Consider the following 144179-nt stretch of genomic DNA (forward strand, 5'->3'; position numbering starts at 1 on the left):
CACATAAACAAATTGCTTGTGCTGCTAATGAAGATGGATGCAGCAGATGCTTTATGTATGGTGGAAACACCTTCCCTCCTCTCGCCCACAGGAACCGTCTTCGTTGGGTCCAACACGGTGAACACAGGGAAGAAATCCCAAAGTACTTGGCAAGAGTGAAACCCTCACTTAAAAAAGGAAGAGGACAAACACGATCCAACCATCTGGCTGAGACAGCTTTAATTGTTAGATAATCAGGGAAGGAGAAAATTAGGTCTCAGCTTGCTAAGAGACACACTGGATGCCAAGAAAAGGCACAGTTGGATTTTATCCTAGAACCTGGACCCCAGGAATGCAGCGAAATACAGTGGATGCTCGTTGGCTATCAGGGGACTAAGCTGGCATGCTGTTCTTTTATATGGGTTGATATAGAGCCAAGCCTTATCTGATGTGAAAGATTTGTGACAGGATATTTAAATAGGTGGCATTTTGGGTTTTTAAAGCAGCTTTAAGACAGTAACCCCAAGCTCTGAATTTGGATTAAAATGTTCCTCCATGTATCTGTGCCATTCTGCTGTGATTTGTTTTGATACCTTTATTGTTTTGTATTTTAAACCTTTATGAGCGAAAGAAGAAATGTGTATAAATAATAGAATGGAATAAATATTACATACCTTGCTAATAGTAACCTATAGTAATTTAGAAGACATAGAAATAATTGATAATCTTATCACATGATGGTGCTTTCACTAGACTAGACAAAAAATTAAGGGCAGGGTAAACACATGTTCTCCTTTTAAAAAACTGGTAACAGAAGTGGACTTTTAAACACCCACCCAGAGCTTTTGGAGCAGTGCTGGCAATCTTTGTTGGTTGATGAATCAACAACATTTTGAGGGGGCTGAGAGCCACACTTGGTGAGGCAATAACATGGGCAGGATCACATCATGTGTGTGGGCATAGCCATCTATATTTTTTTCTGTTGTCTTTTGGCACCATCACCTTTCAGCAATTGTGCTGCTGAATTTCAGTGTCGTCATCAGAGAGTAGGGCTGTGCAGCACTTGGGGTTGGATTTGAAGATGCTTTGGAGTACTTGAGGTTGCGGAAATAGGACCTAGCTGCAACTCTTTAAAGCATCTGCATCTTTTACTGTACCCATGGAATAAGTATTATATTTTCAATTCTTTCAGTTGAGAAGTCAACAGCATCTTTGCTTGTATCCTCTGTTTGCAATATGTCTGCTTAACACACTTTAATGAATATTCTATATCAAGCCTCTTTTCTAGAGCAGTTTGAGCAAAAGTGGCCAAGTCACTTATGAAGCTATTGTATGCAGTAATTTCCCAAGAGGAAAAGGTGTCAAGTTTCAAGATGTTAGGCAGTGTTGGGCTTCAGCATTTAGTGACTGTGGTCTAGACAATGGATTTCCTGACATTTTGCTGGCAACTGTGGCTGGCATCTTCAGAGATAAGGTGGTCTGCTATGCAGACCACAGGCAACTGAGCAGGGACTGACTGGGCTCCTGTCTTTATAGCCAGGTGTCCTGACTGCTGATCTAACTCCATTTTAATAGACCTAAAGGCAGAATATGATTCCTGAGTCCATTTTGTGGTCTATTCTTTCAATGCTTGTTTTACTTATGATTGAAATATCCTATGTTGTGATTCATGCATCTTTTTCTGCCATTAAGCATAAGCTATTACCTTACCACAAATAAATGCTTTAAATGTATCTCAAACTGCCCCCAAGTTAATTGAAGTTCTGTTTGTTTGAAAAGATAAATCTATATCTTTCTTTGGTTGTTTTACAAATTCCAAATCTTCTAATGAGGTAATATTAAAATACCATTTTTTAGCAGCTGGATTTTTTCACCCAAATTTGGTCACATCACTACAGGTGCATGGTCAGAAATTAAAAGTGGACACATACTGCATTTCTTCACTAAGTTGACAAACAAGTGTGATATTATAAAATAGTCCAGTCTTGAACAAGTACCATGTGGAATAGATAAAAAGGTATATTCTTTTCTGTTGGCATTGAACAGTTTCTATATATCCACTAAATTAAAGTCTTGAATGTATGTAGAAAGAACAGCGCCATCTGAGGATTCATTTTCTTTTTAGAAATCTTATTCCTATCCAGTAATGGGTCTAAAACTAAATTAAAGACTCAAGTAACTATTACCTGATCTACTTGTAACCCAAAGCAAACTCATAGCAAAACAATTATTTGGAAATATTTGGTTCATCTTTGTTGTTGTTTATTCGTTTAGTCGCTTCCGACTCTTTGTGACTTCATGGACCAGCCCACGCCAGAGCTTCCTGTCGGTCGTCAACACCCCCAGCTCCCCCAGGGACGAGTCCGTCACCTCTAGAATATCATCCATCCATCTTGCCCTTGGTCGGCCCCTCTTCCTTTTGCCTTCCACTCTCCCTAGCATCAGCATCTTCTCCAGGGTGTTCTGTCTTCTCATTATGTGGCCAAAGTATTTCAGTTTTGCCTTTAATATCATTCCCTCAAGTGAGCAGTCTGGCTTGATTTCCTGGAGGATGGACTGGTTGGATCTTCTTGCAGTCCAAGGCACTCTCAGAATTTTCCTCCAACACCACAGTTCAAAAGCATCGATCTTCCTTCGCTCAGCCTTCCTTATGGTCCAGCTCTCGCAGCCATATGTTACTACAGGGAACACCATTGCTTTAACTATGCGGGCCTTTGTTGTCAGTGTGATGTCTCTGCTCTTAACTATTTTATCGAGATTTGTCATTGCTCTTCTCCCCAGGATTAAGCGTCTTCTGATTTCCTGACTGCAGTCAGCATCTGCAGTAATCTTTGCACCTAGGAATACAAAGTCTTTCACTGCTTCTACATTTTCTCCCTCTATTTGCCAGTTATTAATCAAGCTGGTTGCCATAATCTTGGTTTTTTGAGGTTTAGCTGCAAACCAGCTTTTGCACTTTCTTCTTTCACCTTCATCATAAGGCTCCTCAGTTCCTCTTCACTTTCAGCCATCAAAGTGGTATCATCTGCATATCTGAGATTGTTAATGTTTCTTCCAGAGATTTTAACTCCAGCCTTGAATTCCTCAAGGCCAGCTTGTCGCATGATGTGTTCTGCATACAAGTTGAATAGGTAGGGTGAGAGTATACAGCCCTGCCGTACTCCTTTCCCAATCTTAAACCAGTCTGTTGTTCCGTGGTCTGTTCTTACTGTTGCTACTTGGTCGTTATACAGATTCTTCAGGAGGCATACAAGATGACTTGGTATCCCCATACCACTAAGAACTTGCCACAATTTGTTATGGTCCACACAGTCAAAGGCTTTAGAATAGTCAATAGGTTCATCTTTAGTTAAACCATAAAAATGTATCCACATCACTGGAAGATTTTCATATTTAAGTGCTAAAATTATAAAGTGACTTTCAATCTCTTTTCAGCTATAAAATTAGAAGATACTGTCACTAAAATTGCCATTCCACTTGCAGATTTGGAATTTCTACTTATGGAAATATTTTCAATCCATTTTCTTGCCAACCCATTTCCCCCATTTGGAAGAATATGTGTTCCTTGTTTAAAAAAAGACTTTGGATTTCACCAATTTCAGTTTAAATAGAGTTTGCCTTATTTTAGCTGTCCCGCTCAGCACTTTAACATCCCATGACACAAAATTAATTATCATTTTAAAAATCTGAAGTATGTTTTTATTGGAGTGGCAGCCACAAATTACAAATACCCATAAATTCAAGAAAATGGACCTTCTTCAACATCATATAACAAGTTATTGCTAAAGAAAATCTTAGCAATAAGAAACCTCTAGAAAAGAAACAATGGCCACCTACTCTATATTCCGTTCTAGCATGGGCTTTGTGATCAGACAATGCACAGTCCTAGAAATATGCTTGTATTATCCATTAGGCACAATGCCCAGGGCCTATGAAGCTTTGGGAGCCTACAAAAATGTTTTAAGTTTAAAAAAAATCTGAAAAGTAACAGTGAAACCACAATTTACATATTCTACCTTAAATATATTTTGTTACTTTATTATGTCTACATTTACTGCGACTTACTCCCTGTGACTTATTGAAGAATGTAGGTCCAGGGAATACCTTTATAACCCCAGACATCCAGATTATTCTTGCAACAAGGGCCCGCAAGGATAAATGTGCTTAGGGTTTATAAAGGTCTTAACACAGCTCTACCTAGTAGCAATGTGGAAAACCTATTTCTAAAGTATCTTCTCTATTTCATGTTTTCTTTGGCTCCTGATCTCCCCTGCCAGCTTCCACTTCACTGTCAATCGGTCTTCTGTCTAGTCCCAGAATAATTGAAAAAGTGTTTGTGCTCCTGTGAATCCTTGCAAGCTTGACAGGCCAACTGTTTACTTATGCAGTTTTATTAGCATCCCCTCTCCAGTAGTGAGGGTCAGAATTATTTTTCTACTACAGGTGAGCCTTGGAAAGAAGAAAAACTGCTTATTTCTTAGAATTATGCAGAGAGCTTGTCAGGTAGCAAAAGGCATGTGGGTTAAGAGAAGGAGAATTTTAGGTTGGTACTAAAAGTGAAGTTGGAAGTTCTGGTAAAGAAATCTTCACAAAACTGTTTTAGCAGCTGTTGCTTGACACACAGTATTGTTGAAATGGTTTTCTACCAAACACAGTCTTGTGGGTGCTGGCTTTTGATATGAAAGCACATTTACAAGCAAAGACAAATCAACATTGCCATGTAATAAAATAAAACAATATCAGGCCCTCTTAGCAGAACATGTTTAACTGGATGAATGGTGGAGAAATGTGTCTATAATTCAGGGACAAGGAGAGCCAAAGGATGATAACCGAAGCTCTTGGATCTATGGACTGGCTGCTGACTATGTTTTCACTCACATGAGTATAGAAATGGTGAAGTGTACCTTATGCCTTTTTTCTGAAGAGTAAATCACAACAAACATTTCTCAAGGAGTCCTTGCATTTTCCCTTACCTTAGCTGCTCGTATTAGAATCAGACAGTCAGCTTTTCACTCACCTAAGGAGCACAAGAAGGAAGGAAGTGAAGGGCCGCAAATCACCGCTTAGGACCGGAGTCCTTTAAACCTGGTATGGGTCCCAATAAACACACCAAGTGAGAAATAGGATAACCCTTTTATTTGAGTGCTCAAGTAACAAGGGGGTCTCTCCTCTGAAAAGGAGAGCCGTTTGTGTTAGTAGACAGCATTTTTTATACCATTGTCTATAAGATACAGTTACAAGCATAAAATGATTATTGGGCAATTTCTGCCACAAGGTACATAGGCATGCATTGTTGTTTATTCATTTAGTCTCTTCCGACTCTTCATGACTTCATGGACCAGCCCACGCCAGAGCTTCCTGTTGGTCATCAACACCCCCAGCTCCCCCAGGGACGAGTCCGTCACCTCTAGAATATCATCCATCCACCTTGCCCTTGGTCGGCCCCTCTTCCTTTTGCCCTTCACTCTCCCTAGCATCAGCATCTTCTCCAGGGTGTCCTGTCTTCTCATTATGTGGCCAAAGTATTTCAGTTTTGCCTTGAATATCATTCCCTCAAGTGAGCAGTCTGGTTTTATTTCCTGGAGGATGGACTGGTTTGATCTTCTTGCAGTCCAAGGCACTCTCAGAATTTTCCTCCAACACCACAGTTCCAAACCATCTATCTTCCTTCTCTCAGGATTTTGAACAGTTCAGCTGGGATGCCATCATCTCCTGCTGCCTTGTTATTAGCAATGCTTCTTAAGGCCCATTCAACCTCACTCTTCAGGATGTCTGGCTCTAGCTCACTGACCACACCGTCAAAGCTATCCCCGATATTGTTATCCATCCTATACAGGTCTTCTGTATATTCTTGCCACCTTTTCTTCATCTCTTCTTCTTCTGTTAGGTCCTTGCCATCTTTGTTTTTGATCATACCCATTTTGGCCTGGAATTTACCTCCGATGGTTCTAATTTTCTGGAAGAGGTCTCTTGTCCTTCCTATTCTATTGTCTTCTTCCACTTCTGTGCATTGCTTGTTTAAAAATAATTCCTTATCTCTTCTGGCTAACCTCTGGAATGTTGCATTTAATTGGGCATAACCCCCTATCACTGTTGCCTTTTGCTTTCCTTCTTTCTTGGGCTACTTCTAGTGTCTCAGCAGACAGCCATTTTGCCTTCTTGGTTTTCTCTTTCTTTGGGATGTATTTTGTTGCCGCCTCCTGAACAATGTTGCGAACTTCTGTCCATAGTTCTTCCGGGACCCTGTCTACTAAGTCCAGTCCCTTAAATCTATTCACCTCCACTGCATATTCCTTAGGAATATTAGTGAGCTCATATCTAGCTGATCTGTGGGTCTTTCTTCCCTAATCTCTTTAGTCTGATCCTAATTTGTGCAAGAAGAGGTTCATGATCTGAACTAGTCAGCTCCAGGTCTTGTTTTTACCAACTGTATAGATGTCCGCCACCTTTGTCTGCAAAGGATGTAGTCAGTCTGATTTCGGTGTTGTCCATCTGGTGAAGTCCATGTATAAAGCCATCTCTTAGGTTGTTGGAAGAGAGTGTTTGTTATGCAGAGTGAGTTGTCTTGGCAAAATTCTATCAGCCTACGTCCTGCTTCGTTTTGTTCTCCCAGGCCATGCTTACCTGTAATTCCAGGTGTAATTTGACTGCCCACCTTAGCATTCCAGTCTCCCGTGATGAAAATAACATCTCTTTTAGGCGTGTTGTCCAGTAGGTGCTGCAGATCCTCATAGAACTGCTCTTCAGTATCTGTGGTTGGGGCGTATATTTGGATCACTGTGATGTTAGATGGCTTGCCCTGAATTCGAATTGAGATCATTCTATCGTTTTTTTCGATTGTATCCAAGCACTGCTTTAGCCACTTGACTATTAATTATGAAGGCTACTCCATTTCTTCTGTGGTCCTCTTGTCCACAGTAGTAGATCTGGTGGTCATTTGATGTGAAATGCCCCATTCCAGTCCATTTCAGTTCACTGACACCCAAAATGTCTATCTTTAATCTTGACATCTCACCAATAACCACATCCAATTTGCCCTGGCTCATAGATCTTACATCCCAGGTTCCAATGGTGTGTTGATCCTTAGAACATCGGATTCGCCGTTCACCACCAGCACCGTCGGCCGCTAGCCGTCCTTTCGGCTTTGAGCTAGCTGCGTCATCACGTCTGGGGCTAGTTGAACTCATCCTCTGTTCCTCCCCAGTAGCATTTTGACCATCTTCCGACCTGGGGGTCTCATCTTCCGATGGTATACCGACATATCTCTGGTTGTACTGATCCATTTAGTTTTCACGGCAAGAATACTGGGGTGGGTTGCCATTACCTTCCCCAGGGATCGCATTTAGTCTGACCTCTCTGTCATGACCTTACCGTCTTGGGTGGCCCTTCATGGTTTAGCTCATGGCATCATTGAGGTGCTCAAGCTCCAGCACCACGACAAGGTAATGATCCTTTGCTGAAGATAGGCATGCATACATTTGTGTTATCTGTGTTAACTATACACTACATTTACACCCATCACCATTTAGGGATTCTGCCCTCCTTCAGGTATAAAATTCCATCTTGGCCCCTCCTTTGGGAGTGGAATGATCTAATAATGGGAGGAGAATTTAACATTACAATTACCTGTCCAGTTACTTTCAGAGAAGATATCCCCCATGTGTGCATGCTTGCATTCTTATATTATCTTCTACTGGTTTCTGCTGGTTCTGGTTTGTATTTCGTTCCCTTATCTTCCATTTGTGCCATCTCCCAACTTATACCTATCATGTACTTGTCAGCTTCCCTCATATTCCAACTTATTCTTAGGCATTCTTATCCCCCAGGAGAGCCTTGGATCTCTTGAGACAAGGAAGCTTATTATTTTCCTTGACAATTACAGCTTACACAGTTAGCTGAACACATACATTCCTTATAAGAAGGATGCTGGTAAAATTGTGTCTCCAGAGAAGGAAGGAAGGAAGGAAGGAAGGAAGGAAGGAAGGAAGGAAGGAAGGAAGGAAGGAAGGAAGGGAGGGAGGGAGGGAGGGAGGGAGGGAGGGAGGGAGGGAGGGAGGGAGGGAGGGAGGAAGGAAGGAAGGAAGGAAGGAAGGAAGGAAGGAAGGATTGATCTCTTTTGCTTGTTCTATTCATTGGGAGTTGGCTAAAGAACTTTTTTGTCTAAGTCTTAGTTTGCACAAGTCCATGGACAGAGTTAAATATTTGCCATGAGTCAATGGACATAGCTAATGTTGTTGGGCCTTCACCTTTTCATTTCAATCTGGGACTTTACTAAAAATTTGCTGCTCATCAAAATCAGGCACATGCAAGAATGACCATTTGGGGAATGGAATGTTCTGGAGTACCCCAGAACACACTGATCTGGCCATTCTGGGGTGATACAACAACTTTCTGGAAATCAGTTCTTCAAATCAAAACCAGTCCATGAAGTTCTCTAATATTTTAGGCCACTGAGCACATTTGAAATTCTCAGTGCATGTGAGGGTGCGGCTTGGCTAGTGACAAAATGGTGGCTACAGCCAATATCAGGCTAAATCAGTTGGGACAGAGAGTCCTAAGAGCACCAGGCAAGATGTCCACAGGGATATTAGTGGCCACTGGAGAGTCTAGTTCTCCTGCTTTGTAAATATATTTAATTAATGAGGAACAAAAAGAAGAGAAAGGCTTGGTACAGCTGAAAATGATTTTTTCTAACAGTTTAGTATATCTTTATTGAGTATGAACAATGAGATACCAGTGTGTATGCTTCTCCTAAGATACCCAGTAATCTAAGTTCAGATATTTGTTACTTTAAAATGAAGCTCTGAGCAGTGCATTATTCTGTACTATTGTTTGTTGCTATATCTAATCTATTAGGAATTTCTATTATACCATAACAAAATTAGCTAATTTTACTATGTAATTAAATCCAAAATAATGACATTTTAAAAACCAACAAAAATTAATAGCAATATTATCAATGTCAACTTGTTTAAGGTGTAAAATAATTATAGCATCAAGGAAGTCCATCTGCTGATTTAATAGATCTTTCTTCCTTTTTCCCTTATTCATGTCAATATTTTATGTACAGCTAAAGGCAATAAATATTACAATTATTTGCTCTAAAACTAGCCGTTATATTGAACAGTCTTTTCTATAAGGACTTTACAAGGGCAAGAAAACATTACAGGTGCTGAATAAATGGTCCTATTTAGCACTGGAGTGCTCACTGCATAAGGTCCTTTGGATTCTTGCAACATATTTTGGTCTGACCTTCTCTAACAATACTGATTATTTTTTTCCGTAAATTTAGTTCTAGAAGATCAGTCAAGTATGTAATTTCTAATTATGCCAACTGCTGGGAAAATGGAATTTTATATGGGGAAAGATACTTAAACTGCTCTGGCTCTCTCAATTCTATCATGCTGAAATTCTCAAGAGGTGCATTGAATCTAATTTTTATTCTGGTCAGTCATTGACATTCTATCACAGTTATTAGCAGAAATGATTCCAGAGTACCAAAAGGTGGGAGAAGACATGGTCTGATGTAGAATGCCTTACATGGGGCAAGCATATTATATTTCAGAGCCTGCCTTTTTTTCTTCTGTCACCTTGTGCCCTCCAACATAATTCAAGAAAACCTTCCCAGCTATTTCATCAGTGCTTGGAATCAGTTATACAAGGTCACGGAAAGAAAAATGCGGCTCATGCTTGAAGGCCAAGCTGTAAAAGACATCCAGTCCAATGTGCTGAGACACTCAAAGCTCTGCAGGCAACAGGGCAGAATTGAGAAAAGGAGGGATTCTCCTTGCTCATCCTGCTTTCATTTCCTTGAAAAAGCAACTTCCATTGGGATTAATGGAAGGAACACGCATTAAGATTAGCTCCAAAACTCATGCAAATATTTAGGGGCATAATAAAGAGCTGGGCTTGTTGACATCTTTACAGATCTTTAGCTTTCCTCAGCCTGCCATCCTGCCTAAGTCCTGTCATGATTAGAGTTCTTCAATATTGGCAAGACCCAGCTATGGAGATTAATGGTGAGGCAAAAAGGGAATCTGATATTGGGCTTCCCTTTCTGAAGTTGGACCAAACTACAGGAATCTGTCCTTATCTTTTCTTTACATTAATTAAATTTGAAAGCAGTTAACTGAATTTGAAGGTAATCCCTTTTGATTCTAGTTATTCTCAAGAAGAAATACCTGCCTTCAGAGAGGAATTTTCTTTGGTAATTATAGTTATTAATGGGCAGTAGGGACAGCAATCCTACCTGCGTAAAACCAAAATTAAGGATTTGTTTGCCTGATCAGACTCATTTGGACATATTTAATAATTCTGTATTGCATGGATTGTGGTCTTTTGTCATATGGTCTCCATACTGGCCTTCAGCTGATCTGCTCCTTCTAACCAGAATGGAGGAGAAAAATAGTGGCCAGAGGGATTTGCAACTATGGAATTAATCATTCCTTTTCTACTGCTGAATTAAGCGTGTGTTCTTCAGAACTGGCTGTTTTCCTTCTTTTGCTAGTTTCTGATTAAGAAACTTCCAAAAATATCAATTTGGGTTAGGTATTATGTATGTGAGTGTCTCAAGTTGTATCTGGTAGAGTTTCCATAACAACTGCTAGGAACTTACCTTTTGAATAGCACATGAATTTAAGTGAATGTTGCCTTATGGTAATGCTTAGAAGGATGGTGGCAGAATATGGGGAAATTTGATATGGATTCATTGCATTGATATAGATTCAATTCAGGGCATTGGCTTAGGACAAGCAAACTGGCTCAGATCTGTAATGGTTGCCTATTCTAAAAAACTATCAGACTCATGAGCAGGAATTCAAAGATATCTGATTTATTAAAGAATAGTATGCAGGACCACAGAGAAAGCTGAGAATGATGAATGCACGCCAAATTCAAACTAAAAACCCTCGGTGCAAGTGAAATCCCTCCCGCCGTAGAATCTTCTCAAGTTCACAATCCCAGCTGCTCCTAAGGGTTTCTGATGGTCTGCGGGAAAAGTCCTTGAGCAGAGAAGATAACCCAAACACATTCCATTGTACTGATTTCACATACAAGGTCTCACAGCAGCTCCCTCCCAAACAGAAACGCGCGTCAGCGCCATGGCATGTGAAACGTTACGATGTATAAACTACATTGAAACAGTGAACATGACAGATCCCACTAACTAAAATGTGCAAAGGGCACCTTACAGTCAGAGGCATCCTTGTGGAGGGTCAATAGCATCAAAATGGCAAGTGCTTCCAGGATAATCAAAGCCCCACCTTTTTTTTAAGGTGCTAGCAATGTATGAAACACACATTAAAAACAGGCAGAGCTTTGTTCATCTGACTGCACTTGACATTTTGACATCACTGACCCTCCCTGGCTTCCCCTGCTCACAATGTTTTTTAACAGTCTAAAATGCAATTCTGAATGCCTTGAAGAAAGACTAAGGGCAGTTATCAATTCTAGGCAAAGTCCATTCTCTGAAGCATGAAATCTTATTTAAGCAATCTATTTACATTCACTATTTACAGTGAGAGACAAAAAAAAAATTAGGTATAATAAGTTTGAATAAAAGAAGAGAAGGCAATAATAAGATAAAACAAACCCAATAATTGATAAAATACATAGCAATACATAAACAGGGATCAAATGTAGCTTTTCAGTACCAAAATTAAACTGAAATTTGAACAAAATACCAAAATTAAACCCCAAATTTGGCAACCTCCTGATTATTCAGTAGAACCCCCCCCCCCATATTTCCAGGCAATTAACTACCAAGTTTATTATTAAGTCAAGCACCAGGCTTGGTACATTGTAGAATATAGGATTATTATTGCTATTGGTTGATTTTTAGACTTAATGTTACTAAGGTTTTCCTTAGTAAGGACAGCATACATGATGTTTTTAGGTTTGAAGATATTCCCACAACTACAAAAACACTTTTTGGCTTTTTATCTCTTCTGCAAATTTAGCTAATATCCAATAGAATCACCAAATAAAGCTGTGAACTGCACTAGTAAACTTTCTAGAATATTACTAGAAGTCTCCTTCCAATCCAGTATAGATATATTTATTATTCATCTTGACATTGGTTATCCAACCGCCTGCATATCCATGCAGATATATTACTATAGCTGTCTTAGGAGCTGTCAGATAGGACTGCATCTTTTGAAAAGATATCACTGCTGTATCTCTTCAAAAATGTGCATATCTCTGTACTGAAAGAATCAGATAAGAGATGTCAAAGTTACAAAATTAAAGGAAAAAGAAAAGTTGGACAAGAACAAGGACTTCTTAGGCACTCAACAGAGAGCAGCTAATGAAATTCAGGAAAGAGGTTTGTGTTCTGATAGAGTTTTCATTTTCCAGCTGAAATATTAAAAGAGGAACATATGAAAAGCTGAAAATTGAGTCTACAGATAGCAAGCTGCTGACTAACAGACTCCCAGGAGGTACATCATGTTTAACCAGAATCTTTTTTTTTAAAAAGTTATCTTAGAAGTTGAATACCCTGACTGTATGTCAAGCAGTTGCAAAACAAAAGTTGACTTATTACTGTGCAGTTATAAAGCTTGATTATTTTGTTGGCATAACAGCATGTGCATGTAATAAGTACTTAACTTCAGGTGCCCCAAACAAAATATCGCATCTTATGGTAATATATATAATTATTCTTCACAGATCCATTGATTTAGGTATTGGTTTAATTATATGATTTATTTCTTTGCATATAGCTGTACTGAACAGTGCTTAACAAACTTTTCTTACTGGAAAACTTAAACAAATGAACTTTCTTGCAGCAGTTATATTGTCCCATCATTTGTTGAACAGAAAGGAAAAGAGGGCAGCCATTGAAAAGCAATGAAAATGGGAGATGAGAGGAGAAAGTCTCAACTGCCAGTAAGTCAAATCTTTGTTGTGTAAAAGCCCAAATCATTTTGGAAAACTCCCTTTTAAAGGTCACTGTGCTGATTAAAGGACCCTAGCCCTACATACACACACACGCACATGTGCACACACACACACACTCTTCCAAAATGCATTGGGCTTTTATTTTGCTTACTGACATTTGAGATATTTTCTTCCCCATTGTCTCCTTCCTTCCTTCCTTCCTTCCTTCCTTCCTTCCTTCCTTCCTTCCTTCCTTCCTTCCTTCCTTCCTTCCTTCCTTCCTTCCTTCCTTCCTTCCTTCCTTCCTTCCTTCCTTCCACTAACAGCTATTTACAATATTCAAGGGAGGTTTGAAGTCACTACTCTGCTTCCCATGTAATTCTTAACCTACAAGTTTACCCAATTAATATCCACCAAAGGCATAGACACGTTGCAGCAAACAAACCAACTATCATTATGAATTGCTGTGGCACATGGAAAGCTGCCTAAAGCCATAGAGAAGAGCTAAGATTATTGCAGATATATGGGTAGAGAAATGTCTGGAAATGTCTATAACTATTGTCTACCGCTCAACAAGCTTGTTGGGTTTACTTTGTTTTTTTCCTAGATCTCCATGATCATTGGGAGAGTCTGGGGCTTTTCTCGGTTTTGGGGTTCTTGTCCTCAGAAACAAGCCAGCCTTGAAAGTCTGTAGAGAGACATAAGCAGGAATCGAAAGTTAGATATTCTTTTCAAGGTTACCCTCCAACCTTAGAATTATATGTAGAATGAAAGAAGCCATATCAGAAGCATTGGTTCCTGCTTTGCTTGGACAAAAAAAGAGCCCCTAGCCTATCTTGCTCCATCCCAACGTGTCTTCTTCAGATTTTATGTGAAGAAATTAAATCACAAGAAGCTAACGCAGGAAATTAGTAGCTAACATCAGCAGACACAAACAGACATACATTTCCAGAGGAATAAAGATGGAATTTTGAAAGAAAACAAAAGGTTACTTCATATAATGGAGAAATGAAATAGAGGACTAATGAGAAGGATGGGTTGGAATTATGGCACTGTAACCACAAAGAAGCTTAAAAATGAAAGGTACATGCAGAAGGGAGGAGGGAGAAGTTAAGTCTGTTTACTCCTGGAATGAACTGGCTCTTACCCTCCCCAGCTCCCTTTCTACATCTGATCCTGCTACTGAGAGATGGATGTAACTTTGAAATAGATGACAAGAGTTTAAGATCAGTATACAGAAAAAATGCCACTCCACCTTAAAAGCATTAGAGTCATTTCTCCATGCCCTGTGCCCTGCTCTCTTCCCCCTCTGCCCTTCTCCCTTCCCTTAGATTAGGATGGTGAACTTTAAAAATCAGCAAATTTTAAATGCTCATTTTTGCAACTTCGCAATCTCAGGGGGCAGAAACATGACAGTGCCCCAACAGAAGATTACTAGACCTTCAATAGCATTGATAAATCCAGAAAGTGGGAAAACGTTGGTTTACAGTTAGTGGGCAGAAGATTATTAATTCCTCTGTGATCAGAGATGCCAGAGTAGGCAGAAGATCATTAATTCCCCAGGGAGGTGTGTGAGTGGACACAAAAGGAAGTGATTAAACATACCCCGAGCTTAAACTGGGCAAAAGAAGAGGGGCAGATCCAACCTCTGATGGGCTCTTGAGATATTGTTAGAATTTTTTTTTTCTGCTTAAGTTAGAAATATATTTCCTGTTACTGTTAAATGGATTTAAGGCAGAAATCCTGGGTTTCTTTACTGGAATCAAAAACAAATTTTATTCACTTGTTCATTTGTTTATTGCATGAAGATCCTGCCCCAATCAATTCAACTCTCAGACAACTCCTGTCTTAATTAAGCTTTGTACCATGAGTGTGAATTCTTTCCATGTGTGAAGATCATTTGTCTTGTATCTTAAATACTTGAACATTATTTTCATTGGTTTGAACATTCTTTGTAGGTAGCTGCCCACAAAGTTTAGCTGAGTAATGGGTGGTGGCTGTTAAATGTCACTTTGTGGATGATTGGGGGAGTTCGAGTGCATCTAGAAGCCTGTTGGGAACCCTATAAATAACATCCCATTAAGATTCCATCCTCTGTGAATTTGGTGACCACAGCAATTTTAGATATCACAGTTGTGCAGACAGAAAAGAGTTTTATGACATTTGCTGGCACAGTTTGGAAACGTATATGTATGAAAAATATCAGTGCATGATAACATTCTATCATGAATTCTTCTGTGAATGATGAAGAATGCATGCCAGCTGAAAGATGTAGTACAGGGTTGCAGATACTTCTTCCTACTGTAGCTGTAACAGATCTACTGTCACCAATTTGTAAATGTCTCCTCATTCTTATACATAGTGGCATAGCTTTTCTCCGTTGTTGATTTGTATAAGATTAGAGCTATTTAAAGCACAGTTGCACCTTTATTAAAGATGCAGCCTTTGAGATAGACTTCAGGGTGGCAAGTAATGTGTTGCCCCTCCTCTGTCTCTCACTCAAAAGTGCCAAGATACCCATCTGCATAAACTTTTAAATGTGCTTCCTTGACTGTTTTCAGAATTCTGCTCACTTGTTTGTTCATATGTGTGAAGATGCACATTTTGAATGTATTCTTCTGGTGATTTCTAAGAGATTGATTTGTTTGTTTACTGTTTACAAATGTACGTGTCCTTTTTCAAAACATATCTTTCCCTAAAGCAACTTCCAAACTTTTAAAAATGCCATGTTTGAAAAGTTTAAACTAAAAACACCATTGTAACATACGTGATATGACCATTAAAACACTTTCAGAGATTGGGAATTCCACAAGATGATAAAGTCTGCTCTTCTTAGAAGCCATTGTGTTGCTGTGTGATATTTGAATTCAACACAACAATGAGTCCAACTAGCATTACCCTTACTTAGTACTGTCTTCAAGCAAAATGTTTGCCTCTTCTCCTTACTCTGAGCAATCTGAATGATATTGCCAGGGCAATGAAGAAAGATGGACGTGTTTTGTAATCCTTTTTTGCTTCACATTTCCAAATCTCATCTTTCTGCCTGACTCACTTATGGAACAATTCTATGCATGTCTGCTTGGAAGATACATTCAACAAGGTTTAGCTCCAGTTTATGTGTTTACGTTCCAATTCCAAAGAAGGGCAATGCCAAAGAATGTTCACACTCATTTCACATGCTAGCAAGGTTATGCTCAAAATCCCACAAGCTAGGCTTCAGCAATATATGAACCAAGAACTACCAGAAGTACAAGCTGGGTTTCGAAGGGGCAGAGGAACTAGTGATCAAATTGTCAACATTTGCTGGATCATGGAGAAAGCAAGAGAGTTCCAGAAAAAAATCTACTTCTGCTTCCTTGACTACACTAAAGCCTTTCATTGTGTGGATCACAACAAACTGAGGCAAATTCTTAAAGAGATGGGAGTACCCGACCACCTTACCTGTCTCCTGAGAAACCTGTATGCGGGTCAGGAAGCAACAGTTAGAACTGGACATGGAACAACCGATTGGTTCAAAATTGGGAAAGGAGTACGACAAGGCTGTATTTTGTCACCCTGCTTATTTACCTTATATGCAGAGTACATCATGAGAAGTGCCAGGCTGGATGAATCACAAGCTGGAATTAAGGTTGCCGGGAGAAATATTAACAACCTCAGATATGCGGACAATACCACCCTAATGGCAGAAATTGAAGAGGAACTAAAGAGCCTCTTGATGAGGGTGAAAGAGAAGAGTGCAAAAGCTGGCTTGAAACTCAACAATAAAAAAACCAAGATCATGGGATCTGGTCCCATCACTTCCTGGCAAATAGAAGGGGAATAAATGGAAGCAGTGACCGATTTTATTTTCTTGGGCTCCAAAATCACTGCAGACGGTGACTGCAGCCATGAAATTAAAAGACACTTGCTCCTTGGGAGGAAAGCTATGGCAAATCTAGACAGCATATTAAAAAGCAGAGGCATCACCTTGCTGACAAAGGTCCGTATAATCAAAGCGGTGGTTTTCCCAGTAGTAATGTATGGCTGTGAGAATTGGACCATAAGGAAGGCTGAGTGCCGAAGAACTGATGCTTTCAAACTGTGGTGCTGGAGAAGAATCTTAAGAGTCCCTTGGACTGCAAGGAGGTCAAATCAGTCAATCCTACAGGAAATCAACCCTGACTGTTCATTGGAAGTACAGATACTGAATCTGAAGCTCAAATACTTTGGCTACCTAATGCGAAGAGAGGACTCAGTGGAAAAGACCCTGATGCTAGGAAAGACTGAAGGCCAAAGGAGAAGGGTACGGCAGAGGATGAGATGGTTAGATAGCATCACCAATGCAATGAACATGAATCTGAGTAAACTCCAGGACAGTGGAGGACAGGAAGGCCTGGTGTGCTATGGTCCTTGGGGTCACGAAGAGTCGGACATGACTTAATGACTGAACAACAATGTGTTTTATTTAGATTGCAGACTATGAGCCTGAAAATAATTCTCTTTGTGAGTCATTGTGAAAACTTGTTCAGCTCAAGAAGCAGAAGAAGAATTCAACAGCCAGGATGATGTTAAATAACTAAATATATAAGTAAATATATAAATAAACCATACATAATAGTGCTGAAGATTCAATCTAAAGGATCCAAGGAAAAAAAGGTAAAAGGAAGGAGAAAAAGAGGACCACCATTTTTTAAAGTGGCAGTTGTTATCATGAATACCTGCAATGAAAACAATTCAGATAATTTGCTGAGGGAGGACCAAAGCAGACATGATGAAATAGCTCTTCTTTTCTTTCTCTCTACTCTGAGGTCAGCTGGAATAGCCTAGTCAGACAGTAAATGTAAATGTATGATTTTTTTTTCACCATCTGCACTATCGGCTACCATGTTGGCAAGAGGTACAAGTTACGGATTATACTCCTGAATGATTCTAACAAAGAATCTCCGTGGCACTACTATCATGACATAAGCTTTTATTAACTATAGTCTGCTTCAACACATGTGTAAAGAAGCATTTTGAGAAATACACTGTCTCAGGGTAACATGACATACATTTGATTAAATGGGAACTGAAGCCCACAAAAGTTTATGTCATTTAAAATGTTAGCTTTTAAGATATCACCAACTGTTATTATTGTTGATGCTGCTATTTTGGCTGTTACAAACATGTCTACCTCTGTAAATACTGAATTATTGTGAGTACTTGCTACAGTGTTTATAGGGTTCTAAAATGCAACTTATTTCTTACATCATTTCTACACTTCTGATAGAAAGAGCAACCTGTTTAATGCCTTTATATGAACTTTATTTTAAATTTGACCTCAGATACAGCCCACCACCTTCAACAGCCCACCCTTGAAGAGATTTCCTGTATGATTTTTCCATTTTCCAATTCACAAAGTCTGCGGGAGTTCTGATCAGGAATGTGCATTTGCAAAAGTCAATAAACACTTCATTTTTTTTACCCTTGTCTTGAAGGCAAATCCAGCATCAGCCAGAGATCTGTTTTCGATATTTCACATCATGACAGGCTGCATGATCTGCACTGCTGACAAGGAAGTGAATCTTGCTCTAGTTGCTGATTTGTGTTCTTGTTTTTGAAAGTGTGCCTCCGTTCTAGGAATGTGAACTTTTCTAGCCATAAATCTAACGAAGAAATATTTCCATTTTTTTGCTTCCCATTTAGGCATATTTAATAATTAAATCCTCTTTTCATTCCTACTGTATTTGCAAGTGAGATCAACTGTTAGGCAAAAAGCAATCCCACAGGGGCTGTTTAAAGTAGAAAGCACATTTCAGCCAAGGGAATACTTTCCTGAGAATGCAGTTTCAGCCATGTGTTCTTTGAGGACCTAAACTTTGTCAGGTTGGCCCAATTTCCCTTGGCAGATGAAACAGCCCCTGGTGGGCAGAGGAAAAACATTTCAAGAGATGCCAGATGAGAATTAGCTGCTTAACTCCTCAGGAGATTATTTGCAATAGCTCTAGGCCATCACTCTTCCTAAACTGATGTCCCAGATATTTTGGGATTGCAACTCCTCCAACTTTTAGCACCAGAGTTAAAAAAAAGTACAGTCCCCCAGTGCCCATGGTAATCTATTAATTGCTTTTATAGTTAGGATCCTTAATCTCATGAGCAGAAGACTCCATGTTTTTTTAGTGCCTTTAGATATAGTTCCAGGGAGAACCACTTACGAACTTGCAGTTTCCTCATTTGAGGAATTTAAACATTCTCCCTGTTCTCCTGGTCTTTCCGGGGATTTTTCTCATGGTACCAACATACATACTTCCTAGTGTAGTGATGATTCCAAGAGAGTAGCTCAGAGGCATTTGCAGGATCCAGGGCTTTTGTCAAAGTGATTAACAGAAGCGCCCAACAGTGACAAAGGTCCTCCCTTTTTGTAAGTTCATTTAACATCAGGACACAAGGACCAAAGGATGGAGCTTATGTCATGTTAATAAGAGGTTGCTGTTGTCATTTGCCTCCCCTTGAGCCCCCTGTGAATACCTCTGGAATAGCTCTAAATGGTCAGATCATCATGGCTGTGCAAGAGCTGCTCACAAATAAGTGATTCAGACATGGCTAAGAGAATGTCCCAAAAAAGAGTATTTTCTTGCCAGCTTTCACCTTCCTAAAATTTATATATTTATTTATTAGATTTTTATTACTGCCCATCTCCCTCACTCGGGGGACCCTGGGCAGTTCACAATAAAACAGTATAAAATTCCAGAAAATCAGAATAATATCAATAAATATCAATATAAAATATAATACAATCCAAGTGATGGCAGATCGAATTCCACCCAAAGGGGACATGACTGGTTCTGGCAGGGCTAGGGAACCAACCAACCCCAAGAGTGGCTTGGATTAAATGGTGTTAAGATGGCCTTTCACTGATTACATGAGGTGCAGTCTTTCTGAATATATGAGCATACAGTATAACTCACCATTATTTTTCTAAAAAATAAGGTTTTTGTTTTGACCATATGCCTAGGGTATCACCTCAGACTTATTTGGGTAAAATTTCTGTATGTATGACAGAGTGATTTCCTTTATTTCAGTCAATGGCCAGCATAAACCAATAACAAAACAAACAAACAAAAAAGGCAATAGGACACACAATGAAAGAACTAAGACAAAGTGGAGATATAGTATAATATAGATATAGTATAATAAAGCAGATTATTCTTCAGGCTAAGACTAAAACATAGCTAAAACTAATATTTTGAGTCTGTCAAAAGAGGAAGAATTATTTGGCTAAAATCAGGTGTAATATCTCTTCTTGTCAATTTAATCTTTACATATACGATCCTTTGTATGTGAAAAATTGCATTCTAAGGAGTGACTCACTAAATTATTCTACATGCATGTCACATTAGGGATGCATAATTTTTAATATAAATTAGTGAACATGTAGATAGAAGAAGATACAATATTCTGTTCTTTTTATACTTTTTAAAAACATTGTTACTTTTTCCCAATTCCCACAAATAAGGAACCAAGCTGTCCACTTTTTATTGCTGTTAATCACTGTGTAATTGTCAGGCTCCCTTTGCTCACCTGCCATAAAGCACTGCAAACACGTGTCAGCTTTCACGTGTCAGCTTTGCAAACAGACAGAATGCTTCAGCACATTCCTTCTTGAGCTGTTACAGCCAAGGATGAGACACTGCTGATAAGACACCTGGACTCTAAATCGCTCTAATGAACTAACGAGCTGGGAGGGGGAATTCAGGAGTGAGAAAGAGCTTGTTTGTAAGACAGGAGGAGGGATGAGATCAGAGGGAATGAATCACTTTGAATGCTTTGGCGCCAAAACCTTATTCTGAGCTTTGCAGCTGTCCTGTGTTAATCGATTTTAATAAAGAATTCTTTAAGCTTCTATACGGACTGTCTGGAGAATTTCTAAAGTTAAGATCCTGGTACTGGGACTGTCACAGTAATATTTATCATCTTTCTCCAATAAGAGAGGTATAGTTATATTTCAAAACAAAATATAGTCCAAAGAACAGGATGCAGGAAATCCAGTACAAGGGATTCCCAATCATATGACTCTGCTTGAAGACCTCCTTTGACGAAGAGCTCAAAGCTAGGTCAGCTTTGTCTGAACTGGAGCCTTCCAGGTGTGTTCACTTATGGCGCCATAATTCTGTGAGATATAGGCCAACACATTTGGAAGGCACTAGGCCTTATATTTGATCCCACAATATAAACGTATTTATCCTAATTATCAGCTGAAATTTACTCTTCTGTAATTTGGATCTAAGCTAACCCTCCATAGCAGTGAAGTCCAGAGCTTCATGATCATTTATGTGATCACTGAAATTCTTCCCAAATTTCTTAATGCAAAGATTCCATTTCAAAATACTTCAAAGCATTTTAGGTGTATTCTAAGATTCTACCCTCCTTCCCCCAAAAAACATGACAAAGCGTTTCTAAGGAAGAGGTAACTATTCAGAGATGTGGTTGGCTCCCTTTCATTGGGTATGTTTAAACAGAGCCAGATAGTCACCTATCAGTGAAGCTTTAATTTGGATTCCCAATTGAGCAGGGAGTTGGATTCAGTGACCTAAGGGAATCATGAGAAAATCTATACCCCCATTTAATTGTCTGCTAGAAGCTTTGGCCATGATTGCCTGAGTCTTGATAAAACTTTGCACTATATAACCTGGGAGTCTTTGCTCTCTTAATTTTGCCACTAATTGTGTTAAGTCATGGGATATCACAGGCAGTATTTCAGGTGACTGTATCAAACAATTGAGCAAAGGATACTTTAACTTTTTCCCTTCCCAACCAAAGAGTAGACTAAATAGATAAAAAGATGCTGCCTCTCAGACATTTCTTAGTGATGATATGTATTTTACTCATTTTCTATATGGAATTGCTTCTTAAAAAAATTATAAAAGCTTCTTGGTGAAATATTTAAAAGAAAAAATGCATAAAATGAACTCTTTGTTTATATTACCGGTTTTTATATTTATTCAATTTTTTTTTAACTGGCTGGTCAATGGCATTGCTTGTGTTTAGAAAGAACCTATAGCAGCAGACAGTTTCTCTAGGGTGAAAGAGTGCTTTAAACCCCCTCTCCCTAAAGCTCCCTGGGCCTACACAACCTGACCCCACCTCCCATCCTACCAAGTATCTGCTTGCTACCATCACCTATTCTTCAGGGGCGCTCAGGAAGCAAGGATGACAACATGTCCAGTTGAGCCATGCCCTCAGCTGTGACTACCTAGGAACAGTCTCCAGAACCTGGTCTATCAGAAACAACTTTCCAACATCATACCTGCATTCTTACATCCTTACTCTACTCTCAACATTTAGTCTTTACAACTTGGAACTCTCTGGTGTTTGAATCTTAGACTGACATAGACCACTCTTGTTCCTCTTCTGCTATTTTGCCCCATTTTATTTTATTTATTTTATTTTTTATCCTGCCTTAATTATTTTCTGTAAATAACTCAAAGTGGTGAACATACCTAATACTCCTTCCTCCTCCTATTTTCCCCACAACCACAACCCTGTGAGGTGGGTTGGGCTTAGAGAGAGGGACTGGCCCGAGGTCACCCAGCTGGCTTTCATGCCTAGGGCGGGACTAGAACTCTCGGTCTCCTGGTTTGTAGCCCAGCACCATCCTGCCTCTTATCTCTTAAAGCTATAACTCTGGATTGGACTCTGTGACCATTTGACTGCCAAATATTCTACCTGCCTTCTTGGTTGTTTGAATTACAATCCCATCATTAAACCAGTTGCAACCTGCTTCTGTGTGGCCACCCAATCTAGAACAGGACACTTGATGTTCTCCCTCTAATTCCAGTCTGTGAGAGAGATAGGCTACCACAATCTCTAGTGCCCTTCTGGAAAATAAAATGGAAAAAATAAAATAATTCCTATAATGAAACCTCCCGTACCTATAGAGTAAAGGTATGGGACTAGCCCTTCCTCTCCTCTTAGGGACATAAACTAATCTTACAAGATATAAAGAAAATCAAACATAATTATTATTGTTATTGTTATTATTTTGAAAAGATAAGTCAAAAGATATAAGAAGTCCATTAAAAAAATTCTTGTGGCTTAGCAGTCCACAAGATGATGCTTGTATTCTATAATTAGTGATCTTGGGAGAAATATAACTCTCAAGTTACAGATTAGCCCCCAATAAATTAGTGGGGGGGGGAAGGCAAATCTTGAACTATCCAGTTTGAAATGACAAAGAATGTCCTACTTGTGCAGAGAAACAGGAATAAGTGAGAATAAGTCTTCTAACCCAGAGAAACAAGATAAATTAAAACTTAATACAGTATCTTACAAGAGCAGTTACTTTTACCTCAGACATAACTTGAATGCCAAAGCTTCTTCTGCCTCTCTGTCCCTGGCCTCTCCTGATTATACCCTCCGTCTGTTTTTCTAAATTAGGCAAAGAAACATCTTGCTCTGTTTCCATGGCTTTTTCTCTTTCTAGAAGAGGAAGAGTTGAGGAAATCTCCTGAGCGTGCAGGCTAAAGCCCATGCCTAAGAGAAAGTGTGTCTTCAAATGAAATATTATCATTTACACCAGCGTTTCTCAACACTGGCCACTTTAAGATGTGGGGGCTTCAACTCCACATGCTGGCTGGGGAATTCTGGGAGTTGAAGTCCACACATCTTAAAGTAGCCAAGGTTGAGAAACACTATCAGGCAGGCTGCAATATTATGAATGCAGGCTTGTTATTCACAACAGAATCTTTTACTGTTTGAAAAACAATTTAAAAATTGAGCAAAATAGGTTCAATAAGGAAGTTACGTAAGCAACTGTTAAGCACTTTTCAAACGGTCTAAGAACAAGCAAATTTCAGAAGGAGAAGGATTTCAAAGGCAAAGCACTCCAATGGGAGGTTCTAGCATGCTTTGGAATGGTATTTCCAAAGACCATTCAGAGACAATGATAAAGCTTGAGGGAGGCCTCTGGAGATGCAGTGCCTCATCTCATCAAGTTCTCTGGGTAGCACTTTTGCTTTTGAAGAACCTTTTCTTTGATTTCTTAGACACCTCACACTGGCCATTTGTTTATTACAGGTGGTCCTCGCTTAACAGCCACTAATTCAGCGACTGTTTGAACTTATGACGGCGCTGAACAAATGGTACTAACAACCAGTCCTTGTACTTACATCAGTCACTGCGTCCTCATGGTCATGTGATTGTGATCTGGGCAATTGGTGCCTGACTTGCAATTACGATGTTACAGTGTCCCACAGTCACATGATCATCATTTGCAACCTTCTTTTCTGGTTTCTTACAAGCAAAGTCAATGGGGAAGCTGGCAGGAGGTCACAAATGACGACCATGTAATGTCCTCACTTAATGACAGTGTGGGATTCGCTTAATGATGGCAACCAGAAGTGCCAGGATTGCTATCACTAAGCAATGCGGTCACGTGACATTGCACTTTACGGCCGCGTTGCTTAGTGGCAGAAATTCTGGTCCCAATTGCTGTTTAGCTGTGATCTAGACAAAAATTATGCAAAGTTGGGATTTTGGATTTTTTTCTCCAAAGCTATAGTTCCATCACTGCTCCTGGTTTTGAGCTTCAGGTCCTCCACACAAATTGCTAGCCTAAGGGCTTTGAAACACTTCCTCAGTGACCTTGGCAAAACAAACATGGTAAAACTTATAGCTTATAAATGAAATGTTTGCAGTGGAATGTCTGAGTTTTATTTATTCAGAGTACATAGGATAGCTATATGCTACTAAAACTCTCATGTCTGTTTGTTACTTTGTAACCTTTAACTGGGCAAAACAGTACATTGTAGGGCAAGAATTTTTGAACCAAGGTACCTCAAATGGGCTATCTTACAGAATGCCTCCAAAATCCAAGACCCATGATCCCTGTGGAATAGAAATTTGGCAAACTTTATAGAACATTTAATGATATAATACAAAATGTCATAAAACATTTCCTGTGGTCAACTCTTGATATTTGTGCTATACAGTTCAGCACTGGCCACTTTCAAGAGCGATACATCTCTCCCTAATTTTTAAAGAACTTTTCCAGTACATTAGAAGCTCTGCCATTATTGAAGACACTGAGGAATCTGGTAAGGAAGTATCTCTGAAACAATGACCCAGTGGGTCACGGGTTGTCTAGTATGGTATATTTCTATGCTCTGACTTCAAAAGCAAACATTTTAAATTTGTTGTTCTTTCTCAAGTCTTCCTGCCAGCAAGAGCACAAGGGACACAAGAAGAATCCACGTAAGCATGTTTTACGAAACTGAATAAATGTTTGCAAAAGGAGTACTAAGCACTTCAGCATTACTTCCTAATGTGAGATGTAACTCTTTGAATGACTGTGTGGGTCTACACATTAAAATTGTGGTATTAAATTTTTGTTAATAATTTAGGTAAAGGTAAAGGTTTCCCTTGACGTAAAGTCCAGTCGTGTCCGACTCTAGGGGGCGGTGCTCATCTCCGTTTCTAAGCCTTTAGAGCCGGCGTTGTCCGCAGACACTTCCGGGTCATGTGGCCAGCATGACTCACGGAACGCCGTTACCTTCCCGCCGAAGCGGTACCAATTAATCTACTCACATTTGCATGTTTTCGAACTGCTTGGTGTGCAGGAGCTGGGAAATATTAACCCTATTGGTATACCTATAAAGCTAAGGAAGAATGTGTTAGAAGAAGAATATTCCCAATTTCTGTACTATTTCCTTTACCATAAGGTGGATGTTATTTTATGAAATTCCATGGAGGTTTTAGAGCTAAATTAATGCTTAATTTAAATGCCATCATTATTCCCTCCAACAACAAATTCAGGTGATTGACTGCTTAGCAGTTTGGATTAAAATGGGGGCCACCCAAGAATAAGATTTAATCCTCCTATATTTTATTATTTATTTATTTATTTATTATTCAAATTTAATTACCACCCATCTCCCCCAAAAGAGGGACTCTGGGCGGTTTACAATAAAATCAAGCTCCAAACATAAACATTAAAATCTCATAAAACCAGACACATTACAATTATTATAAAATGCAATAAATAAATATAAAATCCAAGAGGGTATAAAATTCCAAGGTGGGAGGGCCTCTAGGGTGCGAGCCACCCCCAAGAATGGTTACCCGCTTTCCAGCCCCAGGAGAGACAGCAGAACCAAGTCTTCAGGGCCTTCCGGAAGGTCAGGAGTGAAGGGGCCTGCCTTACCTCCGGGGGCAAGATGTTCCAAAGGGCAGGGGCCACTGCAGAGAAGGCCCGTTTCCTGGACCCCACCAGATGAAACATATACTTGTAAAACACCATAGCTGCATAGAAAACAAGAGATATATTACTTTGGAGCTGAGACTAGTAAGGTTGGCCTGCTCCTCATTTAATTACAAAAAGATCCTTCAAACATTCTTCATGATTTCTCCTCTATTTCAGTGACCTTGGTGATAATAATTAGGAATCTAAGAGCTGGACAAGAACCTAGGCAAGGCAATGGTTATGGAAAGAATAAATTTTGGGGAGAGGGTTCTGCCTCCAGTGGCTCTTTGTGGTCACTATCAGTCTAGAACTCTGTAGGAATCCTGCTCCCTCTACTTTTTCTCCAGAAAGAAGAAGAAATGGGCATGGCTGAACACTTAAAACCCTCTACAGCCTACAGTTCAGCCATTTAACTCTCTCTTAAATGTAAGGCTCCTGTACAAGATGGTCCTGAATGCTAATCAGGAATATCCCTCATGGGGATGAGAATACACTGCTTCTCTTGTTGCAGATGCCACTTGGTGTTTCTTACCACACAAAAAGAAAACTATCTCCATTGAAGGCTGGGGTATTGTAAATTCCTTTGTTGAGTTACCTTTCCCCGACATGGTGCCATCGAGCTAGGAATTCCAGAACTGCAGCATGGAGAAGACAGCCTGATATTGTAGAGCCTGTAGATAGTGGAGAAACAGTGTGGTGTGGTGGTTAAGGTGTTTGACTAGGATTGAGGAGCCCCAGGTTCAAGTCTAGCCTCAGCCAGTAAACTTCAGTGACTTCAAGCCAGTCATTTCTCTTTCTACCTCAAAGGGTTCTTGTTGTGGAGAATAATTGGAGGGTGGAGTGCTACGTATACCACTTTGGGTTCCCAGTTAAAAGGCAGAATGTGAATCCAACAAATAAATGAATTTTGGGGAACCAATAGTGGACTGAAGATAGCGCCACAAGAGTGGAGCCGATGCCTGCGGCAGAATGAGGAGCCAGCAAATGGATCGGCTCCTCGGAATTCCTTTCTGGAGCAAGGAGAGGGCCAGAATTACCCACAGGCACTCCATACAGTGGCTCCCCACAAGGAGACTGTAAGACAGGTTTTAGAGCTTCTGGAGCCAGAAGAAAGTCACCTCACCTAACCTGTGGTTTGGAGCCTTCAAAAGGACACTGGGTTCACATATTTCCTTTCTTAATAACTTTTGGAAATTGTTTGTTAATGGATTTTTGGATATTAAAAAACTCCAACAAGGCAAGTTTCATTATACTGGATGAGTTTCCTTCTATTCTTGATGAAAAAAGTCTCATGCAAGTTTAAGGACTTAAAAAAATTCTTAGTTTTGAATAAACAGCAAAAGGGTGATTAGAACGTTGATTTTGGAAAGTTATAAATGGATTAAGGGGCCAGAGGGACTTGAAATAAGATTTTGAAATCAGTTAGAAGAATCTTTCATCTGGGTTGTTTAAATTTTTATAAACAACATATATATGAAGATTTTGAAACTAACTAAGAAACTTTCCTGTGGGAAAGTGTTGTTGATTAGGAAAAGAAAACATGATAAAAGGGGACTTTGAAGGTTGGACACTAGAGGGAATCAGAAAGAACTAAAGATTATAATTAATTGAGGAGACACCCATTAATACAGAATGGAGTAACATTATCTGACTTTGGAGGAATTCAAGGATATTTGGGAACAATGCACACAGAAACTACTGTTAAGATTGTCTGCTATTATAAAAATTAATTTAAAAGAGGTTACAGAAGAAGAACAGATTTTACTGGACAGAACAGACTGAGGCTGATTCGAATGTGGATCTAAAAGTGGATTTAAAAATGTCAGACTACAAGAAAGATATGGAAAAAGATGTTACACTAGATTTACAAATGAAACCGGCTGATGCCTTAATAATCAAAGGGGCCATAGAAATAATAAATCAGAAGAGTGACTTGGATAACTTTCTTATCTTAGATTTACAAAAGAGATGTGTTAAACTTATGAAGGCGTTTCTGAGAGGACACAAAGAAAAAATGATAAGAAATTATTTAAAGGGATTAAAAGTAAACGGAAGAAATACAAAATTGGTTTATTTGATCAAGGTTAAAATATATATGTTTTTGTTTCTGGTAGCTCTTAATGGACTTCTGCTGATTAGGACTAAATTTATTTATTTATTATTTAAATTTATATCACCACCCATCTCCCTCCAATGGGGGACTCTGGGTGGTTTACAATAAAAGTAATGATAAAAACATATAGACCTAAATTACAATATAAAAATATAAATAAGATAAATAAATGTAAAATCCAAGAGGAGATGGAATCACAATCAATAGGGGATGCTATGGCGTCAACCACCCCCTGTGGAGCTGTTACCCTCCCCATCCCAAGCAAGGTGGCAGAACCAGGTCTTCAAATTCTTCCGGAAGGCTGGGAGTGAGGAAACCCATCTCAACTCTGGGGGCAGAATATTCCAAAGGGTGGGTGCCACTGCTGAGAAGGCCCACCTCCTGGACCCCGCTAGATGAAATTCCTTTGCTGATGGGGTCCGTAGCATGCCCTCTCTGCCTGACCATGTGGGGTGGGTCTATGTTATGGGGATGAGACGGTCCCTCAGGTAGCCTGGTCCCATGCCATATAGGGCTTTAAAGGTAATAACCAACACCTTGACTTGGACCCAGAAGCAAACTGGTACCCAATGCAGCTCATGTAACAGTGGTGTCACGTGTGTGGATTTTACAGCACCAATAACTGTCCACACATCTGCATTCTGGACCAGCTGAAGCTTCCAGATACTCTTCAAGGGTAGTTCCATGTAGAGCGCATTGCAATTGTCTATATGGGAGATGACAAGGGCATGAGTGACTGTTCGGAGGACATCTTGATCCAGGAATGGGTGTAGCTGGCACACCACCCGAAGATGTGCAAAGGCCCTCCTGGCTATGACTTCCACCTGCTCTTTGAGCAGGAGTTGTGAGTCCAGGAGGACCCCCAGGTTCTGCACTGGTTCCGAATGGGGCAGTGCCACCCCATCCAGAACCAAAGATGACAACTTCCTGGAAACTGAGGGGCCATCAATCCACAGCCACTCTGTCTTACCAGGGTTCAATAGAAGCCTGTTGTTCCCCATCCAGACCCCCACAGCCCCCAGGCACTTGGAGAGGGTGGAGACTGCATCACTTACTTCATCCGGGGTAGAGATATATACCTGAGTATCATCAGCATATTGATGATATCTCATCCCATGGTGACGGATGATCTCACCCAACGGTTTCATGTAGATGTTGAAAAGGAGAGGGGAGAGAACCGAACTCTGAGGAACTCCACACAAGAGAGGTCACGGGACGGATCTCTCCTCTCCTATCACCACCAATTGGGACTGGCCCTGGAGGAAGGAGGTGAACCAACGTAAAAGCATGCCACCCACCCCCAACCCCCTGAGCTGCCCCAAAAGGATACCATGGTTGATGGTATCGAAAGCCACTGAGAGGTCCAAGAGAGCCAGGATGGATGCACTCCCTCCATCCCACTCCTGCCAGAGATCATCCATAAGTGTGACCAATGCGGTCTCTGTCCCATATCCTGGCCTGAAACCTGACTGAAAGGGGTCTAGATCAGGGCCGCAACTAGGGTCTGTGTCACCCGGGGCAAACACGGATTCCACACCCATTTTGGCAGCCCCCCAGCACTCATTTTGGTGCCCCCCTGTTGGCAGAGTGCTAGAAAGCATTTGGCCCAGGAGAGATCAGAAAAGTCACACACCAGGCATTTCTATAAAAATAATTTTATTTACAGAAAACAAACATATTTAAAGGCTGTTTGCTGAGAGGAGAGATTTCTCTCAGCTGCATATTCTCTGCAAGCCTACACAGAAGGGAAACTGAAACTAAAACAAGTTCAGGCAAGTTCTTCCCTTAGGCAATGCAACCATTAACACGTGAAAAGGGGACAATTAAATTCAACCTCTTCACCCGGCCAAGTTGATTAGTTACCATAGTAATCTTAATATGTAGTAGAAAACAATATATTGACACCCCCCAGTGCTTATTTTGGCACCCCCCCAGTGCGGTGCCTGAGGCACATGCCCCGGTTGCCCCCCCCCCCCCCCCAGTTGTGGCCCTGGTCTAGATAATCCATTTCCTCCAGAATCCTCTGATGCTGCAATGCAACCACTTTCTCAACCACCTTTCCCAAAAAGGGAAGGTGGGAGACAGGGCTTTACAATTTGTTTATAGATAAGAAATGAGATATGGGAAGAAGAGATCTTTTGTTGAAATATCAGAGAAGGTGATAAGTTACTGAAATTGTTTGTACTTGTCTTGATGAAGGGGGAAGTCATTTCTTTATATATCTTTTTTCTTTATTTTTTATTTTTCTCTGCATTTTTTCTTTTTACTTTGTATATTTTTCTTAGTTTGTATTAGTTTTTTATTTTTGTATCTATAAACTTCAATAAAATTATTATAAAACAAATAAATATATATCACAGGTTAACTATTTAATAAACTTTTGGTGCAAATATATTTATAATAAGTTAGTTACACTATGAGATTTTTCAGGGCGAAGCATGAAAACAGAGACATTAGAAAGAAGTGATGGGCAAATGGATGTAAATGTAAAAAGAGAGAGAAAGACAGAGAAGAAAAACGGTGTTACCTAAATGAATAGTTAATTAAAATGATTATGCCTTTTTTCCCTATTCAGTGCATTTGTCCTAACAGTGAGACACACGCTGAGATTAGGAGTAGTACTCTAATGTTTATTACTGCTACATAAACAGAATCCTAACAAACTGAATAAGCGTGGGAAAACCCCAGCCATATAAACCCCAAAGGCTAAGGCGGGCCTGATCTGTGTCTCTTTGAATGGTTGCTTAATTCCTCAGTACTACGCATGCGCTTTACAGCCTGGATGGGAGCCCCCTGCTCGCCATCCTTACTCATGACAGCATTTGGTCTTTCTCAGCTTAATGTGGCCTTATTAAAGATTATCTTAAAAGGGACAAATTCCTGTTCTTGAAAGGAAATTTTGTAAATCGTCATGTTTTAATGCATGCTACTGCAAACAGCATTTCACTAATGAACTCCTTAAATTTAATTAGCATAATTGGTGCCAATTTTGACAAGATAAATTAATCCAGCTGTGAGGAAATCTCTAGAAGATGTACAGGTATCCTAATATTCACCCTTTGACTCTGGCCACTATAGACTTAAGATCAATCATGATGTGAGGTGCCTTGCATTCAACACAGAATTCTTCCAGTTTGGGGACATACCTTCTTCACAGATGGCCTTCACTGGATGAGGTATTGTGGTTCAGGAGCTCAAGATGGCATGTGTAATACTCAGTCCTCCCATAAGTCTGCACAAAAACATGGTGAAGGAAGTTGGACTGAAGATGTTTGGCAGAGTCACCCAGTGAGCTGCTGTGGCTGAGTATGGACTAGAAGCTGGGTTTTATTTATTTATTTATTTGATCTATATAGCTGCCCATCTCACTTTTATGTGACTCCAGGTGGCTTATAATGAAACAAATAAAAGCACAGAATACATAATAGAAAACAAAAAATAAAAACACACAGCAGCCGGGCATGATCTAATCTGTCATCCATACAACCAGAAGACAGGCTTTAACCCACACCCAGGGTTTTCCTGGTGCTCCTCCAACATCTTCACCACTACACCACCATGATACATTATTATCATATTACTAATTCATTCAGGCTTTGCATGAGGCATTGTCCATGCACATGGTTGGCCAGACTTTTTACTTCAGCCATGTAGTACAAACCATCGTCAGGTTTAAAACTAATAGTAAGACATTAGTTGATCCAAAACCAATCCAGAATTAATTGTGTAAATAGTGTGCACAATATTGAGCAATTAGCAATTGAGGTTGTTAATTTCAACGTATATGTACCTCGGGGAACCCCTGCACATTCAGGCTCAAAATAAGCCAGAGGTTACAAAATTATACTGGTTTCAAGTGTAGGCCTGTATGTATGTGTGTATGTGTGTGTGTGTGTGTGTGTGTATTAACAGTGTTCCTAAACTAAAAATAAAGAATGAAACTTACCTCTTTAATGTGAAGTTGCCAGAATTTGAAATAATTTTTTAAATAAACCGTGATCTCCCAGGGAACCCCTAGTGACCTCTTGCAGAACCCTAGGGGTCCACGGAACCCTGGTTGAGAAACCCTGCAGGCAGTAGCAACAGAACTACAACTATACTCTTGCTGTCTTGGCTGGCAACCTACCTGTACTAAAACCAAGGTGTGAATAGCTAGGTACAAGTGTTTGTTTTACCTTGATTAAGATTGGACTGTATTATGCTCTCATATTTCTCTTTTATCAGACATAAATCTGAAACATTTGAAGCAAAAGCCACAGTGCTCAAAATGCCTGGAAGCAAGGCATTAATGTCAGGAAAGAGGGCTCAGTATTCAGAGCTCTATATGGATTGCTGGAACATTGCAAATTGCCGCATTTTCTTCTTGCTAATATGTAATTAAGCTCTCTGTGAAGCTCTGTGGGAGACAGAGCTTTATGAAAAGCTAACACTAGCAAAAAAAATCTGATTGGCTTTTAGCAGTCAACACCAGCAAGTATTGAAAGCCAAATATTTAAAGGAATAGGTTAAGGTGCCCACAGTAGTCCCTATATATTTTTTGCTGTGTGTGGTTAGTAACTTCCCACGTCATTTCGTATGAAAGCTGCAAATCCCTATTTGCAGCAATATCACATGTTTCAAATTAACTAACACTGCAGCACAGCTCTCTATTGCTCCATTTTTATACTGGTTTAATATCAAGACTGCTTTGTTCTAGTTTGAACAAAAATATGGCTTGTCTCCAACCAACACTGATTAAGAGAGCTTCTTTCTAGACTAAATAACAGCAAGGGGAAGATTTTTATCAGGATTGCAAGTGCAGAGGGAAAGGTTAAATCTTCCATTTGTATTGGCTGCAGTCCAGATAAGATTGGTCCATCCTTTTTTTAATTCTATTTATTCTGTTTATTAATTTGGGGCAGAGCCTCCATCTTCTGGATAAACCAGTGTGATGTACCATCCAGTCCTAACCAAGGATTTGCCAGGTATATTGTACTATAATACTATAATACCAGAATTTCCAGTCAAGAAGGCACAACTTCCCTGAAAGGCATCAATTTCGCAATAGATTTAGTTCTTGATATGGCATAGATTGTAATCTATCCTGGATGTGTATAGCTATTAAACTTTTTCTTACACTTCTCAAAATAAACATTAGTGAAATAGTTTTCCCCTTTTGCATCAGGATTCCCCTTGGGTATCATCCTTCTACCTATTTTTATCAGAGGCAGAAGCAGGGCAGTGCCTCCTTCAGATAAGCCTAACAACAAAACAACAACAGACAAGCATCTGGCACACAACACCCCAGGCTTAACAACTGTTGATAAGAACAACAAAAAAGTCTGGATAGTAGACACTGCAACACCTGGAGACAGCAGAGGAGAAGAGAAAGAACTGGAGAAAATCACAAAATATAAAGACCTGCAAATAGAGGTAGAACTACTGTGGCAAAAGAAAGCAAAGGTAGTACCAATAGCAATAGGCGCCTTGGGTGCCATTCCAAAACATCTGGAGCACCACTTGAACACCATCGGCATTGACAAAATCACCATCAACCAATTGCAAAAGGCAGCTTTCCTTGGAACAGCTTACATCCTGCAACAATGCCTTTAATATTATTGAACAACAACATCTGCCTCTCCCAGGTCCTTGGGAAGGACCTGATAGGTGGACAAAAAAGCCAAATCCAGTCTAAACATCTAGCAGTGCGACCAATTATCATCATCGTCGTCATCTTCATCATCATCCATTGTTGGCAAGATATTCAGTTATTCGGAGAATGAAGCAAAGGAGTATTTACTTGTTTCTACTTTTTGAACTAGCAGAGGTGAGGGGAGCTTGGCCACAATGCATTAATCATACTCGTAGCTGCAGCAATTTAATAAAACTGGCCTCCAGCAGCCAAAGTTTTCCATCTGCAAATAAACTCCATTCCTAGATTGAATATGGATTGTGATATGGAAGTCTTTCCACTCATATGGATCAGCAATACAGGTTTCTCTGTACGAGAATAGAATCATGTGCTTCCCATGAGTTGCTAAATGTTCTTTTGCTTCTTCTGATCCTCCAAAATCAAACTCAGGTCATGAAATGCCAGTAACAATGCAAACAAAATTATGGATATTTAGACAGTGAAGGTTTTCCCCCCCACACCCTTTATCTTTCATGACGTGAGTCAGACTCCGTGCTGCTGCTATCTGAGCCAAGCCAACCTGTGACTGAGGTGCTGCTAGGATGATTCCTCCTCAGAAGCCACAGCAGCATAATTGCTAGAATTGCTCCAGAACAAATTGCTGCCTGAAGTAGATAAGATGGTGCTTCCCCATTAAATGTTCAAAGCCTAACCCCACTGGCAGTTGAATCAACACTGGCAAACGGATAACATCCTGCACTGCACCCAAGGGCAGGAACCTAGCTTAAAGGCCACAAGGTGGATGGCATTCTTGCTACCCAGTAGCCACACCTGTAGTGGCTCTCTCATAATTTTTAGTCTATTGGCCCTGATAATTGTTCAGGGTATAGTATCTCCACCCTCCATGAGGACTTTTAATCAGGTTTCTTCAGATTGATTCCCCACTCCTTTGAATGATGCAGGCTTGTGGAAATGTCTATTTATAGTGTATGTCTTTTCCACAGTAGAAGTAGGCACCTCTAGCCATATACGGATTGCCCCATCAAAGTACAGTTTCTCCATAGCTTTGCGATCTCCTCTGTTTCAAACCCCTGTATTTCTTGTACTGATGCCTTTTAGATGCTGCATAAAGGATGGAGGAAGATGTGAATGAAGATTAATGGATAGCCACAGAGATGACCCTGGAGACACTATGTGTTGACAATTACCAAAACATGTTTAAGCCTGGGAAATGAAGAAAAGATTGGAGAGAAATTCACCTTAACTACCTGGCATATAAGAGGGAGGAAAGGGAAAACAGTCTTGCTTTCAAGATTCTGTTACTACGGCCGATTTCAATAAAATAGATCGCCAGCATTCTCCTGTAGTCTCTTTCTTGATTTGGTCTACCTTGGAAGGCTGACAGATTATGTTCATACTGGAGCAAGGCCCAGCAGCACAATAAATGCATACATGATTCTTGAGCACACCAGTTAGATTTACCTAAATTATTATTGATCAATACTCCCCACTTCCCATGCTTTAAAATTAATTACTTAAGTATGAATGGAAAGGATATATGCATATTCAGTACCCTAAATGCACAATTTGTTTCAGGCCAATTGTTTATCTTAGGAATTGGTTTTTTTTTTCCAGGCTAATTTTTAACCTTGTATTTATTTTTGCAGATGTTGAAGTAGTTCTTCAGATGCAACCCCTCCCAAAATAGTGGTGGCAAGCTAGCTGGCAGGGGAGAAAGAAGCAGAAAGCAAGATTATCACTTCAGGTTATTTTAAGATCCATTTTTCATGAGACAGACTCCAGAAGTAAGAGAATAATACATGCTTCTGTAAAATTAGGTGATCTGGAATAAACTGAACTGGAATATTGCAAATCCTTAGAGAATACGCAAAGCTAATAACTTTGAAGAAGATTGGAATGTTTTAATCTCTCTGGTAATGCCTAGCAAAATATTATGATTGGTAGTCTGTTTCTCTTATAACTGCTCTTCGATTCTGCAGGAACACTGCTGTTCCTGGATTCTCTTTTAACTCTCCTAATTTATGTTGTTGTTAATAAGTTAACCCAAAATTCACTTTGCTTTTAATAGAATGCCTTGCGAGAGTGCCAGTTAGATCAGAACAATCAACTTAACTGGTTCTGTCTCCCTGATTATGATATTCATGTTTCTAAAATTTAAGTTAAATGAACTGGACTATTGGAACTATCTTTCACACTAATATAGATATATTATGTGTATGTGAAGAGTGTAGGAGAGAATAGAAGAAAGAAATAAGAAGTATTGCCCCTTGTCCATTTGGCTGATCCTTCAACTACTTACATGTTCCAAAATGACTTGAATCTGTATTCTGACTCAGAAATTTACTTCCATGTGTGTATTGGGGCTGGTGGTTGTTTTTTGCATGTTTCTGTAATTGATAAACTGCAGTGAGGAAAAGGTGACGATATGAGCGTCCTGACATCCTGATGCAAACCTAGGTATGTAAGCCATGTGGTCTGTGTTCTGATGGATGTCTTGTTGTTTGCTCCCCTTTTCGGCATCAGGAAGTCTATTTATCAAGATTATTCAAAAAGAAATGTAAAAATGGTAAAATGTTTTGCTTTGCCTTTATGAGCTTTATTAAAAGATTATTTCTTTTATGTTGTTCTCTATCACTTGTTGCTCTGATGTAAGGAGATGTGTCATCCTCAAAGGAATCCCTGGATGACAAGAAATGGCACCATATCAAAAATGGAACTATGGAATTAGCACTTTGTTCTAGTAGAGAGGTTGTCTGAAGACAGAGGGATCCTGGTCCAGTGGGCATTTTCTGTTGCAGTGGGACCCACCTGGTAGCACAAACATGCCTATGGAGGATCCCCTTCTCACTATATAACAATATAGCAAGAAGCTGCTTTCTTCTGTCAGTTAGTGGAGCCATGCCATCCCCAATCTAGAGGTAACACTGTTTACACTGTAACACTGGTAATAGCCTTTGATAGAACTGTCTGCCATGGAGTGATCCAATCCTGTTTTAAGGTCTTCCAAGTTACTATTACTATTATTATTAGCCATCTAAGTATTTATTTATTTATTTGCAATATTTGTAGATCACTCGAATCCTGAAAGACTCTGGGTGATTCACAATAAAGCAGAAACAAAGACAATCAAAGCTGTTTCAAAACAACTATTCACAAACCACACTAAGATTACAAACATGCCTGTGATGATGCCCAGAATCAACTCAGGCCAAAGCCACACTAGAGGAGCAGTTTTTGCAGGCTTGTGAAATGCAAGAAGGGATGGAGCGAAGTGTATCTCCAGAGGAAATGCGCTGCATGGCACACTTAAAGGCCATCACCATGTCTTGTGCTAAAGAATTCCACAAGTTAACTTTGTGCTGTCTGAAGAAGTGCTTCTTTTTGTCTGTTGTGTATCTCCTCCAGCCAGCTTCATTGGCTGGCCACTGCTCTTAGCATTCTGAGAAAAGGAGAAAACTTTTCTGTTTTTTTTCCCCACATCATGAATGATTTTTACATACCCCATCTTTTCAATTGCTCTTCGGATCTGCCTCCTTGGTTGCAGCCCTTACTACAGGACAGAACTACTTCCACATAACTCTTCTCTAGTTTTACAGAAACCTTTTGCTTCCAAAGAGTTTGAATCAGAACATACAGATTTTTCCACATTTTAATTTATATTGGACCATATTAACAAAGCCACCTTATCTTAATTGATCCCTGCAGAGGACTTGTCCAAGTAGTTTTTATCGTCATATGAATTTTTAATGAATTGTTTATAAGGCTTTTTGGAGTACTAAGAACAGGGTGGTTACTGTGCACAACAAATGGGCAAGAAAAAGAGCTTCATTTCCTTCCCAAGGAAGAAAATTGCAATCTGCAATATAGCATATGGAGTATGTTTAGTGAGAAACATCATCATATCAACAGTGTCTTATGATGGAATTCTGAGTATATTTTAGAGAGTGACTGGATGAACAGAGAACATTAATAGTGGGGGATAATATTGTTGGGTTCTTGCTAAACATCTGCAAGAAGAAAATGATGCTCAGAGAACCCAACGAACCCAATAGAGAACATTAAGTTATATTGCCTTAACTAAAATCATGAATGAAATTCCAGAAAACTTTTAAGGAGAAGATGCAGATCTAACTTGTCCATCAGCAAACTGTTAAGTCTTTCCTCTGAATGTGGAATCAAGAGTTTTCTCCCACTGTTGCTTGCCCGATATTGCATTTAATAATATACTGTCTCTGATACTGGGAAGCTCCATATAGCCTCCAGATTAGTAACCATTTTTGATAGGTATCAATTTGTCTATTTCCACTTAAATCTCATGGACATCATTACATTTTGCTGCAGGCAGCAGATCCCAATGTAATTAGGAATGAGTGAAATAGGTTGGTGGTTAAAATAATTGATGAAGTGCAAAGCCTGTGCCGATCAGTGCTGATTCAATTTGAATTGAAGATTCAAGATTCAAAGAAGGCATGGTTTGAATCAAATCTGAGCTTTGTGATAGGGAGGCAAATCAGTTCAATTCAAGTTGCTTTGTAACACAAGCATTATTTCAAAGAAAAGGATTTATCCATAGGCTATCCTGGGGAAGCATCAAAATATCTGCACCTTCTGCACTTTGGCAGAATGGGATGAAAACAGTAGAGGTGAGAACGTTTTTGCAGATTAATCCTGCTAAACTTCAGCAAGATTCCTTCAAAGGCTTCACAACAATAAAATGTTGGACTGTTCCTTTTGCATTACCGAGGTGAGAGAAGGAATGTGCAGGAGCTTCCAAACTGTACAATGAAGAGCCTACTGTAAGTTGTGCTAAAAGAACTATTGCAGAAAGTTTGCCGCTCCACTTCAAATAAAGCTTTCCAAGTGGGGGGAAAAAAGTATGTTCTTACTTTTCTACTTACTTTGCTGGAACTCCAGACCTGGCATGACATTGGAAAATGCCCATGGACAGGTCCTTGAGGGCTGCTGTGTTTTGCTGCTTCTGATCACTGGGCTTTGTGGGGTGTCAAGAGGGCAAACAAAGCTGCCTGGCAAACATGGTTCCTCATACAAAGGATCCCCCCATTGCTGGCTTCTTGGTTGTGGGCACTCTCTGTTGCATCAGAATCATGGCTTGAACTGAAGGCTCCCCAGAGTTAGGCTTACTGCATTTCTTTACAGGATCAAACGTCAAGCTTAAAAATAAGGAGCTTATTATCTATTTAATTTTAGCAGCAAAAATAATAATTGGCCAACACTGGAAAACTCTAGATAACGTAACAGTTGAGATGTGGATTAACAAGGCATCTTCAATTGCCACATTAGAAAAAAATCACAAAGGTGAAATCATGAGACATCAGAGGCAGGAATCACAATTTTATCAAATTTGGATGGATTTTATGGCTTACCTCAATAACAACAGACTATGATGTGGTAATACTTTACATATATGGTAAATTTGTATGTGTATAGTACCTATTTACATGTTAGTAGATTTGTTTGTATTTTCTATATCTTTTTTTCCCCTCTATGCATCTTGGATTTAGGTTAATTTAGTTACCTGATGATGTTTGTTAATCATAGTTCAATAAATAAATAAATAAATGGCTTGCTGACAATCTCTGGGGTTAGTTACTGTAGTTAGTTGGTTATTTAATTAACAGAGATAGCAGAAGCAGGCCAGCACAGTGCAATATAATGCTGCAGAGATAGATAAACCACAGAGAAAGTGGCACTGTAGCCTCTTAAAGAAGAAAACTTTTGAGCCAGAACCCACAACAGTCTGGAAACCTTTGCCACTTGTCCCATTGTCAAGAATCCAACCTGTCCCAGTCTTGCAAACTCTAAAAGTAAGGTTTGACCCAAGAATATGTATTGGTCTGCAGTCCATATTCAGGGTGTTGAGAACTGATCTGAACTCCCAAGTGCGTTGGCAGAACTAGCAAGAAAGCATAATCTTCCATAAACACATGAAAAAGGCAGAAGTTAATGGTTATGGCTAAATACATTAGAGATGCTGAAAAAGTGAATGAAGCTCAAAGTGAAAACTTGCATCTTGCATAGAAATGCACTTCTACCATCCCCAAAGAGCACTGATAAGCAGAGAGTTTAATAAGGTAATAAAATTCATTGTCTGTCTACTCATCACATCAATCTCCTCTCAGAATTGTCCATATTAGAAATGAAACTGTAACATTGTGTGTTGTTGGTAAGAACCCCTAAAGAGCAGGAAAATCATAGCAGCTAGCTGATTTGATTTGTTAGACAGAAGTAAGTTTCTTCTTTAAAGCATGAATCTGATTCATTGGGTGATTGGGTCAAAGCTTTGTTGAATCAAAGCACCCTTTCAAAGCTTTGCATAGTCTTATGGCATGGGGCAAGTACACATGGTTCCCCCCACCCCATCTAAGGTTCACTTGAAATTGACGAGAATTGACTTCTATAGGTATGGAGTGAGGAGTCATTCCTATGCAGTTGACTCCAATTCTGTTTCAATTTTTTATCAAATTTATCAAGTGGATTTGAAATAATAAACTAAAGTTAGATGTCACCCCATCACGATGGGCTAGGTCAGGAAACAGGCACTGCAAGGATTACAGGAAAGCTACTTTATTGTTGCAGGGTATAATAACAGAATCTTGAAAGCCTGCCAGAATTTCTCTCTGTCCCCTCTTATATCAGAGAGAATCAAGGCCAAGTTATTTTTAGTTTCTTTCTCCTTTCCCAGGAATAAATTATCATTTTTCTTCTCTTAATGGCTCCTGCATACTTTCACCAAGGTTATCTCCAAATTCCTCTACACTTAATCCAGACAAGAAGGAAGTAAGGATGATTATCATCATTAATTTTTGCCTAGGAGAGGCATTTAACAACTTCTAGATATAACTGCATTCTTGTTTTTGTTGTTTATTCATTTAGTTGCTTCCAACTCTTTGTGACTTCATGGACCAGCCCACGCCAGAGCTTCCTGTCAGTCGTCAACACCCCCAGCTCCCCCAGGGATGAGTCCGTCACCTGTAGATTATCATCCATTCACCTTGCCCTTCGTTGGCCCCTCTTCCTTTTGCCCTCCACTCTCCCTAGCATCAGCATCTTTTCCAGGGTGTCCTGTCTTCTCATTATGAGGCCAAAGTATCTCAGTTTTGCCTTTAATATCATTCCCTCAAGTGAGCAGTCTGGCTTTATTTCCTGGAGGATGGACTGGTTTGATCTTCTTGCAGTCCAAGGCACTCTCAGAATTTTCCTCCAACACCACAGTTCCAAAGTATCTATCTTCCTTCTCTCAGCCTTCCTTATGGTCCAGCTCTCGCAGCCATATGTTACTACGGGGAACACCATTGCTTTAACTATGCGGACCTTTGTTGTCAGTGTGATGTCTCTGCTCTTAACTATTTTATCGAGATTTGTCATTGCTCTTCTCCCAAGGATGAAGCGTCTTCTGATTTCCTGACTGCAGTCAGCATCTGCAGTGATCTTCGCACCTAGACATACAAAGTCTTTCACTGCTTCTACATTATCTCCCTCTATTTGCCAGTTCTCAATCAAGTTGGTTGACATAATCTTGGTTTTTTTGAGGTTTAGCTGCAAGCCAGCTTTTGCACTTTCTTCTTTCACCTTCATCATAAGGCTCCTCAGTTCCTCTTCGCTTTCAGCCATCAAAGTGGTATCATCTGCATATCTGAGATTGTTAATGTTTCTTCCAGCGATTTTAACTCCAGCCTTGGATTCCTCAAGCCCAGCATGTCGCATGATGTGTTCTGCATACAAGTTGAATAGGTAGGGTGAGAGTGTACAGCCCTGCCATACTCCTTTCCCAATCTTAAACCAGTCTGTTGTTCCATGGTCTGTTCTTACTGTTGCTACTTGGTCGTTATACAGATTCTTCAGGAGGCATACAAGATGACTTGGTATCCCCATACCACTAAGAACTTGCCACAATTTGTTACGGTCCACACAGTCAAAGGCTTTAGAATAGTCAATAAAACAGAAATAGATGTTTTTCTGAAACTCCCTGGCTTTTTCCATTATCCATCGGATATTGGCAATTTGATCCCTAGTTCCTCTGCCTTTTCTAAACCCAGCTTGTACATCTGGCAATTCTCGCTCCATGAATTGCTGAAGTCTACCTTGCAGGATCTTGAGCATTACCTTACTGGCATGTGAGATGAGTCCCACTGTTCGATAGTTTGAACATTCTTTAGTGTTTCCCTTTTTTGGTATGGGGATATAAGTTGATTATTTCCAATCGGATGGCCATTCTTGTGTTTTCCAAATTTGCTGGCATATAGCATGCATTACCTTGACAGCATCATTGTGCAAGATTTTGAACAGTTCAGCTGGGATGCCGTCGTCTCCTGCTGCCTTGTTATTAGCAATGCTTCTTAAGGCCCATTCAACCTCACTCTTCAGGATGTCTGGCTCTAGCTCACTGACCACACCGTCAAAGCTATCCCCGATATTGTTATCCTTCCTATACAGGTCTTCTGTATATTCTTGCCACCTTTTCTTGATCTCTTCTTCTGTTAGGTCCTTGCAACCCATTTTTGCCTGGAATTTACCTCCAATGTTTCTAATTTTCTGGAAGAGGTCTCTTGTCCTTCCTATTCTATTGTCTTCTTCCACTTCCGCGCATTGCTTGTTTAAAAATAATTCCTTATCTCTTCTGGCTAACCTCTGGAATTTTGCATTTAATTGGGCATATCTCCTCCTATCACTGTTGCCTTTTGCCTTCCTTCTTTCTTGGGCTACTTCTAATGTCTCAGCAGACAGCCATTTGCCTTCTTGGTTTTCTCTTTCTCTGGGATGTATTTTGTTGCCGCCTCCTGAACAATGTTGCGAACTTCTGTCCAGAGTTCTTCCGGGACCCTATCTACTAAGTCCAGTCCCTTAAATCTATTCTTCACCTCCTCTGCCTATTCCTTAGGAATATTAGTGAGCTCATATCTAGCTGATCTGTGTGTCTTCCCTAATCTCTTTAGTCTGATCCTAAATTATGCAAGAAGAAGTTCGTGATCAGAACTACAGTCAGCTCCAGGTCTTGTTTTTACCCACTGTATAGATGTTCGCCACCTTTGGCTGCAAAGGATGTAGTCAATCTGATTTCGGTGTTGTCCATCTGGTGAAGTCCATGTATAAAGCCGTCTCTTAGGTTGTTGGAAGAGAGTGTTTGTTATGCAGAGTGAGTTGTCTTGGCAAAATTCTATCAGCCTATGTCCTGCTTTGTTTTGTTCTCCCAGGCCATGCTTACCTGTAATTCCAGGTGTCATTTGACTGCCCACCTTAGCATTCCAGTCTCCCGTGATGAAAATAACGTCTCTTTTAGGCGTGTTGTCCAGTAGGTGCTGCAGATCCTCATAGAACTGCTCTACTTCAGCTTCTTCAGCATCTGTGGTTGGGGCGTATATTTGGATCACTGTGGTGTTAGATGGCTTGCCCTGAATTTGAATTGAGATCATTCTATCGTTTTTTGGATTGTATCCAAGCACTGCTTTAGCCACTTTACTATTAATTATGAAGGCTACTCCATTTCTTCTGTGGTCCTCTTGTCCACAGTAGTAGATCTGGTGGTCATTTGATGTGAAGTGGCCCATTCCAGTCCATTTCAGTTCACTGACACCCAAAATGTCTATCTTTAATCTTGACATCTCACCAATAACCACATCCAATTTGCCCTGGCTCATAGATCTTACATTCCAGGTTCCAATGGTGTGTTGATCCTTAGAACATCAGATTCGCCATTCACCACCAGCACCTTCGGCCGCTAGCCGTCCTTTCGGCTTTGAGCTAGCTGCGTCATCACATCTGGGGCTAGTTGAACTCATCCTCTGTTCCTCCCCAGTAGCATTTTGACCATCTTCCGACCTGGGGGTCTCATCCTCTGATGGTATACCAACATCTCGCTGGTTGTACTGATCCATTGAGTTTTCACGGCAAGAATACTGGGGTGGGTTGCCATTACCTTCCCCAGGGATCGCATTTAGTCTGACCTCTCTGTCATGACCTTCCCATCTTGGGTGGCCCTTCACGGTTTAGCTCATGGCATCATTGAGGCGCTTAAGCTCCAGCACCATGACAAGGTAACGATCCTTTGCTGAAGATAGGCATGCTTACATTTGTGTTATCTGTGTTAACTATACACTACATTTACACCCATCACCATTTAGGGATTCTGCCCTCCTTCAGGTGTAAAATTCCATCTTGGCCCCTCCTTTGGGAGTGGAATGATCTAATAATGGGAGGAGAATTTAACATTACAATTACCTGTCCAGTTACTTTCAGAGAAGATATCCCCCATGTGCGCATGCTTGCATACTTGCATTCTTGTATTATCTTCTACTGGTTTCTGCTGGTTCTGGTTTGTATTTCATTCCCTTATCTTCCATTCGTGCCATCTCCCAACTTATACCTATCATGTACTTGTCAGCCTCCCTCATATTCCAACGTATTGTTTGCTGAAGACTGCATTCTTACTGCAATAAAAAATTGTAACTTAGTTGTAGTTCCTTGACCTATTTTGTCCCCAGAGAGATAAGTGCCTTCTTTCTTATGGAATACTTTTGCCATCTTAGTTTTTAAACTCTGTGGCCTATTTCAACAGTGTTGCCTCAGTTATCCATGCCCTGGATAAAAAATGACACTATGAGAAACCGTAAAGGCTCAAATTCTTTAGATTATTCCTATAATGTGACTTTATCTGTAGCTTCACTATTTTTTTCCTGTCCAAATCCATTGACTAAAAGTGACGGATGTGTCAAGCTGTTCTCTCTCACAGCACAAATTCCCATCCTTTTCCTGACCTCAGTAGAGTAGCACAGTTCGTATAGTGGGATAGTAATGAATAATGTTAGTTTCCCCTCCTTAACATTTTACTCCTTTACTGCCCATCAAAAAAAGGTTATTTCTAATGGTTCATCTTAACCTCTTCTCTGATATCTTTCTCACCATATTCACCTCAATAACAACTAGCATTTTTATTGCTGCAATGCTTACCTTCCATGTTGTTGGATCTAGATATATGCATGCCTGTTGTGGAAAGAAGACTGACTTATTTCAAGGAGTCTTCTCCAAGTCAGACTAGATCTGGGTCCCATCTATTCTATTATTATAATGGTATAATGAATTCAAATTCAATTGCCAGTCAAATTTTATCTCATCTTCTTTAGTGGTGAAGTGTTACATTTTGCAATATTTAATCTCATAAATTTGCAATTGTATATATGCTGATCTGGCAGTAAATCTCACCGAATTTAATGGGACTTACTATTGATTAGACTTCAGATTGCAGAGATTTAAGTCTTATATTTTTAATACTTATAATTTTCCATCTTGCCTAACATACCTTATTCCTGATTTACTGATTAGCTTTTGTGCTTCCAGATAATCTTCAAAACTCTCTCAATACACGCATTACCTTTTTGATGGATAACAGAGTACTGTACATAAATTAACATAAACCATTTGAATCCCATATATGAGAACTTAATTATGCAAATGTAAAAAGAGCAAAGCAAGCAAACTCTTTTCTGTGCAAATTAAGCATGTTTAACTTTCTCTGGGTTGTAACCAATTATTCCTGATCGGCAATACTCTGTTGCGTGCTACAAGCATTTTCTTTGAATGGAGCAGCTGTTTGTGCTTTCAAGCCCCTTCATTCTATGGCTCACAGAGAAATAGAGAAGAACTGCTACCCTCCCTTCTGAATATGGAAATCTGCCCTCAAATCCTGCTGTGCATGGATAATGAAGGCATTGCATGCAAATTGGCAAACCGGATTTGTGTGTAGTGCATGCTGAAAAAATGCAGTGGGTAATGGCGGGGTGTGTGTGTGTGTGTGTCGTTAGCCTGCTTCTGCATTTCAATGCAGCGACAACTGTACCACTGCCTCTTGATAGCCCCTTCATTCATCATAATGCAGATTCAAGCAGGCATCTACATCAAACTGCCTACCTGCAATTGCCAGGCACTCTAGTTCATCAGCCACAGAATGGCAATTGTGGATATGCCTCACAAAGCGAAAGCTAATCAGCATACAAATGCCACAGCCATCACCTCCACACTCAAAAGATGCATCTGCTATAAATGCTCCATCCTTTTCTCTCCACAGCACAGAAGGGTGAGTCCCCCACCCCTCACTGGTCCTGGGAGCCTCTTGTTACTACTGACGCTTTACATTGGCAGCCGGTCTTCTGTCGCTTTGAGGCAGAAAACACGCAAACCCTGTAGCATAAGCCATCAAATAAATTCACCATTATTTTCAATATAAAGAATACCCCCCACCCCCACCCCCCAACTCTCCCCCCAAATTATGACAAAGCAGAAATGCCCCCCACCCCCCACCAGTATGTAACTCCATCTCACACATGTTTCATTACTGCACCATCCACTGTGGCCCTCAATTACTTTCCTTCCTACCCCCCTCCAGATATTAATTATGGCCTTTGGCCACCAAAAGCTGTCCATTTCTAGTCTATCTCCACACGTGACAAAGTTCGAGTAGAATTGGCTTAGGCCATCAGATGTGGCACAGACTCCCTTGGGATTAATCCTGCATTTGCTAGAATGGCATTCATCCATGCAAACTAATACTGGCCATTTTCTCATTTCCCTCCTAAATTAACAATATTCAGAAACCATGGGCTTATGTAATTAATCCCTTGATGTGCTGCACACACTTTGTGGAAATACAGGGTGAGCACAAATGAGGCAATGCTAGAAGTAAAAGGAATATTCAGAGACCTGCTAGGGAGAAACATTGGATGAAATATTTACCAGTAAAATCCTTTCCTTATTTTGGCATTGGTGAGCGCAAAAATCCAGTGTTAAGAACCTGAATTTTAACCTCACATTCTTTTTCTGCATCTTCCTGTGTTTCTGTGGTAACTGAGTTTCCATGGTTTCTTTTAATAGTTCAAGTACTATTTGTAATATAAGTACAAATATACAGGTACGAGCAATGTGCAGAAAGCGATTTTTCCATATGTAAACATATCCTCAAAAAATTCATGGGATTCGTTATTTAATATATTGAAGATTGTATTTTTGGGACTGGGAGCATTCTACTGCAATTATTTGTCCATAGATACATTTGTCCATCCTTTCTATATTTCTCTCTCTCTCTATACACCTACACACATAATATGCCATCATCATTAACTAGTTCTTATTTGGGCATGAAGGAAAATCCCAGGCTTGGCAAATACATTTTAAATTTTTAATGCTCTTGATGGTGTTACATTTGTCCAGCTCATTTCTCAATATCCGCAACACACTCACACGAAGCAGTGTTCCTACATAATTGTAGCTGTTGTCTTCACACTGCAGAATGAAAAGCCATAGCTGGATATCTTCAGCGTTGCCTCCATTTAAAGTATTCAATTCAAGCTTATTTCCTGTTTTCCCCATTGGTTCCATAAATTAGAGGAACTTCTTTAATCCAGAGAGAGGAAAGAGTGTAATAATTGTTTCACATAAGGTTTAGCATATGAGTAAATTGTGCATTCTCCACCCATATGTTAGATTCATACCCTGCTTTTTGTTCAGGAGCTCAAGGCAGCATACACAGTCCTTCTTTCCCCAGTTTTCGCCACAACAACAATCCTGTGATGCATGTTAGGCTGAGAAATGTTGACAGACCCAGGGAGCTTCCATGGTGGACTTGAACCTCAATTTTTCCAGTCCTCCTCCAACATCTTAACCACTATGCTACACTGTACTTCTATCACTTTACAGAAATATCAGAAAATGTAAGTAGTTGAAATATTCTCCAGAAGGCCAAAGGAGACAGCCTACACTCAGGATAACACTAGATGTTATCTAGCGATCAATTCAGAGTGGGTGAACTGTTCCATATCACATACCTGAACAATATGGTTTCTTTGAATGGCTCTGTGATTCTCACTTTCCCGACCTTCTTGATTGGAAGAAAGCAGGGATGGCTCATTTCTAATATTTGCCATCACAATAGGTAAAATTAATTAATCTACTTTCTATCATAATTTGGTTTGACCTCCCAGTTTCTCACAGGTGATGTACTTGATCCCATTCCATAAAAGGATGTTGTCCTATAGCAAACATTGATCTGAATATGGAGTAACAATAGTAACATGGAATAATAATAAAATAATATCTCATTAGCTTTACCGTAAGTATTCAAAACCAGATGTTCGTAAAGAATACCAAGTGGAAGAGCTATCTCCACCTTAAAGCCAGCTGTGACCACATGACTATAAATATGTAGACTAGCCACATGTACAGATTTTAGAGAATGTTGAAGTTATATTGAAGGCTGCCCAGATGTTCCTACAACAGAAGTATCCAAAATCAGGCAGGGCCAGGTTAAAAATATTTGATTTTAGGTGAAGTTTACATTTAAATTAAATGAAATTACAAGTAGTTCTTGCTTACCATCCACTTGTTCAGTGACCGTTCAAAGTTGCGACAGTGCTGAACGAGTGGTACTTATGACCGGTCCTCAAAGTTTCAGCTGTTGCACCACCCCCGTGGTCATGTGATTGTGATCTGGGTGCTTGGCAACCACCTTGCATTTATGATGGTTGCAGCATGCTGTGGTCATGTGATCACCATTTGTGACCTTCCCTGCTGGCTTCCCACAAGCAGAGTCAATGGGGAAGCCAGCAGGGAAGGTGGCAAGTCTCCTATGCATTTAATAGTTTTCCCCTTTTATCACCTTAAAATTACATTTGGGAGAGTCCAAGTGATATACCCCTATGAATAAAATGATTGGAGGGAGGTTTAGCTAAGTAATGAATTATTAAGCAAAATAGCACAACTCAGTAAAATAATAATAGATGGCTTGATTCCATGTTAATGGACAAGAAGCTGCATTAACAAAGATGGTGGAATCTGTGCTAACTTGTAATTGCCACTTTTTTTTTCCAGCCATTATGGGTTCACTATTCTGAAATTATGTTTAATTTGTTTTTCAGTGAAGAAAACCCTTGCATAGAGTTTGACTCTTGATGACTCCATGGACACGGCCCTGTAGTTTTCTTTTATACTGACTGCCAGGAGGCACCACGTGACCATTTCACCCTATTCAGACTCATCAGTTCTGTGTAGCCAGATGTTGTTCTATAGGGTTCAAATGCTTTACCAGGAATTGAACTCACAGACCTTTGCACTTTGCTGTATATTGTACATTAGCTTTAGGGACTATCCAGGCCATAGTGCTCACTGGCTGCAGGAAAGGATATATAGAAGCTCTCAGAATGGTATCTACAGTCCACTAGAGCACAGAGATACACATGTTACATTAGTGCCAGTGCTTCTTTGGGGATTGTTTCTGACTTCCCAACGCAGCCTAGAGCTTTGGGACTTCCACGTGATTCCCCATCCAAGTAGATGTTGCTGCCTGCTGTAGGCTGGGATTTAGTAACTGAAGAATAAGTCCACTGTGGAGTCCTTGGTGCTCTCTGAGCCTTGTTTTCATGCAGACGTTTCATTGCCAGACTAGGCAACATCTTCAGTGCCACTGAAGATGTTGCCTCGTCTGGCAATGAAACGTCTGCATGAAAACAACAAGGCTCAGAGAGCACCAAGGACTCCACAATTCAACCCTGAACTAGAACTATTCTCTTTGATTAATAAGTCCACTGAAATGAGGGGAGCCTACTTTTGAGTATACAGAGTTAGTCTTGCACTTTTATTGTGAAAAGTATATTGCATTTAGTCTGAAGAAGTCTGAAATAATTTCTCTCTACCTTCTGGGTATGAGATTTAGCTGACTAATAATGCAAAACAGCAGTCTGTTAGGCCCTATTTAGGAGGTGACAGCTGGACTTCTATTAATTGCATAGGAAGTCTAATACTTGAAATAAAGACTCAGATTGAAAGTATAGAAGTATTTGTTGATCATAGGGCAGTGAAATGAGAAAGCAAAAGGGATTAGTGCAGAATCAGAATGATAACACCACTGTAGCATATTACTAGCTTGATTTTCCTGCCACCAAAAAATGGACAAAGTTCATAATGTTTGATTTTTGGAGACAGCATCTTAGGGGGCATAGGAAATATTGGCTTCCACCTCTGAAGTCAGAGTAAGATTTTCAGCCTCAAAGATGGAAGTCCATCACTGGATTCTACCTTCAGCCTCTATACCAGCCCAAGAAGATTTTTTTTCCAAGGTTGGGATATCTTGATTGTAAAAAGCTGCCAACAGGTCCATATTTTCATCACCCCATATATGCCAGAAAGTTAGACTATTTGAATTAAATGCCCAACATTCAATATTTTTTTAAAAGGGGAAGAGGATTAAAAGATGGTAGCATCATGCTTTCCTTACTTCTGCCCTACAGTTGCAGCTACAAGGATCAGGTTGGAAAAATAGGAGTGCTCCGAGGTTTGAATGTTTCTGTCCAATATTACTATCTATCTATCTATCTATCTATCTATCTATCTATCTATCTATCTATCTATCTATCTACCTACCTACCTACCTACCTACCTACCTACCTACCTATCTATGTGCCTTCAAGTCAGTCTTGACTCCTGGTGACTGCCTGGACCAGTCCCTGCAGTTTTCTTGGCAAAGTTTTTCAGAGGTGGTTTGCCATTGCCTCCTTCCTAGGACTGAGAGATTGTGACTGGCCTAAGGTAGCCCAGCTAGCTTTGTGCCTAAGGCAGGACTAGAACTCACAATCTCCTGATTTCTAGCCTGGTGCCTTAACCACTACACCAAACTGGCTCTCTAATATTACATTAGTCCCATTATTAACTTTAAACATTTGTATCCTGATAATAATGTTAGAAATGGCAGGTACAAAAACATATTTAGATGTTTTGACTTATGCCTAAATGACTCTATAGTAGGATTTCTCAACCAGGATTCTGTAGAATCCTAAGGTTCCGTGAGAGGTTACTAGGGGTTCCCTGGGAGATCATGATTTATCTAAGAAATTATTTCAAATTCAGGCAACTTCACATTAAAGAGGTAAGTTTCATTCTTTAGTTGAACACTGTTAATGCATATATACAGGCCTACACATTAAATGAATATAATAATCTTGTAACTTCTGGCCTATATTTGAGCCTGAATGTTCAGGGGTTCCCCAAGGCCTGAAAAATATTTCAAGGGTTCCTCCAGGGTCAAAAAGTTGAGAAAGGCTGCTCTGTAGTGTATACAGCCTTTGCCATTTCTTTCTGGAAGATGAAGATATAAAAAGAAAATCCTAGAATACATGTTTTCAAACTTCTTAAAATACTGTTGTGTGTTCTAGCTCTTTCTTTATCTATATACTGTTGCTCTGATCATGATGGAAATAAAAGGACAGCACATCTAAGCTTAATATTCTAGCTTTTTATTTTTAATTTCTCGCAAGTAAACATGTAAACTGGCCAACACAATCACAATGACTCGGTGACTTCCTTCAAATTCCTCAGGTGGTGTTATGGACATTGCTGATGAAGGAGAGGGCCACCCTCTCCTTCATCAGCAATGTCTATAACAAGTGGTCTCTATTTTCATTGCAGGAGGATATCATTCTAGAAGTTTTATACTATTGTAAATTATTGTCAGAAAATTATTTGACAATACTTAGTGCACTGTTCCCAAATTTCATGCCTTCCAGATGTGTTGGAGTTGAACTGTCAAAAGCAGGGTTGGTTCATCTGCTGGACATAATACCTGTAGTTAAGCCTACCATATCTGGATGACCATTAAATGACAGCAAAGTGATATAGAAAATTCAATATTTTAGCTGCCATGTAGTTGTTGTCCAGATATTTGCAGCCCAGATATGATAAGATATGATAAGATAGGATTTATTTATTTATTTTATATATCAAATTTATTCCCTGCCCATCTCACTCGGAGAGCAACTCTGAGCGGTTAAGCCTAGTGTTATCCTAACTCTAACTCTAGCCATAGGGCACAGGACCTTCAAAACTCCCAAGAGCCCACACAGTCGGCCTAAAACATTGGGGGTATCCAAAGATGCTGGTTGAGAATTCTGGCATTGCAACTACATTTGGAGGATAATAATTTGTCAAAGTCAGTGTCAGGCCCAGCTCAAGAATGACGAATCAGTGCATTCAAAACTCCAGTTCTTTATTGCTCTCACTGTACAGACAGAATCTTGCCAGACTAAAGCTACCCTAACTAACCTAAGGGGAAATAACCAGGGAGACTCTAGGGTGGGGCTGCCCTGAACTTCTTCACGTTCCCACCAATGCTGGTTGGACTGTGAGTCCTCTTATCTCCTTGGAATGTGCTCCCTCCTTCCTGAGAATCCACGGTAGTGCTGAAATCCATCACAGTCTGCCTTGGTATGAAGATAGATGGAGAGTCTACACATCTTAGAAATCCTTGGGACTACACATCTACTAATATGTCGTAAAGCAAGATGAATGTGTGTTTAAAATATCGCTACTATACTTAGAACCTCTGCCTTTGCCCTTAATTAGACTTGATTCTGTGCAATATAAGCAAAATTCACAGGAATAACAGCTTCTCAAATTAATGTTCACTAATTTCCTTCATTAACTCTTACAGCTTGCTGTGTGATTGTCAATCTTGTTCCAATCTCCAAGTGAAAACATCAGAAGGAAACTATCAACTATATATTTTTCTAACCTTAAATAACTGGCATGTTTTCATGGTTCCACAGAGCATAATGATGAGAATACTTTTTCCCCAGTCCCTCATTATCAGGAGTACTCTGGACATAGGATAGTCAGCTGGCGTTTGACAGAATATCACAGGACAACTCATTAATTAGAGATATGTGAACTGACTGGATACTGAGAGAGTATTAATTAATGAAACAGCCACTTTATAAGGAGATTAACAAGTAGTGTCCAATTCCACAAGGACGTATTTTGAAGCCAGTACTTTTTAAATGTCCTTTCAATTTCCCCTACAAGAAGAATGGACAACATATGGGCTTCCAGATGTTGCAAAAATACAACTCTAAGCAGGCCCAGTCAGCATGGCCAATAATGAGAACTGCTGTGAATTGTAGTCCAACAACATTTAGATCAGTGTTTCTCAACCTCAGCAACTTTAAGATGTGTGGACTTCAAATCCCAGAATTCCCCAGCTAGCATGCTGGGAGTTGTAGTCCACATATGTTAAAGTTGCTGAGGTTGAGACACACTGATTTAGATGGTCACACATTGCTTCCCTACCTTTGCAAGATCAATTATTCTTTATGAATTTATCTAATGGAAGCACAGAGCAATAGAGAAAATGTTGACTTGGCAGTCTTCCGAAGAAGAATGACAGTCCTGGAATGTTGATTTTTTTTTTAATCCATTCAATCATGTCTGATTCTTGGAGACTACTTGGACAAGTCCCTGCAGTTTTCTTGGCAAGGTTTTTCAGAAGTGATTTGCCATTGCCTCCTTCCTAGGGCTGAGAGAGACTGACTGGCCCAAGTTCACCCAGCTGGCATTGTGCCTAAAGCAGGACTAGAACTCACAATCTCCCAGTTTCTAGCCTGGTGACTTCACCACCACACCAAACTGGGTCTCTTCAGAATGTTGATAGATACCAACAATTCTGAAGCAAAGATACTGATTTCACTTATATCACATTTGCTGGGCTCACATAATGTGTTAAACTGCTGTTGAATCGCCACAGTTGGTTAGTTGGTTGCAAGTCCATAAACAATGGTTTATAAGTGGTCAGATTTACACATTACCCTCAAAACAATAACATAGCTTGTTTGGTTTGGTTTTAGTGTGTTGTGTGAACCCAACCACTTGGCATGTTGCGTGAGCTCATTCTGCAATATGAGGTTGGTTATGGTTGATCAGAAAGAGTAACAAGATAGTGTCTGGAAATGCTAATATATTGATCTAGACACTTGCCTTCACATGCACTTGTACTGTACATGCATGGAAGATCATGACAACAAATCCTCTCCCAGATGCCTCCTGACAGTAGAGAACTACACTTAAGAAACCACTGTCAAGACTTAACAGTACAAGTAAGGAACTAGTTAGATCAGCCTTCTTAGTATTATCATCTTTACTACCTTGATTATTTCTATAAATATATTGTTACAGCAGCAGATGGAACACACTTTGCAAATTTAATTGATTACCAATACTCAAGACTTCTGTCTGAAATTATCTCAAAGGGGTTAATGGTTACAACACAGGTTCTTCAACTCTCTGGTACCATGACTTTTGAAATGATAAATAAAGTTCTGCTATCCCTATGTATAAAATCAATCATTTCGTGAGGGTTAGGACTGGGCAGGAACTAAATATAACCAAGTAACTTTAATGATACACATTTAATTCATATATTAAATAAAACCATTATAGAACTTTGCAACTTTATAAAATGAAACCACTTCATTGGAGATCAGCCAACCCTCCCCTCTGATAAAATTTAAAACCGTCTTTTTAATGAGGAAGATGAGCTTGCTTACTTCTGCATTTCCTGAAATGTGGGTTTCATTTTGAATATAACCCTTCTCATTCATGAAAGGAAAGGAGTTTCTATGGCTTAAATAAACTTCTTGAAAATTGCTCTTAAAACCTGCAGTTTGTAAAACACTGGTAGGCTTTAAGTTGCTTTTGGTGCTTCCTCAACAAGCATAGCCCACCAGAGATACCTGTCACAAACCACCTTCTCTTTCTCTTTCAGACTGCTGCTTGTAAATCCCTCTCCCCATTCTTGCAGTTTTCTTCTAGCTGCAGCCTCGCTGCCAGCCCTTCCTTCCTTCTCCTCCATCATAATTCCCTCTGCAGAGTAAAGGTCAGATCAGATGGTCAGAGTTCTGCGTACAATCCTTGTCTCCGCCAACTACCCTAACTCCTCCTTTGAAAGGCAAACAGAGAAAAGGAACTCTCAGGCTTCACACGGCACTCCAGAGTTTTCATGTTGTTTGCATTCAGCATACTTTTGCATCAAACTAGTAAACTTGCTTGGAAAGGACTTGCTTGGAAGGCACTCTCTGGCACCCATCTATCCATTTTCTGGGCTTGTGGGCTGCAAATCAAACCACCTTAAGAATGTTGGATTAGGGAATGGTTTTCTAAATTGATCATTGAGCTGAAATGCTGGGATTGTCAAGGTAGGTAGAAAAACAGCTCATAGTACAGTAATGATACCAGAAATGAGATACTATTTCTTAGGCAGAAATTATAAATTGATCCAAGAAAAAAGGAGCAACATGTCTAGCAGAAATCAAAATAGTGGTTGTGCACTCACAGGAAGCTGGGAGCCATATCTGATCAGCAGTTACAAGGACTGAAAGCTGACCCAGAAGTCCAGCTATTGAGTAACCATGATATCAGTGAAAAGATTCATGAGGCAGATGAACAGCTGACTGGACATGGAATATTACAATCAGGTGCTGAAAAACATGTGAGGTTCCATTTATCCAGGGATGAAATAAGCCAGTACTGCTATGAGGATTTACAAATTGTAACCTCACATACTATGCTCATCTCTACCTGGCCCCATGTTTTGTTTTGAGAAAAAACAACATACAGGAAATTAAACATTAAAATATTAAGAAAAGTTGTGGCTTTATCCTTAGGGATAAAAACAAATGTTCTATCCCATCTGCCATACTCTCTTCTAAAACTTCTGATCCCAGAATTCCTTAAGACAAGTTAAGAATGGACAACTGAGTCTGACAATCAAAGGGATAATGAAGTGTAATCATATTTGTGGACCAATCCTGCCTGTACTCCCAAGTAGGTTTACAGGTTTCAGAATGAATTTGGGTGAGTCCAGAGGCTTGTGGTTTTCAGAAAGCTTGAGAATCAACCAAAGGTTTCAGTGAGCACTGTTAATGTTACATTTGTCAGCCACTCAATAATAAAGGTTCTAAGATGGCAGATTTGAGCATAAATGCAACTCAGAAGAAATGTAAGTTTAAAAAGATACGAAGAACAAAACCAAGGACAGCCTTTCTCAACCTGGATCTCTTCAGACATGTTGGATTTCTTGATCTTCAATCATTTCCAGCCATTATGGGATATGAAGCTAAAACATCCACAGAAAAGAAGATTGGCCAAAGCTTGTTAGACATTTAGTGTATCCTCAATTTTTTCAATTCTGAAAAAGGACAGAGGTAAGTTCCATGTTACAAACCCAAAGATACTATGCTGGGTTCTGAATACAGTAAATCAAGCTGAACATGCCAAGAAAGATGGAACGAACTGGGACTTAGACCTCACGTCGATCTCACCACTTTGTGGGGAAATGGATGAACCTAACTATTTAACGTTTGGGGTTCTGCTATCCTTTTAAGATTGCAGTAAATTACACACTGATCAATCTGTGCTTGTATTGTTTTGCTAAAGAGGAAACAACACATTCTCTTCTATTGTAAAAGCTAAAAGAAAAGGACAGTGGATGTTTACTACTGTATGTAAAACACACACATATATCCATACACATGAGAGAGGCACATGCTTCTGTTGCTCAAGGAATTCAGAAATCCCACAAAGGAATGTTTAATGAGTATTAATGACAACCTGAAGGAGATGCTTGATTATTACTGGTGTGGAGAATGCTTAGAACATGCTAATGGTAAAGCCTGATTCCTGGAAGCCTTTCATGTTGATCTGAGATTCTAGTTTCCATGGTAACCTTGAGCGTTAAGAGGGGTGCTGCTAAATTGCATTGCAATTTTCACTACTCTCTTGCTGAAAGAAAAACCTCAGTGGAAGGTCTTTATGTGGCCAGTCTTTATAATTGAAAAAGAGCATTTTCTTACTTCCCTTTTCAGTTCATCACACTGCTACAAGATATATAGGGCAAAGGATGTGTAGATTCATTAATATCTTATTATGTGGCATATACGTTTTGCTTATTGGAAAATGCCACCTGATACTTTTTGACATTCAGACTTATGTTCTTACAACCACAGTAATCATGGAAAACAGAACTAACCTGAAGAAAATGACAAATACAGTAGAGATAGAGGTAAGGGAACTAGGAAAAGAAGCAGGAAGAAAATGTAGCAACTGGTTCCTTAAAGCTCTTGGCTCCAGAAAGCTTCCACAAAGCTCTTCATTCTTGGCCTGAAGATCAGAAGAATAATCTCCTGAAATTTAAGCCAACAGTCCTTAAGAGCCATGGCACTTTTTATCTATACAAGACATAGGATCCCTTGCTCCTGAAAGATCTTCCAAACATTGGTGGATGGCCTTGATGTTGCCATCACAAACATTTTTTTTCATGTCAGAAGCACCTACCAAGGTGCTTCTGTGTTGAAAGGATTTGCTGGTGATGTCACCTTTGCCTGGGGATGCCTCGGGGGGCTCTTTTCATGTCTCTGTTATTTTTCCCACTGAAGTGGTACCTATTTATCTACTTGCATTTGCATGCTTTCAAACTGCTAGGATAGCAGGAGCTGGGACAAGCTGATGGGAGCTCACTCCATCATGCAACTCATGCTCTCCGGTTTTGAACTGCTGAGCTGCCAAGCTTAATGGTCCTCTGACTCAGCGTCTTAACCACTAAGCCACCACAGACCCATCACAAACATAATGTTTGATATCTCTGGGAGGGAAGGAGGTCCTAGGCTTAACTGCCAGCAGATGTGGACTGGTATGAATTAATGCAACCATGGATGCCACAGATTATGAAGCTTTGCTTGGAGATATAATGAAGCAAGAGAATATAGAACAGGCTAATAGGGAAGCTATGTGGCTAGTAATATTAGTTCAGCTGCAGAGAAGTTGAATTAGGATAGCAAGGAATGGATGTTGTGCCAAGGGAACAATGGCAAACTCTTATTATGCACTGGACCTGGTGACAAAGGCTCACTGTGTTTAGGAAACCTCTAAAAACACTCAAGTAAAGGAGCAGTTATATAGTGCAAGTGATAATGGCTTTGGGCATATCTAGGATGAGGTCGAATAAGGGAATAAATCATATGACTCTATTTTTCACTCTTGGTTTCTTTGTTGATGTAAGGCTAGCTGGCAACACCTTTCAAAAGTCATGCTTCCAAAGAATGATCAGGCAGAACTTCTTGGAAGAAAAGAAGCCATAAGGGAATGAATGCTCATGCAGTTCTTCCTCCAGGATTGTGCCCATGATCCAGATTCATAAGTTTAGGTTATCCTTGTTGGATGGTTGACTAGTTTGGGCTTCTGAAGTTCTTTATCTTCATGGATTCCAAGTTCCCATGCTTTGCATAGGACAACTCCCATTTACTGATCTGCAGTAGAGAACAAAACTGTTGCTTATATTTGATCACTTTCAAAATCTTACCTTATTCCCTACTTTCCTTTCTCTTTCCCCTTTCCTTTTCTCTCTCTCTCTCTCTCTCTCTCTCTCTCTCTCTCTCTCTCTGTGTGTGTGTGTGTATGTATGTATATATATATATCATATCACAGCATTTGGATTGTGATTCACAAATGCTTGTGTGATAATAAATGTGCTACTCTTAAAGTGCCACTGTCAGAGAAGGTGGCAGCACCTAGTCAACCCTGGTGATCTCAAAAAAATGGGGTGGGTGGCCATCAGGAAATCTCAGAGGTGCATACAAGATTTGATAGTTAAAAGGATTTGGAACAAGGTAGTAGCAAATCTGTCCCATATTGTTGCCAGTTTGCAAAGGAAATGATATGTAGTTCATGTAGTCATTGAGCTGGGCTTGAGAGAGACACCTACTTACCTAAGTGTATTATTTCTATAACACCTTTTGATCCAGGGTGATGGATCCCTTTGACTCTAGGCTGATGGGATGTGGAAGTTTTCACAGTTAACAAGGACATTGCTGTTGGGAAAGGTGGCACATTTTATTGGGGGTGGGGAGGAATAAAAGTGGTAGTCACAGAGTTATAGAACGTAGGGTTGAGCACTTGGAGAACATCTAGTCCACCTCCACCCCATGCAGTAATCCATTATTATAGCAGTCATTAAATGTGAAGTTGGAATTCATTGAAAAGAATGGATTATCAGCTGGGTCCGTGATAATTTTTTCCCCCAGCACAGCAATCAGTCCATGATTCCATCGGTATTCTGGGTCTGAAGTTCCTAACCCTAACATTATGGTGTTAGGTCAGGAGGGCTACAATTAAATTGAGAACAAATGCGACATAACAGTGCAGAAGAAACCAGGGCAAAAATGGAGGCATAATTAAAAATTAGACACTGGGGTTCTGAAAAGAAGATTAAGGCATTAAACTGAGTCAAAAGCTCCAGGAGCTACATAGCAACATTTAATTTTCTTTCTTAGCTAGAATGCCAGGGGGCCTTCATGCATTCAATAATGTTCCAGTGGTTTAAATTTCACTCAGCCTAGAAATGATGTTGAGTCCAACATTATTGCTTTGTCAGATAAAATATCAATATTTACTATTACACCATATAGGGTTGCCAAATAAAATATCAATATTTATTATTACTGATTTACAGCATTAAAAATCATTTATAGGGTGATGGCCTCATGTACAAAAGCCCATAAAGATGCAGATTTCAAAGATCTAAAAGTCATATTAGCAAGCAAGTAGACCACATGGAGAAATTGTTCTGTAATACTAACACATACACAAAACCAATGCCATTCAAGAAAGCCTTAAAGAAAAAGAATGTTCAAAGCCATAAGATACAGATGAAATAAGAAACAAATCAATTGGAAGAAATTTGCAGTTTCCTGACCAACACTGAGAAGGCCTTCTTCTGCCTGCCAAACATAACCAATTTCAATGGCATTCATCTGAGAAGGATCTCTGAAATAGATCTTAACATGTGGTGGATTTCTATGCCTGAAGGCATCCCTTCAAAAAGTAATGGAACAAACTGCTGATTTATATTTGTGTGTCAACATTTTTTATACTATTTTATATGTGTTAACCATAAACTAGCATAGTTTAAACCAAGAAGATGTCATCCAGCATAACTACAGGACCAGTTCCATCCTTTCTCAGATTATGTCCTCACTATCTGAAGAACAGCATCTAGCTAAAGAGGCGTTAATCTCATACTACCACCACAGATCATCACTGGCACTGCTAATAGTTAAATGTATAAAAAGGAAGAGAAGGAGGAGGAGGAGGAACAACCACCAAATCTAGGATGCAAAACCCCAGATTACCACTAGATGGAAGCAACGATTTCAGGTGACCACAAGAGATTGGGCAAACGTTCTCTGTTTTAGTCACCTGAACTTTTAAGCTCTTGTTGCTTAAAAAGGCTTAAAAAAACACCCTAGTGCCTACCAAGCTGCCCTTGTTGCTTTGCCTTGTTACTGCACCTAAGCACGAACACTCTCCAGCTTGTAAAAGATGGAAATCTCCTTCAGGTCTCAAGGCCTCTCTATCACCTCCCTCCAAACAAGAAAACAGCTGTGGTTGGTGAGATGACAGCAAGTGTTCTGCTGCTCCTGGAGGGTCCAAATTAATCTTACATCTTCCACTAAACAGCAGCACCATCAGAGCTACTTATCTAGCTGCTCTTCTCCCTTGCTTCACTCATACAATCCAGACAATCATTAAATTAATCACTCTTCGAACTGCTAGAGAAGGTTGCTCTTGGACTCAACTCATTTCTCTCTCCTCTGATGAGGTTACATGACCATGCACAAATTATAACCACAACACTATGAGAATCTCACATAGCAGGGATTCTGCAACATTTTGGTACCATAATCCCCTAAAATGATGGATCGGTTTGTGTAATCTCCCCATTAATTAAACTCATGATTTCATTGGGCTTACAGTTTGGCTTACAGGTTTCTTTTTTATAAATTTTTGCTAAGACAGACAGTGATAGATATGTGTTGGTGTGATAGGAAAAGCTAAATAGAGGGAAATCCTAAACATATAAAATAGACCTACAATATTTGGGCATGGTTTAATAAAGAGTAGAGGGGTGCTATGCTCATGTGAGGTCTGAAGCATTTCTTCCAAATTGTTTATATATTAACCAATGTCTCACATATATTACCAATGTCTCAGCAGGTGGCAGTATATGGCCAACCTTGTCTAGGCTAAGAAGGATCAGGCCTGGATAGTGTTTAAATGGGAGATCACCAGAGAATAGAAGGGGTGTAGGCCAGATACAGGAAGTCAGAAAGCATCCTAGAAGAAGGAAACAGTCAACTACTTCCATATTTCTATCAAGTAAACTACAAGGACCTGTAGTTTACTTGATAGAAAGTTGCTAGGACCTGAAGGAATCTTTACTTTATGTATTACTAGTGGGAGCTGCAACAAAATGTTATACTATGTATAGCATACTATACTATACACATACTATATATGGGAAATTTGCCCTTCAGGGTTCAAGAGAATCCCAATATTTTCGTAAATAAGTGAGTGGTGATTTAAATGGATTGCACTTTGGAGACTGAGTCTGTTAGTATTGATGTGCTTTCTTGAATGTTGTACTTTTCACATATGCCAGTGGACAGTCTTACCCAGGGTTCAGACACATGATTTAGTATGAACTGATATTTCACCCTGTTATATTTCACAAACTAGCTAGAAGCTTTTCTACTGGAGACGAATAGAACTATGTGGTAGCTCTAGTTACCAACTAGCTTTGAAATTTGTAAAGTGTTCACTGGAGTTAAACTATTTGTTTTAGAAGTGAGGGACTCCTAATGACCTTTAACAATATCTTGAAAATAAATAAGAAAGAACTGGGTGGATAAGCAAAGGCTTCAGTGTGCACTGAGTGATAAGCAGATAACCATTTTTTCCTAGCTGAAGAATCAGACTTTGAACAGAGAACAAGCATACATATGCAACATAGTCATAATGTAGTTTTTCATGTTTTATATTTTATATCTAATACACTCTTGAAAAATTCTATATTCTTAAATAGTTAAAATAGGCTACACCCTAGACCTTGCATATAGAGTTAGATAGATAATTAGCGTATTTTAACTGACTTTAATATATATTTCTATTATATGTTGTTAATATTTTAAGTGTGACTAAGTCTCCATTACAGAATAACACTATTTTATTGGTCTATGACCGTAATAAAGAGACAGAGACAGAGACCCTCCAGCCTTCTTTATTAGTGAGTTAATTAAGACCAAGTCTCCTTGAAAGAAACCAGCACCAGACAACCACTCGTATTAATTTCCTATCTCTTTGCTGTCATCTAGTGGTCGTCCAGCACTCTGCAGCCCAAATATGGAAGTCTTCATTTGGAGAATCCAATCAGTACATTCCTGTTCTTCCACACAGAAATAGATTAGATTTCCCCATCTTTGTTTTAGGGCAATATTCCTTGCATCATGCTAACTGTTGCCCGAAGTCTCTCTAAACTGAGGGACATGCAATATGTTGCAGGAAACTGCAATTAAAATGTTGCAGGGTGATGCAATGAGACTGAGAGAGGAAAAATCTTACCAAGCCAAGTCACTTGGTGCTGTGGATTAGCAACAACATCAGATGATGCTGACAGATTAAATGTAAAAAGTCGTTTTTGATTCTTCAGCTTTGTGGGTATAAGTCTATGTGCCTCTGTCAGTGTCTATATGCACCAGGAAGGCCAGAAATTAGACAGCAAGCTAGATTTCATCTTATGTTTGGATGAAGGGCATGAGTGGAAAGCAAAACTGAACTCAGGCAAATTACTGAGACTATTATGAAAAATTGCATATTTTGTCCCTGAAGTGATCTTTGAAATGTGAATGAATGAAAGTTTGGGGGCTTTTGTACTTCATGAAAGCTCTACTTAGAAAGATGCCAATCTGAAGCATTCATTCATCCTTTTGATCCAGAAGCAAAATCCATACACATCAGTGAGGCAATAGCTCAAGGATATTGTCGACAGAGTGAGAAAACCTAACCAAAGATTAGTTTCCCTTTCTGGATTGTTTCCAAAAACAAACTTTAGGCTGAACCACTATTATACAAATATAAAAGCCAAGAAGGCATATTAACCATTATAAATATATTTAACTGCAAGTTGTTCTTTTCTTTCTTTAAAGAGTCATACATTAAGGTTACCCAAGGAGTTTTGTTCCTTTTCTAAAAAGGACCAGCAGGAAAAGGGGATTTATATAGTCAAAACCAAATGTTAATTGGATTTTTGAACTGCATCTTGTGGACAGGAGATCACATTAAGAACATAAGAACATAAAATGAAAAGCACTCTGCTGGATTAGACCAAAACTCATCTAGGGTTTTTTTTGTTTGTATGTTTCTGGAACAGCCAGACAGATGCCTCTGGAATAGCCTCAAACAAGAAATGAAACATAGCTTTCTTCTATCTGGTGTTTGGAGGCATGCTTCCTGTAACCTGGAAATTACACTGAGAACAAAACTGAATTGTCCTCAAGAGACTGCATGAATTTATCCAAACCCTTTTGCACTATCCAAGTTAGTGCCAACCACCAAGTCTTGTGGCTACGAATTCCACAACAAAAAGGAACATCCTTTCTTATTGCAACTATTCCATAGTACATTCTCCCAGAGAGTCCCATCATCATACTTCATTATCAGTTTTTAAATGGCAGCAAAATAAATTCTTGCTTAGGTTCTCCTTTGGATTCTCTTATAATTTATTGTTTCAATCGTTTTAAGGTATTGTGTGATATAAACTGTAATCTGAAACAAACATACTAAGAAGGTGGCCCACTGAGACGATTGATTTCAAAATGAACATGTTGAATCTTATACTATAAGTCATTGTTCTTCTTTTGTATTATTGTTGATCCAGAGTTTTTTCAGATAATACTTTGAAATTGCACTGATTATTTAAAAAGAAAAGAAGTATTCTAACACCAAAATTTTTGAACAAAGTCTGAAAGATGAATATGCAGAATATTTGAGAAAGAAACAATTGAAAGAAATAATGGAAAATCTGGGGAGCTGAGAGCCAAACTTCAAAAGTGTTGTACAATTTATCTCCAGCAAGTATATTTTCTGCTGCTCCAGAGACAGACCCAAAACTATATATTCAAATTACAAGGAAGAGGGATCTGATTTAATATGAGGAAACCTTTCCTGATATACAAACCGTATTTGAGAGTGGAAGAGATTGTCTTCTGTTATGGAGCTCTTTAAGAAAAATCTATGGCTGTTTATGAGGGATGCAAAAGGTTGACAATCTTTTTGGCTGCTGGTACCATCAAGCAGTCTTGTGCAATGGTCACATGCCTCCCACGTTGTCTGAACTTGAGTGAACTGCCAAAGAATACAGGAATCTCATCAAATCTCCCATAAGAATGCAGGGATTTCTTAAGCTCTTCTGTGAGCACAGTAAAGTCTCATGAGATTTCTTGCATATACTGAGAGACGGGGGCAATGTTGACATTTCTACATTTTAAGTTTAATTGGGGGGGGTTATAGGCACCAGTTGGAATGACAATAGATTCTCTGGTACCCACATTCTGCCAACCCTTTTTTTGACACTGGTGTAGAGCTGACTTAAATTATGCTCAAAAATCTCAGATTGGCATGCTGTAGTGTTCTCAAAATTCTTCCCACGTGCTTCTAAAAGTATCTCTTTTGAAAGAACATCAGTGCAAGCTTATGGGTTTCCAGCTGCTTACTGGACTATTTTGTGAAAACAAGTCCAGGCCTGTCAATAATTGGCAGTGCTACAAGCTATTTCATTTCTTTTGAAATGAATTTATTATTACTCCCCAGACATCAATCAGATTGCTCATTCATTGCTGAAAAACTCTACAGCAACTGGCTTAAAATATGAACGAAATGTCAGGTAGCAATTATTGCCAATTATGAATCTGGCAAAGAAAGCCTTATATCAGAAATGTCACAACTAGGTGCCTAAACATTCAGCCAGATGCACATTTGCTGAGATGTATGTCCATTATGTTCAATAGGGCTGATTGCTAATAGGTGAACTTAAAATGGCAGGTTTAAAGTACAATCCCCTACATATGACATGAATTAACTTGGAACTATGAGGATTTGTTTGAAACTTAACCATTCTTTGAATAGATTTACACAGCCTTGTGTAGTAAATTCATAATTAGGGAACCAGTTTACAGAATCTGAGCAAAGGGATGAGTAACCAATTTTTAATTATGTCTAACATTTTGTGAGAGCACCTGTGATATCCCAACCACATTAGTAAAGCTGCCTGTTCCTGGATTAGAGCAATCGGCCATGTGAGCTGCTAAAGACCTCCATTCAGCTGAATATCACAATAGTTTGCAATTGTTTCCAGAGGCTTAATTATTTCAGTCTATTGCAGAAAAAAACAAAAATCCTGTAATACTTCTAAAGACCAAGACATTTGTTATAGCACAAACTTTCATAGGCTTTCTCTCACTCAGTCTTTAATGGTACACCTGTTCCTGAACTTTTAAAAGAGCTTAGGAAAATTCCACCTGGCACTGTTTTTATTCCCCAGTCTCATCAAACTTTTTGAAGCTAATCAGCTGATGATCTTCACTCCTGCTGATCTAAGAATGCTAAGAACAGACAGGAAACACTACAGCCTATTGGTGCTCCCTTGAAGCCAACCAATAGGAAACTATAAAGTTATCATAGATTCAAAGCCCTGTTCCCTTACTCAAGGTAGAGTATGTAATGATTGCCTATTCTAAACACCATCAGACTCATAAGCAGGATCACAAAGATATCTGATTTATTAAAGAATAGTATACAGGTTCACAAAGAAAGCTGAGAATGGGAAAAGCGTGCCAAATGCAAACTAAAAACCCCTCGGTACAAACGAGATCCCTCCCCCGTAGAATCTTCCCAGGCTCACAATCCCAGGTGCTCCTAATGGCTTCTGATGGTCTGCGGGAAAAGTCCTTGAGCAGAGCACATAACCCAAACACATTCCATTGAAATGAACATAGATAGAGCTTGGCACAAGGTTTCACAGCAGCTCCCTCCCAACAGAAACGCACGTCAGCACCATGGCATGTGAAACGTTACGATGTACAGTGCACATTGAAACAGTGAACATGACAGAGTAGCAAAGATCTCCTTGCTTGACTCCATACAGAAAAGGGATAATAAATTGTTTGCTCTCCCTCACCTCTTTCAGTACATGTTTCATTGGCCATTTCCCCCAAACTCTAGGTTGTTAATACAAGGCCTCGTTCCTGCTGCAGATCAATTCACAAGAAGAGCTTTGGGATAATGGCACAGCACCACTGCTTTGCAGCTAGGTTTTTTTTTTCCAAACAGTTGCAGCCATGGCATGGGAGAGGGGAGGTTTATGGCTCACTGCAACACAAAGGCTGGGTGGTAGGATGTGTTGGGTGGAGGCTTAAACAGCAAGTGCCACTGCTACTCTTCAGCCCATGAACTATTTCACCTGCTGATACCTGTTAAAGCATAGGATCCAGTTGCAGACCAGTTGTTTGATTAGTTGGTGGCCCAATTAAATAATGGCTAAAGAAAGCTTCACTGTGAATGGTGCTGTCCTTACAGTTTTAATGCAGGACAAGTTAAGGAAAGCAAGCGGTGGATCCCCATAGCCTCACTTTCCTTCCCACTGAGTATCACCTACCAGCATTAAAAAACAACAACTGCCAATTGCTCTTTTAACATGTGGTTAACCCTCAAGAGATCCCTCCTGCACTCTTCTTCCTGCACACCTGTAACCTATCTGTTGGGCTAATCATGCTTTGAATTTAGTGCTCTTTCAAAAGAGCACAAGACCCATATTCAGGAGTAGAGTTACTGATAGGATGCTGGGGCAGAAGAAGCATCCATCAACTGGGGGGTGGTGTTAATTGCAATCTGGCAGAACACCTGGCTATTCATTGTGGCCAGACTGAAGGAAGGGGTTGAAATCCTGGCAGGGATTAAGTTAGTTTCATTTCTAGGCCTATGCTCAGTATCTTCTCCTTTGTGACTAGAATCAATTCTATATCCACGTGTTGCAGATCTGGTATCCTCCAGATCTACTTAGAGAAATTTTAGCCTCCATAGACTTTGATCATGCTGGCCAAGTTAAAATCCATCACTTCTGGAAGGTAGTGAATGATGAAGACTGTTCTCTATGGTCTTTCCCAGTTCTTCATAGACATATTTTAAACTGGAGATGATCAAGATTGAATTTAAGACTAGCTTATAAAACAGTTCAATGTTTTACCATTGAACTGTGGTTCTCCTTTTCTTGGCAAGCCCTGGTTTATGAAGAATATAACTTGTATTTACCCTCTTTAAATATGTTAGCTTGTTTTTAAAAGCAATGGATTCAAAATTAAACGGTACTGGTATTTGAGAATAATTCAACCAATTAGAAGTGAGAGAAGGAAATGATACTTTGATTCTTTTATGAATGATCGTAGTGACCATGATTTATCAATGGGTAAACATGCTTTTTAAATATATTTTACCACAAATATAAAAGTCTGTGCGACTCTTCATAGTACCATTTCATACTCTACTCTGTGCATTTTTACTGGTTGCTGACTGTGGTTACAATTATATCTACTTACTCCAGGCACTCATTAATTAGACAGACAGATTTTGTTACTTAGATTTCCCCCCCAGAAACTGCTTGGCTATATCTGAATTGTTAATATCCTCCAAGGTATGGATGTTCCAGAGAAATGATAAAATATCCCTCTCCTTTGCATATGACACAGATGAAGCTGTGAAAGAGAATACACTATACTTCAGAAGGGATCTGAGTAACTCAGCTGATTACCAGCAGCAGGGACCGATTATCCATAAAATATAGGTCATGGCATTCTATGCAACACAGTATCTTAGGTCAATAGACAAACAAAATGCATTGCTCTGAAATAATGGACATGAAATGTGAAATAAATGTCTGTCGTGCACTTAGAGTTTTTAAATGATTATCAGTAAGTACAGTACATTATTCATTAAAGAATTTATTTTGTTTGCAATGCAATGGTAATGGTTGCCTTGTTTATCCCATTTTTGTACACATGTGCATGTTTTTGATAGAGTATATTACTGAGGAATAGATTTGCCTATTAATACAAGGACATTATGTGCTGCATACTCCTTAATGAAGGGAGGTTGAGGGAGTCAAGAAAAGAATCAACAACACAGGAATAACTAATAAAGCAGAACTGACTGACGAATTTTCATTTTCCAAACCTTGGTCTTCTACTTTAACCATATGAAGTAGGGATTTCAAGGAGAATTCAACTGTGTCACAACATTTGTAATGTGAAACTAGACTTGACTCAAGTGAGCCTTCTGTCAAATGTTAAATGTTAACAAGGCTTACCCTTAAGTATACAACCACAATCCAATTATACAGATAGGAAAATAAATATCTTTGAAGCAGCAGCAGCTCTTGAGTGGGCTATGTTTGTTTCTGATGGTAAAACAGAAGCAAAAGCTCCAAAGGGGCCCCTAGGAATACCCCAGGAATACCTTGAAACCACAGTTCTCAGTGAGGGAATGAGAAGAGGAGAATAAAGTCCTTGAAGCTGGGGACTTGTTCATCCTTGCTGAAATGTATAGACTGTTATTCTATAATACTGTCCTGGATTACTCTAGAGTAGGTATGCACTGGATTCCAGTGCCAGCCATTCTGCAAAGCATGGTATTTCAGATTTTGCTATTTTTGACTATATTGCTCTATATGTTTTAAAATTATCTATATGATGATACCAGTGAGCAGAAGACATACTGCTCCACCACTTGCTACTCTCATCTAGTCCCAGGGAGATAGTAGATGCCTAGCATTTGCATCCAAAGGAAACATTAGCATGGAAAAATCAAGCTATTGATAATTTTGATACAATGAAATTTTTTGGTTTGGCAAACCTACTGTTCTGTCTTCAATGGTTTAGGCTACTCCTGAAGAATCAGATATATATCTTGAGGGTGCTCTTGGGCACAACACATTTAATGGAGATGTAGGTGACCATAGTAGACAGGGCTACCTTTAAATGATTGGTTTGCCAGTGGCTGTCCTACTGTGCAAGTGATCTTTTAATTAGTGTTATTGTAATGTTCAGTCACTCGAGCTTTCACTCAATGACAGTTCACAAGCTCTTAGCTGGATAACTGTTTAATGAAGCGAAGTGCCTGATACAAAGTCAAAATTGTGAATAAAAAATTCCCGTGTGTTTTATAGTTTAAAATCTCAAGCCTCTATTTCCCCCGCCTTTAGCTCCCCTCTTAGGTATGCCCCTCCTTGGTGCCAGCAGCTAGCTCAACGGTTTCTGCCCGGTGACCTTGGGTGAAAAGCACCTAACCCAAACAATATAATTCACACAGCAATCTCACTCCCCACTCCCTGCTGGCAACTCACAGTCTGCTGACACGGGTGTCTGGACTTCTTCAAGATGGGCATTAAATCAATCAATCATTGTGTTAACATTTGATCGGGGAGTGTGACATATTGCACCCCCGAAAAAAAACTAAGAAAAGTTAATAACAAGTAATAAATGCAGGCAACAAATGAAGGGGAAAAGGGCAAGGGTGGTTAGGGAGAAGGCTTGTGAGGGTATCTGGAGTGGAATTTATGAGCTAGTGCAGGAGCATTGTGTATTGCTAACATTGTATTTGTATGACTACACTGGAATTCAGTTTACGCTGCTGGTCTTGATTTAAATGTTAAAGTTCTTGATTAAAAGGTTGTTGTAAACCAATTTATAGAGCTTATTGTTTTGAATATATCAATTCTTAAATAAATACATTGACCTAATTGATTATTGTAACGCCACCTGCTTGGGGTTGTAGCTTGATAGAAAGTGTGGCAATAGAACTCAAGTAGGGGCTACATTTTCAGAACCTATATGTTATACATACTTTCAGGTTCTAATTAGTTTGAAGGTAGTTTGGGTGAAAGAATGCCTAAATCTCATCTGTTTCCAAGTCTTATTTAATCATCAATCTCTCTGGAAAGGCACATTGGCTAAATACATTTAATGTAAATGACTGAGTTTAACTTATATGATAATAGTGGTTTCCTACTGGACCTCTCAGCTGCATTCCATACCATTGATGATAATATCCTTCTAGACCAGGGTTCCTCAACCTTGGCAACTCTAAGCTGTGCGGGCTTCAACTCCCAGAATTCCCCAGCTGGCTGGGGAATTCTGGGAGTTGAAGTCCGCACAGCTTAGAGTTGCCAAGGTTGAGGAACCCTGGTCTAGACCACCTCTGAGGTTTAAAAGTGAGAAGCATCATTCTGTGGTGGTTTTCCTTTTCCTGGTGTAGGCAATTCCAGTTGGTGATGGAAGAGAGCTTGAGCCCTTGGGTGCTCCATTATGGGATGCCCCAGAATTGATCCTCTACTCTCTTCTATTTAATATCTATCTATGCTCCATTGGCAGAATTGTCAATAACTGTATAAGGAAAAGCTGGGAACTTTTGTGCATTGAAAGTTAGCAGATGGAGAACAGAACAAACAATAGTTATGTAGGCCATCTGGTCATAGTCATTTCCACTATTTCCACATGTCCACTATTGTCAAGCCCTGCAAGGCTGGCAAACTCAGGAAATAAGAATCAGTTGGATTTGTGGAAAGATCTTTACTACTAGTAATATAATAGAATCTTGAAAACCTACCAAAGTAATTCTGCAGAATTTATTACTAAGATTATTAAGATGGAGTTACTCTGGGTCTCTTTCTCATGTTTTTCCCCTTCCCTGGATTCAAGAATATCTTCTGTAATGGCCCTGTTTCCTCCCTTAACTGTTTTGCTGCCTCCACAAGTTCTGTTAGGTATTCTATCACAACTATGGTGATAAGATGCATTGTGGTTGGATTTATATTGCAGCATCTTTTTAAAATGCTTTCCTTCCTCCCTCCCTTCCTTGAATTGTTGTGTAAATAGATGCCTGCCTATAAGTAAAATTTGATCCCATGATTAAAGTAAAGGTAAAGGTTTCCCTTGACGTAAAGTCCAGTCGTGTCCGACTCTAGGGGGCGGTGCTCATCTCCGTTTCAAAGCCTTGGAGCCGGCGTTGTCCATAGGACACTTCCGGGTCATGTGGCCAGCATGACTCACGGAACGCCGTTACCTTCCCGCCGAAGCGGTACCAATTAATCTACTCACATTTGCATGTTTTCGAACTGCTTGGTGTGCAGAAGCTGGGACGAGCAACGGGAGCTCACCCCGCCGCGCGGTTTCGAACCGCCGACCTTCCGATCGACAGCTCAGCGGTTTAACCCGCAGCGCCACCGCATCCCTTGCGATCCCATGATTACATCAGATCAAATAATTAAGAAATGCAGCAAATACATTTAAGGACCTGGTTCCCAAACTCTTTTCTCTGTATTATCTTCCAGAGGTTGGCTAAAAAAACATTTAGATATATTGCCTTCCTCAACTTTACACCCTCCAACTATGTTGGCCATGTTGGGTGAGATGATAAAATGTGAAGTCTCTACAGATCTGGAAGCATCAGATTAAGAAATACTGGATTATTTAAATCCCAAATGAGACCCATGAGGACTATTAATAAGCCTTTTTCCATAATAACACCCTGCCTGTAGAATGTTCTACTCCTGGAGATTTGATCCTGATGAGTTTTCCCATATCTTTATATATACTTTAAGAAGGGTATGCATCTATCCTCAGCAGCTACTGAGGCTGTTGGAGGATTTTCTGGACCCATTTCAGTCAGATTTCAAACCAGGGTATAGTATGGCGACAGCATCGGTCACGCTTGTCAATGACATTTGGCGGAGCCAGAATGGAGATGGCACAACCATCCTTGTGCTCCTTGATTTCTCATTGGCTTTCAATATTGTCAACCTTGTATCCTTCTGGACTGGCTGCAGGGGTTGGTAGTAGGATGCACTATGCTACAATAGTTCACCTCCTACCTCAGCAGTTGGTTCCAGTCAGTGTTGACTGGGGGTGGGTGGGGAGGGAGGGAAGAGATTGTGCCCAGAGCCCCTCACTTGTGAGGAACTTCAGGGCTTAATGATCTTCCCTCTCCTGTTTAACATCTTCATGAAACCACTTGGTGAGGTCATCCACTGATTTGGCATTTGGTATCATCAGTACGCTGTATATCTCAAACCTGAGCTGCACAGGTAAAGCTATCAATGTACTGACTCAGCATCTGGAGGCTCTTCAGGTCTGAATGGAGTGGAACAGACTTTGACTCAATCCTGACAAGACTGAAGGGCTGTTTGTCCCTCTGGGGTTGGGGACATTTTCATTGTTGGTCTTGGATGGTGTAACATTTCCCCATTTGAGACTGGTGCACAACTTGGGGGTCTTCCTGGACTTGCAGCTACTGCTCGAAGAGCAGATGGCAGCTGTGGCCAGGAGGGCCTTTGCATAGGTTCATCTTGTGTGCCAGTTGCATGCCTTCTCTGTTGTGGCTACCGGTCTCTGAAACAACATCCCCCCCGAGATGTGGACCACACTCACTCTCCTGGGGTTCTGGAAAGCCGTTAAATTCTGGCTCCAATTCTAGGCTGGGTTTAATGTATTTGTGGGGCCCTGACATAATTTATTGTTACTGTTTTAAGCCCGGGCTGTCCGTGTAGTTTTACATTTTTAACTGTTTTTATCTGCTTCTTAAGATTTTGTAAGCTGCCCAGAGTCTACTGGAGTGGGTGTCCATAACAAATTTTAATAATGATAATGATAATGATAATGATAATAATATCTCATTACTCAGTTTAGGTTTTCTCTACGCATGGTAGATCTTTAAATCAGATGAATATAGTTGCTTTCCTTTTGGTCTTTATTTAATAATTGAGCCTGTGTAGGATTCTTGTTTTTCTTTCTTTTTTAACACTGAACAATATATTAACTATGTACTTCATTGGATTTTTACAATAATATTGCAGATAGATTGCCCTATGATCATTCTTGTATGAAGAGTAGGATATAATAAGTAATTTTAAAAAAATCTTCTGCAGCCTTTTATTTTGCTGAGACGATATTTGAAGTGCAAATTATTATTATTATTATTATTATTATTATTATTATTATTATTATTATTATATCATTGAAAGAATTGTTTGAAGATCCTGGCATTGATTCTAACTAAAATCCCTTTGAATACATTCATTTTGGATTACAGCTTCAAACCCTTGAAGGAGTATTTCCTACCACTCTTTTCCTGACCTCTTTTTCTGTGAACATATAAGCTGATTAAAAATACTGCCAACTTACTTGTGAGTTTTGAGTGTGGAATTCATTACTGAAAATTACTGTTCAGTTTCCCTGCTTGTATCATGTCTATCAGATATTGCTGTTAAATTATGCCAAAAGCAAATAGACTGTGCCTTGGTAAACGTTGGCACTTGTTCTGCGTTCACTTATTCAGACAGATGGATTTCATGCTTTAAGTGACTCCAGGGGACTCCTGATGATATTCTTCATGCTGTCACTTGGTAGGGAAATCCCATTAGGCCACATCATACCAATTACCCATAGTGCATGAGGATATTTCTTAATGAAGTATGATTTAAAATCATTGCCAGATTTTAAATGCCTGTTTTTTGTGTCTGGCATAATGCATCTCTGTTAACTGATAAATCTGCAGCCAGCCTCTAAGATATCAACTGTCAAAGGACTGGTATTTTTTTATTGGTATAGCCCCATCCTAAAGTTTTCTAATAATAAACCTTAAAAAAATAAACACGAGTCATAAGGCAAAAAGGAAAAAAATGGTAATGAAACAGGGGAAACGAGACAATTTCAAGCACTTATTGTTCATGCAATTATATAATGCCAACAAACATTTTAAAAGCTATAAGGGACAACAGTGTAAATATGATCTGTAGGACTTAAATGGTACCGTATATACTTCCTGAAAATTCTTCAGTTACAGGCACGGGTAAGAGTGTTCACCTTCAACAAGCAAGCAGCTCTAAGTAATACTTGATGTTTCAGTCTTTCAGATGTGAGGAATCTCCTTGGGCATTTGACAGTTCGAAGTCTCATACAGTTACAGGCACAACACAGTAAGTGGAAGCCCATTAAATGGTTATATGTCTGAAGCTCAATAAATGGTCACTTGTGTCAGTAAATGCTCACTTGTGACACACTTCAGTGTCTTCTACCTGAACCAACAAAACGGTACAGTCAAAACATAATCATTCTTAGGTAGAGTTAAAGAAATTTAGACTAATCTGTTAAAATCAATGAAACATACAGTAGGTTAGTTGAGTAATGTGCACTTCAAGGAACTACATTAAATGTGTCTTGATCTTGATCCAAGCCTTTATTAAATTTAAGATAACAGGTGACATGTTCCTCCTACCTATGATGGTTGACTGAGAAGTATGAAATCAACCATCAAGCACTGAGGATGCCTTAGGGCTGACTACTTAAACATTATTTCCCATAAATATTTATTCATAATTTTGTATGCATAGCTAACCATTATTTGTATGGGAAAAAAATATTTTGATTAAAAGAGTGTACCTCTATATCTGCTCAGAATTCTATTGCTGTGATTGTGTTTGCAGTTTAGTAATCTAAAAACAAATGTTTTATGCTTATACTTTTCACAGTCTTAAAGGTTCTCTCAGAATTTTAATTTCACATGTTTCTGCGTATTTTGAACTTACATTAAAAGGCTCCTGATCACTAAACCTGGCTGGATGTGAGGGGACCTATCAGGTTTCTGGTGATAATGTATGGAAAATAATATTATCATGTAAAACACACAGCCCTGAAAGTATGCCATACCAGGAGAAATGTCAAAGAAGTCCAAACAATTATATCTCCAGAAATGAGAGATCCAAATAGCATAATATTGGTTATTTACTGAACTTTTGGCTGTGTCATCCAAAAAGCTGATCTGCCATTTTAAGTCTCATAAAAATTGTGCAGATAGCTTCAGAGGAACGTGGAAGAGATCCAAGCCAACACTAGAATCTGTTATAGAAATTATGAATGGACGCCAAGAGCTTAATACTGGACAGTCCTTTGGGAGAGGCTACATTTAAAATTACTTTTATTAATGACAAAGCTGCTGAATTCTCACTTATCCCACTATTTTTAGAGGGATTACTTTCAGAACCTTTTCTCCTTTGATGGTAAACTAAATTCTGAATCCTGTCTCCTCTGACCTGTGAAGTGAATGGAGAATATAGCAGGTCTATTCTTTTTCCCCCAATTTATTATATTATGTTATCAACATACAAAAAATAAAACTCCTGTATTAATAGTCCCCAAATAATAAAACCTCTCTTATCAGTTGGTGAGTTTTGTTGTATGATAAAGTTTTTAAATAAAATGTACTGTACATTTTATGGAAAGGATTCTTTTTTTAAAAACCTGATGGGCCATAGCTAACACGAAGTAAGAGTTATTTTCACTTTGAATTGTCTTCATTAACTTTCAGATGCCCAGATTAGCTATCGTCAAAAGGCAAAGTGATTAAAAAAAATAAACTAATATGTTGCGGCTGCTTTCATGCCCAAGTGGTGAACTTCCTGGAAGCATCTGGCTGCCTATGGTTGAAGAATCATGTATTGATAACTTCAAGTTTGGTTTGCTGCAATGCATGCAACCAGAGGCTGCTCTAGGAACAACTAGTGCAGAATACAACAACCAAGGAAGCTTTATTGCACACATATTAGACCTATGCTAAATGTCTTGCACTGAATTCCAGCCTCCTAATGCACCAGTTTCAATGTATTAAGCCTAAGCATGTTAGCAAACATGTTAGCCCTTAACTGGAGGTCCAGCAGTACTTCCAATTGACAAAGGGGTCTTGTTTTTTCCGTGTCAGTTTGTGGAGTGCTGTTTAACAGTGACACAGGGATGCATCTTCTCTGCAGTAGCACCTGCCTATCTCAGATCCTTTGCATCTGAGGGAGGAAAAGCTATTAATCAAAATTCATTTAGGAAAATCTTCATCAAACAGTGAAGGAAGTCCACTTTCAGCTACCCAATAGAGGCCCACCTCTTCCTTTGAGTTATGCCCAACCTTTGAGAGAGAACGCTGGGTCTTCATGGACCACTAACAGGGTTGATCTTACATTTCAGCACTTAGTTCTCAATACCCAACATGCCATTAGCAATGATCCTCAAGGAATTTTGATTTTGATATCCATGCAGTTCTTTTCAAGGCGTGGGCCACTAATGGAAAATGCATGAGAGCAGTAAAAGGAAGCACCATAAAGAGAGCAAGACTAGGCATATTTCTGAGCATCAGAGATTAGCAAATTACAAGATTTTCCAATTAGTGATTTAGGCGTAGTTCAAAATGATTAAAACCTGTAGCAACCATGGGGTGTTTTAATATCAGCCTAAGGTTAGGAAAACATTGGTAGCTGTGAGAGCTCATATGACAGTACTAAAGGGAAAAATCCCTAGATTCTCTCTTAAGAGTTTTCTATTATTCATTTCCAGGTACTGTGTGCAGATAATCAGTGTGTCGTTATTAGAGAATAGCTCAAGTATTTTATTTTCAAAAATATAAATCTATTTCTAAATTCTGCAGAATTTATTATAGCACAGAACAACTATATTATAGCACAGAACAACAACTATGTCTATATCCTTAGATGTGGCATATTCAAGTCTTTCAAACTGAGGATTTCAGGATTATTATTTGATGAACTTTTGAACAATTGCTATTACCTTCAATCAGCTTGAAGTAAAAGGTGTAGCTTTAGTTAACACTGATTTTGTATACTGGAGATAATATTCTTGTAAATCTTAGAAGCCAGACTAATATACAACCACAAAACCAATAAAGCCGATCAGAAACAATTCTTTAAAATGCCAGATTTCCTGGCACCACTATTAAATCTGAAGATGCCTGACTGATCAAACTGTTGGAGGTTAATAATTCTACATTACTGAATTCTAATGTTTTTTACATTTCTTGGTTTCTGTATCCTCAAACCAATTTCTGTTCCAAAGAATAGTTTTCCATAATTTGAATGGGCTCTCATGGTAATTTTTTTTTATTGCCTCCCTGGTATTAAAAGAGGTTTTCTGATTGGGACCACTGTTGCTGTGACAATAATCCACATCTAACAAGCAGCAGGAAAGCAAGGGCTCTTAACCACCTACCATTAGATATTTTAAGCTAATGAACAATTATATCAACAGTGCCAAATGTATTTTGTAGGAGTATTTTGAAGCCACAGTTCTTCAATCTGTTCTTCCATAACTCAGACAGCTCAATATACAATCTTCTCACAGATGCTATTTGAACATGGAGAAAACGCATTCGCATAGAGAATCACAGTTTTTTTTTTCATATTAACACTGGATTCTAATCACAATATTCTGCTGAATTTGGGAATTGTGGCATTGGCATGTAGCAGCTATCAACTTCTCTTAACTATTAAACATGAAGCTGCTGCTGATTACTAATAAAATGCCTGGAATTCTAGGCATTGCATAAAAATTAAATGAAATAGATCTTCTCTACAGGGTGCTACTACTACTATTTTTTAAAGAAATCTCATCAGCAATAGTCTTGCTGAATCATAGAATCAAATACTTAATCATAGAATTTATATTTGCTGGAACTATGTAAGCCTCCTCGGTTACAGACCCTGCAGTTCCCACCCTGATGATGTTTATGAAGCTATTAAAAACCTAGCTATTCTCCCAAGCTTTAGGGCAAGATGAAGGTTGAATCCTGTTGGATGTTTCTTTGTTTATTTTTTTAATATGTTTCCTTTGGGATGCTTATGATTTTTGGTTTTGGTTTTGCCTTTTGCTTAAAAAAAAACCTTTCAAAATCGTAAGCTGCCCACAGTCATTGAATTTGGGTGGCCTATAAATTGAATGTATGTATGTATGTATGTATGTATGTATGTATGTATGTATGTATAAATAAATAAATAAGCAACCCCCAAAGGTAGCTATACAGAGTCTGAAGTCCACTACCCCTCAGGGTGATTGGTTTTCACCACTGAATTGCTCTTCCTATTAGGAATGTTTTCCTATTATTCATCTAGAATCTGCCTTTCTTTCCCTTCAATACCTTGTTCTGTGTCCTCCCCTTTGGGATGATGAAGAAAAGATCTTGGCTTTCTTCTATGTGACACTCCTTCAGGCACTTGAAGAATGCTATCATTAGCCAGCCTCAGCTTTTACTTTTCAAAGCTAAATATGCCCAGTTCTACCAACCTCTCCACATATGACTTAATTTATAGCTCCCTGATCATCCTCACTGTCCTTCTTTACATCTGTTACAGGTTCCCAAGTGAAGGAACCCTTGAGTTATAGTCTGACTAATGCAGAATAAAGTGAACCAATTATTTCCCATGATTTAGAAGATATACTCATTATTGCAACCAAATAATGTATTTATCTTTTTTGCAGCCATGTCACATTCCTGGCTTAAGTTCAGTATGTAATCAGGTAGTATTTCAAGAATTTCCACTCATCTCTATTAAATTTAATCTGGTTATTTTTAGCTCCTTTGCCCTACCTATTAGGTCTACTTTGAATTTTAATTCTGTCTTCCAGAGCATTAGCTATCCTATCCAGTTCTGGGTCATCTGAAAATTTGATAAGCATTCCCTCTACAACAGGACATTTCAGAGCACAAAACCCATACCTACTAAAAAAGAAAACAATATCAAAATGTTCCAAAAGCTTTGCCTGATTAAAGAAAAATATGTTTATTACTTTTGAAAATGGGATGTAATGTTTGACATACAAATGAAGAACAAATTTACCTGCCACTCAGATAATAGCAGGGTTTGTGCTGGGTGAGTCCCCATTAGTAAAGAAGTCTAAGAACAAGAATGGGCCATGTCTTTGTTGCTGTACTGAGATGGCAGTAGGACCTGAATGATGATGGAGTTTAGGAAGATTCACATGGAGAAAGTTCTCCTCTGTCTTAAAAGGCTTGTAGAGACACAGCTAACATGGAAAATGGGACAGTCTCTCTGAAGGTTCCTGGGGACTTCTTTTAGACTAGGCTGACCTGTTACTAGATTTCTCTTCTCTTCTCTTCTCTTCTCTTCTCTTCTCTTCTCTTCTCTTCTCTTCTCTTCTCTTCTCTTCTCTTCTCTTCTCTTCTCTTCTCTTCTTCCACATGACATGGGGAAACTGATTAATAATGGAATGTTGCTGGCTAGCATGCAAGATCTCAATAGCTAACTGAGAATAGTAATTTGGTGAATATGCTGGATAGAGTAGAGCGTGGCATCCTCCACTCGGAATATAACTGACTAGCCTATATAGTAATAGGATGTTTATAGGAGTGATGTGAGTGGGCCTTGTCATCGAAGGCTTATCCAGAAGAGGCAGGAACAGGAAGGAATATTGGGGCCAATCTCATGGAAAGTGTATGAATGAGATAGATTCTGAACTTTGTGGTTTGCAGTCAGCACCACATTTAGGAAATTAATACATGTTCATCTGAAATCCAACCATTGAGTCTGACATCTCAATTTCTTGATTCAGTGCAAAAGGTGATTGCTCACCGTTGGTTAAGAAAATGTTCAGGAAAAATGTTTAGTGTGTGGGAGCAATTCATGTGAGTTTTTAGACACAAGTTGCTCTGCAATGAAGAGAGGGAGAAAGGCAATTTTGCCATGGCAACTAAAGAAACATGGTACTTTATGTACTGCAGAATTACCTCAGAAACACAGAGGGTATTGAGAAAGAATTACAAATGCCAGGATTAAATACTATACTTGGGTAATTTGGGGGGAAAACACACACCAAAAAACAGGAACCTGCTTGTGATCATATTATTCAAAAAGTTTCCATAGGTTATATATAAAAGCTACCCAATGACCTAATCAGTTTCTGACCTTTTAAAATAAGAACAAACTGAATGTGATAGATGCAAAATAAAAGGATATGCCCACATACTTAATCTGAGAAGTCATTGCCCTGATATCCTACATGTGGCCTTATTGTTTCTCATGGGCATTACTGCTACAAACAGAAGGCTGAACTATATATGGCTTAAGTTTGATCCAAGTCTCTTCATGTTCTTAAATTTTTCCAAAACATGGATGCCCACCAGGCCCTGCAAACTAAAGGTAAAAATAACCGTCTTCTCTGTAACACCAAAAAAGCAGCAGTTGGCCAGTCTTTGCTTTGAGAGGTGTTACCTTCAGCTCAGGGCCTATTGGAGGGGCTCATCAACCATTTTCATTTGTTTTCCATGCATAAGGAAGTTGACTTCTGTGCTTTAGCTTCAGCGTATGTTTCTTCTTTTCTTATCAGCTTTGAAGGCAACCAATAACCTTCACTATGTCCTGAATTTTCAAAGCATTATCCTATCCTGCCCATCACCTCTCTTTTCTCTTTTACTATGCCAGGGGAAAACATGTCTGTGCAATACCGCTGCTACTTTCCCTTAGTTGTACTCGTGTTCCACAAGATAAATGTAGTGCTCTTTTTGCAAAGACTTAGTGATTTGCAGCCTCTGAGACCAAGTTCATAGTCTCTCTCCCTTTTAGAGGAACCAAACATCTTGGATTTGGGTTTTGCCTAGTGATGCTTAGCTTTGCCACACACAAAAAGCAGCTAAATCTGTCTGCATTCTACAATTGAAGCTCTCTGAATCGTAAAAAGCAAACATTTAACAGCTGGTAGATTGTTTTGGATATAATGTACCCAAGATTGTTCATAAAACTAACAAATCAGAAGCCTATTGAGGCTCCACAGTGCTTTTAACATATGCATGTAAATTTGAGGGATAAATTATGCAGTAAAAGTCCTTGTTGCTGCTTCCTATCCTTCTCCTTCTCCTTCTCCTTCTCCTTCTCCTTCTCCTTCTCCTTCTCCTTCTCCTTCTCCTTCTCCTTCTTCACAGTTTCCCTTTCAATGAAGGGAAAACACAAAAGTTCATCTCTCTCCCTCCCTCTCACAAGATGTCCAAGTGAGACATTAGGAATGCCTTCAAAAATTAAGCAAGTAGGAGTTTGAGGCACGTTCCGACACTCATTTCACATGTATTGACTCAGTGAAGATAGACCAAGGTCTAAATGATAACAGCATGTTTTGTAAAAAGTCCTACTGTAATATATGACTCACATACCATGATAACCAATTTCTAGTGTTAAAACATAGACTAAGGGTCAAATGAGAGGAGATGCAGGGTGGTGAGTGATCCCTGACAACTTTTTAAAAAAATATATTTCTGTTCTATTGGCAAACTTAAAGGGAACTCAGAGGCAACTGCTTAGGATTGAACATTTAATTGTTGTTCCCATTCATTTCTCACTACTTTTAAAGATCAAAATAGCCTTCTTTCTGCTTTTCCACTTGGTGGAAGAAAATATGGGGGGTTATACATCTTTCCACAGATGGGAAAGAAACAGTAGAAGGCAATTTTAACTAGAGAGGAATGCAAGAAGTGAATTGCTTCTTCATCTGATTCATTATTGACTAGTGCAATGCACTCTACGTGGAGCTGCCCTTGAAGAGCCCCCAAGAGCTTCAACTGGTCCAGAATGCAACAGCACGAGCGGTGATAGACATGCCATGGTATTCCCATGTAACACTGCTGCTTCACAAGCTGCACTGGTTGCCAGTTTGCTTCTGGGTGTGATTCAAGGTGCTGGTTGTTACCTATAAAGCCCTACATAGCATAGGACCTGGTCACTTGAGGGACTGCCTTTCTCCCATAACATTTGCCTGCCAATTCAATCTTGCACGGTTGGCATGCTCCAGGTACAGTAAACAATGTGATCTATTAGGACCCTGGAAGTGCACCTTCTCTGTAGTAGCATCTGTCCTCTGGGGTGAGATTCCTCCTGGGATCTGGATGGCCCCTACTCTGCTGTAGGGAGAGAGTAGAGGAGTAGAGGGAGAGAGAATAGAGGAGTATATAGAGAATAGAGGAGTATATAGGAGTAGAGGGAGAGAGAATAGAGAGAGTAGAGCCCTGTGGAACCCCACATATTATGGCTTTAGAAATGGACCTCTTCCTTCCAGCACTGAGTAGAACCAATCCCAGAAGAAAAAAAAACCTCAATGCTATTCTTCTTGCTCACAACCCCTCAGTCAGTCCAGAAGGATACCATGGTCAATGATATCAAAGGCTACTGAGAGATCAAGGAAGAATAGGTTGAATCTACCACCACTGCCAACCCAATCCCTCCAGAGTCATCAACAGATGCAACCAATATCATTGTAGTATTATAACCAAGTCTGAATCCATACTGAAAGGGGTCCAGATAATATGTTTTCTGCAGAGCCTCTGAAGTGCAGTCCAACCATCTTCTCAACAATCCTCCTCAAAAAGGGAGTTGCAGACAGGATGAAAATTGTCCAATATTGTCAGGTTCAAGGATGGTTTTGGCAGAAGAATGATGGTAGAAATAAGATACTGAAAACATTTATTTGCTACCATCAAATTACCTTCCCCCCTCCCCTGCTCTTACAGGCATAAAGGGAAACAAACTCCATCCAGCCACTTCCAGCAGAGAAGGTAATTCCCATTCTCATGGAAGGGTCAGGGAAACTGGCAAACACTCACAGTTCTGTGCAGCACAGTGATGTCTCCAAGGACCAGATTGAGGGCCCAAATAAATGTTTGCACATCTTTTGAAAGAGGATGGTTGCTCAATCCTCTACCTTCTACTGCTGACTGTAAAAAATGTACAGATCATCTACTTCTGCCATGTTCTGTAAGCAACATCTTTCTCCAACTGATAATGATGTCACCTTTATAAGACAGAAGACATCTCAGAGACAGAGGGCATACTTCATATAAGGAAGCCCCAAGGCTCATTCCTAGTTCTGGAAAATAGTAGATAAAGATGTCTGCCTGAGATTTTGTAGAGCCATTACCACCTGCAATAGATAATTTTAGGCTAGACATAATCTGCCTTGCTGTACAGTAGCTTTCTATGTCCATCCAACTAACCATATATACATCTGGTTAAGTGATTTGGACAAACTCCAAAGTTTTGGAGAAATAGCAACTGAAGTGGGAATTGAAAATCTAATGAGGACATTCTAACCAAGGCTGCTTCCAGGTGCATTATAGATCTCTCACAATCAGATTTTGCAAAATCTTTTCAAGGGCATTGACCATGATTGCTGTATCTTAAATAATCAATGTTTAAGCAGCTGACATAAAAACAGAAGAGTTGTAATGAAGCAATATGTATATGACATCTGTAAAGCAGATGTCAATGGGTCTCATCAGTCCAATTTTGGGAGGGCTGAATAGAAATCTGATGATGTAAGCCTCAAGGAAAAAAACCACACTATGGCTTAGTGTATTGGGTAAATCCAGCCTTAAAGGAAAAGTATCTTAGGTCTGGATAAATTCTCAGGAGTCCTTTCTTATTCCAAATGAGAAGAAATGCTGGTCTGCTTGAAATGTACTCTCCTGATTTCTTTCCAATGAACAAGCTGAAAAATAGGCAGTTGACTCATCCAGGAGTACAAGGAAAGATTTTCTGTGAATCGTCTTATTTCAGTAAGAAACTTGAATTGCATTGTTACAGTATCTTATGGTTTGACATTTCATTCAGGTTAATGCATTTCATCCCTTGTAGCAAAGGAGCAATGGAGTACTGTAAAAGTTACTTTTAAACACACATACAAATGGAATTCTAGCACATTTCCATGGCTACCAAACTTCCTTAACACAACAGATAAAATAGCAGGCTGATTGATGGTCCTGCAATTCATGTTCATATTCTCTAGTCCCTTAACATGAATGTTCTCGTACTGAACATGACCCTGATTCTCACAATGCAAGACTTCATTTTTTTTTTCAAAATTGCAAAAACAATTCCCTTGGGAAAGAAACATGTGAGATCTATAAAAAGGGATGTGGCTGCACAAAATATTTAGTGAGGAGCTAAAAATTTAAAAGGATATTTATAAGAAATGAAAAGGCAGACAGATTTACAAGGAGTAAAGGTGTGAAGCTCAGAGACACATAGAAAATATCAGCACAGTTCAAGCTTAGAAGGAGCTGAGATTCGAAGAGCAAGAAAACACTCAGTGAGGAGATGGTAGATTTGGAAGGATGGTAAAATCTTAACAGGAAGACAGAAGGGGAAACTGCTCACTTGCCTCAATCCCACCCAGAAGCTGTTCTTAAAATTAACGTATAAACTGTAGTCCACTGCAACATGGTGTATAGAGAGCCTGTGTACTGTAATGGGTAAAGATTTGGGTATTGGAACTCAAAATCCAAGTTCAAATTCATTCTCAGCCATGAAAATTCACTGGACTGACTTTGGAACCAGTCACTACCCCTACATTACAGAGTTGTTTCTTGTACATGGTTGTTTTGGGGAAAAACTGAATGAGGGAATACTATATGCAATTACCTTGAATTCCTGAAGAAAAGACAGGATGCGAATCTTTGAAATAAAACACAACAGTAATCAAATTAATAAATAAATATCACAGTACCTTCCACAATGGTCTATATGTGTATACTGCAAACTTCTGCAAGAAGTGGCCTTTGCATGTAGAGTAGTACATGCAGAGATTTCCTTAACCCTAACCCTAACCATATAGGCTTGCAGATCACATGGTGGTCTGAGGATGTACAGTCATCTATGGAAAGGCCCAGTCCCTCCAAAATTCATGCTGTCCTTCTACGTGTGTCCTTTCTAAAGAGAATGCCTGAACAAGTGCCTGTTTTTCCCCCCAAAGGGAACTATGTGAAGTTATATGCTCTTGAATTGCCCTAATATTCATGTAGGTCTTATGTTATGTAGCCTCAGCAAGTGGCCATTCTTAGAATTATAGCATCTAAGGGACCTGAAGACATCTAATCCAAACCCCTGCCCTCTATAACCACAACCTTGTTTGGTCTCAGAAATTAAGTAAGATTAGCCTGAATAACTAGTATTTCGATGGGGGACCACCTGAGAATTCCAGGGCTGTTTCCTAGACTGAGAAGTAAAACAAAAACCATTCTGGAAGAAGACAGTGGTTGACTGCTTCTGTACACTGCCAAGCAAACTATGTACATGCAACTACCGGGAATTCTGTGTGTGTGTGTGTGTGTGTGCACGCACGCGTGCCTTGGATCAGTCTTGACTCCTGGTGACTGCCTAGACAAGTCCCTGCAGTTTTCTTGGCAAGCTCTTGGCATTGCTTCCTTCCTAGGGCTGAGAAAGAGTGACTGGCCCAAGGTTGGCTTTGTGCCTAAGGTGGGTCTAGAACTCACAGTCTCCCGATTTCTAGCCTGAGAATAGAATAGAATAGAATAGAATAGAATAGAATAGAATACTTTATTGGCCAAGTATGATTAGACATACAAGGAATTTGACTTCAGTGGAAGAGCTCTCAATATGTTTACATAACATCAAAAATAAACAATAGTAAAGTAATAATGTTATTTACTAAAACTATACAATCAAGAAAGAAAAAAAATTGAAGGAAATAATACTACAGCTATTAACTAACACACACTCATATTTAAAGGGAGAATTAAGGGACAGTATACTGCATCTGTTGTCTAACATATGTTCACATTTAACAGAGCATTACTGGTCACATCTTAGCAGTCATGTCTTACCATACATGATGCCTTGACCACTATACCAGACTGGGTCTCTACCAGGAACTGAGCATGACTTAAAAACATTATTTACCTTTTCAGTATTGCCTAAAGTTGGTATAAAGAGGGGAAACTAACAAAGTATTGTAGAAAAATTACAAATGCATTCTGAGAAGAAAGTCTGCTAAGTGTTCCTGGTCAACAGATAATGTTCTCAATATAAGAAAATATATGTATATTTTGAACTGTGGAACGCCCAAGCTACCGTATATAAACAGGGAGCAAACTCCACACTCATTCGCACTGATGATGTTACCCAGTTGGGTAATGAAATGTCTGTAAGCAAACCACCAAGCTCAGAGCGCACCAAGGACTCCACAGTTAACGATCTGCTTGATGCAGGTTGAGTTTTAAATACCTTTATGTATATTTTAATAAAATGGCTTTCCAGGTATGAAAGCAGCAAGAGTGTGGATTCCGATACAAACGGAGAAATTGGCCAACCCCAGCAAAGTTGATAGGGAAATAATATCTAAACAAGTGTCTAAAAGAGTTACTCCTCTCAACTCCTATCAACATGCCACTTCCTCTTTTCAGTTCCAAAATGTGCATAGTCTACCCTCCACCCTCACCTGCATGCTGCTGAAGTTTTGATCCATCTATTGAGTCACTCTGTCAGTGTAGACATAGAGTAACAGGGGAATGCAATTCATCTGTTTTGCACTTCACAGAGGGATGCAAAAACACCTCTGCATTTTAAATAAGTTCTTACTTTCAGAAAAAGGTTGGAGGGAAGGTAACATTAACTACATGTGGTTATATATAGCACTGATTGCATTTTCATATATCATTCAAGAAAGCAGTCAGGGCAGCATTACTATTACTTATTAATTAAATTTATTATGGCTGCCCACTCCAAGAAACTCCAGGTGGTTTACAATATCCAGTCCAATATTGTCTCCACAATGAACATAACTATATGCCGATGACCCTACAGACAGGCTGCTCCTGCAAATTAAGCTTAATTCTGTTTCATGAGAAACTATTTAAACTCCAATCAGAAGCAGCATAACTAAGAAAAGAAAAGATTACATGATGCGCAATTACAAAACATTTATGTTCATTTTTAGGGATGATACCTTTCAAAATTTTGGTCTTTTCATTTGCGCATCTGCTCGATATTATAAATCTAAGTTTCTGCAGTGATTACAACATTTTCAAACTGATCACATTAAAAGGTTCATGTTTACATAAGCATAGCTGCAGACTGATCCAAATAGTTCAGTTTAGAATGATCCCAGCAGAATAAACTGAGTACCCTTTTCTTTGTTATCCAGAATAGGATACAAAGCCAATGTATCATATTGTAATGTATTTCTACACATTCTATATTGTATTGTAGATACATATATATCTACAATATATATCTGTATACTATACTCAGTATACAGAAAACATACTGAGACAGATAGATGGATAGATATAAGCAAAATGGAAGTATTATTTTTTATCAGTAATAACATTCAGTGAGCCGAGAAAGCTCATAAAATAAGATTGCATGTGCATGTATTTGTTGTATGCCGCCCAGAGTTGCTTTTTGTGAGATGGGTGGCCGTATAAATGTGATTGATTAATTAGTTAATTAAAACATCATAACTGAAGAGTACAGAAAAATATTTTGCTTATGTTATGAATTCTTTTAAAAAATGAAAATGAAAGTGGATGGATCCATTTATTTCATTTACAACTAATGAAGAGGGAGATTCTGGCATCATAGCTACATTCAGAATGTCACATATTAATTCATTCATCATTCGTCCTGACCTTTTTTTCTAAAATCTACAGAACATAAAAACTTCCCTCAGGCATTGAAAAAAACTGCATATGAAGAGGAGCTTATTATTTGTTTCCTTCATTCTGAGCCGCCTCCCCCCATGTTGGGCAAATTGGAACCTTGTTCAGCTGAATGTGGCAAAATTCTTCACATTTGTTCTTAATTGTGCAGATCACGGAGTTTAAATCAGTTGCATCGGGATAGAATCTTCCTGTGGTCTTTATCATCAGCAAAGGACATATGTGTAAAGGGTAAAAGTTTTCCTGGGTCACCTCCACCTATAGATGTTTTTTTTTTTTAATGCCTAAAGAGTGCCTTTGATGTAGACATATTTTTGCAAAAAGCATATACATTTTCAGTTTTTTTCCTGCACTGACTCCACCAGCCACAATAAAGAGAAGACTTTATGAAAATTCTTCTTTTTTCTGACTATATGAATTCTCTTCTCTTTGCCTTTGGAGATTTTTGTCTATGTGGTTCATTGGTTTGACAGTTTTAGAATGACTGGAACAAACTTCAACTAAATATACAGGGAAAAAAACCTTCATGCTGTGACAGTAGAGTGTGATGATCAACATTTCTTCCTTTGAGGAGCAAACAAGCCAAATTGCAGACATTGCGAAGCAGATGGATGAGATGCAATTATTTTATCCCTCTTTATGCGTTAATGCTTAGCATTATTTTCAAGTCTCAAAAGATGCAGCTCTGCAAAACTGCACTTCTGTATTCTTGATCTGAAATGCCCAGAGATTATATAGCTTTTGAAAATCACTCGGACTCATTGGAGCAAAGTAGTATAAAAGCATTTTAAACAAACAAACGAACAAACAAATAAATATAAAATGGGACTGGCAGTTCCATCTTTGTTGGAGGAAACATATGGGTCTGATGCTGTTGGCTGTGGCTGGTGATCTACAGTATTCTTCCCACAATAAATTTCTTCAGGTCTTTTTTAAGCGTCACTTAACTTCCCAGCTTGGAAAGACGACACGGCAGCGACATTGACATGTTTTTAAGTTCTTAGGAATAGTAAGGCCATGCAAATCCTTCCAAAACCATGCTTCAGAAACCATCAAGTGAATTGGCTGTGCATGCACACACACAGACACAACACACACATACTCACAAAAACAGCCAGGAACAGATTTTGAAGTCATCCTGTGAACCTGGAAAAAGACATGGCTGCTTTTAGCAATTCAGAATGTGGCATTTTGTATGCAGTCCTGGGCATTCTGAAGCACCTCTTTTGAAGGATTTGCAAAGCTCTTAACAGCAATACTAAATTAGTGGCTGGAACATTATGCCCTCCTTAAGGACTGGAGCCAACTGGATAGTGGAGATCATAATTTTCTCTCGGGAGTTCACTTTGGAAGCACTTAAACTTGGGACAGCTGAATAGGTTTGCCACTTAACAAACGCAGAGCAGAACACAGCTGCTTCACAGTTTACATGGCAGAGCAGATATTCCAGGGTTTGTTACAGGAACATATTTTGCAGGGGGTAGATGGGGACGTTGCCAAACAACAATTATTCTAAGAATGCTCATGGGGCTATGTGGGGGATGAAAGCATGCTCATAAGTAAATATAATGCTAGAGGCTGGACTTTGCATTCTGGAATGTCTGCAGGACGCATGCAAAAAGGGGGTGGAGCTTTGATCATGCAGTCATAGCTGCCATCTTGACTTTTTTTTAATCTCCCACTGGCAGATGCCCTGGTTTACAATGCAGCATGCCCACTTCCTTATTTTTTAAAAATAAAATAAAATAATATTTAATATTTAACATATCAAGTGAAAACAGGCTGCCAGGTGGGCATCAAGGAAAGTATTAGCGAGACATTGGTTCAAGAGATACTAAGTTGCCTATCCCTATTCTAAGGAGTTTCCTATAGCAATCTATCTAATAACATGCACTTCTTTTTTTGCTCTCTTGCCATCCATTCAGCCTGAAAGTTACAATATCCTTTTCAAAATAAATGTTCTGTGTTATTATTGTTTCATATAATATTATGGACACTCTGGGTTGCCAAGCTTTATAGCTTTCAATAGCCCTCATTTTCCTTGATAACCCACAGAAGCCCTTCCCAACCCAGTGTTTTCCAAATGTGTTGATTCCAGCATCTTCCAGCATCCCTGAGCTGTGTAAGACTGATCTGTGGGAAAGAGCTACTTCCGGGTAGATCTGATCAAGGGGAAAAAATCTTAAGTTTTGTGAAATATGTCAATGCTTTTTCTCCCTAGTACTTTTTTCAGTAGTTATCAAAATCAACGTTCTGTCTCACTCTAGCCATTAATATTCTGTGATGCTTTCAACAAGAGTAGAGTCCATTACCTAACAAAGTGAGCCTACAGCCCACATACCTAAACTATTTCTCTTACTTCTGAACTGAAATGAAGGCCTGACTTCTGAGTATAAAGGTAGGCTTCTTGTATTCTCTTTTGCAATTTTGCAATTTTCCTAGAAATTTCCACATTGTTCTTAAAGAAAGATAAGCTCCAGTTGTCAAACCATTTCTATGTGGAGTTGTGGTGGATTTTGGCACTGGTGCTGATTCCCAGGAAGGAGGGAGCGCATTCCAGGCAGATAAGAGGATTCACAGTCCTGAGACTGTTGCTGGGAAAGTTAAGAGGTTCAAGGTAGCTCCACCCTAGAGCCTCCCAGGTTATTTACCCTTAGGTCAGTTAGAGTAGCTTTAGTCTGGCAAGATTCTGTCTGTATGGTGAAAGCAATAAAGAACTGAGGTTTGGGAGTTACTGACTCGACATTGTTCTTGGGCTGGCCCTGACAGGAATATTTCATATTGAATGATACTGAAACTTCAGCTCTGAATTTTTTTGTGTTGGAATATGCAGAGTTTCAGGACAGTCACTCTGAATGCCTATGTGTTTGACATAGACTTACTGGCAATTCGTAATAATTTTATTGAACATTACAATTAAAAAGATAAGAACTAACACAAACTTAAAAAATAAAAGAATAAAAAATAGAAATAGAAAGTGCAGAAAAGGAAAGAAAGAAAGAAAGAAAGAAAGAAATGACTTCCCCCTTCATAACAGCAAGTATAAACAATTTTAGTAACTTATTACCTCTTAAAATACAACAAATGATCTCTTCTTCCCATATCTCATCTCTTATCTATACACAAATCTTTAAAGCCTTGTCATTCAGTCCTGGTCAGCAAAAGTCCATTAAGCGTTACCAGAGATAACAACATATCTATTTTAACCCTGATCAAATAAACGAACTTTATATTCCTTCCTTTTACTTTTAACAATCTTGATCTTTTTAGATTCCTTTCCTTTTACAATCTTGATCTTTTGTCCCTTCAAATAATGTCCTAGAACTCAATTTCTTCTCATTTTTTCATTGTCCATTCTCACAATATTCTTCACAACTTTAACAAGTCTCTTTTGTAAATCCAGTATAAAAAAGTTATCCACATCACTTTTTTGGTTTGATAAGACATCAACTGGTTTTATTTGTATATCCAGTGTAGCATCTCCTTCCACATCATTCCCACAGCCCATCATTTTTAATCCATTTTCAAATCAATCTGAGTCTTATCTGATAAAGCTTGTTCCTCTTCCATAACATCTTCCAAACACAGTCTGTCTATAATGGCAGACATTTTTAAAATTAACTTCTAGGTCCATTGTTCACAAATACATCCAATGTTAAAGTATTTTGCTCCACTCTGTATTAGTAAGTCAAATTTAAGTGCTCTTCTGCTTTAATTGTAATATTTAATTCTTTCTAGTTCCCTCTAGTGTCCAACCTTCAAAATACCATCTTATCATGTATATAAATATAAATATATTCAAAACAATAGCATTTTCCCACAGGAAGGATTCTTATAATCAGTTTCAAAATCTTATTTCAAATCCATCTGGATTCTTAGTCTGTTTATAACTTTCCAAAATCAACATTCTAATCACCATTTTGCTATTTATTCCAAAAAAGAAGAATTTTTTAAGTCCTTAAATTTTATTCAAATTTAGCAAACTTCTTTTGCTAAAGGTTGAAGGAAAGTGTAGGAAAACTTGCCATTATGAAGTTTCCTAATATCCAAAAAGCAGTTATCAAGCAATTTTCAAAAGTGATTAAGAAAGGAAATATGCCAACCCAGTGTCCTTTTTGAAGGCGCCAAACTATGGCTTGGGCTACGATGGCATTCCTTCATGTCCCAGAGCTCTAAACCCACTGGAGACCATTGTCTTGCGGTCTTCTCGCAAGGAGCAACTGTCCAGAGCACTTGTGGGTGATCCCAGTTCTTTCCTTGTCCACAGAGAAATCATGAAGAGTCAGTCCATTCACCGACTATTCATTCTGCTGCAGTTGTTGGTTCTGCTCTCACTGGAGCAATCTTCAATTCACCATTTCTTCCCCAGAAACTACTAATTGGCAATTTAGATAGTGCTGGAAGAAATTAATATATAGAATATCTGGATGTGTTTACAATACTTCTTAAAGCAAGAACAGCACTGTACTGAAAAAATCTGGTTGACACATTGTTCCCTGAATATAAAGCCTATATTTTATAGTTGTTGTAACAGCTCAAGAGTCAATCTTATTGTCAGAATTCATAGAACCATAGAGTTGGAAGGAACTGATTAGGCCATCAAATCTAACACCCTGCTCAGTGCAGGAATCCACATTAAATCTGATATTAGATTGGCCCTGACCCTGCCAGCCTTTCATAAAGCATTGAAGACCTGAATGTACTCCAGGACCTGAGGGTCAGGAGGTTAGATGGCCTGTTGAAAAATTTTTCTTGATTGTTTGGTCTGGGTTTTCCCTCAGTGACCACTGTAGGTTTTTACTCTTTATTAATATTGTGTTTTATTGTTTTTACATGTTATTATCCACTCAGAGTTGTATTTGCGAGATGGGTGGTCATATAAATCAATTCAATCATTAAATCAATAAGCCCTGACAGATGGTTATCTAGACTCCATTTGAGAACATCTAGCGAAGGGCTATTTATCAATCTTGAGGTAATTGGTTCCACTTCTGAATTGTTCATACTACAAGGAAGTTTTTTTTTCTAATGTTCAGTTAGAATCTGTCTTGCTATAACTTGAATCCACCATTTTGTGTCCTGCAGGGTAAAGTGATGGAGAACAGGTCTTGACCTGCCTCTGTATGACAATCTTTCAGGTATATGAAGAGTGCTATTGTCTCCCCACCACCTCAGTCTTACACTCATATGTATGCATACCAATAATGCTATTGGTTCAAATTTTTTAGAAGGCTTTTGCCTATGTCCAACTCCAAGCAACTAGAGTATCGCTTTACCTTTTTTCCAAAATTTGTGGCTGACAAACCATTTCACACTAATTAATTACTCAATTTGTAAATAATATAATGCCCCTACCTAAACATTTTTCATTTCCCACTACCAGCCCATTGATTAGCATGATAACCATTTCTTCTGAAAACTTGAAGGAAAAGGTCATTGATGGAGAAAATTGGCTTCTGGCACTAAGCTGTGGAAAATGTGTTTTTCAATAAAAGAGTACCAAAGCAAAGAAAATAACTGTACCCATTCTGGAAATAGCTATCCTTATCTTTGATGTCAGTTACCAGAAGTACAGAGAGGGAGCCAAGCCCACTGGTGAAAAATTGCCCTTGTAAACCATATCTAAAAGTCCTGTGTCGATAAAGCCAAATGCACATACTTTAAAAGTTGTGATAGGAATAAGAAAGTTAAGAGTTTGGATGAGCTTCTACAATCTGCATTTAGAAACATTAACGTAGAATCTATTTGACAAGGTCAACTTTTTCATTCAGAGGATATTTAGGTTTAGAAAAATTGGATATGCAAGGCTCATGAAAAAGAACATGATGCTTCATGGAAGGAGAGCTTTGTGCTTTTATCATTCATGTTTCACAGCTGGTGAAAAGAATGATTTAGCTGTGAAATAAGTACATATTCCAGGACATTGTTTTGGCAGTTTCAAATGTCTATATTGCTTAGGATAGACAACAAAGTACCCAGAATTCGGGCAAACCAATTGTGGGAGAGATAACTTTGTTAGTCTTTTGCAGCAAAGAGTATGATGGCACTCAGATTTGAACAAGTTTCCACCCTCCCAATGTATGGGTGACCCCAACCCTATTAGTCTTCCTTAGAGCCATGAAGACCTGGCTCTTCTCATTGGGTCAGGATGGGATTTGAGCCTGCTCTGTTAGGAAAGGGAGTGGCTGTAATTCCCAGCTCTGGTGCTCTCTCTCTCTTTCTTTTAATACTGGTTTTATTTTTGTATGTTACCCAGAGTCATAATTTATGACTTGGGTGGCCTTATATATCCTTATTAATAAAAAAATTAAAATTAAAATTAAAGATTATCATGGATCTGATCTTTTATGATATTACATTGATTTCTGTTTTGTTACAATTGTAAGTGATATATAATACTAACATTTAAAACAGAAATCAAGTAATGTCTAGGCCTAAATGAATAAATTTGAAATTGTTGCAACTATTTCAGCTATTCTTGCCATTATGGCCCAGTAGTATTCTATAACCATCTTTTCATATACTCTACACACACACACCCTACAATCTCTGTAAGTGTCACAAGACATGGTAGCTCACTATCTGATTGTGATTCTGATCTAGATTTTCTGGGTTTTTTTATATAAGAAGTTGAGTATAGGACACACTAATTATAGTAGCAAGAATGGACTGGACCAGTTGTGATCCCTTCAGATGTTACTATTTACAATGAAGTGGTCAACATATCATAATATTGTGCAATTCCTTGTGAAACTTCAAGGTATGACTTGGGTAAAATATGCATACATATTACCATATGCATGCTAAGTGTGTCAAATGGTTGTTCCTGCCAGCCTTCACATGCAGAGACTTAGAATATTTTTCTGTTCAGTAGGAAAGAATTATATGAACTCTGATTATGCACTGCTGAGTGTAAATCTACATAAAACTACGACTCATTATGAAATAGATGTTTAAATCCTATGATACTCAATATAGACAGTACATAAAGGAAAGATAAGGCAATTAACAGATCTCAGATCTGAAGCTCCTTGGAAATAATCACCATAAATGATTAAAATGGACCATTGCTTTTGAGACTGAATTTTTTTTTCTTCCATGGAGCTGTCTTTATAGCTGACTATTTTTGAGGAATATGGTTTATGCTTTCTTAGGAAGATCTCATGGATAAACTGCAGCTGAGCATTTAGCATCTTTTGCATGAACCAGGTTGATTGACATTGGTAAAATCAGGAATCAGAGCTGCAGAGGCACTTTCCATGCTGCTCCAAACCTACAGAAAATATTTTATGGGACTTCAAGGAATACAGTACAGGAAGGCAGACTTACTCAGATTAATCTATCTTCCCTTAATAAAAAAGCAAGGTTCTGCTGGATCAAAGAGGTTTTGTCCGAAGACAGATACTATTAGGATAGCAGCTACTAATAATAATAGAGACAGAAATAGATAAAGGGGAATGTATCATCCAGGGAGAGATGTACAGTCCTTTCTTGTCAATCAAAACTGGACTGAGTTTTTTCTTATTATATTACCAATTAGCCATAATTATAAACAAGATAACCCTAACCCTGCTGAAAAAAATAGTTCATGTATTCTGCATTAGTAATGCTAAGAATTTTAAAGAATCATGATTGAGACTCAGTTATATTTGTGTAATATATTTTCAAAGATTTTTCAACAGCCAGTGCTTAGTGCTGTATTATCCTTTGCATGGATATTGTAGGATGAGGTTTGTCAAGACAAGTTGCCAATTTTTTTGTAAATGTTTCCTAGAACTTCTAAATGTGATTCTAAGAAAGTGACTGAATTTTTCATAACTGCACATCCAGTTTCCATCATACAGTACGTGTGATTTCAATATCTCTATATAATAACGAACTATGTCTCTTGCCCATGAAACCCAACTTTTGCAGTGAAATCCATGTAGAAATCAATAGTTTTAAATGCAGTAAATTAACTGAACATTCATTCTTTCTGCTATCTTGAAAAGAAGAAAAAAATATTTTTAAACATCTTATTTATAATTTCCTGTAGAACATTTGCGTGCATCCAACTGAACTTACTATTTTCAATATAATAAACTAATTCATTCTTAACAGTCACCAGTCTTATTTATTCCATTGCTGGCAACACTTTGCAGACTGCATGTAGGTAGGAATATATTCTTTATTTTAGGCATCCCCCTTCCTATAGCTGGAAGATACAGAAGAAGTTTATTGAAGCATTTCACTAATGAGTTTCCACAGCCAATATTTAGCTCTTGAGATCTATGGTTCATTTCCCAATAATAATTATTTGTGTTTTGTAAGAAGCAGGTATTCTCAGAAAAGCTTTAAAGACGGGCAGTTTCAAAACTGGATAAGGAACTGTGCATGTAAATGAATGATGTACTGGTCTAATATAGTTCCAATTAGAAAATCAGTGATATCTCCAAGACACACCTCAGGAGAGGGAGCAGAGCAAAAATTAATAATCATTTTACACATTTACCCTGAATTACCAATTAGTTATGTAGTTGATTATCCAGCCAAGGATGTATTTATTTGTTTATTATTAATTTATCAAATTTGTATATTGCTGTAAGCTCTAAAGACTCTTGGTGATTTAAAAAAAATCCAAAATAATTAATAATGACATAAAAATTAAAACATAGTAAATTAACATACATATTGCCCTTTTTGATGCAACTTAGTTTACAGATACTCACAGACCTTTTAAAGGGCCAGAATTATTTCCCTGAAAACGTGAAGGAGTTCCAGACTTAACTAATGTAATTTGCCCTCATATGGGAAACCTGCAATTTTCCTGTAATTTTCATCCAGCATGAAAGTTGCACCTCAACACAGCTGGAAGGTACCAGGATGGGAAAGATGGATGTACAAATTACTGTAGATAAGAGAGAGGAAAAATAACAAATATACCATGAAACTTAAAAACATAACCAGTAAGAGCTTGAGTAATGATCCTCTAGTAAGCATCTAATGGACATTATGGTTTTTGTTTAATTAATAAAAGTATCTGGAGGAATGATATTAAAGGCAAAACTGAAATACTTTGGCCACATCATGAGAAGACAGGACACCCTGGAGAAGATGCTGATGCTAGGGAGAGTGGAAGGCAAAAGGAAGAGGGGACGACCAAGGGCAAGGTGGATGGATGATATTCTAGAGGTGACGGACTCGTCCCTGGGGGAGCTGGGGGTGTTGACGACCGACAGGAAGCTCTGGCGTGGGCTGGTCCATGAAGTCACGAAGAGTCGGAAGCGACTAAACGAATAAACAACAACAATCTGGAGGAAAAAATAACCTATAATAAAAAACCTATAGTATAATGTTGTAATTTAAAACTGTTGTATCTTTTCTTAGTACACTGTTTAATGATTGTTTAAACAGCAGATTCATCTTTGGCTGTGAGGCTGCCCGGTTCTAGTTCTCACAATCTCTTGCCAAATTAAGCAAGGAGGGATTAACAACCAATATAGATCAGAGTTCCAATGAGTTTCTATTGTCACATGAGTGTACACCTGAGATGGTCTAAAAGCTGAAAGTTATGAGAACTGATCCAATGCATCCAATATATTTGGAGATCATCCCTTAGCAATCACTATCAATTTTTAATTTCATGTGTACAGTAGAACAATCCTAACGATCATACATATTGCCAGAACTGTGATTTTCTTTCACTTACCAATGATACTAGATACACTAAAGATTTCTAGCAATTGTTCCCAGCATCAGTATTTTATACAGTTGTTCTATTTACCATCCACCCAGAATCTCACTTTGCTGCTCTCTTCCAGCCTGACACTGCATAGTACCAGAGTTTTCTGTCAATCCAGTGATGTTTCTTTAAAAGCTATAATATTAACCACATGTGGAGAGTTGGATACACACACTCATGAGTCAGGAAGAAAGAAGATTTGCCACTTGCAAGAGATGTAAGTAGAGTTGATTCTGTTCTTTATACAACCTGGTATACAACATACTTCCAGATCCAGTTGTTAGTATCTATGCCAGTTATTAGCATAGTGTAGCACATATATTAATATAGCAAACCACCCCGCTATAGTCTGCCAAGAAAACATCACGAAAGCGGCATCCCCCAAAAGAGTCAGACATGACTCGGTGCTTGCACAGGGGAGCTTTCACCTCATCACATCTATATTAGCAATAGTACCCATACTAGTTAGTACTACAGTTACTAGTATTGATACTGATTTTCCAGTCCAATGAATGCAGATTAAATTCCTAACTAAAGTGTGTCTGTCCGTCCGTCCATCCATCCATCCATCCATCCATACCTTCTCTTTATGGAGCTCCACTAATAATACTATATCACTCTGTAGAAGTATGCAGGCTATTGCAGAGAACAGTCATGCAAGTTAATAGCTTGAAAATAGTTGAAACAGTATACCACATTACGGTCTATCAAAGAATTAATCTATTACTGCTCCTTATTTTTGTGCATACAGGTATTCCATTTTCTGGGCATGAACTGTTTCTTAAAAGTTAGAAACCTCAATGTTTTAAATAGTGTTCATGATCCCAATTAATTAATATTATACTAAATAACATTCTTTTGCTGGGTCAGGAAACAAATGCATTCATTGATAAGTATGTCCAGTGTCAAGAGGCACTAATATTGAAACAATAGGAGTGATTCGAAGGGAGGGAGGGAGGGAGGGTTGACTTTCAGCTCCCAAGAATCCCAACTAACAACAGCAATGGTGGAAATCGTTTAGAATTGAAGGGTCACAGATTGCTCACCTTTATTTATCTTGTTGAAACTGCACAAAAAAAGATGTGCTTCAAAAGGTGAATGAAAGTCCAAGAGGTTCTACCGTGCTTAATTTGACACTAACCAACAGGGAAGTCTTAGCTGGAGAAGTGCAAGTAGCAAGAACATTTTGATGAAAGAGGCCATGTCATGCTGGATTTCCTTATTTTAAGGGAAAATAAGATTGTGAATAGTCAAATGTTTATCTTGGACTTCAAAAATACAATAGATTTTAATAAATTTAAAGGGATTTCAAGTAGAACTCTAAAACATGAGCAGCTACTGAGTAAAAGGGCTCACAATTGGTGAGAGCTCTTTAAAAAGGAGGTTACTCTAAATTACAGACCATTCTGATGAGGAAAGAATTCATGCTGGCAGAGCTAGCCAGTGTAACTACCCAAAATGCTTAATGAAGATCTAGAACCAAAAAAGGAATGGAGCAAAGGCCAAGTCACTAAGGGAGCATACCAACAGAAGAGCGTATAAAGAGGATGTCAGGAAAGCTGAGACTTAGAATGAGTTCAAAACTGTACCAGGAGGCTAGAAAAAATAGCTTAAAATAAAGGAATGAAATTTAACCGAAAGAAATAAATATATGCAAACCTCATTACCCAGTACATTTAACCTGGAGTACCAAATGTAAATAATGAAATGTATTTCATACAACAGTGTGTGAACTGTACACTCCATGCAGTTGTTATGAGAGGGAGGGAGGATCTGAGTGGCTCCCCGTACAGAGGAAGACACAGTACCTTCTGTGATGGCTGTAATAATAATTTCAAAGTTGTTGTTTGCTGTCTGTTTGGGAAAGAATTAAGAAGCCCCACTGGGTAATACTCTCTAAAGCTCAGGACACCTTGACCTTGAAACTGTGTCACAGATAAATGACTAGGGCCTTTATGAGTTTTGTGGCTTGAGAATCAACTTGATTCTTATTGGAGAGACTTACATTAGCCTTGAATGCAAAAACAGCAGTACTTGTGGAAAAAGCTCTTTTTCTATGATTCCAAGAATTCCTAGATTTGTTTTATTTATTTATTTGTCTGTCTGTTTGTTTGTTCGAAGGAAAAGTTGACTACTTGACAGCCTAGGCTGACGCACAAGCCTAGATTAAAAAATGTTATTATTTTGAATCCAATTCTAACTGGATGTGCACCTGCAACAAAGAACAGTTGATTTCACTTGGGCTTACTTTCAGATCATATTCTTAGAAGCCTGGAGGTATCTCCTCACTTGCCATGTTTTTAGAGCTAGGATATACACACAGTTAGTGCCATTTGATTTGCTGACATATGTGCCATAAAAGTAACAATTTGATAATGATAACCACTTTGCAAGATAGATGGGAAAAAGTCGTCTCATAAAATAACAGAACAGGGGGCATATATCCCTATTCAGAGTGATACAGAGAAATACCTGATTTTTTTACTTTGCAGCTTTTAAACTGTAGTTTGTTCCTTCCTGTCTGATTTCATGAATCCAAGGCCTGCCTGTAAATCCTTTGAGGATGGTGCTGCTTGAGGATCTGTCTGAAGGAAGAGTATCTGAATGTTCCTCTACAGCATTCTCAACCTCCAAGGACTCAGCCTCTCAGGCAGATGAATCTAAACCAGATAATTTCATGACATACTAGCTCGATATGTTCAAAGATATTTCACATGGTTATTCCAAACTCTGGCAATGAAATGTAAGTCTGAATCTCTATGAGTTTCCATGCCACAATTTGCAAGTGGCACAGCCTTAGCGTGATTGAACGGTGACCCTTTTATGAACCTCTAGATGACCTCACTCAGTATTTAAATGAACATTTATTTAGTTAGAAAATATATAGGCCACCCCAATCTATAACAACCTAGGAGGCTCATAAAATAAAACAAAACAATAAGAAACACAAAGGTATAAAAATCTCAGTGAAGAGTCTGGAAAAGCAACACCTACTAAAAAACCAAAACTCCCCATGAGGGGTCCATCACCTACTCAAACCCAAGCTCTGTCTAATTTTTATCTGCATTGCAGGGGAACAACCAGGTCTCAAGGACTCAGATAAATAGGTTCAAGGTGAAAAGCTGTAACAGCACTTCTGTACTATAGCCCTTCCTTCCTCCCTCCCTCCCTTCTCCCCGCACCCCAGAAGGCAGAAATTGACATATGCATTATCCATTTTCAGAACAAGTGTCCCTTTCTTGAGTTATAGTTTCCAGACCTTGCTGCCCAGTTTTCAGGGGCAAATTCTGTAAGCTGCTTAAAATGGAGCAAAAGTTGCAAGACTAGGTTGATAGTGACAAAAATAATAGGATTATTCTGTGGGTCACAGGACATGGGGTATCAGCATTGCTCAGTTTGTTCCTTTTAAAATGGAGTTGTACTGCTTGTTTTCTCTGTTCCCGAAGGCTGCATATATTTACATATGAATGAAGAGTGATTGCATGTACATGGAAAGAAGGAAAGTAGTGTGAAAAGCTTGGCTTTTCAAACTGTTACACACAACAAAACTTACTTTCCTGATTTGCTGAATTAGCAGTCTAGAAAACATTTTTATTTCTACTTCTTTTGCTTAGATAAACTTATTATGGTAAAGAAATTGCAGTTATAGAAGTCCCTGATGAGCATTTGGTTAGTGATCATTATTTATTGAATTCTCCCACAGTAGCTGAGGGAAAAGTGGAATTTGCAAAGGACTTTTTAAATGGTTACATATAGTCCCCAATTAGATAAAAGCTAGGCAGTATTGGTGTTCCAGCAGAACAGAAATCTCATGTTTTTGAATGTAGTGTAGAAGGTTTTGAGTGCCACAAAATCTTTCCACTCACTGGAGGTTAGAACTTCTTCAGAAGAAAACAGGCACCTATATTGGACAGCTGTGATGTAGGTAGATGTTGGAGGTGGATGATCACTTTAGTGACAATGACAAAGGCATCATTTTATACTGTGCAGGAGAAGGCAATGGTGAGCCACTCTGTATGTAACCAAGCAAATCACATGGATAGACAAAATAAAAGTGATTGATGATATAGTGCCAGATGATAGGCCCCTCAAGGTCAATGGCACTCAAAATGCTACTGAGGAAGAGTTGAGGATCTTTCAGCTAATGGTGTTTATGACCTGGCTAGATTAAAGCCTTCAGGATGTCAAGTTGCTGATATTGCCATGCAGTGGGGTGGGGTGGGGAACATCTACAGCTGCAAAGAAAGAATTACAATGGGAATACGGAATGTAAGAACATGAACATGGGAAAGTTCAACACAGTGAAAGATGAAATGATTCAATGGTACTTTGACATCTTAGGTTTCAGGAAATTCAAATGGAGTTTGAGTAAGTGATGGACCCCTCATGGGGAGTTTTGGTTTTTTAGTAGGTGTTGCTTTTCCAGACTCTTCACTGAGGTTTTTATACCTTTGTGTTTCTTATTGTTTTGTTTTATTTTATGAGCCTCCTAGGTTGTTATAGATTGGGGTGGCCTATATATTTTCTAACTAAATAAATGTTCATTTAAATACTGAGTGAGGTCATCTAGAGGTTCATAAAAGGGTCACCGTTCAATCACGCTAAGGCTGTGCCACTTGCAAATTGTGGCATGGAAACTCATAGAGATTCAGACTTACATTTCATTGCCAGAGTTTGGAATAACCATGTGAAATATCTTTGAACATATCGAGCTAGTATGTCATGAAATTATCTGGTTTAGATTCATCTGCCTGAGAGGCTGAGTCCTTGGAGTTTGGCTGAAAGGCAGTCTGCTCAGATGTGGGCCTGGTTTATTTGAAGTTGGGTCAGAGCCATTTTATCATTTGTTTGATGGCCAAGCACTTCTTCACAAGTTTGACTTCAAGGAAGGGCATGTCACTTATTACAGGAGGTAAGTAACTCTTTCTACCTGCTTTCTCCATCCTGCAGTCCAGTAACTCATGCACCCTTGTTGTTTATTCGCTTCCGACTCTTCGTGACTTCATGGACCAGCCCACTCCAGAGCTTCCTGTCGGTCGTCAACACCCCCAGCTCCCCCAGGGACGAGTCCGTCACCTCTAGAATATCATCCATCCACCTTGCCCTTGATCGGCCCCTCTTCCTTTTGCCTTCCACTCTCCCTAGCATCAGCATCTTCTCCAGGGTGTCCTGTCTTCTCATGATGTGGCCAAAGTATTTCAGTTTTGCCTTTAATATCATTCCTTCCAGTGAGCAGTCCGGCTTTATTTCCTGGAGTATGGATTGGTTTGATCTTCTTGCAGTCCAAGGCACTCTCAGAATTTTCCTCCAACACCACAGTTCAAAAGCATCTATCTTCCTTCTCTCAGCCTTCCTTATGGTCCAGCTCTCGCAGCCATATGTTACTACGGGGAACACCATTGCTTTAACTATGCGGACCTTTGTTGTCAGTGTGATGTCTCTGCTCTTAACTATTTTATCGAGGTTTGTCATTGCTCTTCTCCCAAGGATTAAACGTCTTCTGATTTCCTGACTGCAGTCAGCATCTGCTGTAATCTTTGCAACTAGAAATACAAAGTCTTTCACTGCCTCTACATTTTCTCCCTCTATTTGCCAGTTATCAATCAAGCTGGTTGCCATAATCTTGGCTTTTTTAAGGTTTAGCTGCAGGCTAGCTTTTGCACTTTCTTCTTTCACCTTCATCATAAGGCTCCTCAGTTCCTCTTCACTTTCAGCCATCAAAGTGGTATCATCTGCATATCTGAGATTGTTAATGTTTCTTCCAGCAATTTTAACTTCAGCCTTGGATTCCTCAAGCCCAGCATGTCGCATGATGTGTTCTGCATACAAGTTGAATAGGTAGGGTGAGAGTATACAGCCCTGCCGTACTCCTTTCCCAATCTTAAACCAGTCCGTTGTTCCGTGGTCTGTTCTTACTGTTGCTACTTGATCGTTATACAGATTCCTCAGGAGGCATACAAGATAACTTGGTATCCCCATACCACTAAGAACTTGCCACAGTTTGTTATGGTCCACACAGTCAAAGGCTTTAGAATAGTCAATAAAACAGAAATAGATGTTTTTCTGAAACTCCCTGGCTTTTTCCATTATCCAGCGGATATTGGCAAGTTGGTCCCTAGTTCCTCTGCCTTTTCTAAACCCAGCTTGTACATCTGGCAATTCTCGCTCCATGAATTGCTGAAGTCTACCTTGCAGGATCTTGAGCATTACCTTACTGGCATGTGAAATGAGTGCCACTGTTTGATAATTTGAACATTCTTTAGTGTTTCCCTTTTTTGGTATGGGGATATAAGTTGATTTTTCCCAATCTGATGGCCATTCTTGTGTTTTCCAAATTTGCTGGCATATAGCATGCATTACCTTGACAGCATCATAAGCCAAACTAGGAGGTTAGATGGCTTGTGAGATCTTACTGTTCTGCTGAGCATTGATTGGGTTTGTTTTGGCAACCACCGTAGTAGGTTTTTTGTGCTTTGTTGCTATTGTTCTCTGCCTTATTTTTAATGTATTATTAGCTGCCCAGAGTCACATCTGTGAAATGGGCTGCTATATAAATCAAATAAAAATAAACAGCCTAAAGTGCCAAAGAGGCTGAGCAAGTAGATCTAGTTTAAAGGCTTAAAACCCAGGCATCTATATGTCGCCCAGAATATTTTCCTTTGTATTGCCAAATTAAGCTTCCTTTCCTAAAGAGAGATTTCTCCAGGCCTAAAGCCCCCCCCCCCCCAAACAATGCTCTCACTTTTCCCATCCCATATTTTCACTGTTTATCAGGATTCATCACTGGATTTCCTTTTGCACTTAGTTTCATCTTTTTCTTTCAAAAATGGAGAGAAAGGAGAATGGAGTCGACATTCCCATGGGAAGAGGACAATCAATCCATCAATCCATCAGTCCATCAACCTTAACAAGTTTGTACTTTATAAAACCATTACTGAAGCTGACTGGCCAATACAGCCTAAGAAAGCTGCAAGAAGAAACAGCAGAAGTAGCAGGCCCCAAATTCTGCCTCCTCACATGTTCAGGAGATGATTGGTGGTTGTTTTTCCCTCTGGTAGATGGTATTGAATGGGAGGGGAAAAGATTACAGGAAACCCACCCATTGCTATCCTGAAACCATCCTGCAATACAAATTGTCAGCACCATTGTACAACTTAATTGCTGAGATTCAGTAAACCTTAGGTGTAGGGGCAGCACAATTTATGTCACTATACTTTTGTGCCCACTTAAGGACAAGAGGACAGCACATTAAAGCAGCTGCTTGGATGACCCCTGAGACAATCATGGAGCTTCCACGATACTGGGCTTGCTACTGAAATGTTTGTGGCATGAGGGGAGCACAGTAATAGCAATGCCACTGTACATGGGATTGAAAATACAATTCAGGTAACTGATGGTGACCAACAAGTATTTCAAAGTACTAACTATTCCTTTATAGGCATGTCGCGTCGCGCGACCAGTCCTTCGCCCTTCGGTCTATGGGATTCCCTGGGGGGGAATGAGCCAACGATTCCCTCGCAAGGGTGAGGTCGAAAAAACAACGGTAGGTACAGGATTCTTTTGTGGTGAGAGACGCCACATCTCAGGAGGTTGCTGGTACTGCCTCCTGGTGCCACGCCCCCACCTCCTTTTATTCAGCAGTTCTATCAGGGCGGGGGAGTGAGTACAAAGAGAATAGGGAAATACAAGTCATGCCCTTATAAGGGAATATACAGCATTCTGAGGCTACGTGAGAGACATGCAATCTAGCTGTGCAGTAATGGAGTCAGGTTCGTCACATTTCCACCTTTTTTATTTAATTTTGTCCTCCCCCCAGAGGGTCTGAGTCGGGGAGCCAGGGACTCTTCAGTCCAAGGAGACCCATCCCAGCGTCCTCTCTCGGGGGGTAGTGTGACTGGGGGTCCTTGTCCATTTCCGATTCACTATCAGAGGACCATCCCAAGAGTGGTGTTTTCTCCATACCTACAGCAGTGACCAGGTGTTGAACAGCAAGCTTTGTCTCGGATACCTCTGAGTCCAATGTATGAAGTCTCTGCTTTAAGAAGCGGAGAACGCGACCCAGCACACAGGGGCCTATGGTGCATACGAGAATCAATAACAGGAGGGGCCCCAACAGAGTGGACAACAGTGTGGTTAGCCATGGAGAAATGCTAAACATATTTTGATACCATGACATGGATTGTTGGCGCTCCAATTCCCTTGTTTTTAAACGGGAATTGAGCTCTTTCATAGAGTCCAATACTACTCCTGAGTTGTCGGCATAAAAACAGCAGTCTTCCTTTAGAGCAACACACAGTCCCCCTTGTTTGAGGAACAGAAGGTCGAGACCCCTACGATTTTGCAAAACCACTTCGGATAGAGAGGTAAGGGAATCTTGTAGCGCCACAATAGATTGTTCGATGGCGCGAAGGTCAGTGTCAATGATAGCACTAAGGTGACGCAGGTTCTGATCATTGACAACAAGGGCTGACACACCGGTGGCGGCTCCGGCCGCACCTAAGCCCAGTAGGACTGATAAAGTTACAGCAGTCACTACTTCGCGCTTAGCCTTGAGGGGGTAATGAGGGGGCTCTAAAATGGAGATAAGTTCGTCAGGGGAATAGATAGAGATTTTGGGGAGTAGGAGCACCTGAATACAAAAGGCGTTAGTTCGTAACAAAGTATCACCATATACACATGCGGTGAGGCCAGAAGAACATGCCCAAACAGAGTTGTTCCCAGGGATAAAGTATTGCCCTGTCAATCGGGCAGAGATATTACCAGAGGTAGTGTAGAGTACACCGTAGCCACCATGGCCGGTGTAACCGTTGATGTTCAAGCGATTTTTTGGAAGATAGAGGGCACAGTGATCATGAGAAGAATTAAGGCAATATTGAGTATAGTTAGCAGGAACACGGCCAAGGCAGCAGCCCTGCCCTATTATAGAGGTGATAGTCAACGTGGTGTTTTGCCAGCGGCAGGAGGAGGCTGAGGTAGAGTTTCGGATAGGGTCAGGAGAACCGACTGCTTCATAGAATGGTGGAGAGGAAGACAAACAAAGCCAACATCGAGATGTGTTAGAAGCGGTGTGAACAAGGGAAAAGGAGGAGTTAAGAAGAGAGACAAGGGGGTTTTCTTGTTTGGTGAGGGGTTTAAGAAAGGTGGAGTGAATGTCGTCGGCATTGGGCCCAACAGGTGGGGACTGAGGGAGAGTGACCTGTCGTTGAATGTAGAATATGTTGCCATAATGATATGCGGGCCATCCGGGATATATGCGACCTCCCCATTTTACACCTGAGTCCCAGGCATTCCCCTGAGCTTTTCCTGCAGCAGTGAATTGTACAATAACCGGATTACATTTATTCCAGCCCCCCTGTCCTGCCGCACCCTTTCTGGTCGCGGTGCACTCAATGTCCTCTCTCAACCGAGTGAGAGTGATGTAATCGGTCTTATACGGAGGGGTCCAGTAGATGTGGCCGGTGGAAACGCAGGACCAAGACTTGCAAAAATAATCTGCTAAGCCTCCGCAGTCGTGCACGTGGTCAGGGCGGGTGTCATGTCCTGGGCACACGTAGAGGGGATGGCTTTTAACGATGGAGTGGGTGGGCTGTGGGAAGCCGTCTAGCTTCCTGTAGGCTGTCACCCCTAAAAGCATTTCTGAAAAATCAAAATACAGGTTAGGGAAGCAAGATACAATTGGGCTATAACAAAAGGAGGTATTCAGGATCTGACCCAAGGCATCGCGGATTGTCCAGGTGATATTGTAAGGGCGATGCGATCCCTGGGCGTCAGATGCCAGCAGGCGTCGTCCCTGCCAACGGGCGGGCTCAGGAAGGGAGAGTTGAAACAAGGTGAGCGTAAGGCGAGATGAGGTGGCGAACCCCTTAATTAATTTTGTTATTTCACAGTGATATTGTCCTAGATCGGTCAACTGTACGTTGGTGATAGCAAGGGTAGTTTGGCGAAAGTGATAAGTGATGGAGTAGGAATCGCCATCGTGGAGAAGAGTGTTGTTGTGAAACCAGCGCCAGAAGGTGCCTTTTCTTTTGATGGGAGAGCGTTGAAGACATTCCATGGCGTTGGATGCTGAGCTGCGGCCGATGGTGGCAGGGTAGCGTAAACGATGGGTTCGAATGAGAGAGGTTGTTTTAGGGTTCGTTGTGAGGGGAGCAGAGATGGAAGAGAGATAACAGAGAAGGAGGGTCAAGGAGGTGCTTGTCAGGAGGCTGCCCATGATATGGCCGGATACAGCGAGCAGGAACCCAGAGCACTCGATCAGGAAGTTGCACAGCAGCGTAGCCTTTTCCCCAGGTGACGAGTTGCGCAGGGCCTTTCCACTCAGGGCTGGGCAGTTGCCTAAAATAAACAAGGGGACGGGAAGAGGGAACTACTGGCGTAGAAAAGTGTCGAGATGCAGCCGTAGCAGGGGGGGTACCGGTAAGATTAAGGAAATTCAAGGTAAACAAGGTGAGATTAAGGATATTTTGTAACATCGGGAGGCTTGGGGGGCCTAAGGCCTTTTTCCCCGTTTGCCGATCAAGGGCATTCTTTAGGGTCTGGTTAGCCCTTTCCACAATAGCCTGACCTTGGCTGTTGAATGGTATACCGAATCTGTGGGTAATGGACCACTTACGGCAAAACTCAGCAAAGGGAGTGCTGACGTAAGCAGGGCCATTGTCAGTTTTCAAAGTTTTGGGACATCCCGATGTGACGAAAGTGCGAATACAATGATTGATTACGTTTTTCGTGGCTTCTCCTCTTTGCAAAGTTGCCAGGATGAATCCCGAATAAGTATCCACAGATACATGGATATACTTCCAAGGTGCAAAAGAGGGATAATGAGTGACATCCATCTGCCATGTGTCACAAGCTTGGATACCCCTGGGATTAACTCCCTCAGGGATGCACTTTGCCTGCAAACTGCAGGTTGGACATTGTTGAAGAATGGCGGTAGCTTCTTGATATGTAATGCCAAATTGGCGCACCAATGCTTTTTTATTTTGGTGGAAATAAGCATGGCTGTCCCCTGCTAAAAGCTGCGGAGGAAGAGGGGAAGAGGCCATAATTTTGCAAGCCTCATCTGCCATGTGGTTGCCTTCGGACAGGAAACCGGGTAGCTGTTGGTGGCTTCTAATATGCGCTACAAACAAAGGGGATGTTCTGTCCTTCAGGAGAGTTTGAAGCTGCAAAAAAAGCATCATGAGAGAGGGGGGGGTAACAGGGGAAATATATGCATCAAACATGGCCACAGCCATTTGAGTGACATACATACTATCTAATATAACATTCAAAGGCTGTTCTGGGAAAAGAGACAAGGCTAACAGAAAAGCGGCTAACTCAGCCTGTTGGGCAGATGCTTGTGGGCCTGTTAGGCGTTTATGCCATTTGCAATTATTTTGCCATGTACAAGCCCCTATGGTTTTGGAGCCGTCTGTAAAAACAGTGAGGGCTTCCTTGAGTGGCTGCTGAACGAACGGCGAGGTTAGTGTGAAGGGTACTGTTCGCAACAGTTGCAATCGAGGATCAGGGGGAAGATGGCATGACACCTGGCCACACCAGTCCTCCAAGGCATCCTGCAGTGCAGTGGAGTTTTGTAGGAGGGGTTCCCATTGAGTAACCTTAAGGGGAATGTACAGGGTGGAAACATCCAGTCCCATTAGGGCTCTAATCCTCTTCCGGCCTTTCTCAACAAGAGAGGCCATTTGTGCTGCTCTGGTGATGATGGATGTCTTAGGTGTGTGTGGCAAGTGTAGCCATTCTAAAATATGTAGATGTTTGTTATCAGACGTTTGGACAATGATGGCAGTTAATAATTGACGTGTTGAAAGAATGGCAAGAGAGGGTGGTTTGTCAGTGAGCGCACGGTCCACCCATTGGGTCGTAAGGACGGCATTGACCTGTTGTAAGGCATGCAATTGTTGTTCTGTAAGGTACACCTTGTCAGCTGGGTTTGTCAAACCCACTAACGCTTGGAATAAAGGTGATAACATGGGTGTGGTTAAAGCGAGGTATGCGCGGGCCCAGTTAATAACCCCCAGACATTGTTGTAATTGGACCAAGGTGGTCGGCTGGGGAAGCGTGAGCATAGGTAGTAGTGGGGCAGCCGTGGAGGCTAAAACTTTGTGGCCTAGATATTGCATTGGATAACGAGACTGGACCTTTTCTGGTGCAACGTGCAACCCTGCCGTTGCTAGGGTGGCTAAAAGAATAGGAAAAGTTTTTTGAACTGTCCCTTTCGGGCCCTCAGCAGCGACTAAAATGTCATCCATATAATGATACACAAGAAAATGCGGAAATTGGGATCTATAGGGTTGCAGTGCTTTATCGACAAAAAATTGGCACATTGTGGGTGAGTTCAACATGCCTTGTGGGAGGACCTTCCACTGGTACCGAGCAGTAGGCTTTGAATTGTTAAGTTCCGGTATCGTAAATGCGAAAATAATTCTGTCCTTTTGTGCCAAAGGTATGGAAAAAAAACAATCCTTGAGGTCTATTACAATAAGGTCGTGTCCTTCCGGAATCAAGTTGGGGTTGGGAAGTCCACACTGCAAAGGTCCCATGGGCTGAAGGATGGTGTTGATAGCCCTAAGATCCTGTAGGAGGCGCCATTTGCCAGACTTCTTTTTGATGACAAATACCGGAGTATTGTATGGGCTGGTGGAGGGTTCGATATGGCCTTCAATCAACTGCTGTTGGACCAAAATATGTAAGGCGTCCAGTTTCTCTTTGGTGAGTGGCCATTGATCAACCCATACCGGCACAGAGGTTTTGAGAGAGAGAGAGAGAGACCCTAAAGGGTCCTGTAAAGCCATTAGGGAAGTTGAATAAAAGCGTGGAACTGTGAAAGCAAGTCACGGCCCCATAGGTTACAGTGCAAAGGCAAGATATAAGGCTTTAGATAAGCTGTAATATGAGAATGAGCAGTCACAGCAGAAAGCCAATGAGAGCTGACCTTAGCGGCCTGTGCTCCGCCTACTCCTTGCACCGAGGAGGCTTCGGCGATAGGCCAAGAGGAGGGCCATTCAGCGGAACGAATGACAGAGACGTCGGCGCCGGTGTCAATCAAGCCTTCGAAAGAGCGACCATTTAGTGTGACAAGGAGGGTGGGTTTAGAGGTTTGGACTGGTTGCTGCAAGGCAAACAATGATGGCATATCAGGAGAAGGGAGAAGTATGAGCGTGGCGACAATTGTTCCTTTATCTAAGGAAAAGCACCTATCTCCCACTCCTGCCAGAGCAATTTGTGTCAAATCTGACGAGTCATACAAATAGGGAGCAGCAACCATTCCCTCAAGCGTGAGCGAGGAGTTGGGAATAAGCAAGGCAGGGGTAAGAGGAGGGAGGGGTTTATGCAGCGTGACAACAAGAGGAAGGGAAAGGACAGCCCCCGGATCGTCATACAAAAGATCCTCTGCCAACTCCACAGGGAAGCTGGTGATGGGTAGTTCAGCCTTTGGGGCGGGGTTAGCTGACAACCCCCGATCTAGTTTTCCGAAGGCTGGTGAGGGGAGGAGTTGTTGCGACATTGCGAGGCCCAATGATAGCCTTTGCGGCACCTGGGACAAGGAGTTTTAGGTTTGGAGGGGGGGGGCGGCCCCCTTTGAGTGGAAGGGGGCGCCCCACCTCCCCCGGGTGCACGGCATTGATTCTTAAAGTGGCCCGGCTTCCCACAATTGAAGCAATTTCCATGACGAGTGATTGCGAGGGCTTCCGGGGAATGGAGCTGAGGGGAGGGGTTAGTAGAAGGTAGCGAGGTGGTAATGGCGGCAGCGAGAGCGCTCACTTTATGAGAGGTGGTACCAACGATTCTGCAGAGTTGCAGGAAGTCTGCAAGCTTTACACCCGGTTGATTGACTGCGGGTTGCAGAATGGTCTGGCAGTCATGATTAGCGTTAGAGAAAGCAAGTTTCATTAGCAGCTCTTGTTTAGCCGTGGCATTATCAATTTGTCGGTCTAAAGCAATCTGAAGGCGACTTATGAAGGAAGCATATGGTTCATTTGGTTCTTGCATTATTTTCAAAAACGTTTGGGTGGATTGAGAGTCGGAATCATCCACTCTTTTGAGAGCATTCATGGCGCACATGTGAATGATAGCAAAACAACGACGGGGGGAGTTCTGTTGCTGGACTAAGGTTGCGAATTGTCCCTTTCCTAATAATTGATCTGCGGTCACCCCTGCGGGAAGACCTCTTCTAATTTCTACTTCCACCCCTTTGTCGTATTCAGATTGCCACACAACGTATTGCGCCGGGGTCATAAGCATAGAAAAAAGCATTTTCCAATCATACAATAACATAACAGTGTTAGCAGTAACTAAAGAGTCTAAAACTCCCCTAGTAAAAGGAGAGTGCAAGCCGTAGGTGGTTACAGCATCTTTGATTTGTTTCAAAACCTTAAGTTCAATATTGTTATACAAATTTCCTCCCGCCGCCCCTAGGCCGATGGTCATGGGAAAGGCAGAGGGACTCTCCATTTCCAATGAGAGGGGGGAGGAGAGGAGTTCAGTGATGGCGCCTCCTAGGGGGTGGTGTTGAGGGGAGTCGGGGGTTGGAGCTGAAGGGGGAGGAGGAACGGCTGGGTATGGAGGGGGTGGTGGTGAGGCAGCATCGAGATGGGCGGCAAGAGGGGGTGGGGTTTTTGGGTCGGGAGGAGAAGGGCAAGTCTCCGGGGAAGACGGGGGAGGGAAAAGAGTGTTGATGGCCGCCATAACAGCCTTCCAGGCAGTCAGAATAGGCACGGGTGCTCGTGGGGTATCATGAAAATATTTTCCTATCCTTTCCCAAGTGGATGCTTTGAGCGACCCCTCTGAAGGATAGACAGGGCAGTGTCTCTCCATGTACAGTAGGAGTTGAGTCACCGAATTTTTTGAAATGGGAAAGATGGTCGTACCGTTAGCCTTTTGACAAGAGTTAGCCTTCTTCACTAAATCATAAAGTTCGTCCCTATGAACTGACGAAACTTTGGAGAGTGGGGAGCCCATTACTTACGATTGCAGAGCCTTTGCCAGGTGCGTAGTAACGAGAGTGAAGGCAGTGCACCTCTAGACAGAGATCACACTGTGAGACCGAAGGGATCCCGGACGAGCCCCCAGTTGTCGCGTCGCGCGACCAGTCCTTCGCCCTTCGGTCTATGGGATTCCCTGGGGGGGAATGAGCCAACGATTCCCTCGCAAGGGTGAGGTCGAAAAAACAACGGTAGGTACAGGATTCTTTTGTGGTGAGAGACGCCACATCTCAGGAGGTTGCTGGTACTGCCTCCTGGTGCCACGCCCCCACCTCCTTTTATTCAGCAGTTCTATCAGGGCGGGGGAGTGAGTACAAAGAGAATAGGGAAATACAAGTCATGCCCTTATAAGGGAATATACAGCATTCTGAGGCTACGTGAGAGACATGCAATCTAGCTGTGCAGTAATGGAGTCAGGTTCGTCACATAGGCATACTCAAAAAATGATTCATTGAAATTTCAGATCTCATCTCCACCCAGAATACCGACTGCATGTAGATTGTTGTTGTTGTTTATTCGTTCAGTCGCTTCCGACTCTTTGTGACTTCATGGACCAGCCCACGCCAGAGCTTCCTGTCGGTCATCAACACCCCCAGCTCCCCCAGGGACGATTTCGTCACCTCTAGAATATCATCCATCCACCTTGCCCTTGGTCGGCTCCTCTTCCTTTTGCCCTCCACTCTCCCTAGCATCAGCATCTTCTCCAGGGTGTCCTGTCTTCTCATGATGTGGCCAAAGTATTTCAGTTTTGCCTTGAATATCATTCCCTCAAGTGAGCAGTCTGGCTTAATTTCCGGAGTATGGACTGGTTTGATCTTCTTGCAGTCCAAGACACTCTCAGAATTTTCCTCCAACAGCATGTAGATCCACTTTTTAATTATCACACTACTCATTGCTATGATCATTTTGACTTTATTTTTTTATTTTCAAAATATAAGTATTTTAAGTATTCTATCACAGAAAGGGAAATGGAAAGGATAAAGCCATATAAAGTATTCATCCTACACTGCAGAACTTCATTGTTAACTGAAGCATCCAAATTATTGCCTTGTGCAGAGGAGAACAGAAAGCTATGTTCTCTGGTCTTGCTTGCAGACAACTTTAATTACCATTTAGCTGGCAAAGCCAAGATGAGTATTTTGCTCCACTTGCTTAATTGTGACATGTTATCAAACACTATGGCCATGGGCTGACATTTTGTCTCTGTTTCTTACATTGCATCATCATATAGTCATCATGCTTCTTTGGGAATATAAAAGTAAGGTCACTGTAGCAGACTTGTTAGCTTCTGCCTATTGGTAAATGTGCATCCAGTTGGGAAAATATTCTACTGCTCAATATTATAGTTAGTTGGTTCATTATTCACTCGGTGCAATTGGATTTATAGATTAAGAGGATCTTAAAATAAAGCATGGTTCTATAGCCTATTTTAACAATTTGGGGTGCAACAGTAATAACATCTATTCTATCCATGGACAATTTTTTTCATCTTTTATTGTGAAACTCTGCATCCCATCTATTCTGCAGTAGAAAGAAAAGCGTTTGTGGGATTTTTACTTGTAGATGGGAACTACTGCAATTATGTCAACCAGTGGTAGAGTTTTGTTCTCTAGACATGTGATATTGCAGATGCCACATTTTTCTGTGGTATCACTTCTAAGAAATTGGAAGGCTTGTTTGCCTACAATGATACATGGGTATTCTTTCCTCTGGTTCTCATTTTTCTTTCATCTTGCAATCTGTGCCTTTTGGAATGAACAATGCAGATAGTTATGACTGTGACAAATGTTGACATTGAGGATGCAGTGGGATTCCTCTGTCTCCTAGTGTCAAACCACCTAATAGTAACCAAGGAAGCTAGATTCTTACATAGTCTCCTTGACAGATTTATGACAAGAAATAGGAGTTATGTTATAGAATCTTAGAAACTAGATACGTGTGTATTTTGTTTTATCACCAAGTATGTTAAAACAAGTACACCTTGATGCTTTTGACCCCCTTTCTTGCTCTTTCTTGATCTGAGGAGGGACTGGCCATCAATTTTGGACATGCAGATGGAGCGTCCATCTCTTCTAGTTCTGCACTGTTTGCCAAATGGACCTTAGGCTCAGAAAATTCCATCACCTCTAGCACATTGAAGTTAGGAAGCCGATGATTACATCAGTATAGCAAATCACATCTAAAATTTAAAGCCTTGCTATTCCATATAAAAAATTAACAGGATTGAATGAGAGTTGGAATTGGGTCATATTTATCTCTTTCTTCTATTTCCATTGTAGGGAAATCAAGAATGAGCTAAAACTTAACCAGGATCAGTTCAGTTTTATTGCCATGAAGAAGAAGTTATTGAACAAATTTCAGGATGCTTCATCTTAATATTATCACAGCCTTGTTGTCTTCCTTTTAATTTGCATGTGCAAATGAACACTCTACTTTATAAGCAATAAAAATAGATATGGCATACAAGTAGCATATTTCAGGAAAGTGAGAATGCCACCAAATTTATGAAACTATCATACTTCAATAACTATTTATCGGCAGTCATAAAATGCACTTGCTATTGATTTTACCAGTATGCAGTACCACCCTGAAAAAGAGGCCCACAGTTTATTTACTGAAGCCAAAAGTGAAGTATTTGCCCATATAAATTTTGCATGTGCAAGCCAACATACAGTATTTAAATCATTCACCACAATTCCGCCCATTATTTATTGTGTTAGCATGTCTGCAGCATGTCCATCAAAACTGCTAGGAGTTGACAGAGATATCTGGTAGATATGACAGGACAAATGATTTTTTATATAGATAAATGTTTTACCTATGGCCCATTCAACATATAAATCAGTTTATGTAGTACAGTATGGGTTATCCAGAAATAAGACAATACACCCATGAATCATTGATGCCTTGCTTGCTGGGGCTGTCAACTTTAGCAGCAGCAATATAGATAGAGTGAAAAAGGTGAAAGGTTCCCTGTGCAAGCACTGAGTCATGTCTGACCCTCTGGGGGGATGCTGCTTTCGTGACGTTTTCTTGGCAGACTATAGCAGGTTGGTTTGCCATTGCCTTCCCCAGTCGTCACCTTCCCCAGCAAGCTGGGTGCTCATTTTACCGACCTTGGAAGGATGGAAGGCTGAGTCAACCTGAGCCGGCTACCCAAGAATCCGGCTTCCACTGGGATCGAACCTGGGTCGTGGGGAGAGTTTTCAGTTGCAATACTGCTGCCTACCACTCTGCACCACACAAGTCTGTTTTATAGATAGAGTATTTTAAACAATTCTTGATAAAGTTAATTGTATTTGATATTTCTGTACATTAAACTGCTAGAAGAGCCATCTATCTGACTGAGAGCATGATAACTTCAATATCTGACATCTCCAAGTAAGGCTAAAAAAGATTCCTGATTTGGAAAGACTATGCTATTTAATAGACAGCATCGATTTAGGACCAACATGACAAGGCGCGCAGGAGAGAAATCAGTTATATTTTGTAGTTATTTTGTACCCCAGTTTTTCTGGTGCAATCTATCAAATTTCCATGAGATCCTTGGAATCTCCAAACATGTCTCATGGATAAATTTCATGTTTTCATGAGAGATAAACAAGTGCTGTAAGATCAGCTGGGGAAATAAACTTCATGTTTTTATATAAGGCAGAAAAGCATAATTTGTAAACAGTAGTACAGTCTCTGAAGTTCAGGGTGAAGTTATGTTAGAAGCAGAAGATACTGATTGATGAGGCAGAAATTTTAGGAGGGTAATATATGGATTTTGTTCAGCAACAATTCAGGCACTACTTAATAGCATTACATTAGTATACATGTTGACTCCATGGATGAATAGCTTGATTTAGAAGATTATCAGATAGCAAAAACAAATAAACAAAATAAAAATCAAGAATCTTTAGAATGGAAGTTGCGAGTATATTATGAAAACATTATAAAAACACCAGAAGAATACTTTGATCATGCATAATAATTCTGGCAAAGCAGTAGTGAGAATATAGAAAATCAGTAATGTTCAACATATGCAAAGTTCATTAAATTGGCTTGATCAGAGATACAGATGCAATCATTCTCTACACAGAAAATAAAAGAAAGACCTGGGTTGATATATCTCCACCTATTCAAGGATTCTGTAGATCTTTTGGACTGCAGTCAATGACAACTACCCAGGACAGATGTACAAGCTATTTGAAATATAGATATAAATAGATTATGACTGAAATATAATTCCATGTATTGGATCAATGATTTGATGGCTCAGGCTGGCCATGACAATATAAATATAAATATAAATTTTTCTTGTCTCCTTTTTACTTTTTCAAATATCCCATAATACTGGTAGAAAATATCTCTTATAGGTTCCAGAATTCCTCATCCTGAAGTTTTGTTTTTAGTGCAATAAATCATAATAACTATTTTCCAGTATTTGCATCATATATTTGGCATGCCTTCTCTACAGATTGTAGCCTTCTAAAACAATAACATGAACCTACTGGCAATGGAACACAGCATCCATACCACCACTTTGAAAGTATTTTTATCATCTTAGTTAGAAATGAATGGAAAACACCAGAAAGTCACTTTTATAGGACTTGTTCTAATTTTCTTATGGCCAAGTTGAGGATGGCCTCTACTCATCAGAAAGGCATTCAGGATGATTTATATGTACACAAACACATTTTATAATCAATGAGTGTGTGTGCATGTGTGTGCATGCACATCTGTGTTGTTTATAATGCTGTGTCTCTGTAATATATAATTATGTATACATAGGTGCAACTGAAGAAAAAAATGGCATAAAACATGGAGAATTTAGAGCAAGTCACAGATTTCTGAATCATCAGATTATTTGCAAAATTCTGTATATGACTGAGCAATCTGGTTGTTGGGCCAGAAGCATATTTAGCATAGCTTGTTGGTTTAGCAGAGTTGTAAATTAGTAGCAGCTCTTCTCTTATTTTGCACACCACTGTTGAACTGCTCCAAAATGTCTGAAATCATTTTAGGCAAATTAAAAAGTGCTGGAAAAGAATGCTAACCATTATACTGGGTTGTCATCCTTATAAGAGCAAGTATTCCTTAAATCATACAAAAAAAAAGGCAATTGCCAGCTGGCTTCCATCCCCCAAGAAAGGCTGAATTGCTTATTTCTTAAAACTTCTAAGGAACATGGCTTAATAAAGAAAACAGTTGGCTCTTTAATTACCTTTAGGCTAGAGAATTAAATATAAGCATAAGTATGTTGCCTCCCGTGCTCACATTCAAATTTTTTAACACCTATCCCTGCCAGTTTTACTTGAATCATACAAGCTTGCCATTTGACTTTTAGATCCTGTGGGGAAGTGACTACAGGCAGCATTTACAAGATATTATTGACACAGTTTACTGATGTCATTCTGAGCTAAGCGTTTTTATGCTTTGATTCATTGCCGGCTTCTTAAATTTTGACTCCTGGCACTTAAGCAATTTTCTTAGCTTAGTACTATAATACTCATAGGACATTTCCACTGTCATAATGAGGGGAAAAAATAAGTGCAAGAGGTGTCAGTTTCAAGAAAGTCTGTTAGATGGCATGGAATTGGTAAATGCATCCTGAGTTGACTAATTCTAGGCCTCAGATCCAAAGATCTATAGCCTATATAAGCAATCAGTAGAACTTTCCCTTTGTCTACTCTAGTGTTTCTCAACCTCAGCAACTTTAAGATGGCTGGGGAATTCTGGGAGTTGAAGTCCATGCATCTTAAAGTTGCTGAGGTTGAGAAACATTGGTCTACTCTATCCTGTGAAGCCTTTGAGCCTCCAAATTTGTTCCCTAAAACCTTCAAAGCAGATTTGGGAAATATAGGAGAACTGCAAGGGGGCAAGATGTAGAACAAAAATATAGCTTTTTAGAGGCACCTAAGTTGTTAGATACAACTCTAAGACTGTTTTTTAATCCTTGCAAAATGTTATGTTTTGAAATAAAGATTACAAATTTAGACAGTACCAAATATACACAGCAGTACCACAAGATTACTGAAATAATGAAGACATTAACTGATAATAATTCTTCATATATAGTATCATGGATATGTTTCTAAGACAACTGGGATAAAACAGCCTAAGGAATAATTCACAATCCAATAGAAGATTTGTGTTTCTGAGTGCATGTGCATATGTTAACCAGAAAAGTATAGGCATCTACAGGTTTTTGTGTTTAAAAAGAATATCACAATCTGCTTTGAGAGATCCTTGCATTTCAAAGGAGTCTTTTTCGAAAGAGGATTAATCTGTGACATGGTTGGCTGACATACTTTGGTATGAGGAACATGTCCCAAAGCCTTTATTAAATTATGCACTACAAGTTACAAAATTCTTTAAGTTTAAATAATTATATATACAGTAGTTCAAAAGCCTAAGAGTGTTTTCTGCATTTAGTGATTATACAGTATTGGGGTGGGTGACCAGAATAAGATTTCTCAATTTCAGGAATTTATTGGTCTATTTTATTTCTTTATTTCTTTAATTCTTTAATTCCTCCAGAGAGTAAGTAAAGGCTCAGAAGAGAGAGGACAACTGAATGAATCAAAATTATTTCAATAGCAGACTACACAAAATAAGCAGCTGAAGTTGCATACATTAATTCATGAATTTTATGGCCCTGTCTCGAAGAACTTCCCATTTTCACAATAATGTCTAAGTCAGACCCATCCAGGCAGAGCCACAAAAAGCTGCTCAGCAGAAAAACCTACATATGTTTGAAGCACAGACTGAAATAATCCAAACCCAGGCTGTGACTAATCTTGACATTATTTAGGGCAAGTTGTGTTTATTTCAGAATAGGAACTACATCAGCTTTCACACCATTTCTTGGTTCCTTATTCCACATATTTTAGTTGCTATGGGCTATCATTTAATTCCACATAATGTTCTCAGTTTCATTGTTTTTTCTTGAATGTATTTGCTCCTTAACTTAAGTAGGATAGCAGGATTTGGCCTGAACTCTAATCTACCCCAAGTATCATTATTGTAGTTGAATTGGGACCAACATTTTGTGCTGACTGAAGAGGAAGAGTTCAGGACAGAAAGGTAATTTTTTAGTTCTAGTTCAGCTAAGAGAGAAACTGCACAACTATCTGTTGACTCGCTAAAGCCTTACTGTGTGGTAACCAACCAAGTGTGAACTGATTCCTATTGCCACTGGTCAGGTAGCATGATGAGTCATGCTATGTTTTCCTAGCATTAAATTAACTATGCCTGTATAGACAGTAATATGCAGGTTAGATGGCCATATGGGGGATTTTTCTTCCACTGAAATGCTGGCATCCTCAGGACTACAGCATGGTAGGAACATGTCAACATCTTATCATATCATTCTTCAGAAGATGTGAATTGCATTTTAAAATACAGTGTGTTAAATGCAAAAATGCATTTGACTTCATGTTTAGGTAAAGGTAAAGGTTTCCCTTGACGTAAAGTCCAGTCGTGTCCGACTCTAGGGGGCGGTGCTCATCTCCGTTTCAAAGCCTTGGAGCCGGCGTTGTCCATAGGACACTTCCGGGTCATGTGGCCAGCATGACTCACGGAACGCCTTTACCTTCCCGCCGAAGCGGTACCAATTAATCTACTCACATTTGCATGTTTTCGAACTGCTTGGTGTGCAGGAGCTGGGACGAGCAACGGGAGCTCACCCCGCCGCGCGGTTTCGAACCGCCGACCTTCCGATCGGCAGCTCAGCGGTTTAACCCGCAGCGCCACCGCGTCCCTGACTTCATGTTTAGCTGTCAGTTATTTGAAAACTGAAAAGCCAGGGCATATGGTGGTGCTCAGTAAACTGTATTGCTTGCCTTGGTTTAAGCTACTGTTGGGTTTTTTTTTAAAATAAATTATTGGCAGCTACTACTTGGCAAAGAATCTTTGGATATCAACCATAGCTGAGACATTGCTGAAGCCTGAACTAAATTAGCAAAATCGAACTATTTGCTTTGTATTTAATCACTCTAATCACCACCCTGCATTACTACTAGTAGTACATGTATTTTGCTTAAATTAGGTTATTTTACTAGGATGGAGACTTTGAATGCCTCTCTCTTCAAACATTTCTGAGACTATTATCTTTTTTGACACCAATGGCTTTTATGTGATTAAACAATTATAATTCCCTTAGAATTCAGTGAGTCAATGCATCCTCTAAGCTTAAATGTATTGGTAAAGCAAAAATAGATCACTGCCCCAACATGTGAATTGAGGGGGAAAATGGAGGGGGGGGGGGATGAAATTACAGAAACTATACCTATAAAAGTTAAGTAGTTAAGTTTATAGTTAAGGGGAGAAAATGTAGAAAATTTATTTATTTATTTATTTATGACCATTCTTGTATGCTACTTATTTCTTGCAATTCTATTTTGTCTCTCTGTCAAAATTTACTGCAGTATTCAAAAACTTTAGATAAAACCATTTTTCAAGCTAACAGTTGTAAGTCCCAGGGAATTTAACTGATATCTTTAAATCTCTTTCCTCAATGCCAGAAATGCTTTTCAATACAATTACATAGAGAACATTTTTAGTCTAGCATCTTTTTAAAATTTAAACATACAGCCTGAGTTCTCACACTATCTTTCAAGGCTTATGACAATTTAATTCCATTGGACCCAGTATATACAGAGGGACCAATATTATCTAAATGTTATCTAACTTGGTGTTTTCCTGCACATCTATGTATACATCACAGTGTCATTTACTGAAACCAAGTAAGTTTTCTTTCATATATATGAGATCATGTTATATTTTAAAATGCTACATAAAAATGGACTTCAAAAGATGAATTAGTTTGCAATCTCCAATCAGCAAATTGTATCTTTAAAAAAAGCTTATATAATTGAATACCTGACACGCACATGCTAAACATTTATCACTTGTAATATTACATGTTATTATACTGTTTTCCTTCTGTATTTGAACTTGATATTACCTCATCACTCTTCCTATATAAATCTATACTTGCTTATCTTTAGTAGGACATTATGCTCTTCAGTTGCTCATGGCCACCCAGCTTATCCAGTGGGCTGACATCCAACTCATTCTATGATGACTTGACTGTTCAAATAGTCTTGGGTTCCGAGGAAGATTAGCATTGCTAGATTTTAAACTGTATTTTGCATCCTGTTAATTGGGATGAAAGAGTAATTGCTTCTGAGAAATAAAAGGATATTAGAAGGTCATAACTTAAGGTTTGGGTGGCATGGTTTTCTGTGGTATGATAAAGTTAAAATTAACATAGATTTTAAAAATCATAATGTTAGGAGAGCATGGAATACATACAAGCCCAGGTTATGTCGGAAGATACCTTTGTTAGTTTCAGCACTGGAAGTGTTTTATAGAAAAGAAACAGCAAGGAAAGAGAAATCGTTGTTTTGCCAAGTGTCCAAGCAGTGATCAGGACTCAGACAATTGGTTCTTTTAGATCCAGAGACAATAAGCACACCAGTGGATAAAAGGATTTTAAGCTTTATTACTAACTTAAGCAAACAAATTTAAACAGAAACACACTTTAGGCAGAAACACAGTTTAGGCAGATTAAACAGAAGCATAAAAATCATAGCATAAAGAAAGGAAAATCATTACATACCAAGCAAGTTGAAATCCTATCTCCCTAGGCTGTCAGGAGCCTCTTAACAAGGACAGTGGAGATACCCCAGGATAGCTCAATTTTCACAGCACCTAGCACTCAGGTCTGTGCAGAAGCTCCCAAACTCAAAAATAAAAAAATCCTAAGGTTTTTATCAAAGTCTGGTCCTAAAGCCTCGTGACCTTGTTTCCATGGTTGCAGGATCTGACCTTGGCAGAACATTTCCCAGGATCTGGAGCACCTGTTTCCAAGAGCCAGGAAAGCTGTAGTGCTAGTGCTTAACAAAAACAATCCTGGGGTTTTCTCTTATCTCCCCGCCATTCCAAACAGAGATAAAAACAAGCCAGCTAAACATTAGTATAACTCAAAATAGACTCTAAGCTTCTTCGTGTGAAGGAGAAAACCAAAATAAGTCACTTAAACTCCTCAAAATAACAATGGTCTTCCGCGTTGCCACTACAATGGCTAACATACCAAGACTTGCTATTACAGGAAAATGGTGAACTTAAAATGAAACCAAGAGAACAATTGATTGCAGAGGGATTTAGTTTTCAGTGGTTCTCATCCATACGATTAAGAGACAGGCTTAACGTAGACAAAAAGGCACCTGGGATTGAACTACATAAGATGCAATTTGAAACTGCATTATGTACAAATGAGGAACATGTGATTGCTAATACATATAAGCTTTTACTGAAGTTTGAAATGGAAGAACAGGTTAAAGAGTGCATGATAAAATGTACTAAGAATTTTGGTTATAACATACAGATGGACCAATGGGAGAAGATGTGGCTAAAAGGACTGACATTTATTTTTATTTTTATTTATTTATTTAAGTTTTTTTTAATCCTGTCTTTATTATTTTTATACACAGCTCAAGGTGGGGAGCATAACCTAATACTCCTTCCTCCTCCTAAGTTATAACTTAAGAGAGAATTTTTATAAAATGAGGTACCGTTGGTATATGACACCAGAAAAATTGTCCAGAATATATAAAGATACTTCTAATTTGTGTTGGAAATGTGGAAAATGTGAAGGGTTATTTTACCATGCATGGTGGACTTGTAAAAAAGCTAGAAAATCTTGGGTACAAATACATACAATGATACAAAGAATTTTAAAGATTAATATACAGCTGAAACCAGAATTTTTCTTGTTGGGGCTTATGGATAGTCATCTGGAAAAGACCTGTGGAAGATTGTTTTTGTACATGGTAACCGCAGCAAGATTACTATATGCACAAAGATGGAAAGATTCTGAAATACCCACAATGGAGGAATGGTTGGTGAAGATGACAGAACTTGCAGAAATAGCAAAATTGACTTTTCTGATTAGGGAGAAGACAACAAGTAGTAACTGGAAACCCTTTATGGACTTTTTGCTGAAAATGGGAAAAAAATGTGATTTATGGATTTGATGATTAGAAAGGGGAAAATATAGGAAGAAGGGAATTATGATGTAACCTTAAAGAAGGAGGATAGTTGATAAATTTATTTGTAACTGCTGTAAAGAAGGTTGAAAGTCAATCCTTTATATGTTTTTTCTTTTTTCTTCTTTTTCTTTTCCTTTTTCTTTCCCCTATTTACTTTTTTTACTTATCCACTTGCCTGCCTGCCTGCCTGCCTGCCTTTTTTTCTTTTCTTTTCTTTTCTCTTTTCTCTTTTCTTTTCTTTTCTTAATTTATTACACACACACACAAACACACCCAGAGTTTTGTGTCCCAGATAGTAATGGCCCATTGCTTCCTACACGTGGCCAGGTACTGAACTGAACCCACCCACCGATGGGACAGCACTATCAAAGCTGGATTTCTGCTTCTCTTTTGGACCACAAAGTCATCAAATCCCTTGTGTAGGTTGAGAAATCAGCTAAGGTAGATTTGAGGAGCGCAGAAGAATTCAGAAAGGAGGAAATAAAATTCTGGTTGTAGAAACAGATGTCTGAATGTTGTCTTACACTTTTAGTTCTTAGGTCTACTTCCTAAGTCAGTAAGAACATTGCTTCCAACTATCCTGCTGGAAAACATTATCCCAGAACAGGGGAAAAAGCCCACTTTTAGCAGCAATTGTTCTTCAGTTCTGAACAGGTCTGCTCTACAAATTCCACGATATAGTTCACACTGTGACAGGACAAATGTTACACGTACATTCATTTCAAAGCATCTACGTGGAAGCAAATCTTAAAAACCAATTTGTTTCAACTTGCTTTTAACAGTACTGTATTCTACATTACGTTTTTCAGTAGTTCAATTCGCTTCTATCATAGTATTGTATGGGACTGTAAGATATTTTAATTGCTGTTTCAAACAGCTGTATTTTATCAAAATAGCTATTGTCAGCTTGCTTTCTTTTGTTCTGAAAAGGTAGCCTAGAAATGTTCCAGACCAATGGAAACATAGCATATAGACAGGGACTCAAGCTCCATATTTTCTATAGTTAATTGCCCAACTTTTCCTGGCTTCTCAGTAGCATGACAGCCCTTTATTCTAACCCGTTGTTCCTGTATCCCAGTGCCTGCTCTTCTGCTGCTTGTGAATGACAGAAACACGGCAAAGCAGGACATTCTACTGCAGCAACAAGAGAGGAAGCACAAGAGATATCTGTAACAATGATAGCCTCTCAGAACTGAAATACCATTGGTGATACTGATAAGGATTATGTCTGAGATCTACAATTGTCGTGGCTCTGCTAAGGGTGTTTCATCTCCTCTTGCTGCTTAAAAGTTCTAAAGCTATTAGCTTAGCATCCATAGCTGTCGAGAACGTATCTTATACTGGAGAGGAGGTGTTGATTCTAGAGGGACTGTCGGTTTCTCCTCCCAAAACTAACATTAGATAAAATTCTTAGATGCCCCCAAAAGAATAAAAACTTCATTAGTGGATCTTGCTACAGTAGACTTGTATGCAACAGGCCATATCTTCTTAGTGATTTACATCATTTCTGTAATGACATAATGACAGAAATGACACAAATTGGGTAATTTCCATCAATCGTGCAAATGAACTACATGGATGTGAATGCCCTAACTTGCATCAATTGCCTAATGACATCGCCATGCTAGTGACATAATGGAAACCTTCTCCCACAATTATTCCATTAAAACAAGGCTTCAAATCAACCCTGCTTTAATGGACAGCCCATGGAGATCCAGCTAGCAAGTAACAAACATGTACAGTAAATGAATATCTCCCATCATCATTCCAGCCATGGGTTGTGGTTGATGTGCCAGGTACTGTTCAGGATTCTATCCCTCCCCCTTTTGACCCAGAAGCGTTTATGAAATGTTTAAACTGCCTCAATCTCAAGGAGATTAAGGAGGACTTGGAATGCATGAACGTCACCCCTGAAGATGCCTTGGACCGAGCCAAATGGAGACGGACGTGCCGACAAGCGGACCCTGCCATGGCGTGGGAAAAACACGAAGAAGAAGAAGAAGAATCTCAAGAACTCTAAGTGGTATGTAGAAGCAACAGATTATAAAAAGTAATATATAATAAGTACAGTAAAACCAGACCATACAGTAACTTATATAGTCACATTCACATCTGGTGCCAAACAACTGTAATAATTAAATCCCAAAGATCTTGCGGAATAGTCAAGTCTTTAAAAGCTTCAAAAAGACCATGAGGGCGAGATGAAACTTTCCGTGGGGGGACAAATTGTTCCAGTGGCAAAGTGCTATTGGCTATTATTTCCTGTTGAAATAATGTCCATTGATATTCTCTTTGGAATTTTTGAAGATTGTGTAGGTCTTCCGTGATTGATTCCACTTCTTTGAGTGCTTAGTTCTGAATGGAAACACTTTACCTCCTATAAAAATAATCATGATTATACACTTGTAGTCCATCTCTGCTTCCCACTTCTGGCTACCTTTCAGCCCTTAAAATAGGTACTGGTGGCAGCGCTGAGACTATAAGCTCATTCTAATGCAGTACAGAAATATTAAGATCCTTCTTTCTTGGCTGAATTAGTTATGTGCCTGAGATTACTCTAAGAATGAGAAGAGCCTTCCATCTGCCTTTTTTTTTTTTAATCAGTTCAATCATGTCCAATCCTTGGAGACTGCCTAGACAAGTCCGTGAAGTTTTCTTGGCAAGATTTTTGGAAGTGGTTTGCCATTGCTGCCTTCTTAGGGTTGAGAGAGCTGGCTCAAGGTCCCCCAGCTGACTTTGTGCCCAAGGCAGGACTAGAATTCAGGGTCTCCCAGTTTCTAGCCTGTTGCCTCAACCACTACACCAAACTGGCTCTCATACATGTTAAGAGAATGTGCTACTGTATCTTCTCTTAATATGCTGCACTGAGAAACTACAAAGGTGTGCATAGCAATAAAATTGAGTCATGTCACCTGTTCAGGTTGCTCTGCCCCTCATCTATATACTGCTAAAACTCTCAGTGTTTGTCTGTTTGTAACCTTCAATTGGGCAAAACAGTGCATTATAGGACAATTTTTTAATCAATGTACCTCAAATGAACTAACTTAAATAATGCATCCAAAATCCAGGACCCATTACTCCCATGGGATTGAAATTTGGCAAAGTTGTGGCTGCTTCATTGCTACCATGCCTTCCGACTACATTTCCCAGAAACTTGTAGGTTGTGTGGCGCAAGGAAAGATGGGAGGGGTGTATCCCTGCCCTCTTTCCCACCTCCCTATGGCCCCTGCACCAAATCAGCTGGCGGCAAGGCCCAACAGGCGAGCAATGATTTGCTGCTTTGGAACTAAGGCCGAAATCTGAAATCTCTTAACAGCAGTGGGCAGTGAGGGAAGGACAAGGGAGTGACCCTGCAGGCAAGGTAGGGCTGGCTGGGGTGATGGTGGTTGATGGAGGGGGCCCTTGGGGACACACCGGGATGGGAGTGGAGGTGCAGTTTTCCTCACTGTCCGTGGCTCCCTTTGTTCCTGATCCTTCCAGAAAAGTGGCAGGCAGTTCTGCGGGTCAGCTGAGGAGGAGGAGGAGTGATTTCCAAAGCTCCCTGTCAGCTTCCCACAAGCAAAGTCAATGGGGAAGCAGGCAGGAAGTCAGAAGTCGCTCCCGCTCCCACTGCTTTTTTGCCCACCCGTGGTCATTCTGTTTCTCTGTTTAGGTAAGGAAATATCTCTGAAAGGATGACCCAACAGGTCACAGGTTATATTTTTATATATTGATTGTAAGTGATCCTGTTAAAACCAAACATTTGAGATATTGATCTGGTATAAAATATGAAGGCACTGTAAAGAGAGAGTACAAAATTATTTTAAATTTATGTTCAAAGACAGAGCGATTCATTAGAGATAAGCCTCTAAGAGCACCTAACCTCATTTTCTGTTTTTTTGGATGGTATCACACATAGGAATAAATAATACAGTGCTGTTAATTCTGTGTAACTTGAATCCAATAAATATTATTAATAAAAGTTGGATATTGCAATATGGAAGTCAATCTATGATTTCAAAAAGTAAAATTGATTTATTTTATTTATGTATATATAGTTTAATATTTCAGATAAAGTAATACAGCTGCTGATTCTGACCACTTGGCCAAAAAGTAGAGCTGTTTAACTCCAGTCATGTTCTAACCTACTGATTTTGCTGGGATATAACTAGAGTAAAAATAAGGAAGCTTTTAAAATATACCCTCTCTTATTTTAATCCAGTTTTCCATGATTGTCCATTGAGGCATTTACAGCACTCAAGATCCTTCCAAAAATTCAGTGTGTGAGATGAAGGCCAGAGATTGTATATCTAAACTTTCATGAGAATTGCATCCAAAATTAATTTTATGTTAGGATTCTTTTTACTCAATAGTATCAGGGTTTATAATGGGGTAGTCTTTCACGGCCAGCATCAAAGTGGCCATGATCTAGTTTTCTGGTGTCCTGATGTTTCACCAGCAGCTGAGGCTGGCATCTTCAGAGGCAAAGTGATCTGCTTCATAGCACACTTCTTGGCAGCTCACAGGCAACTGAGCAAGGACTAACTGGGCTTTTGTATCTGTAACTGAATAATTTAGATTCTGAATATACCCACTCCTCATTTAGCGACTGCATTATGTTCTGACAACTTGGTCACTAAGTGAATGGTCACTAAGTGAACAGACTGAGAGAGAGAGAGAGAGATGCTGCAAAGATTGCTGAGCAGAGTCTGCTCATCTTGGGGGCCCTGGTTTCACCTACTTTTTGAACTATGCCCCTTGGTACATTCCAAAAGGTGAAAAATTCTCTTTGGCTCAGAAATCATTACTCATCCTTTTTAAAACTTTAAACATCTATTGCCAATGCATGCAGAGAATAAATGAATATGAAACCATCTGTAGCAAAATGCAGAATAAGCTGAGAAAGGTAAACCTTCTTTGCTGTCCAGTTGGAAGGTACAAAAAGATTCCCTCATTTACTGACAAATAGTATGATCTTCACCATTCTATTGAAAGGATTGTAGGTAAGTGGACTTAGATAATAAATTCAACATGTGATGATGCAGAGAAAAAGAATGGCATATGAGTTACATAAATATATAACTTAGCAGAGAGAATACATTCAGGAGAATGAAATAAGCAAGATATAATGAGCTAGTTGTGAAACATTTAAAGCCATGCTAATGTGAAGTGGATAGCATTTTTTTTAACAAACTGTATATACATTAAAATTATTGGAAAGGTCATGAAGGACAAGGAGGATGAGAAAGGAAGAAGGATGCACATTCACCTACAGAGATGATCTTACTTTGACAGATACAGGTAAGAAACCAGTCAGATGAATTGTTATTCTCTTACACACCGCAGAAAACCTGTATTGCATGTTAACTACATATTGCACATTTGGCTAAACTGTCCAGAATATAACTATAAATACTGCAGCAGAACCAAGAAAAAAAATTATTGATGAAATTTGCTGCTAAAAATCTCAAAAAGGCATAAACATATTTAACATTTTGAAATTGTCATATACAAAGAGAACTGGAATTTGCCAGAAGATATAGTATGTTTCATATAGTTTGATCTCCAGAATTACAGTACTATTAGCTTTTATTGAGAATTTTAGGTATAACAGCAAGCAATCTCCAGATATCTATTACTGAGAGCAGATGTTTATAAATCAAGGAAGATTAGCTCCATCAGGACCATATATTTATGCTTTATTTTTCCAGATTCCCTTATATTCCATCAGTCCTTGGTTCTGTGTTTGACATCACTAAGAATGTACTGGAATCCTCACTTCACCAATAAACTTTTATTGACAGATTATAGAAGGCGCTGCGGGCTAAACCCCTGAGCTGCTGAGCTTGCCGATCGGAAGGTCAGCAGTTCGAATCCGCGTGACGGGGTGAGCTCCCGTTGCTAGTCCCAGCTCCTGCCAACCTAGCAGTTTGAAAACATGCAAATGTGAGTAGATTAATAGGTACCGCTTCAGCGGGCAGGTAACGGTGTTCCGTTTAGTCATGCCGGCCACATGACCACGGAAGTGTCTACGGACAAACGCCGGCTCTTCGGCTTTGAAACGGAGATGAGCACCACCCCCTAGAGTTGGACACGACTGGACTTAATGTCAAGGGAAACCTTTACCTTTACTACCCTATTTGTATGACGAGGTAATTCAGAAATATTGAGAACCAATCTCACTGGGTTAAGTAACCTTGCATGACATAATAATTTAAAAAGTATTAAACAGTAACTTATCTGTATTAAGTGGTTTTGTTGATCCCCTTAAACAAACATAGCAAGGAAGAGGTTATGTTTCTCGTAGATAAGTGTGCAAAACAATGGAGAAAAACAAAGCCATACATACTAAAGATCAGTTAATACAGATTAGTTACCATTACAATTGTTTAAGCACCTGGTTGTATAGATTGTATTCACTGCTTTCATTATATGTTTATGAATGCTTTCATGTGCATGTAACTATGAGAAGCACATGACTGCAAGAAGATCTCCAGAGTAGTAATTATTCTGAGTCAATTTGTTTGAGATGTGAAAGTGTACAAGATGCAAAATTGTATATCTAAGTTGATAGGGAAAGCAACTGTCTGCCTGTTTAAGAGTTAGCTGTAATTATTGATTTAGGAATTAAATCTGGGATAAAGCTGCTGCTTTAAGAATCCACTCATTAATGTTACAGTTAAAGCAGCAGCACCTTTAGTTCAGGCTCATGAAAAAGGAATGAAGTTACACCATCTTGGACACTAGAAGTGTGTGCACTTCAGCCCTGCTTTTAGCAGTGAGTAGGTTACGGTGAGTCCTTTTTGATACCCCCTTATTCTCTTATTAGCTTTCTCTTGATTCAGGGAGGGTCTGGCTGATCCTTTAGGAGATACAAATGGAATGTCCACTTGCAGTTATCAAGCTTGGATTAAAAAGTTATGGTTCATTTCTTTGTGGTAAAACAAACAAGATGCAATAAGTATATAATGTTTGTTTATTTTTTGGATAGCTTATCTGAATATAAATGAAAGGGCATATATGACATGGTTCTTAATTACTACCTTGTGGGTCAGAACCATTTCTAAGCATGGCCTAAGGGAAAGGAGGTAAAAAAGTAATTCAGAGTATGCACAGTCCCAGCTTCATCATCATCAACATGTTTCACTTCCACCTATGCCGATTTCTGCTAAATGAAAAGATACAAACAGACAAAAAAGGCAATTCCTCTCATCATTAATCTTGGATGCAGACAGTCCAATTCTGTACCTCTTTTCTAGAAAATAAGGCTTACTATGTCCATAATAGCAACCATACAATAATGTGGCTCTCCTCCTATACAGGTAGTCCCCACTTAACAACCATTCATTTAGTGAGGGTTTGGACTTATTACAGAGCTAAAAAAACTGCCTTACAAACAGTCCTCACACTTATGATTAAGGCAAGGATTTCTATGACCTAAAAATGTTAGAAATATGCAAGCATTTATGACCTTAAAACCATTTAAATATGACCAATTAAACCAAAAATATGAATTTTAATGCAAAAATATGACTTTACAATTTTTCTGAAATTAGCACCCAATTTTTTAAAAATCTGTGCTTACACACACACACACACACACAAACACAAATTAAAAGGTTTATTCTTCTTCACTTCCAGTGCAGAAGTGCTAGTATTGAAGGAATCAAATGAACATTTTGAGAGTAAAATGGTCATTCCTGGATTAGTTTCATTAACAGCAGAATTGCATTGGATGACCATGTGCATCTTGAGGTTATCAAACTCAAAACTCCTTCTGTGGTCCACCAGTATGTTCTTGTATCTGGAGAAACCCCGTTCGACATCGCAAGAGGTTATAGGAACAAATTTGAAAAAAGCAAACTCATCTGCAGAAAATTCTGGCTCAAAGTCTTCAAATTTTGCTTCGAGTCCATTTAGAACGTTACTTATTTTGCAAAGTGTTGAATAACCCAGATTAGATTGCAGCACTCTTTGCAGTTTATCACTAATTTTTTTCAGCCACTTTCCCCTTTGCTTGCTTTAAATCACTCTCAGTTTGTTGTACAACATTCAGGGCATCACTAAGTTCCATTCCTATGGTTTCAAGGCATTGCTCTTGATAATCCACTGAAGTGAGATCCTATATATACTAATTTTCCAGCCAAGGTTTCAGAAAAGGAATCTTGCACAATCTTGATGGAGGAAGATTCACAACAGTCAAATTCTTTCACTATCCACTGCAAGGAAGCATAATTTGTGAAATAGTACATAGCTGCATCCAGCCAAGCCCCCAATGTGTGTCCTAACAGCCAGGAACCAAGCTGAGACAAGGAATAGGTCTCTAGTGTTTTATTACTGCTACATAACAGAGAATCCTAACAAACTGAAGAAGCGTGGGAAAACCCAGACATATAAACCCCAAAGACTAAGGCGGGCCCGATCTGTGTCTCTTTGAATGGCCACCTAATTCCTCAGTACTACGCATGCGCTTTACAGCCTGGATGGGAGCCCCCTGCTCGCCATCCTCACTCATGACAATGTGTCACAACAGGTTGAGGAGGGAGAGCCAAAGTAGGAGCAATTTCTTTGAATTTTTGTACTCGAAGTGGAGCTTTAATGAACATTTTTTTCCCATTCGAAATTATCTACATCAGGATAGTTGCTTTGAATCTCTTCAGCCACTCTGTGTAAAGCATGTGCAAGGCATGTGATATGGATCATTTTTGGATAAAGAAGTTTAAGTCCCTTGGCTGTTTTAGTCATGTATGGAGTGGCATTTGTTACAAAGAGAAGGATATTTTCCCTTTTTACCTCATCCAGCCAGAGTAGTTCCATAGAATTGTCAAAGAGCATAGCAATAGTGGAATTGTTTACTTTTTGTAGAGTTTCACATGTTAGAAGAAATACTTCACCAGGCTTGTCACATTTCAGAGTGCCAATAACATTGGCTACATATCTTCCATTTACATCACTTGTTTCATCTATTGAAATCCACATCTTATTCTTGTCAACAGCAGATCTTATCTTTTCTAACACATCTTCATAGCAGGCAGAGATGTAATTTTTCCTTACAGTTGGTTCATTTGGAATCGGGTGACTGGTGTACTTCTCCAAAAATTGCCTGAGGCTACCACTACCTAGTTTCCTTAAGGGAATATTTGAAGTAACCATCATTGTACAGAATCCTTACAAAATTCTGACTGGGTATTTGATGAACCTGCAATTGAAGAAGAAGCTCTCTTGAAAAGGAGATGTTGCCTGTTCTCAGTGAAGGTAAATCTTGCTTAACAACTCTTGTGTTTTGCGGTGTCACAATGTTGTTGAATATTAAAATGCTTTTGGGTTGATACCTTAACTTCACACAATTTACAAAACAAAATATCACCATTGCTACTGAAAATCTGCTCCCCAAATTCTTGAACAAGAAGCCGTAATTTCACACTTGATGAACATCTACTTTTAGGCATGTTGAAATCAGATTGTAGCTCTCACATGACTCCACCACCTCGAACACACACACACACTTGAGTTGGGGAGCAAATGGAAAAAAACAAAACAAAACAAGCAAATTCTCACCTTTTTTTTCAGGCCTGGTCAGGGGAAAAGCCTTTGTTCCCATCTCTCTCTCTCTCTCTCACACACACACACACACACACCCCTCCCTGAGTTGGGGAGCAAATAACAAAAAGAAAAAAAAAACAGGCAAATTCTCTTTCTTTGCTGGCTCGAACTTGCTGGCTTATCAGGAGGGTTGCCAATGACCAAAATATGACATTTGTTACAAAATTAAGCAGAAATATGACATAACACCTTTAAAAAGTCAAAATATGATTTTTCAGGCAAAATAAAAAGCATCTAATTCTTACCAGATTACTCTAAAACATGTTTTCATTTACTTATAAATTCAAATAAAGGTCCCAGAAAAAATATGACATGTCATAGAAATCCTTGCCCTACTTATGATTGTTGCAGCAATCCCATGGTCATGTGATCATGATTTAGGCACTTGGCAACTGGTTCTCATTTATGACTGTCACAGTGTCCCATGGTCACATGATTGCCATTTTTACCTTCCTGGCCAGTTGCTGGCAAACAAAATCAATGGGAAACCACATGATTTGCTTAACAACCATGTGGTTCACTTAAAGCCTGCAGTGATTTGCTTAATGACTACCGCAAAAATGGTTGTAAAATTGGGTCAGATTCGCTTAATGACTGCTTTGCTTAGCAACTAAAATTCAGGTCCCATTTGTGGTAATTAAGCAAGGACTACCTGTAGTATAACCATTACACTGTTTGCGTGTATATAGTATGTTTCTATATCCTGGTTTATGGCTTAATATTGCTAACCCAGCCAACTGTAGTTATTTAAAAATCATGATTAAACAAGGATGGTTAATGTACATAAGTACTGCAGCCTTAATCCAACAGTTATTTTTCACCTCATAGCTTTTAATAGCTTTTGTAGCTGCATCCATAAGCTGTTATCTAATTTTTTTTCTGTTAAAAATACCAGCAAATGTTTCATACCCAAAGTAATAAATCTGCAGGATCCTTGATGCTCTGGGAGACATTACAGCAATGGCTATAGAAATTACTTAAAATAGCCAGCCTCAGCATTTTGAAAAGGCAGAGTTGAGACAAGTTATCTTGCAGCACTTCTAAAACACTAAAACGCCAACACTCCTCTCTGCCAGACTATTTTTGCAGTGGCAACAAACCTTTGCACGGACTAGTAGCAGAAAAGGCAAGGAATTCCATACACGTATGATAGCTTCATACATTACTGCATCTTGTTATTTCAGAAATGCTTTTTAGAAATCTACAGATTGGGCTCCCAGATCACAATAAACCATAGGCCATAATTTACAAAGCATAGTTTAGCTCACACTATGCAGTGAGCCAGACCAAAGGAGCAAGCCACACCATCACTTAGTGCATAATGGGAACCCAGTCATGGATTATTAGCTGTGTTGAGGTTGGAAAGGGAATTGTCTTCTCCCCATTTCCTTCCCCCATGTATCACTGGACAGGTAACTAAGAACCATTCACAGATTCTAACTAAAATCACTCCCGGTTTATATAAAATGGGTGACAAGAGGGGTAGACAAACCTCTATAGCTTAGGAATCATACTGGAAAATAAATAAATAAATATAAATAAATAAATAAATAACCAACCCTTCCCTGGGCTCCTGAATTAGGGAGTGATGCACAGAAAGTACTGGATAAATATTATGGGCTATTCTAGAATGGCAATTGTAACATCACAGTTTGCAACTGAAAGACCTGTCCTTCATATTTGTCCTACAGTTTTAAGATTTGAAGCAATTTTTCAATATTTTACAGTAGAAATCGTTCTACTGCATCACTCTGGGAGTGCTCATTAAAGCCTTTTTAAATGCTGTCAAGTATCAGTAAAAGGTTCCTTGCTCAAACAGCAATTTCCCACGTTTCCAGGGCACAAATGCTCTTCTCCTTAAAAAACTGCCCACAGTAGCACAACCCTGTTCTTCAGCTAGCCATCTGATGCATTAGGGCCAAGGAGAGCTGCAGAGGATCATGCTACAAGCATGGCTTCGGTACTGATCATGTGAAGAATCCCTTCTAGATGTTATTGTTTTCTGGAAAGGCCAATCTGGGTTCCTTGTTTTTCTGACAATCTGCCTCTGGCTGTGTCTTTAGGTTATACTTGTTCTTAAAACATAGACACCAATGCTTCTAGGAAATGCGGTACCTTTCTAGCATAAAGATTAAGAGGAATGGAAGAAGAAACACATTAGCAAAGTAATACAATTTGAAGAAATGAAATTAGCTGTGCTTGGAAGGTAATGAAGACATTCGCTAGGCAGGTTTTGTCCGAATGACGAAATGAGTATGGCAAGGTTGCAACACCAGGTCTGCAAAGCCACAACACACGTACAAAAGGCGCAGAGCTGGTGTTGCAACAATATGCTGGTTTTGTTCCTCCGGCCTCTAGTAGGTGCCTCTGTGTCCAGTTTCACACATCAATTCACGTAAAATTACACTAACTTCTGGTGATGATTTTTATGAGTCTCTCTTAACTATTACTAAGCATGGATTCAACCCAACAGGTACATCATTTTAAATAAGGAAAAGGAAAATCTGTCTTGCTGGTTCTGGGGTGGAAACAGGCTAAGGCAGAACGCAGACAGTACTTATGGTGCACCATTGTGTTTAGTAGCAATGTGCACTACAAAAAACCAATATCCTTAGCCTATTAAGTGAACAGTGAAGTGCTTTGTATCTATTGTACATTTTCTGTTTCGTATATACTTATCCTCACACCTTATTCAGTATCTGTCCTAGAGCTTATTCCTATATCTGAACTTCACTGTCTAAATTATTTTCCATTACGATCATTCTGACTTTTCTATTTTATATTCCTGACATCTCCAGCTGGCTGTAACCAACTGCCGGCTGGTCTTAATCACTTCGGTGTTATCTTTACTTCTGAATTCTTCTTTCCTTCTTATCTAACTTTATTTAATTGTTTGTCACTTCTGCTGTAGACTAACTTGAGCACACCTTCTTATCCTACCAATTTATTTAGTCCTTTGCCTATGCATTTTCTAGCTCAGCTTTACGTAATACTCACACAGAGACAGTTATTCCTGTAGAGACTCCAGATTCATTCTACTGGCTCTCTGCCATCTATTTCTTTCTCCCCCCGTCTTTATCTCCTGGGGCTGATCATCCTCAGGGGTCTTGGCAGCAGCTTTGAACACAACTTACTGGTGCTGCTTTCCGCTGCTCTGGCCCCTGGCAATGAGCTCAGCTAGACGAGCTGCAAGCTGCTTGGCTCTCCTGGTGGGGTGGAGGGAAGAAAAGGCTACCCGTTTCCTCTTTTGCTCCCCCATTCGTCTCCTGACTTCATTCCCTCTTGAGGGACATCCTGTCACTGCTGAGCTTCCTTCTCCTCCATGGCTCCCTTCAAGCCTCGCTCTGCTAGTTCTCAATCCAACACCTGGGATTCTGACAAGGGGTCATAGGTGATGCCAGGATTCTGATTTTCCAAGAAAAAGATACATGGTTTGTTTTTTTAAAAGCACTGTAGAAACTATTTCAAAAATGGCATAATTCCAATTCCTCTTCAGGCTCAGGCTTAAATTCTTCAAGTAGAACTGTTCTTTTATCGATGTACATGTAGGTCTCCAATAAACTCTTACAATTTCTACAATGCTGTGTAGAAATGTTGCTCCATGTGAAATACCTCAAAGGGACTGCTTATCACCAAGCTTTGTACACAGCACTGCATGTGAGCATCTCAAATGTAATCTGAGTATCTGGCAAACATTGCAAACATGACAGTTACTCAGGCATGCTTTAATAGCTAGAACAATATCTTCAATTACACAATCTGCTTTGCATATGACGTAGGGACCTCAAACCATTTGGGCCAGTGGGCCTTTGGGAATTTTGAGAACAGACCTTGATCCTTTTCACAACATAAATGGCCTGGTGAGAGCTACCCATTCCAAAAATGGCTGCAAAAATGGCTATGCCCAATCACAAAATGTCTTTAGAAGAAAGCAAATTAGTGAAAGATGCTCACTGCAACTCCCTCTAATCTCCTGGGCTTATACATCATGCTAAGCCATGTGCTGCATAAGCCATGCAGTAACCCAAATCAAGCAAACTACCTTTACGATATAGCACAACATATCAGTGAAGTCAATGAATGGTTTTCTTTAGTAAGGACGGTGTGTTGTGTTTATTTGTGTGTGTTTGGTAAGAAAGGCAAGGGGAGTTTCACGATTTGGAAGTCATGAGTGACGGTTCACTGTGGTAAATAGTTGTGTGCACTTCACACTTTCCAATTTTTCATAGGTGAAAACAACTAAATTTTAAGTTCAGTATATTGGTTTGACTTGGAGACAGGATTTAATATTTTCAGATGTCCATGTTTTTTCTGAACTCTATACCTACTACAGAGAAACTGATGGCTGGACAGTGAAAATGGGTTCTCCATGCCTATGTTGAAGAACAAGAGACTTACTTTTCAATTCAGGAAGGATAAATTTAAGACTGCAATTACTCAGTGGATTGAAGATCTGATGTTACTTGTAGAGACTATGTATGGACAAATGTAATGAAATATGGTCAACCTTTTGTGAAACTGTAGTATAAGAGAGATGAGAAGTCGTGTGTGTGTGTGTGTGTGTGTCTTTTTTCAATTTTTTATTTGTCCTGTTTAATTACAGGCAAAAAAGATAGCTATTTTTATAAGAAGCTATATATAATATTACTGCACGGTGTATTAGTTTATTCTGTAATACTTCAAACCTTCAATTGGAGTGAAATATAAGAGTGGAGGTCTTTGTGATTAAAAAGCTGGGTCGATCACCTATATGACTTCTTCTATTTAAATTGTACCCTAATAGCTGTGGCGGGTGAACTAACAGGTAGCTCACTGCATGATGACTGCTCACACACAGGCATTGGTACAAGCTGAGATGTCTTAACATCTTAGGAGTCCTTAGGAGGAAGCAGACACCTTGAAAAGGACAACACTAGCATCTATTTTTCACCATTATTGTTTTAAGGATGTCCTTAAAAAGCAAGTGCAGTGACAGTGATTTATCAGAAAGAAGCCTCGAAAAAACCGAGACTTTTTCTGGTAAACAGATTGCCAGGAGCATCTGGGGTTGGACCGTCTGCAGCACCAAGCCTAAGTCAATCTTCTGCTAGTATGGTGGATGCTATGCACGGAGCTGGGCAAAGCTACAATACCTAGTCCTTGGCTTAGGGCAACAGGAACAAAACCCTCACTCACCTAACCTTTCTAGCTGGTCCAAATCCTGCCGCCAATCCCCCAGAGAGTAAGAGGGGGCTGGCAAGTGATTGAAAACCAGACAGTGGTACACCCTCTCTCTTTCACCCTCCCAAGGTTGTCCTCGATGGGAGGCGGACCAGTATAGCCCTGATCTGCCTACGATGCCCGGGTCGCTGTGCAGATACTGCAAATGAACGGTCAGGTGCAGCTCCGAGCAAAGCTGAAAAAAGGGGCGTGTGCTTTGCTGCGGGACTCTGGTGGCCACGTGCAGAGCACGGAGGGGGCGGCAGAACAGGCACGGCGTCTCTACACCCCCATCACGCCCACTTCGTTTCCCCCCCCCCTTTGAAAAAACTATCGGGAAGAAGTGGGGGAAGGGCTGGAGGAGAGGCGGTGGCGGCGGCTTGCGAGGAGCTCTGACGCGGAGTTGGTGGGGGCGGGAACTGCTGTTGCTACTTCGCATCCTCCCTCTCGGCGAGGGAGCTTCGCGGCTTCCTATCTCCCCGGCAAACGACGTGCAAGCGCCCCCCGTCTCCGCCCCCGCGCCTTGGATTTAGAGGAGCAGCTTCATCTATCCCGCGCCGCCCCGCCCCCGAAGAGGCACCTAGTTGCCCGGAGCCCTCTTGACCAGGATCGCGACGGACGGCGCTTCCCGGGGGCTGCGGGCGGTTGTCTTTGGTCTCCCTGTGCCGCCGTCGGACGCCGGGGCTCTCCTTCAAGGCTTGCCGCTGCCGCCTAAGGAACCGGCGGCGGCGGAGGCTCGGCCACATGTCAGCAGCAGCAGCAGCAGCAGCCCTGCCTCCTTCCGCGTCTGTCACTCCGCTGCAGCCACACCACCTGTGAAGGAGCGAAGCTGCCTCCCCCGCGAGGCCCTTAGCCCTCGGGAGGGAAACACCGGCTCCGAATCTTCCCGAGCTGGGGGCGGGACGGCTCCGCCGCCTCCGCGCTCCTCGTGGCCAGCCGTCGCCGCGGAGATGGAAAGCTGCCCTCCTCGCACGCCTTTGTGATGTCTCGCTCCTGAGCCCCGCTCTGACAGATGCGTTGGGAAGGGGGTGGTTCGCCCCCCCTTTCTTTGCCTCGCGGTTTCCGCGGCTCCGGTGGTGGCGGGAGCCCCCTTTCTTCGTTCGGCTGCTGGCTCCGAAAGGATTTACTGGATGAAGAGCTTTCTTTTGGGGTGGTTGCCGTGGGGGTCTGGCAAACGGAGAGACTTCAGCTGACAAGGTACCTGTTCTCCAGACGGCCGCGTAGGGGAAATGAAGTGTGCCCAGATGTTCTCCTGAAGGGTATCCGCATCGTGGTCTAGGATGGGGGAGGGGAGCCACAACCGGAGGGGAATCGCCATCCTGCTGCTGCCCTACCCCACTTCCCCTCGCCTTTCCTCCAGCTCCCCACGCCCCATAAACCGCGGACCCCCGGTCTCTTGATAGGAATCGTAATCCCAGCTGTCAGTATCTGCAGGCAACGGAGACTTAAAGGACAGATTCTCCACCCTGCAATGTGAGTATTGTCTCTGGGGCTGCGTCCTTGCTTGGGGTAGGGGCTGCTGCCGCTGCCGAGCCTTCGGTCGCGCTGCTGTAGGGGCGTGTTAGCGGTGGGGGCGCCGCGCGCTCCGTCTTTCTGCCTGGGGAAGGCAGGATCCAGACTGGGGGAAGTTGATTTTTGTGGCTTCTTCCTCTCCGCTTTTCCTCCCGATGCTCCCCTCAGTTTGGTGGCGGTTGCACGGATGGTGGGGTCGGCTGCGGTGGGTAAGCGATGGAGTGAAGAAGGCACCTCAGGGTGCTGCTGCTGGTGGTAACCAGATGAAATGCAGCGGTTGCTAAGGGGAGAAAGCTTCGCTGCAATGAAGGAAAGAGAGGGAGGACAGGGATCCTCCTTCAGAGATTTTGTAGCCCTCTTTTTAAAAGCTGTGTGGGCTTGGAAGGGGATGGCTGGTGTGAGCGGGGATAGGGTGGCAAAAGCTTTCTCTGGAATGGCAGATGCTCCTGGGAGGTGTGCTTAGGGGAACTTGCAACACATAGGACCAGTTACTGATTATGGGTACCCTCAGAATCCCTTTTGAAGGACACCCCCCCCTTAAATCATGCCATTAGCACAGTGACACCAAGAAAGAGGGTGTGAACAAGTGGGTAGGGGTGGCTGATTGAGTAGCCGTCTTTCTGGTTAGCATGGAGGGAAAATTGGACCCTGTGGTGCTGCAGAGAGAGAGAAGCTGCCATACCTGCTCTCCTTCTTCCTCCACTGATGGCATTCTGGCCCAATCCGACCACCTTCACTCACTTGCATTCTCCCTCTAGGTGACCCAGGCAGAGTGGTGGAAATTGGATGCTGTTCAAGGTAGAGGTAGTGGTAGCTTCTCTTAATTTGTTCTGGGTAGACCTGCTGGCCCCAATCTTCAAAGAGGGAATGCAAACAGATAAAAGGATGTGGTAGCTTCCTTTCTGATATGCTTTGATTTTTCTGTGGGTAACATTGCAAGGAAGAAGCGAAGGCTGCTGCTGGCAGGAACACTTACCACTCTTGCACAGTTATTTATTCTCTTTTTCTTTTAAGAGCATGGTCAGAAGAATTTGGCAGGAAACCTCTCCTCTGACATCTCTTGCCTGCTTGGGGAACCTTAGCATGGATTCCCTGAAAGAGTGGAAGCAACCATTGCCTTTCCTTGATTGCCCTCCAACCCTGCTCCAGACAATGCAGTAGGTAGGACTGGGCTTGTTACGCCCAGAACCCACTTTTCTGCAACCCAGAGGGAGAGTAGAAACAAATGTAGGAGATATGATTTGGTTACTCCTTGCTCTTTCTGGCTACCTGCAGACCTATGCTCTCTCTTTGGCCTTCATGTGGTCCTGTTCAAAGAATTGACCTATGTGCATTGGGAGCCTCTCCCAGCGTGATGAACTACCAGCTTCCCTTGTCAGTGAGGCTAAAGGGGAAGAATTCTGGAAAGAGTAGCTTAACAACATCTGGAATGCTACAAGTTCCCACTCTTTATCTTGGAAATGCTTTATAGCCATGTCTTATCTTTATGCCACTCCTTGCTTTTGGCAGCATAGTGGATATAATTTTGCTCACTGGAGGGTGGACACAAAGATGCTATCAATGGATGTTGCTAACACTGTTCTCTAATTTGGAATCAACCCAACCGTATTTGCTGGGAGCAGTATCTACAGGTAGAGGGCACATATAATTGTGGGAAGGGATGCCGCAATTTGTGCTGCTTCTGCACAAAGATTGAGTTTACTTACACATCCCCTCATTTCCTCTGGGCCCTGCAATAGTAGAGATTAGACTTGGCTGAAGGAGAACACAAGTGGATGAGGTCTTTCTTTGTGGATATGGCCAGAGGCCCAGTTCTTCTTGAGAAACATGAACAAGTGAGTGGATATACCAACTTCTTTTTGTCATACACGCTTTGTGGAGACTGTGTTAGTTTTACTTGCCCAGAAAAAGAGGCTAGAGACAGAAGTTGCTTTCATTTATGCAGTGGTTCTCCATCTCAAATGGGGATCCAAATCTCCAAGTGGCTACATCTCAGTAGCATCTAGTTAGTGGGCTCTTTTCATATGTTAGGCCCTTGACAACTGTCCTATGGTATCCATATTGTTGCTTGTATTGGCAGCATATTAAGGGTCTTCTAAATTAATGAATAACAGAGGATAGGCTAAAAGTATAGCTTCAAGGTATTTTAGGAAATCTTTAAAAAAGCACATTGAGCTAAGGATTTGAATATTTAATCTAATATTTCATAGAGCCCTTTTTAACACCAGCTGCCTGTTTCTTGTACACACATAAAACCAAATTAGGACTTTCTCACTTGAACATGTCACTGAACAAGTGGGTGTGCAAACAAAATGGAAAGGTCAGTAGCTAGAATGGCACCTATTTCAATGCAGTTCACACTGTCCCCAGTGGTAAATGCTTTATATTAATGTGAAGGCATCACACATTCTTAGCATAAAATACACAATCTTATGTGGTTTATTTTTTTAATCTATGCTTCTGATGTTACAAAATACTTTTAATATTAAAATTATTTAAAATATTCATAACCTCTTAAGCATGGCTAAGAAATTTGAGATATCAACCTGTTTTAAACTACTGGAGCCTCTTCTTTCAGTCTCCCCTCCCCAATGGGTTGTGACTCAGGATGGCTTTTTTGGTATCTGTGTGAAAGAGATGCAACTTTATTGTTGCTTCTTAGCCATCCCTACTCATTAAACACCCACAGTGTGCCTATCATTATATCTAAAATTCCATTGAATCTACATTGTATTTATTTGCAACAGTGTAACTGCCTTAAACTAATAGAGAAAGTCAAGCTGTTTCCTAAGAATTACAGTGAACAAAAGAATGTTTGTTTCAATGGGATCATTTAAAACATTCGACTGATCTGCATCTGCATCAGATGCAATTCTTGACTCCAAGTTTGCTTTCAAATATTAGAATAACCCAGCAGTTTGAAAATAGTCATATTTAAACATCTTACAGTGAGACTTGTAATACTATTTCAGTTCAAAGATCCAGCCAGCCGTGGGCATTTCTCTTACACTTCTTTCTGCTGCCCTCTTACTATTTTTCTCTTCTCTTTCTGCAAGAATCAGTCAGCTTCCCATGCCTAGTAGCCATACTCTCTTCTGACTGTGCTTGTTTGTTAAATTTATATCCTGCCTTTTCTTCATGGAATAAAAGGAATCTACAGAGCAGTCCCTCCAATTTTTCCCCACCATAACAACCTTGTGATATGTTCAATTACCACACTGGCCATTGTGATTCATCTATTTCACATTGCATGAAAAAATAATGGAAGCATGTTATATATCTGAATGGGCATTTTGAGATCTTGTTCTTATTCATGAAATACTAATTTTATAACATATGTCAGGTCTATATTATAGCTTATAGCATCAATGAACTATATTGATCAAGAGTCCTCACTGTTTTGAGCTACTGGGCACAATAGGAGAGAAAAGCACTTTCACAGAGCCATTGAGAGAAGGTGACCAAGTCTTCACCTTACAGCTATTTTCCATTTCCTTTTCTAAGAAAACCTCCAGGCTAAGATGCATTGTTAGAAATACATGTTATGGTTCAGATTGGTGATTGGTCTTGCAGTGTGCCAGCTTCCCATTTATTAGCAAAGAAAGAAAGAAACCATTAAAAATTTAGGTAGGGTAGAGAGCTTGACAGATGTTGGCGAACAAATGGTTTCCTCTAAGTGCCATGTTGGGGACCCAAGATAGATATTTCTGAAGCTTTCAGACTATTTTTTTCCACCTCCAATCACTGACAGCTTTGAAAGAGAATGTAACTGGTTTCCCCACATTTTATCTCTTTCTCAAGTGAAAAGCCAAGGGGCCTTCTCCCGTTCACTTGTAGAAGAGGAACAGAAGCTGCCCGTTTAAAGATATGTTTCATTATTTGTTAAAGACGGTAGCTGAAATTAATAATTTGCCACAGAAAGAGGTAACCTGATGCTTTTTAATGTTTTAACTTCAAGTCTTATCAGTCCTACACAATATGTTCGATGACAAGGGAATGCAGGCAGTCCCATAATTATGCAAGCGTCTGCTTCAGGAATCCTTGCATAAGCCTATTTTTTGTGCATGTTGCATTATGTGTGGATGCATGCAAGAGAATGGTGGCCTTCATTTTGTGCACGTGCAAACATGTGACTGCCATTTTTGTATATGCAAAATGATGAGTGTCATTTTTGCTCCCTTTTGTGTAAGTCAGGTCTTAATGTAACTTGGGGACAGTCTGTCTACGGGCCATCCAAAATCTGAAGAATCAGATTGCTTGACATAATTTAGCATCCTATGTACCTGTTGAAATCATTTATTCCTTGCTTGAATGATTTCAGTCATCTTTTTCCAGGACTTCCCAATGATTTTGATTATAAGGACCATACTTGTTGGAGATCATGTTATAGCATAACACATTTGAAGGCTCCCTGGATGGGGAAGCCTGATTTAGTTATTCCTGATATTTACTTGTCTTAATGATCATCTCAAGAAAAAGTGTAACAGAAGTCTCTGGATTTAGAATAGTGTTTCCAGTTGTTGTGGGTGAGAAATTAATCAGTCTTTGTGGCAAGAATGAACTAGATCTCTCTATGGATGTGTGTTACTTTATGGCCCACTTAAAAATATTATAGCTCTGTTAAAGCATAGATTCCTGACACAAGGGAGATAGGTATATTCTTATCTTAGGAATTTATAATATTGTCACCATGGTAACATTTTTCATGCTTTGTACTTGGCCTCTGACATTTTCACCTAAGAAAAGCTGAACAGAGAATTCTATTTTTGCTTTCCTTAGGATGAGGTGTTGGGAGGATTGCAAAGCAAAGAAAGGAAGTTTGAATAACAATGATATTTAACACATTCCTGTTAGTGTTACGTATGCAAAGGAAAAAAATCAGTAACTTGTGCTGACAAGTTATGTGGGTGTTGGATCTATGCATCAATTTATTCCAGTATTCAACAAAAGATGCAGACTTAACCATGGCAACCCCCTCCCTCCCTTCTTCATAAAATGTTGGAGTGCATATGTTCTAGAAAAAGGTGGCACATTTTAAAAGAAATAGCAGTGCTGTGGCACATAACTGAGCAAGTTTAATTATGTAAACCTTTCTTTTGAATGGAGTTATATCTCTTTTGAAGAAAAATCACCTGCATTCCCCCCCGTAAATTCTAAGGTATATTGTAGATTAAGTTGATTAAATTCATACTTCTATTTTTAACAAGTTAAATGGAACCAAATTAGGGAGAGTTGTAGTTGTTTTTGAAGTGGAATGCTTAGTTTAAGCATGTGTTTAGTAGACTTGTATGG

This window comes from Candoia aspera, chromosome 3 (assembly GCF_035149785.1).
Source record: "Candoia aspera isolate rCanAsp1 chromosome 3, rCanAsp1.hap2, whole genome shotgun sequence".
NCBI classification, from domain to species: domain Eukaryota; kingdom Metazoa; phylum Chordata; class Lepidosauria; order Squamata; family Boidae; genus Candoia; species Candoia aspera.